The sequence below is a fragment of the Podarcis pityusensis genome, assembly GCF_964106645.2.
Source record: "Podarcis pityusensis genome assembly, contig: HAP1_SCAFFOLD_95, whole genome shotgun sequence".
Classification (NCBI taxonomy): Eukaryota; Metazoa; Chordata; class Lepidosauria; order Squamata; family Lacertidae; genus Podarcis; species Podarcis pityusensis.
In genome coordinates, this window is record NW_028293442.1 from 1388 (window position 1) to 143623 (window position 142236).

Consider the following 142236-nt stretch of genomic DNA (forward strand, 5'->3'; position numbering starts at 1 on the left):
TTGAACATGGCTATCATATCACCCCTTAACCTCCTCTTCTCCAGGCTAAACATGCCCAGCTCCCTTAGCCGTTCCTCATAAGGCATCGTTTCCAGGCCTTTGACCATTTTGGTTGCCCTCCTCTGGACCCGTTCCAGTTTGTCAGTGTCCTTCTTGAACTGTGGTGCCCAGAACTGGACACAGTACTCCAGGTGAGGTCTGACCAGAGCAGAATACAGTGGCACTATTACTTCCCTTGATCTAGATGCTATACTCCTATTGATGCAGCCCAGAATTGCATTGGCTTTTTTAGCTGCCGCGTCACACTGTTGGCTCATGTCAAGTTTGTGGTCAACCAAGACTCCTAGATCCTTTTCCCATGTACTGCTCTCAAGCCAGGTGTCCCCCATCTTGTATTTGTGCCTCTCATTTTTTTTGCCCAAGTGCAATACTTTACATTTCTCCCTGTTAAAATTCATCTTGTTTGTTTTGGCCCAGTTCTCTAATCTGTCAAGGTCGTTTTGAAGTGTGATCCTGTCCTCTGGGGTGTTAGCCACCCCTCCCAGTTTGGTGTCATCTGCAAATTTGATCAGGATGCCCTTGAGTCCATCATCCAAGTCGTTGATAAAGAGGTTGAATAAGACCGGGCCCAAGACAGAACCCTGTGGCACCCCACTAGTCACTCTTCTCCAGGATGAAGAGGAACCATTGATGAGCACCCTTTGGGTTCGGTCAGTCAGCCAGTTACAAATCCACTGAGTGGTAGCATAGTCAAGACCGCATTTTACCAGCTTCTTTACAAGAATATCATGGGGCACCTTGTCAAATGCCTTGCTGAAATCAAGGTAGGCTACATCCACTGCGTTCCCTTCATCTACCAGGCTTGTAATTCTGTCAAAAAACGAGATCAGGTTAGTCTGACATGACTTATTTTTCAGAAATCCATGCTGACTATTGGTGATCACAGCATTCCTTTCTAGGTGCTCACAGACTGTTTGCTTAATGATCTGCTCCAGAATCTTCCCTGGTATTGATGTCAGACTGACTGGGCGGTAATTATTTGGGTCCTCTCTTTCCCCCTTTTTGAAAATAGGGACAACATTTGCCCTCCTCCAGTCTGCCGGGACTTCGCCTGTTCTCCAGGAATTCTCAAAGATGACTGCCAGTGGTTCTGAGATCACATCTGCCAGTTCTTTTAATACTCTTGGATGCAGTTCATCTGGCCCTGGAGACTTGAATACATCTAAACTAGCCAAGTATTCTTGTACTATCTCCTTAGTTATTCTGGGCTGTGTTTCCTCTGCTGAATCATTTGCTCCAAATTCTTCAGGTCGGGCATTGTATTCTTTATCGGAGAAGACTGAGGCAAAGAAGGCATTGAGGAGTTCAGCCCTTTCTGTGTCCCCTGTTTGCATTTCACCATCTTCTCCTCTGAGTGACCGCACTGTTTCTTTGTTCTTCCTTTTGCTACGAACATAAACTGGCAAAGGAGTTGATTTGATATGATTTATAAAGTGAAATATCTTCCCTGAGCTGTCAAGGCAAAAGGATGCATTCAGGCATAATATTTGTAACATTTAACAATTTAAAGATGTGCCCCCCCGTCATTTCAGTAACAGCTCCCCCCTTTGGAGATAAATTTGCTTAGGTTCCGTAGGAACCGCAAATATTTTCTCCACATTTAACTACAGTTCACACACAGACATATTTCCCACCCCCCTTTGGTCCTGTATGTTATATAGATATGCACTAAATAATGACCTGCTATTCCCCTCCCAAATGCATGGGTTTTAGTAAACCGGAAAGGGACTTGCATGTCACGCCTCTTAAGGCCATTTGCAAACAAACATTTTGGTGTCCCTGCCAATCTCCCGGTCCTCACTCTGCACTTCAATTGGGAGAAAGCCACACTCCCAGAGCTCAGGCAGTGGAGTAGCGTGGGGGGTGCAGGGGGGGCCGGCCGCACCGGGCACAACATCTGGGGGGGCGGCATGCACCAATCTAGTGGAAGAGACTCGAGTGCTAAAATCCACGGGTTAGGGGGCGCAAATTACTTGCCTTGCCCCGGGTGCTGACAACCCACGCTACGCCACTGAGCTCAGGCGATGCTGGATGTCGGCATCAATGTTGACCCTTGTGGAAAGATAACTGCCTAGGGAGAAGTGATCAACATTTTCCACTGTTACACCATTGAGTTGGATTTGTGGCACTGCAGAGGGGATATTTTGTACTTGGTGCAGCACTTTGTTTTTTTGGATGTTGAGTGATAGGCCAAGCTTCTCGTAAGCTTCTGTGAAGATATTTAGGATGGTTTGGAGGTCATCCTCTGAGCGTTCGCACACTACGTTGTCATCAGCATACTGAAGCTCTATGACGGAAGTTACGGTAACCTTACTCCCTGCTTTCAGCCTGCTCAGATTGAAGAGCTTTCTTTCCATCTGTTCGATATATGATTTCTACTCCGGTGGTGAGTTTCCCTTCGACAACGTGTAGGATCATGGCAATGAAAATAATGAATAGAGCTGGGGCAATAACACAACCCTGTTTAACACCTGAAGGGGTAAGAAGCCAAAGAGGGGGGAATATCATAAGGGAAGCTGTAAACGATAAAAAAAAAAAAAAACACTTAGAGTTCAGCATTTTATTCACTTCCGGAGGTGGCACCAGCGGTTAATGGCGGATTTCCTCGATCGGAGGAAATCTCGCCACGAAAATCAGGGTTGAATCCCACTTCGGCGCAGCGGGGGACCCTCAAAAATCACAGGCGGGTGAAGCCTGTGAGCCTGGGACCCAGCGGGCACATTCGGCGCCCCCCCAACCCGGTAAAAAGCCCGGCAACGGGCTTGGAAATCGGAGCGGGGGAAGGAGCGCTGTGCTGTGGGCTGTCTGCTTCTTTCGTGGTATGAAGCCACAAGCTGTTAACCGGAGAGCGCTGCCTTTTTTCCTTTGATTTGGGACTTGAAAATCAACGATCTGTGAGTAGGATACAACGTAATTGGAACTGTATAAATTAGGAATCTGGCCGAAAACGGAAAGAGGTATAAAAAGGAAGTCTGCCTCTTTCTTTGTAGATAAAATAAAGCATTGAACTTGAAAGCGGAAGCTTAGGAAAAGTACGTGTTTAGCGGACTTTAATCCAATCATCTAACCTGGACTTTTCCCCTCTTAAATTGAGGGAAAAGGGGGGAGAATTGTGGATGTGATTTCTTCATAAAGAAGTGGAAATAAAAGGGATTAAACCATTGCTCTATTCCCTGGGAAGGATCTCCAGTGGCAACTTAAAAAAGGAAGAGAGATACTGTCTTGAAATATATTTTGACAGCTAGTCCTGCACAGGAAATAAAAATTTGGACATATTATGTGGATATATATCTCCTGGTCTTAAGTTATTACTTTATATAGACTGTTATCTTCCTGAATAAACTGGGGGGACTTAAAAAAGAAACTAAAGTATCTAAGAACTCTTATGATTGTTACAGTGTCCCCCTAGTGGAACTTGGAATTGTTACAATTTGTTATAATTGAAACTGTAGCTGGCTTGAGGAATTCTCACACAGCTCTGCTGGAAATTTCCACTGTCTGAATTTAACTGCGTGACTGACCTTGAGCATTATCTAAAGGAATGGCAGATGGTAAAGAGAAAGCGGATGCATCGACTACAAGGTCGGGCAAAGTTCTTCGAACAGAAGAAGGATTACAAAGGAGATTTTCGACCTCAGGTGCCTCAGGAATCCCAACAACAGCCTCATCGGCACAACCAAAAGTAAAAGGTATGACAAGTGATGATGCCTTTGCTCAAGTTTTGGCTAAGGTCAATGAATCTTTAAATAGAATAAGTCAACAAGTAGCAGAGGCATGTGACAAGATTGATCAAAATACAATAAGTATTAATCAAAATACAACAAGTATTAATCAGAATACTGCAAGTATAAACAATTTGGGCCAGAAAGTAAATACTAATACAGAGACTATTCAGAAATTACTAGAGGAATCGGCCTCAATACGTCAGATTGCTGAGGAGGCCAAAGAAATTGCTACAACATCTGCTACAGAGGTTAAAGAGGTTCAAGAGACAATACCATCATTGCAGAAACAATTGGAAGACCATAAATTGACCCTGTCTATGATTGAATTGAAGGAAAAACAAGTGAATCTACGCGTCAGATCGGTACCTGAAGTGGAAAAGGACAACCTAGCCGAATTTCTCACGCAGGAATTTTTGGACTTTTGGGATCCAGAATTGGTAAAAGACAGTTTTAAAATAGTAAATCCTTTCAGACTTGGGAGAAGAGAAGAAGGTGAGAGACTGTTTGATTACTTATCGAACAAAAGAAGAGAGAGATAAGATTTGGGGTTTGCATTTCCAGAAGACACTGGAAATCCAACGGACAAGGGTTGAAATATTTAGACATTCCGAAATACCTTCTGGATCTCAGATCAAACTATAAAGACTTGGTTAACCTGCTGAGAAGGAACAATATTAACTTTAGGTGGGAACTCCCTCAAGGCCTATCTTTTAGCTACAAAGGAAAGAAGAGGAAAATAAGGTCGGAAGACGACAAAGATAAATTTTGGAGAGACCACGGAGAAGACCTACAAAAAGAACTATCTCCGGAACCAAAAGACCGTTCGAAAAATGTGATACCACCGACGGATGAGGAACAGGCACTAGGTGCAGTAGGAGGAGAATTAAAACAATAACATCATGGCCCTGCAACTTCTAACATGGAACTGTCGGGGCTTGAATTCCCCTCAGAAAAGGAAGTCAGCATTTCATATATTAAAAAAGGAACAATTGGACTTAATTTGTTTACAAGAAACACATATAACAAGATTACACAGGAAATTGTTGATAAATAAAAGACTTGGTCAGGAGTTTATTTCGTCGGACAAAGTTAAAAAGAGAGGGGTTGTGATTTATGCAAAAGACAGATTATCACCGAAATTTGTTTTTAAAGATGACCAAGGAAGATTCGTGGCAATTGAAATTCAAACACAAGGAGAAAAATTTTTGATAGTAGGAATCTATGCACCAAATGACGGGAAATCTGAATTTTTTAAGAAGTTGCACGAGACCCTGATGGACCATATGGATTACAACATGATTTTGATGGGAGACATGAATGGAGTGGTATCTACATATATGGACAAGGCACAAAGACAGGTAGTCACCAAGGATGGTAGACTACCGAAAACTTTTTTTGACATGACAGACAACTTGGATTTAGTGGACATTTGGAGAATAAGAAATTCCATGGCTAAAGAGGGAACTTTCTTTTCTGAAGCCAAAATGACATGGACAAGAATTGACCAAATTTGGATAACTAGAGGTATGGCACCAAAGACAAGAAAGGTGGAAATCTGCCCGAAAATTTGCTCCGACCATAATGCTGTTAAGATGGAAATGAGACTAACACCAACTGGCTCCTTCAGATGGAAGATGAATGACACCTTATTTAGAGATGAAGAATTTCTTAAGAAGGCCCAAAAAACTCTGAGAGATTACTTCGAGATAAATCTTAGTTCCAACGTGGAGAAAAGAGTAATCTGGGAGGCAAGTAAAGCGGTTATGAGAGGGTTCTTAATACAACAGAATGCAATAAAGAAAAGAACTCAAAATGAAAAGAAGGATAAAATAATGGACAAAATAAAGGAATGTGAAAAAAGACTGAGATTTTGAGAGAGTTAAAGTTATATCAAGTACAATATATGAAAATGATGAATCAGGAAATAGAATGGAAAATTAAACAAATGAGACAAAAGACTTTTGAGTCGGCCAATAAATGTGGCAAACTGTTGGCATGGCAAATGAAAAAGAGACAAAAACTAAATACGATTACGAACCTAGAAGTGGAAGGAAGAAATATACAGAACCCTGCAGAGATCAGAAGTTGTTTCCAGAGGTACTTTAAACGATTATATACTCAAGGGCCATTGAAAGAAACAGATTTAGACCAATTTTTGAAGACAAATGGATTACAAAAAATATCTCAAGAAAATAAACTAATTTTGAATTATAGAATAACTGAACAGGAAATAGAAGGTGCCATTCAAAATATGCAATTGGGTAAATCTCCAGGACCAGACGGCTTGACTTCTAGATACTACAGATCTTTGAAAGAATGGTTAATTCAACCTTTGAAAGAGGTCTGCAACGAAATAATGGAGGGGAAGAGAGCACCAGAGTCGTGGAAAGAAGCATACATTACACTTGTACCAAAAACAGAGACTGAAAAGACACAGCTTAAGAACTACCGCCCTATATCATTACTTAATGTGGATTACAAAATTTTTGCAGATATTTTGGCGAAGAGATTTAAAAAAGTGTTGATGGAAGAGATTCACAAAGACCAAGCGGGCTTTCTCCCAGGAAGACATTTGTCTGACAATTTGAGGAATATAATTGATATCTTGGAAAAATTAGAAGTGAATATAAACACTAAAGCAGTATTGATATTTGTAGACGCGGAGAAAGCCTTTGACAACATTTCTTGGAATTTTATGAAGAAGAATCTACAGGGTATGGGGGTAGGCCAAGGTTTTGAGAATGGTATAAGTGCAATTTATTCAGAACAAAAGGCTAAACTAATTGTAAATAATGTTGTGACGGAAGAACTTAAAATTGAAAAAGGGACACGACAAGGTTGCCCAATTTCCCCACTTCTTTTTATTTCGGTCCTGGAGGTTTTGCTGAATATGATTAGAAGGGACCAGTTGGTTAAAGGTATACAGGTCGGAACTAAACAGTACAAATTGAGAGCATTTGCAGATGACTTAGTATTGACGTTACAGGAGCCAGAATCTAGTACTAAAAGGGTTTTAGAACTGATTCAAGAATTTGGTCAAGTGGCAGGATTTAAATTGAATAAGTCAAAAACCAAGGTTTTAGAGAAAAATTTAACACCGATTGAAAGAGAGAGGTTTCAGAATGAGACAGGTTTAACAGTGGTTAAGAAAGTTAAATATTTGGGGATTAACATGACAGCAAAAAATGGGAATCTATTTAAAGATAACTATGAAAAATGCTGGTCTGAAGTGAAAAAAGATTTAGAAATTTGGTCAAATTTGAAGCTTTCACTGCTGGGCCATATTGCTGCGATAAAAATGAATGTATTGCCTAGAATGTTGTTTTTGTTCCAAACTTTGCAGATTGTGGACAAAATGGATTGTTTCAAGAGGTGGCAGAAAGATATTTCTAAATTTGTCTGGCAGGGCAAGAAGCCTAGAATAAAATTTAAAATACTAACAGATGCAAAGGAAAGAGGTGGATTTGCCCTGCCAGACCTTAAACTTTACTATGAATCAGCAGTTTTTTGCTGATTGAAAGAATGGCTACTTCTTGAAAACACTGACATTTTGGACTTAGAAGGTTTTAATAATGTATTTGGATGGCATGCATATTTATGGTATGATAAGGTCAAAGCACATAAAGCATTTAGAAACCACATTGTCAGGAAAGCGCTATTTAATGTTTGGTTAAGATATAAGGATTTGCTAGAAAACAAAACCCCAAGGTGGCTGTCACCAATGGAAGCGAAAGCCTTGAAAAAGGTCAATATGGAGGTCAAATGGCCGAAATATTGGGAAATTTTGGAACAAGATGGAGATAGACTGAAATTGCAAAGTTTTGAAAAACTAAAAAACAAAGTGCGAGACTGGCTTCATTATTATCAGATAATGGAGGCATTTAAATTGGACAGGAAAATTGGCTTCCAGGTGGAAAGATCAAAATTAGAAACAGAACTGTTAGAACCCAAAACTAAGAATTTGTCAAGAATGTATAACTTGCTGCTGAAATGGAATACTCAGGATGAAACGGTAAAATCGGCTATGATTAGATGGGCACAGGACGTTGGACATAACATTATGTTTGCTGACTGGGAACAGTTGTGGACCACAGGTATGAAATTTACGGCATGTAATGCCTTAAGAGAGAATATTATGAAAATGATATACAGGTATTACATAACCCCAGTCAAGCTTGCAAAAATTTATCACTTGCCCGATAACAAATGTTGGAAATGTAAAGAAACTGCAGGTACATTTTTTCACCTTTGGTGGACGTGCCCAAAGATTAAGGTTTTCTGGGAAATGATATATAATGAATTAAAAAAGGTAAAATAAAAAAAATCCTTCCAGTAGCACCTTTAAGACCAACTAAGTTAGTTCTTGGTATGGTCTTAAACTAACTAAGTTAGTTCTTGGTATGGTCTAACTTAGTTGGTCTTAAAGGTGCTACTGGAAGGATTTTTTTTATTTTGACTATGGCAGACCAACACGGCTACCTATCTGTAACTTAAAAAAGGTATTTAAGTATACCTTCCCTAAGAAACCAGAGGTCTTTCTCCTGGGCATAGTCGGCCAAATGGTGTTAAAAAAGGATAGAACTTTCTTTATGTATGCAACAACAGCAGCAAGAATACTCATCGCAAAGTATTGGAAGACACAAGAACTTCCCACGCTGGAGGAATGGCAGATGAAACTTATGGACTATATGGAACTGGCGGAAATGAATGGCAGAATCCGTGACCAGGGAGAAGAGTCGGTGCAGGAAGATTGGAAGAAATTCAAAGACTATCTTCAGAAACATTGCAAAATTAAAGAATGTTAGAGTGATGTTGGACTGAAAATAAGCGGTTTCCAGCTGTACAGGTTAAAGTTAATGACAGACTAAGATTAAGATTAGGATTAAAGATGTTTAAAGAAATGGAAATTTGACAATTAAGAGGGAAAATTTTAATGTTATATTATATTAAGACTAAAGATCAGGTTTGAAGAAGTTGAAGTTATATATTACAATATTATATTAAAGTTAAAGATTGGGATTAAAAAAGTTGAAAAGAAATTGCTGGACAAACAATTTGGATTGGAATACAAAAGAGGGAGGTATGAGGAAGTCCTGAAAATAAGTAAACTAAAAAACGGAAATGGAAAAGAGATATTGTTTTTAATTGCTATGTTTTTTGTTCTTTTATTGTTGAATTGTTTTTTTTTTGCGTGTTTTTGTTATATGTATTGTGTATGTTTTTCTTTTTTTTTCTTTGTTGTTCAAAATTTTAATAAAAATTATTTTTTTAAAAAAAAGAGTTCAGCATTTTATTCATTTAAATACTATCACCTTTACATATAATTACTACTGTTATTTTCTGCTCAGTCTAATTTCCTTCACTTACTTTGGCTGTGGAAGAAATGAAGGGACAAAACCTTTGTTAATTTAGACACAGTCGACAAATTATTGAACATTTTCCTTATGTGGGTTTTGAGTTCTCTTAGAGATTCACGTATCCTGTTTGAAAGGGAAAATGACCGTATTTTTCGCTCGATAAGACACACTTTTTTCCTCCTCAAAAGTAAGGGGAAATGGCTGTGTGTCTTACTGAGCGAATATGTGGTCCCTGGAGCCGACTGGCCCAAGTGCAGGGGCCAAAATCAGATCGCGTGTTACGGAGAAGGGAAGGCTGCAGAGAGGAGGCTGCTGGGGTTCCTGTATCGGGCATATTTTGATGTGTGTGTGGAGGCGTGTGAGTCGCGTTGCTGCACGGGAGAGCGCGTGGTTAAAGGGGGCGTTGGAGTGACCTTGTGTGTGGAGTCTCTCGATCTGTATGGCATCCCAAGACTACCGTCTGTTCATCAGCCCTGTTCCCCTTGCCTAATTATTGTAGCGCCTTCCTAAGGATTCAGTTGTGACTCCTGCTGCGTATGGTTTTAACTGGGTAGTGAAAGTCAGCTGCTGCTCCCCTCTTCTTGTTCTGGTCCCTTTCTGGCAGGGAGTACACAGCCGCAGTGAATTCCTTTCCTGCCCTCTGCCTCAGGGTCTTACTGCCCACCCTCTTCTGTTTTCGGTTGCTGTGTTTGCTCGGATCGGGCCAGCAATGGCCCATTTCCCTCGCTCAGCGTGTCTGCTTGGTGCGAGGTGACGCAGCTAGGAAGGAATCAGCAGGCAGACACGATCCTTTCCCCTTCCGTTGCTCAGCGCAGGCTGCAGCAGCGTCACCTCGCAGCAAGCAGACACGCTAAGCAAGGAGATTGGTGGCAGACGAACGCAAGAAAGAGCAGGGAAATCCCCTGCCCTCCTGGCAAGCAGAGCGGAAAGGATCACGTCCTTCCTGCTAATTCCTTCCTAGTCACACTGCGCGCAGGCTCCAGCCCACCCGGCTCAGCTTCCGGCGGCTAGGAGCGCAACCGACAGCCTCCAGGGTGGCAATGAAGTCGTCCAAATTCCCCAGCAGATGGTCGCTGGCCTCAAGGTACGGAGAGACCCAAGAAAGTGCCGGGCCCACGAAGAGGCTGACCATAAAGCACACACTGCTCCGTGGGGTGGGAAAGCCTGCTGCACAGGTGGCGGACATCAGCCAACACTGGCTGACAAAACCTCGAAGGGCCCCATGTGTTGGTTTCTATTTCCCTCACTGAGCAGCAACTGCATGTCACAAGACATTGTTTACATTCCACAGTCCAAGTTACTGTTGGGTTCCCACGGGAATGGGAGACTGGATGTGACATCCACTGGTTTCCTGTTTTTCAGTGTTCTCTCGGTTTCTTTGTGTCGAGAGTAAGTTTCTTCTCTGCTCTCACAGAGGCAAGATGTATGTTTGCGTGTTCTCGGTATAGTTGAGAAATAAAGATTAGCATGTGGCACATACTGCTTTATCCTTTCGTCTGCGGACTACGCTCTGCTGGGCTAAAGATAAGACGAGCCAGTACCAGCTCCAGATGGGCCAGAGCTGGACAAATCCCAACACCATGCTCCCCCCTGAACCTCTCTGGTTATGGGACAGGGGAGCACGTCAGGCTGGGGCCGCAGCAGGGGCCGCTCAAAGTGCTTGAACCTCCCCCTAGAACATAGCTCCCTGGGTGTAGAGGTTCTGCTGCACCGTGGTGAGATCTATAGGCTGGGCTCCGTCCATCTGACACCCTGGCCAGGACATAGGTTAGCCACAGCAAACTTTTACGGTTTATGGGCGGTCAAAGTCCTGGTGGAGGACATCAGGACCCGGGGGCAAGATGGTGGGGTGGGAGCAGGAATGGGAGTCCGGAAGCCAGGAGTCAAGAAGCCAAGGGTCCGAGGATCAGGAAGCCAGGAGTCAAGAAGCCCAAGGAAGGAAACACTTTGCTGTGGCAAAGAGCCAAAGGGAAATGCTGACCTTATATCCCTTTCCGGCTCTTGCCACCAGGTGCTGTGAGTTACCAATCGGCCTCACCTGTGCAGCCCTGCCTTGCCTCTTCAGAACAAACTTAGGAAAGCCCCAGTCCTGCAAAGCCCTACCGGTCCCAGGGCCTGGCTCCAGCATGCACTCCTGACAATAACACTACTTCTTTTGGAGTAATATCATAAAATTATGTATCAATGGAAAGATAATATAATCAAGAATGCAATTACCTGTATTCTATCAAAATTTATAGCCAAATAACTAAAAAAAGGAAGCACAACTTGCTTAGGTTGACTTGTTATGTGATTCCTAACAAGTTGGTTGGTTTTTTTGTCTTCTTTCATTTCGTGAGTTTGAAGAACATAATAGAAGAAAAGAAAAATATGTGAGAAGAAGAATCGGAGAAGATTTACATCCCACTTGCATTACACCTACCTTGAAGCACCCAGTTAGTGTGATGATCTGGGGTTGTGTGACAGCAAAAGGTGTGGGCAGAATTTGCTTCATTAATGGGAATGTAAAACCACCAAATACATAAATACGTGAGCCCAAACTGAAGCCTTCCGCGTATGATCTTTTCCCAGATACTGAAGCATTATTTATTTATTCATTCATTTATTTTATATTTCAACAGGATTCAGCTCCATGTCCTGTTACTCCTTTGTGCAAAAGGCGGTTTCAATATAGTAATCATATTCCACTGCTGGAATGGCCTGGGGGGTTCTGTCCCAGCCGTTCTGTTGGCGGGGGCCCCCTCCCCGGCAGCCCTGGCCCTCTCCCCTTAAGAACCAAATACAAACTATACAATAACCCAAAGAGTCAGTAGAAGCTCATTTTAACAATAACAACAACACAGAAAAACTTACATTTATACTCAAATTAAACTAATCCCCAGCCCCAACTAAACGTTTATCCCACCCCCAAGGGAGGGAACCCCAGGCCAGGGGAACAGAGGTGGAACAAGGTGGGGGCGGTGGGGTTGGACCACCCCGGGTGCCATCCTGAGGGGGGTGACATTCGTCCTGCCGCCCGCCCGCGCCCGCAACTCCAAGCGTACCCCGAGCCTTCGAGGGAAGGGGGAGCTGCGCTGATGTGTCGCTTTGTCCTCTCCCCTGCCTGGCTGACTGGCTCTGCGCCATTGAAAGGGAATAAATGCAATTTGTCTGATTTTGTTACCCTCCCTTGAAAAGAAAAAACAGAGGACACGCAGCAAGCTTTAATTATGATTGCAAGTGAGCAGCAGCAGCAGCAGCAGCAGCAGCAGCCCAGAGCTGGACGGACCCTCGGAGAGGGCCAGGGCCGTCTGTACCTGGGGGGGCAAGGGGTGGGGGCTGGGGGCTGCCACTGAAGCCGCCTAAGCTCTTAACCATCTACCTGTTAAGAAGTAATAAATAATTGTGATCAAGCTAGAAAAACAAAATACATATATACCCAGGTATTACTGAAATGTATACCTACTTTATCTCTAAAGGACTTGAGACTGGGTGTGCTCATTTACCAAAGATGCGCCGCGCCAGCGGCTGCGCTTGTCAAACGGTTGCAGGAATTTGTGTATAGGTTGGGGGAGGGGTTGCCCCTCCAGCAGACCTCATGTACATGCAGCCCACCCCGAAAATCAGCACCATCACTTTTGTGACTTGTCCCCACAAAACACTTCATCGCAGTTTCTACCTATCTATTCAAAGGGCCTCTGCTGCACGATACCAAATGTAAGAATTCACTGATCAATGCATCTATGTACTGGCTCAGTGGGGAAACTTCAGAAATTCATCTAGACCTGTGAGCTCAGCTCCTCAGCAGCCCCTCTGCCTGAGGGATAATCCCTGGCATCCTGATACCTGAGTGCCAGAGAGGTAGCCATTCCAGAAATAACAAACCCAGAGGAAGACAAAAGGGTGTGAGGAACTTGGCTGGGAAACAGGGAAATGTAAAGATCTCTTTTGTGACACTCGCTGGGTGTTTGGTGGAGGCAAGGGGAACCATGGGGCAGGGTCCAGGATGCTCAGATTACTGCCACCAGATGTAGGAGTGATGTAGTTTGGGGGGGGGGTGTAACCTGGGGATTAGCAGCTAATAAAACTTTGGGTTCTCTTTTGTTCAGGGCTTCCATCCTGTTCCACCTGGTGGCAGGTGGGAGTCCTGTCGCGACAGTCTTCAATCCAGACCAATTTGCTCTGCTATTCCTGGCCGGTGTCCTTGTTTTTTGTCCAGGGGAGCCTCAGATTTCTCCGTTAACAATTCTCCACGGTGCCGTGCACTGAAATTAACTAAATTTGGGGGAATGGGCAGGTCTTTGCACCCCGGTAGCGCATATGCTAAAGACAGCCCTGGAGGGGGCTTTGACTCCCGAGCGCAGCCCAGCATAGGATGGGGTCTGCGCAGAAAGTGAGGGGTGGTGACACCTGGGGCAAGGAAAGGCAACCAGCGCTGGGCTTCCCGGGGCGCCATGCAGCGGAGCGGGGGGGGGGGTCGGCAGTCACCCCTCCAGTCCAGCCCTGGGGGTCTTAACGGAAAAATCCGAGGGCTCCCTTGGACAAAAAGAAAGACACCAACCAGGATAACTCGGAGCAAAACAGCAGCCTGTGGGCTTGGTCTTTCTTGATCTGTTGCAACAGGGTGCTCCCCTCACTTGCAGGAGAGGGGAGGGACCCAGAAAAATGGTGTGCCAGGCCTTAGAAAGACTTTTGAAATTGCCACCCTGTAGATCAAGACCACCCCCATTCTCTCCTCCCATTTCTGAATTCGAGGATGAGTTTCCTTCCTTCCTGCAAAGCCCTTTTCCCTGCAAACTGTTCCTCCGGTTTCTGGCCAGGGGAAGGAGATGCTCTGAGCCCAACCGATAGCCTCACCCCCAAAGGAGATCTGGGCATTGAGGTAGCCAGGGGGGCAGCTGCCCCCCTAAATCCATAGAAAAATCATAATCTGAGGTTTTGCCAAGCAAGAGAGGGCTCAGCTGGGGGACTCAGCTTGGCAAGGGTTAAAGGGATCTGAGCTGCCTTCCTAGAGAGGCCAGGAAGCAAGGGGGGGCAGGTCCTCCAGAGCCAAGGCCCCTCCCTCCCCAGTCCTTTCCTGCCTCGCTGTCCCTCCTGGGATCTGGTGAGTCTCCTCTCTCTCTGGGATCTGGTGAGTCTCCTCTCTCTCTGGGATCTGGTGAGTCTCCTCTCTGGGATCTGGTGGGGGTCCCAGGGCTGCAGCAGGGGAGGGGGCCTGGGGGACCCCAAGTCAGGGAGGAGAGGGTCCTGCCAGGGAGGGGCCAGGTCTGCCACGCTCTCCTTCCTGCAGAGCAGAGGATCCCAAACTCATTTAGACCTTCGCCCCCCCCCCTTTCAGAAAAGATTTCCCTTCTTTAAACAAAGGAGTCCCTGGGACTGTGTGACGTCGCTCAGCGTCATTGCAGAACAGAGGAAACATCTGCAAATGGTTTTCGAAAGCTGGACGAGGAGGTGGACTAGACACCCCACACCCCCCAAAAAACCCACGGGGAGGGAGGAAGGAAAGGTGGGAAAGAGAGGCCAGGAGTAAAGAGAGGGATCCCAGCCCAGAGTCTGGCTGCTGCATTGGGGACCAGTTTCCCAGTGTCTCCCAGGGCAGCTCCCCACGGAGGCCACGGCAGCAATCCCCTCGCACCCAGAGCAGGGCATCCCAGGACCACATCCTCTCTGTCCCAAAGGGATTGTTGCTGGCAAAGCAGCCGGAAATGGGCGCTGCTACTCCCTGAGCCTCCAGGGACCTGGGCATCAATGGCTGTGCGTGTGTTAAGCCATCTAAGAGAATAATAATAATAAATTAGCTGCCTAAGTTCCAAAGGAGATGTATTTGGCCCCACCCACTTGGCCCTCAGGGGGTTGACTAGATACATACCTGGCCCTCAAGAGAAAGAAAAAGGGACCCCACCCCAGGAGTCTGTCTTGAGAGCGGCAGAGAGTCCAAGTGCAAGAAAAGGAGACAGAAGCAGGGGGGAAATGTGCCCAGGAGTGGGGGTGGGGGGAGAACAACTCCTGAGGACCCCCGGATGAGGACCCCCACTAGAGCCAAGCATCCATTTTTCAAATGATTGCCTTGTCAGTCAGTTCTGACTTCATGCATTGACTGGAAGGCAGGAGCAACCAGGCTGACTCATCTCCCAGAAATCCCTCCAGTTGCCTCCACATTCTGCATTGCTAGAGGGCTGGAGACTTACTTCTTCTCCCCTTCCTCCTCCTCTTTCTTTTCAAAAAGGTATCTCATGGTTTGGGCTCTGGTACCGTCCAGTCCTGATTCCTGGCAAGTGTCATCCATGCTTGTTCAGGGATCTTGTTTCTTCTCCTGACCTACAAATTCTGTAACAGAACAATGTATTTGCTTTCTAGGATTTGCTAGAGCTTCTCATTAAGACGGACACAACTTGGCAGAAGACCAAAGGGTTCCTTCTGATCTCTCCGAGGCTTCCTGAGAGCACAGATGGATGAGCAAGACCCAGCTGGCCCTGACGAAGGAAGAGGCCATGCCAACCAAACTGGGAGCAGTGGGGGATTCTGGGAAAACTCTGGGCAGAAGATCCTGGGTGAGGAGGGCACCCTCCGCTCAGAGGTGCAGATCCAGCAGTTGAGGCAGTTCTGCTGCCAGGAGGCCAAGGGACCCCGAGAGGTTTGCAGCCGATTCTACCACCTTGACCTTCAGTGGCTGAAGCCAGAAAGGCACACGAAAGCTGAGATGCTGGACCTGGTGATCTTGGAGCAGTTCCTGGCTGTCCTTCCTCCGGAGATGGAGAGCTGGGTGAGGGACTGTGGAGCAGAGACCAGTTCCCAGGCGGTGGCCCTGGCCGAAGGTTTCCTCCTGAGTCAGGCAGAGGAGAGGAAGCAGGCAGAGAGAAAGCAGGTGAGGGAGACTTTCCTCTGGATACTACCTTGACCAGAGCCAGGGCCTTTTTGGATGTGGCTCCGTCCTAGTGGAACGCTCTCTCACAAGAGACCAGGGCACTGTGGGATTTGACATCTTTCCTCAGAGCATGCAAGACAGAGCTGTTCCGCCAGGCCTTTGTTCAGGGTTCAGTCTGATTCTTTTCTTTCAGTACAAGAATAAGCACTAAAGAGGCTTCCTAGCCCGCTCACACCTCCTTTATAAGACCAGTGGTAACAGTAGTTGGCCCTAGCGAATATTAACCACTCTCATTTTTACTTGACTTGATCATGGATGGAGGACTTGACCTGGCATGTGTAACAGAGACTTGGTTGGAGGAAGCAGATGGGCCTGTTCTTGCCGCTGCTTGTCCACCAGGTTTCTCTTACACACAGCAACCCAGGTCATGTGGGCGGGGAGGGGGGGGTTGCAGTGATTTTTAGGAAGTCATTAGTTTGCACCAGGCGTCCTATTGGGAAGACCCAGTTCTCTGAGTGCATGTTCTGGAAGTTGGGCAATAGGGGCAGTACAGGATTCCTTTTGGTGTACCGACCTCCCCGCTGCACCAAGGATTCCCTGCCTGAGCTGCTTCAGGTCGTTGCAGATGTTCTCCTGGAGACACCTAGCTTGGTTGTCCTGGGGGATTTTAACATTCATGCCGACACGACCTTACAAGGGGCTGCTCGGGACTTCGTGGAAAGCATGGCCTCCATGGGGCTGTCCCTGAATAAGTCTGGCCCAACCCATAGCCGCAGACATGCCTTGGACCTGGTGTTCACCTCTATGGATGTTGGTGATCTGACACTAAGTAAAAGCGAAACGAAAGAAGTGCCATGGTCAGATCACTTCCTGGTGCAACTGGACTTCTCCGCGACCCTTTCCCTCTGCAGGGAGGTGGGACCAATTCGGATGGTCCGCCCCCGCCACTTAATGGATCCAAATGGTTTCCAGAGAGTGGTAGGGGATGCTTTATCCCATGTTGATGGCCTTTCAGCTGATTCCCTGGTGGCCCACTGGAATGTAGAGTTAACCAGGGCTATTGACTGTTTGGCTCGGAAGCGCCCTCTCCGATTGCATGGAGCCCGGACAGCCCTGTGGTTTTCCACGGATCTGAGGGCAATGAAACAATCGTTGAGACGGCTAGAGCGCCGGTGGCGGATGACCCATTCTGAAGCTGACCGGATACAGGTTAGAGCTCAATGTCGAGCCTACCAAGTGGCGGTAGCGACGGCGAAGAAGACTCTATTGCATCTGCAGAAAACAGCAGCAGGAGACTTTTTCAGGTGGTCCGCAATTTAGCGGAACCACCTGCTACATCGGGGCCCAGTACGGGCCACATGATCTCCTGCAATGATTTTGCAAAGTTTTTTGCAGATAAAGTCGCTCAGATTCGGGAAGAGGTAGACTCCACCGTGGGAGCAGGGCCGGGGCGGGAGAGTGCTAGAGTTCTGTCTAGTCAAATTGCGTGGGATCAATTCCAATCTGTTACCTCCGAGGATGTGGACAGGCTGCTTGGACGAGTGAAACCAACCACCTGTCTCCTTGATCCTTGCCCATCCTGGCTTATAAAAGCTGGCCCGGAAGGGCTGGGCGATGGGCTTCCTGGGGTGGTGAATGCTTCCCTCCGTGAGGGAGCCTTCCCAGACCCGCTGAAATAGGCGGTTATTAAATTGCTTCTTTAAAAACCATCTTTATTGCGGCCACGATGGCCAACTATCGCCCAGTCTCAAATCTTCCATTCTTGGGCAAGGTGATTGAGCGAGTGGTTGCCGAACAACTCCAGGCACGCCTGGAAGAAGCGGACCATTTGGATCCCTTCCAGTCGGGATTCAGGCCTCATCATGGGACTGAAACTGCCTTGGTCGCACTGGTTGATGATCTCCGGCGGGCTAGGGACAAAGGTGAGAGCTGTTTCCTAGTTCTGCTGGATCTCTCAGCGGCGTTTGATACCTTCGGCCATAACATCCTTCTGGACCGTATAGAGGGGCTGGGAGCTGGGGGCACTGTCATACAGTGGTTCCGCTCCTTCCTCCTGGGCCGTGTTCAGAAAGTGGTGGTGGGGGATGAGTGTTCAGACCCCTGGGCTCTCACTTGTGGGGTGCCTCAGGGTTCTGTCCTCTCCCCCATGCTTTTCAACATTTACATGCAGCCGCTGGGAGAGATCATCAGGAGGTTTGGGCTGGGTGTTCATCAGTATGCGGATGATACCCAGCTCTACCTCTCTTTTAAATCAGAACCAGTGAAGGCGGTGATGGTCCTGTGTGAGTGTCTGGAGGCAGTTGGTTGGTGGATGGATGGTGGCTAACAGATTGAGATTGAATCCTGACAAGACAGAAGTACTGTTTCTGGGGGACAGGAGGCGGGCAGGTGTGGAGATTTCCCTGGTCCTGAATGGGGTAACTGTGCCCCTGAAGGACCAGGTGCGCAGACTGGGAGTCATTTTGGACTCTCAGCTGTCCATGGAGGCGCAGGTCAATTCTGTGTCCAGGGCAGCTGTTTACCAGCTCCATCTGGTACGCAGGCTGAGACCCTATCTGCCTGCGGACTGTCTCGCCAGAGTGGTGCATGCTCTGGTTATCTCCCGCTTGGACTACTGCAATGTGCTCTACGTGGGGCTACCTTTGAAGGTGACCCGGAAACTACAACTAATCCAGAATGCAGCAGCCAGACTGGTGACTGGGAGCGGCCGCCGAGACCATATAACACCGGTCTTGAAAGACCTACATTGGCTCCCGGTACGTTTCCGAGCACAATTCAAAGTGTTGGTGCTGAGCTTTAAAGCCCTAAATGGCCTCGGTCCAGTATATCTGAAGGTGCGTCTCCACCCCCATCGTTCTACCTGGACACTGAGGTCCAGCACTGAGGGCTTTCTGGCGGTTTCCTCACTGCGAGAAGCCAAGTTACAGAGAACCCGGCAGAGGGCCTTCTCGGTAGTGGCGCCCTCCCTGTGGAACGCCCTCCCACCAGATTTCAAAGAGAAGAACAACTACCAGACTTTTAGAAGACATCTGAAGGCAGCCCTGTTTAGGGAAGTTTTTAATGTTTGATGTATCACAGTATTTTAATATTCTTTTGGAAGCCGCCCAGAGTGGCTGGGGAAACCCAGCCAGATGGGCGGGGTATAAATAATAAATTATTATTATTATTATTATTATTATTATTATTATTATTATACCAGTGGACTGCCGTCTGTCCAGATTTTAATTTGTTTTGAACTAATTTTAAGAAGTATTTTAATTAATCGACTGCCTGTTCTTATGTTCTTTGTATACTGTGTTAGATTTATGATGTTAGCCGCCAAAAGATCGGCTCAGCCCAGGGAGGGTGGGGTACAAATAATAAATTATTATTATAATTATTAGGGGCTCCAAAGAGGATGGAGAACATCCCATAATGCTCTGCTGATGGCCCATCCTTTTTCTGGGAAGGCATCCATGGAATGAAATCTCACACCCTTAAAGTTTTTTACTTTTCCATTATCTTTCTGCTATTTCTTGTCCTTCATTTTCTGTTTTGAATCCTTGTTGCTTTTTCAGGAAAAGGATTGTTTTGAGGAAATGGACCTGGATTCCTGTGAGGCAGAGAGGCCTCCGTTGGACACCAGAGAGAGGCCACTGGGTAAGGAGGAAGGCGGTTTTTCTCCATTTGGTCTCATTCTGTTGGTTTCCCATATAATCTCTGGGTTCTTTTCATCAAGTTTTTTTTTGGGGGGGGTGGACTTGGGAGGAAGGGTCCAGAGGAGGAGAGATGTATTTCTGCATGACTAACATATGAAATGGGCACAAACGTCCAACTGCACTCAGCAGGTAAGGCTTTCTGAAAGGCCCATCTATAGTTAGAGATGCCCTGATTCACCTGTGAGAGACATGGGCACGCCTGGCATCCTGCTTACCTGTTTTCTCTTTCAGGAGACAGAATGATGCCGGCAAGACCTCCTGACCCATCTTTTCATGGGGGCAGAAGGGAAGCAGCGGCTGTGGAACCAGATCAGGTCAGGGGAAGCTGCCTTGTGGGGACAGAGACTGAGGGATGGAGCAATGTCATGGACCGGTTGGGCACAGAGGAATGGTGGGAGGAAGCAGCCGGGGAACCAGGAAGGGAAGATGTCTCAGCTCAAGGAGTGGAGGTGGAGGAAGGATGAGCGGTCAGAGGGAGAAGAGGGAGAAGCCCGGGAAGAGGAGGTGTCAGAAGCTGAAGGGATAACAGGGCTTAGTGAGCTGGGAGACTCTGAGGCAGAATGCAGTCCAGAATCGGAGGCAGAAGAGGAAGGAGGCGAGTGGGAGGAGGAAGGTCGAGAGGCAGAGGTGAGTCAGGAGATGGAGGAGCCACCGATGGCTCCCTCTCCTTCTGCCAGAAGCCACCCTCCCTGCTTGTCTCTCAGAGCCCGGAGACTTCTGACAATGGAGGAGCAAAGGCAGGCTGCACACTGGCGCACTGTTGGATCGCTTGCCAGAAACCCCAGAGAGGAGGGGACTTCGCCTCCATATTGAGTTTTTCTGTGCCTTCGCTTCCATTGGTGACAACCATCTTGGGGTTTTCTTTTCTAGCAAATCTTTATATCTTATCCAAACATTAAACAATGCTTTTCTAACAATATGATTTTTAAACACTTTATGTACTTTTACCTTATCGTACCACAAATATGCATGCCAGCCAAATACATTATTGAAACCTTCTAGATCCAACACGTCAGTGTTTTCAAGAAGCAGCCATTCTCTCAGCCAACAAAAAGCAGCTGATTCATAATAAAGTTTAAGGTCTGGCAGGGCAAATCCACCTCTTTCTTTAGCATCAGTTAATATCTTAAATTTTTTTCGAGGCTTCTTGCCCTGCCAAACAAATCTGGAAACATCTTTCTGCCACTTCTTGAAACAATCCATCTTATCCAAAATTTGTAATGTTTGAAACAAAAACAACATCCTTGGCAGCACATTCATTTTTATCACAGCAATTTGGCCTAACAATGATAACTTCAAATTTGTCCATATTTCTAAATCCTTTTTCACTTCAATCCAACATTTTTCATAATTATCCTTCAATAAATTCACATTTTTGGCAGTCATGTTTGTCAGATCAGATTGATTTATTGCTCAGATAAGCCTGAGGTCCGGCACACTTCCCCTGTGCAAGCCTCTGCATTCCAAAGTCCACATATCTGAGCATAGCAGAGATCGTCAGCGGCAAGAGGAAGACTGCAATAAAACTCCAGTGCCTTCTTCAGTGTGCTTAAATAAAGTCCACTCAGGATCTTAGCAGCTAAAAGCAGTTTTATTTACAGCAGACTATCCATTATCTATCACAGCGAACAGCATCGTGAAAACACGTCCTCTCTCCTCAAAAGCGAAAGTAGAGAGACAGAACAAAGGCTTGAGTCTCTCGGAAATGACGCAGCATTTCCCCCTTCCTCTCAACAGTAGGCAGAGCATACACTCTGAGCTGTTTAACCCTGTAAGCTCAGGTTCTCCTCACACCCCCTCTCGCTCTGCGCTACTGTGGGGAAAGTAAGTACAGAACTTACCCCCAACTCCAAACCACCACAAAACTCCCCATGATGCTGGAAACTTAAAGGTTTGGTAAATCCATCGGCCAGGTTACTGTGACTGGCACAGTACTTCAGTCGTATCAAACCTGACTGAACACTCTGACACACATTTTGGAAACGTATGTCCAGATGCTTGGTTCTGGCCTTAAATTGTGCAGATTCAGCCAATTTCAAACAGGGTTGATTGTCTTCCCAAACCGTGATGGGCAAGCTACAATCCCCATAGATCTCTTGCACCAAGCATCTATAGAACTCTAGTTCCCCGCAGAAATCTGACAGTGCACTGAATTCAGCCTCAGTAGAAGACAGCGCAATGAGACTTTGCTTCCGGGACTTCCACCCAACTAGTGACTTCCCAAACTTTATCACCAACCCAGACACAGACTTGCGGTCCTGCGAATTCGCCCAGTCACTGTCCGCATAGCATGTGAGCTTCGCCTCACCTTCAGCTGGCAGCTTAAGACAGAAGTCTTTGGTATGCTGCAGGTAGCGCAGTACCCGCTTGATACCATGCCAAGCACTCACACTGGGCTTTGACGCTTCCCTACTTAGCAGGTTGGTAGCAAAGGCAATGTCTGGTCTGCTCCATTGGGACAGATACAACAGACTACCTAGAGCTGACTGAAAGAGCTCAGCATTCTAAAACTCAGCACTTTCTGCTTGCCGGCTATCTTTCACGAAGTTCGTCTCCATGGGTGTCCGAACTCCTGCACAATCGGACATTCTGAACTTCTCAAGCAACTGCTCAATCTTGCCTTTCTGATTGAGCATGAAGCTACCATCCTCAGTTCTCGCTATCTGGACGCCTAGGTAGATCTTTACTGCACCCAGGTTCTTGAGCTGAAACTGTTTCCCAAGCTCTTTGGCAAACTTCTGCACCTGTTTGTCTGCCTTTCCAACATGGATGATGTCATCAACGTAAAACAACACCAGTTCCTGTGAGTCTCCTAATCCTCTAAGGAACAGGCAACTGTCAGCAAGACTCTTCCTGAAACCTAGCTTCTCCAAAGCTTCATTCAGGCACAAGTTCCAATTCCTGGCCGACTGCTTCAGGCCGTAAATTGACTTGTGAAGTTTCCACACAGTACCTTGCTCATTGCCCTCAAAGCCTGGAGGAGGAAGCATGTACAGATCCTCCTGGAGGTCTGAGTTCAAGTAAGCAACATCCACATCAAAGTGATGCACCAGCAAACCTCTTTGTGCAGCGATGGCCAAGACCAAGCGTAGAGATTCACTCCTACACGTGGGAGCATAAATTTCCGTATAATGCAACCCCCTGCGCTGCGTGAATCCTCTCGCCACTAATCTGGCCTTATACTGCAGTTCTCCTGTCGCTGTGGGCTTAAGACGGTAAACCCAGCGGCTACCCACTGTCTGTTCACCCACCGGCAACTTTGTGAGGGAGAACACACCTAGAGACTCCATTGAGCTCATCTTCTGCATCGCCTTATGCCATTTCCTGGCTTCTTCCTGAGGCAGTTTCTGAACATCCTCAAAACTCTCGGGTTCACACTGTGCCATTCCGACCCACACGCTAGTGACGGCAAACCTTTCAGGAGGTTTCCCCTTGGTCGTCCGCGTTGAACGGCGCAGCACTACTTCAGGAACCCCCTCTGACCCACTAGGGCCAGCCAGAACGTCCTTGGCATCAGAGAGCTCCCCCTCTGACCTACTGCGCCTTCTGGACTTCTCGCCGAACCTGTGGGGGAAGATGGAGCACTGCGTTGCTCAAACTTCACAGCCTTGGGAGAAGTTCTCCCCTCTGCCTGCACTGGGTCTGGACTCTGAGCCTCAGTAGCAGGTTCAACCTCTTCCTCTCCTTCATCAGCAGAGTCTAGCAGACTCTCTTGACAGGATGTCAGGGTTCACATGTATCCTTGCCCAGCCACTCTGCTCACAGAATTCAGCACTGTTGCTGAGCAGAATCCTGGACTGATTCCCTGACGGATATGCAAACCTCCACCCCTTGGTCCCTGGCTCATACCCACAAAAAATCATCTTTTGGGACTTGGGTTCACCTTTCTTGCGATTGGCCTTTGGTATGAGGACCCAAGCCTCACAGCCAAAAACGCGGAAGTAGTGCACCTTCGGTTTCTTGCCATGAAGCAAGAAGTACGGTGTGTCACCTACCACTGAATTGAACGACCTGTTCAGAATAACGTTGGCCGTTCGCCAAGCCTCCCCCCAAAAGCGCTGTGGGAGCCCGGCATCAAACAAAAGAGCTGCGGACATCTCCCCTAGAGTCCTGTTTCTGCGTTCCGCGATCCCATTCTGTTGGGGACTGTGTGGAGAAGTCAAACTGTGTTGAATCCCCTTTTTGCAGAAGAAACTTTGCAGTGCAGACCCGGTGAACTCCCCACCGCGATCGCTCTGAAAGTTTTGCACCCGTGTGGAAAACTGCAGTTCCACAGCTGCAATCCAGTCTTTGATTAGCGGCGCAACTTCATCTTTGCGTTGAAGCAAGAAGGACCAAGAGTTTCTCGTATGGTCATCAATCAGAACCAGCGCAAATTTGGCTCCGCCCATACTGCTCACAGAAAACGGACCACACAAATCTGCATGAATTAATTGAAAAGCCTTAGTGGTCACCCTCTCAGACCTTGGGTATGTGCACGTTTTCACCTTTGCGGACTTGCACGCTCTGCAATCTAGAAACTTAGCACATGATTTCATTTTGCACCCTTGCGTATACTCTGGCATCCTTTTCACTGACCCCCAGGACACGTGTGCCATGCGTCTGTGCCAGAGGTGAGCACACGCATCATGAACTGGAACATTGGCACACTGTGCTTGAGCCTCCTCCGTGTCATCTGGACCTGCAAAAGAAGCATTTATCACAAACAACCTGTCTTTACATTCAACACTGACTAGGTGCTGTTCATTCTTAGAAATAGAACACTTATTGTTCTCAAAACACACTCTGTAGTTCTCAGCAAGAAGTGCACTGACAGACAGCAACGCGCAGGACAGTCCTGGAACAACAAAAGCCTGGATTGAATCCTGCAAGAAAGAACAAAACAGTGAGCCAGTCTGCGTGAGTGGGTGTCGAGTCCCATCTGCTAAACAAACAGTCTTCCCAGATTTTACAGAGGTGCAGTTCTCCAGGAATTCACTAGATGGCACGAGATTATGGGAAGCTCCACTGTCTATGACAAAAGCCAGCACAGCATCCTGTTGACAACTCTTGACTACAGCCATAGAGGCTGCCAAATGTTTACGTTCAGTGTCTCTGCCAGCTGCCTTCGGCTTGCCTTTCCCATGCTTTGAAGAAGAGCTCTTTATCTGGTCGCTACGGGAGATGGCCTTCGGCTGTTCCTGTGCCTCCACTGGACATTCTCTCACCAGATGGGAGGGGGAGCCACAGCGATAACAGCGGCGACGCGTAGCAACAGCTCTCACAGCTCCCTCTTCAGCCATTCCTTTGTTCCCAGCACCCCCACCTTTGGGTGCACAGCCTGGGCCTGCACGCTCCCCAGCACTCTGGTTGTAGGCCTCAACATCACACGGCCCCTTGGAGACAAAGCAGCTACTCCCAGCTGTAACTTCAGGAACATGGCCAGCAGCCCCCTCTGGGCTCTCGGCTTCCTCCCTGCTCTCGGCTTTCTCCCGGCCCTGGGCTCCTGCTGAGCTCTCACACAGACTCCTCAGCACCTGCCAGGCGGCCTGAGCCAACTCAACGCCCTCCAGGTGGGGCAACAGCATAGCGTCCAAGCTTGCTCTCAACATGCAGGGCTCCCTTTGCATTCTCTGCTCTCTATCTTCCAGCAGAGCAGCCTCCAGTTCTGCTCCTCCATCTTCAGCAGCAACTGGCATGGGTGGGGCCGGCTCCTTCTGGGCTATACTCCAGAACCCTGTGGCCAAAAACCACCCCCTGACTCTTCTAACCCAGATATCCCAGGACTGGGTTGTGAGCTTTTCAAACGGGACATCATAAAAGTCCTGGAGCTCAGCCATCTCCTCCCCCAGTGCTCCCATTGGGGCTTTGAAGTACTCACGCGTACCAGCCAGCTTCAACGGAGAGGCCTCCAGCGTCCCTTTGCAGCACACAGCTTGCAGCCAGCTTCCCTGCTTTTCTCCCAGGCCAAGCCTCAAAGCAGGACTTTTGCCTTCCGGCAGCAAAACAGCAGCTTCTCAGGTTTCTCAGCCTTTTTTAAGCACACAGCACATCAAAACAGGCTTCCTCTAATTGCATTAACTGCCCCCATAACCTGTCAGATCGGATTGATTTATTGCTCAGATAAGCCTGAGGTCCAGCACACTTCCCCTGTGCAAGCCTCTGCATTCCAAAGTCCACATATCTGAGCATAGCAGAGATCGTCAGCGGCAAGAGGAAGACTGCAAAAAAACTCCAGTGCCTTCTTCAGTGTGCTTAAATAAAGTCCACTCAGGATCTTAGCAGCTAAAAGCAGTTTTATTTACAGCAGACTATCCATTATCTATCACAGCGAACAGCATCGTGAAAACACGTCCTCTCTCCTCAAAAGCGAAAGTAGAGAGACAGAACAAAGGCTTGAGTCTCTCGGAAATGACGCAGCTTTTCCCCCTTCCTCCCAACAGTAGGCAGAGCGTACACTCTGAGCTGTTTAACCCTGTAAGCTGAGGTTCTCCTCACAATGTTAACCCCTAAATATTTCACTTTCTTAACCAGTGTTAGTCTTGTCTCCTCCTGAAACTTCTCTCTCTCATTCACAGTTAAGTTTTTCTCTAAAACCTTAGTTTTCGTCTTATTCAGCTTAAAACCTGCTACCTGTCCGAATTCTTGAATCAGTTCCAATACCCTTTTAGTACTGGATTCTGGCTCCTGTAAGGTCAATACTAAATCATCAGCAAATGCTTTCAGTTTGTACTCTTTAGCTCCCACTTGTATACCTTTAACCTCTTGGTCCTTTCTTATCATGTTTAATAAAACCTCAAGGACCAATATAAAAAGCAATGGAGAAATTGGGCAGCCTTGCCGTGTCCCTTTCTCAATCTTAAACTCTTCTGTCACTACATTGTTCACAATTAATTTTGCCTTTTGTTCTGAATAAATTGCACCTATACCATTTTCAAACCCTTGACCTACCCCCACCCCCTGTAGATTCTTCTTCATAAAACTCCAAGAAATATTGTCAAAGGCCTTCTCTGCATCCACAAATATCAAAACTGCCTTAGTGTTGATATTCACTTGTAGTTTTTCTAGAATGTTAATTATATTCCTCATGTTATCAGACAGATGTCTGCCCGGGAGAAAGCCCGCTTGGTCTTTATGGATTTCTTCTACTAACACCTTTTTTAATCTTTTAGCCAAAATATCTGCAAAAATTTTGTAATCCACATTAAGCAACGATATGGGGCGGTAGTTCTTGAGCTGTGTCTTTTCAGTCTCTGTTTTCGGTATAAGTGTTATGTACCGTATTTTTCGCTCCATTGGACGCACTTTTCCCCCCTTAAAAAGTAAGGGGAAATGTCTGTGCGTCTTACGGAGCGAAGCCAGCAAGAGCCGATGCTGCCGACAAGCTCTGCGCAGCTCTCCCTTTAAAGCAAGAGCTGCGTAGAGTGTGTCTGCGGCTCTGGCTGGGTTTACAGGGAGGCGGGAGGAGGGACTGCCGTCTGTCCCTCCTTCCGGCTCATTGTAAAGCCAGCAAGAGCCGCGGCTGCTGAGCTGAGCCGGGGAGGAGGGAGGGAAGGGGATTCCGTTGGTCCCTCCCTCCTCCGTGGCTCCCTTTGAAGCAGGAAAGTGGGAGGGGAGCAGCTTACACTCGTGTAAGCAGCTCCTCTCCCACTTTCCTGCTTCAAAGCAGAGGGAATCCCCTCCGTAGCTTGCTTTGAAGCAGGGTGTGGGAGTTCAGTGGGGAAAGAGGGCAGGAAATAGATGCCGGGCAGGAAGACTTTGACCACTGGAAAGTCCACCTCAGCCTCCTCAGATTTCCACTGAGACAGCCAGGCATGGCCATAAGAGCTGGAAACTTGCATGGGCTGTTTATTTAAAGACAAAAACATGCACTCATGTGAAAGAAATCCTCCCAGGTTCCTGGACACAACCCACACTTGATATTCACACAGTTACATGGATGGCATTGGCAGCTGGAGGAGCAGCATGGTTAAAGAGCAAGTCCTGGTTTCAAGCTGAAGATCCGCTCTTTCCCCTCCCTCCCTTAATTCAGGATGCTACAGTTTACAGATGCTGTGTCTGCCTGCCCTTTCCCCTGAGCTGTAATAGCACCTTCAAGAGGGTGATGGGAGGTGACACAGTCATCTTCCAGATGTGCAAAGAACCACCCTCTTGACACTAAAAGTGACAGCAGGCCTCACGCCCAGATCTGAAGCATAAATGGGAACCTGGGAAGCTGCCTTATAAGGAGTCGGACCCACTACTCCATCTAGCTTAGTAATGTCAACACTGACTGGTAGCAGTTTGCCAGAGTTTCAGGCCTGGAGAAGCCGGGGATTGAACGTGTGGTGTTGTGCATGCAAAGCCACTGAGGTTACAGCTGTTCCCTTTAAAAACAAACTAAGATTGTAGTCCCCATGGTTCTGAAGAAAGGGCTAATTTAAACAGGAACAGAGGGACCTTCCCTGTACCACGTCAGGACCCCTGAGCCCATTGAGCTCAGTTTTGTCTTCACTGATGGGCAGAGGCTCACCTGGGTTTCAGGAGACACTCCCTCAGCCCTACCCGGAGAAGCTTTCAAAGACTGAGCTTGGGCCAAACATTAAATAGCGCTTTCCTGACAATGTGGTTTCTAAATGCTGTATGTGCTTTGACCTTATCATACCATAGATATGCATGCCATCCAAATACATTATTAAAACCTTCCAGGTCCAAAATGTCAGTGTTTTCAAGAAGCAGCCATTCTTTCAACCAGCAAAAAGCTGCTTATTCATAATAAAGTTTAAGGTCTGGCAGGGCAAATCCACCTCTTTCCTTTGCATCTGTTAATATTTTAAATTTTATTCTAGGCTTCTTGCCCTGCCAGACAAATTTAGAAATATCTTTCTGCCACCTCTTGAAACAATCCATTTTGTCCACAATCTGCAAAGTTTGGAACAAAAACAACATTCTAGGCAATACATTCATTTTTATCGCAGCAATACGGCCCAGCAGTGAAAGCTTCAAATTTGACCAAATTTCTAAATCTTTTTTCACTTCAGACCAGCATTTTTCATAATTATCTTTAAATAAGTTCCCATTTTTTGCTGTCATGTTAATCCCCAAATATTTAACTTTCTTAACCACTGTTAAACCTGTCTCATTCTGAAACCTCTCTCTTTCAATCGGTGTTAAATTTTTCTCTAATACCTTGGTTTTTAACTTATTCAATTTAAATCCTGCCACTTGACCAAATTCTTGAATCAGTTCTAAAACCCTTTTAGTACTAGATTCTGGCTCCTGTAACGTCAATACTAAGTCATCTGCAAATGCTCTCAATTTGTACTGTTTAGTTCCGACCTGTATACCTTTGACCAACTGGTCCCTTCTAATCATATTCAGCTAAACCTCCAGGACCGAAATAAAAAGAAGTGGGGAAATTGGGCAACCTTGTCGTGTCCCTTTTTCAATTTTGAGTTCTTCCGTCACAACATTATTTACAATTAGTTTAGCCTTTTGTTCTGAATAAATTGCACTTATACCATTCTCAAAACCTTGGCCTACCCCCATACCCTGTAGATTCTTCTTCATAAAGTTCCAAGAAATGTTGTCAAAGGCTTTCTCCGCGTCTACAAATATCAACACTGCTTTAGTGTTTATATTCACTTCTAATTTTTCCAAGATATCGATTATATTCCTCAAATTGTCAGACAAATGTCTTCCTGGGAGAAAGCCCGCTTGGTCTTTGTGAATCTCTTCCATCAACACTTTTTTAAATCTCTTCGCCAAAATATCTGCAAAAATTTTGTAATCCACATTTAGTAATGATATAGGGTGGTAGTTCTTAAGTTGTGTCTTTTCAGTCTCCGTTTTTGGTACAAGTGTAATATATGCTTCTTTCCACGACTCTGGTGCTCTCTTCCCCTCCATTATTTCATTGCAGACCTCTTTCAATGGTTGAATTAACCATTCTTTTAAAGATCTGTAATATCTAGAGGTCAAGCCGTCTGGTCCTGGAGATTTACCCAGTTGCATGTTTTGAATGGCACCTTCTATTTCCTGTTCAGTTATTCTATGGTTCAAAATTAATTTATTTTCTTGAGATATTTTTTGTAATCCATTTGTTTTCAAAAATTGGTCTAAATCTGTTTCTTTCATTGGCCCTTGAGTATATAGTCTTTTAAAATACTTCTGGAAACAACTTCTGATCTCCGCTGGGTTCTGTATATTCCTTCCTTCCACTTCTAAATTCGTAATCGTATTTAGTTTTTGTCTCTTTTTCATTTGCCATGCCAACAGTTTGCCGCATTTATTGGCCGATTCAAAAGTCTTTTGTCTCATTTGTTTAATTTTCCATTCTATTTCCTGATTCATCATTTTCATATATTGTACTTGATATAACTTTAACTCTCTCAAAATCTCTTGAGATTTGGGATTTACTCTCAGTCTTTTTTCACATTCATTTATTTTGTCCATTATTTTATCCTTCTTCTCATTTTGAGTTCTTTTCTTTATCGCATTCTGTTGTATTAAGAACCCTCTCATAACCGCTTTCCTTGCGTCCCAGATTACTCTTTTCTCCACGTTGGAACTAAGATTTATCTCGAAGTAATCTCTCAAAGTTTTTTGGGCCTTCTTAAGTAGTTCATCATCTCTAAATAAGGTGTCATTCATCTTCCATCTGAAGGAGCCAGTTGGTGTTAGTCTCATTTCCATCTTAACAGCATTGTGGTCTGAGCAAATTTTTGGGCAGATTTCCACCTTTCTTGTCTTTGGTGCCATTCCTCTAGTTATCCAGATTTGGTCAATTCTTGTCCAAGTCATTTTGGCTTCAGAAAAGAAAGTTCCCTCTTTAGCCAAGGGGTTTCTGATTCTCCAAATGTCCACTAAATCCAAGTTGTCTGTCATATCAAAAAAAGTTTTCGGTAGTCTACCATCCTTGGTGACTACCTGTCTTTGTGCCTTGTCCATATAAGTAGATACCACTCCATTCATATCTCCCATCAGAATTGTGTTGTAGTCCATATGGTCCATCAGGGTCTCATGCAACTTCTTAAAAAAATCAGATTTCCCATCATTTGGTGCGTAGACTCCTACAATCAAAAATTTTTCTCCTTGTGTTTGAATTTCAATTGCCACAAATCTTCCTTGGTCATCTTTAAAAACAAATTTCGGTGATAAATTGTCTTTTGCGTAAATCACGACCCCTCTCTTTTTAACTTTGTCCGACGAAATAAATTCCTGACCAAGTCTTTTATTTATCAACAATTTCCTGTGTAATCTTGTTATATGTGTTTCTTGTAAACAAATTAGGTCCAATTGTTCCTTTTTTAATATATGAAATACTGACTTCCTTTTCTGAGGGGAATTCAAACCCCGACAGTTCCATGTTAAAAGTTGCAGGGCCATGATGTTATTATTTTAGTTCTCCTCCTACTGCACCTAGTGCCTGTTCCTCATCCGTCGGTGGTATCCCTTCTTTCGAACGGTCTTTTGGTTCCGGAAATAGTTCTTTTTGTAAATCTTCTCCGTGGTCTCTGCAAAATTTGTCTTTGTCGTCTTCCGATCTTATTTTCCTCTTCTTTCCTTTGTAGCTAAAAGACAGGCCTTGAGGGAGTTCCCACCTAAAGTTGATACTGTTCCTTCTCAGCAGGGTAACCAAATCTTTATATTTTGATCTGAGATCCAGAAGGTATTTCGGAATATCTTTAAATATTTCCACCCTTGTCCGATGTATTTCCAGTGTCTTCTTGAAATGTAGGCCCAAGATCTTATCCCTCTCTTCTTTTGTTCGAAAAGTAATCAGACAGTCTCTCACTTTCTTCTCTCCTCTTCTCCCAAGTCTGAAAGCATTTACTATTTTGAAACTGTCTTTTGCCAATTCTGGATCCCAAAAGTCCAAAAATTCCTGCGTGAGAAATTCAGCTAGATTGTCCTTTTCCACCTCAGGTACCGATCTGACCCGTAAGTTCACTTGCTTTTCCTTCAAATCTATCATAGACAGGGTCAATTTATGGTCTTCCAGTTGTTTATGCAGTGTTGGTAATTCCTCTTGAACCTCTTTAACCTCTGTAGCAGAAGTTGTAGCAATTTCTTTAGCCTCCTCAGCAATCTGACGTATTGAGGCCGATTCCTCTAATAATTTCTGAATAGTCTCTGTGTTAGTATTTACTTTCTGGCCCAAATTATTTATACTTGCAGTATTTTGATTGATGCAGTATTTTGATTAATACTTATTGTATTTTGATCAATCTTGTCACATGCCTCTGCTGCTTGTTGGCTTATTCTGTTTAAAGATTCATTGACCTTGGCCAAGACTAGAGCAAAGGTATCATCACTTGTCGTACCTTTTGCTTTTGGTTGTGCCGATGAGGCTGTTGTTGAGGTTCCAGAGGGGCCGGAGGCCGAGGATCTCCTTTGTAATCCTTCTTCTGTTCGAATAGGCCTTCCCGACCTTGTAGTCGATGCATCCGCTTTCTCTTTACCATCTGCCATTCCTTTAGATAATGCTCAAGGTCAGTCACACAGTTAAAATCAAACAGTGGAAATTTCCAGCAAGCAGTGTGGGAATTCCTCAAGTCAGCTACAGTTTCAATTATAACCAGTTGTAACAATTCCAAGTTCCACTAGGGGGACACTGTAACAATCATAAAAGTTCTTGGATACTTTAGTTTCTTTTTTAAGTCCCCCCAGTTTATTCAGGAAGATAACAGTCTATACAAAGTATTAACTTAGGACCAGGAGATATATATTCACATAAAATGTCCAGACTTTTATTTCCTGTGCAGGACTAGCTGTCAAAATATATTGCAAGACAGTACCTCTCTTTCTTTTCTAAGTTACCTCTGGAGATCCTTTCCCAGGGAATTGAACGATGGTTTAATCCCTTCTATTCCACTTCTTTATGAAGAAATCACATCCACAATTCTCCCCCCTTTTCTCTCAGTTTAAAGAGGGAAAAGTCCAGGTTAGATGATTGGATTAAAGTCCGCTAATACGTGCTTTTCCAATGCTTCCGCTTTCAAGTTCAATGCTTTGTTTTATCTACAAGGAAAGAGGCTGACTTCCTTTTTATACCTCTTTCCGTTTTCGGCCAGATTCCAGTTTGTACAGTTCCAATTAGACTATATCCTACTCACGGATCGTTGATTTTCAGGTCCGAATTTCAAGGAAAAAAGGCAGCGCTCTCCGGTCAACAGCTTGCAGCTTCACACCACGAACGAGCAGACAGCCCACAGCACAGCGCTCTCCCCCGCTCCGATTCCGAGCCCGTTGCTGGGCTTTTTACCGGGTTGGGGGGGGCGCCAAATGTGCCCGCTGGGTACCAGGCTCACAGGCTTCCCCCGCCTGTGATTTTTGAGGGTCCCCCGCTATGCCGAAAGCGGGATCCGACCCTTAATTCGTGGCGAGATTTCCTCCGGTCGAGGAAATCCGCCATTAACCGCTGGCGCTGCCTCCGGAAGTCTATCATTTATCATTTGCCTGATGAGGCCAAGGACGTTCTAGCTGGTCCTAGTGGGTCTGAGGGGGTACCTGAAACTGGGTTGAGACGTTCAGCTCGCACAACAAAAGGTAAACCTCCTGACAGGTTTGCAGTCACAAGTGTGTGGGTTGGCATGGCACAGTGTGAACCCGAGAGTTTTGAGGATGTTCAGAAACTGCCTCAGGAAGAAGCCAGGAAATGGCATGAGGCAATGCAGAAGGAGATGAGCTCAATGGAGTTTTATTAAATTAAAGATTGGGATTAAAAAAGTGGAAAAGAAACTGCTGGACAAATAATGTGGATTGGAATACAAAAGAGGGAGGTATGAGGAAGTCCAGAAAATAAGTAATTTAAAAATGGAAATGGAAAAGAGAGTTTGTTTTTAATTGTTATGTTTTTTTATTTTTTATTGTTGAGTTTTGTATTGCTTTTTCTGTGTGTTGTTTTTTGTTGTTGTTTAAAACTTTAATAAAAATTATTAAAAAAAAGAAAAAGAAAAAGAAACAGGCCGTGAGCAGCCGCTGGGTTTACCGTCTTAAACCCACAGCAACAGGGGAACCACAGTACAAGGCTAGGCTAGTAGCCAGAGGGTTCACGCAACAAAAGGGGCTGCATTATACTGAGGTATATGCTCCTACCTCCAGAAGTGAAACTCTGCACATGCTCTTAGCGATTGCTGCACAAAGAGGTTTTCAGGTGTATCAATTTGATGCGGATGTGGCCTATTTGAACTCAGAGCTCCAGGAGGATCTGTACATGCTTCCTCCTTCAGCGTTTGAGGGCAATGAGCCGAATACTGTATGAAAGTTTCACAAGTCCATTTATGGCTTAAAGCCTTAGAGAAGCTAGGTTTCAAGAAGAGTCTGAATGAAGCCTTAGAGAAGCTAGGTTTCAAGAAGAGTCTTGCTGACAGCTGCCTGTACCTTAAAGGGTCAGGAGAGTCACAGGAAATGGTGTTGATCTTTGTTGATGACATCATTCACACCTCAGGGTCAAACAAACAGGTGCAGAAGTTTGCCAAAGAGCTTGGAAAACGGTTTCAGCTCAAGAACCTGGGTGCAGTAAGGATCTACTTAGGTGTTCAGATAGACAGGACTGAAGATGGAAGCTTCTTGCTCAGTCAGAAAGGCAAGATTGAGCAGTTAAGAAGTTCAGAATGTCTGATTGTGCAGGGGTTAGGGCACCCATGGAGACGAGCTACGTGAAAGACAGTTGGCTAGCAGAACGCGTTGAGTGCGAGAACGCTGAGCTCTTCCAGTCCGCTCTGGGTAGTCTGTTGTATCTGTCCCAATGGAGCAGGCCGGACATTGCTTTTGCTACCAATCTGCTCAGTAGGGAAGCATCAAAGCCCAGTGTAAATGCCTGGCATGGTATCAAGCGGGTGCTGCGTTACCTGCAGGATACCAAGGACTTCAGTCTCAAGCTGTCAGCTGCAGGTGAGACGGCGCTTACTTGCTGGGCAGATAGCGACGGGGCGAATCTGGATGACAGGAAGTCCGTATCTGGGATGGTAATAAACCTTGGGGAATCTCTAGTTGGGTGGAAGTCCCGGAAGCAAAGTCTCATTGCGCTGTCCTCTACTGAGGCTGAGTTCATTGCACTGTCGGAATTGTGCAGGGAACTGGAGTTCTATAGATGCCTGGTGCAAGAGATCTATGGGGATTGTTGCCTGCCCATCACTGTTTGGGAAGACAATCAACCCTGTCTGAAGTTGGCAGAATCCGGGCAGTTTAAGGCCAGAACCAAGCATGTAGACATACGTTTCCAGAATGCGTGTCAAAGTGTCAATGCTATTGAAAGCAATCCTATTGAAACAACACAGCAATTAAGAGGAAGGAAAGAACAGAGCATTGTGTAGCAGATCATATTTCTGCTGTCTCAGAAGAGGACATTTCCTTTTTCTTTTAGGGTCCAGTGTGCTTTGAAGATGTTGCTGTTCGTTTCACGGATGAGGAGTGGACGTTGCTGGATCCTGACCAGAGAGCTCTGCATAAGGACGTCATGGAGGAGAATCGTGGGATCGTGGCCTCTCTTGGTAAGGCTCCCTGTGCGATCGTCCTATCAGCCTGGATATTCAAAAAATACCTCTATGTAACAAACCTCATACATTTCCACATAGCTCAACAGCGCCCAATACAACACCTGGGAACCTAACACCCACACAATAAACCTTGAACAGCAAATTCCAGTTTTTTCTGTGAACCATCTTCCTCCAGTTCTGCCTTTTTATACCACGGTTGGGACTCTGAACTGCCCAGGCATCTTAAATGAGCAGAACCACCAAATTATGACCCACACATGCGCAGATGCAACGCTGCAGGTTGCGAACGCTGCGGATTGCAAACATGTCTCCCACACGGATCATTTTTGCAACCCGAGCATCCACCATACTCCAAAAGAAGTGGTGTTATGAGCCATCAAACATCTGAAATGCACTTGTTTCTAAAAGGCTTTCACAATTTTACCAGTACAGTCTATCAAAGAAAGCAACATTCAACAACCCATCAGAATCTAATAAATATGTTGGTTAATGACAAACAACAAAGGTAATGAACACACACGCAACTCCCTTTAGTTCTTCTTCATTTGTTCCTGAGGCTCTAATCCCATTTTGTCTCCATTGCAGATTGTGATGAATTGCAGATTGAGAACAAGGCTGAACAAGACAAAATCCCCAGAGAGGAGAAGCCATGCAAAAATTTGGAGTATGGGGAGAGCTGCAGTCAGAGCTCCAATCTCACTAAGCATCAGAGAATTCATACAGGAGACAAACCCTATCAGTGCATGGAATGTGGAAAGAGCTTCAGTCAGAGCTCCCATCTCACTTCCCATCAGAGAATTCATACAGGGGAGAAACCCTATCATTGTGTGGAATGTGGGAAGAGCTTCAGGGAGAGCTCCCATCTCACTTCCCATCAGAGAATTCATACAGGGGAGAAACCCTATCAGTGTGGGGAATGTGGAAAGAGCTTCAGTCGTAAGAGTGATCTCACTTCCCATCGAAGAATTCATACAGGGGAGAAACCCTATCAGTGTGGGGAATGTAGAAAGAACTTCAGTCATAAGAGTGCTCTCACTTCCCATCGAAGGATTCATACAGGAGAGAAACCCTATCAGTGTGTGGAATGTGGAAAGAGCTTCAGTCACAGCTCTGCTGTCACTAAGCACCAGAGAATTCATACAGGGGAGAAACCCTATCAGTGTGTTGAATGTGGAAAGAGCTTCAGTCAGAGTTCTGATGTCACTAAGCACCAGAGAATTCATACAGGGGAGAAACCCTATCAGTGTGGCGAATGTGGAAAGAGCTTCAAGCATAAGAGTGATCTCACTTCCCATCGAAGAATTCATAAAGCGGAGAAACCCTATCAGAGCATGGAATGTGGAAAGAGCTTCACTGATGACTCTCTCACTTCCCATCGAAGAATTCATACAGGTGAGAAACCCTATCCGTGCATGGAATGTGGGAAGAGCTTCAGGGAGAGCTCCCATCTCACTTCCCATCAGAGAATTCATACAGGGGAGAAACCCTATCAGTGTGGGGAATGTGGAAAGAACTTCACTCAGAGCTCCAATCTCAATAAGCACCAGAGAATTCATACAGGGGAGAAACCCTATCAGTGTGGGGAATGTGGAAAGAACTTCAGTCATAAGAGTGCTCTCACTTCCCATCGAAGGATTCATACAGGAGAGAAACCCTATCAGTGTGTGGAATGTGGAAAGAGCTTCAGTCACAGCTCTGCTGTCACTAAGCACCAGAGAATTCATACAGGGGAGAAACCCTATCAGTGTGTTGAATGTGGAAAGAGCTTCAGTCAGAGTTCTGATGTCACTAAGCACCAGAGAATTCATACAGGGGAGAAACCCTATCAGTGTGGCGAATGTGGAAAGAGCTTCAAGCATAAGAGTGATCTCACTTCCCATCGAAGAATTCATACAGCGGAGAAACCCTATCAGTGCATGGAATGTGGAAAGAGCTTCACTGATGACTCCTCTCTCACTTCCCATCGAAGAATTCATACAGGAGAGAAACCCTATCCGTGCATGGAATGTGGGAAGAGCTTCAGGGAGAGCTCCCATCTCACTTCCCATCAGAGAATTCATACAGGGGAGAAACCCTATCATTGTGTGGAATGTGGAAAGAACTTCACTCAGAGCTCCAATCTCAATAAGCACCAGAGAATTCATACAGGGGAGAAACCCTATCAGTGTGGGGAATGTGGAAAGAACTTCAGTCATAAGAGTGATCTCACTTCCCATAGAAGAATTCATACAGGGGAGAAACACTATCAGTGCATGGAATGTGGAAAGAGCTTCACTGATGACTCCTCTCTCACTTCCCATCGAAGAATTCATACAGGAGAGAAACCCTATCAGTCTGTGGAATGTGGAAAGAGCTTCAGTCAGAGTTCTGATGTCACTAAGCATCAGAGAATTCATACAGGGGAGAAACCCTATCAGTGTGTGGAATGTGGAAAGAGCTTCAGTCACAGCCATGGTCTCACTTCCCATCAAAGAATTCATACAAAGGTCGGAAAAATATTTCATTCTGTAGCTTTAGGAGTCAGGCAAATCCGCACCTTGTTAACCAGGCCCTTGGCTGATTGACATCTAAGGCCCTTTTAAAATGTGGTGGGGAGTTGAGTTACTGATGTGTATTTTGTGTTTTTATGTTGTAACCGTCCTGAGACATGTGGGAACAGGAGTCAACACTTAGAGGCTGAGGGGTTTTTGCCCCCCAATGATATATTTGAGGGGGCCACCCCCCCCAGTTGATAGGCATTGCCATTCCAATGCCCTTTATGCATCATGTGATTGATTGTGCAAGGCAGGCCTTACCTGGCCCCTTCCTCCAATATTTTATTCAAGTTGGCACCACTGGGTCGGGTGGTAGACAAATTAAATAAATACATAAATCACCTTCCTTTGCACATGTTTCAGCCTGTCAATATCCTTATTTTTTATCATTTTTAATATATATGTGCCTTTCATCTGAAGATTTCACAACATAAACATACAAGATAAAAGCATGGCTTTCTCAAAAACAAGAAAAGCCAGAGAAATCTCTCCTCCCCTTTCTCTGGATGGTGTTACAAACTTTGTTGATCAGGGAACAGCTGTGGAAATAATGCATCTTGATTTCAGTAAGGCTTTTGACGAAGTCCCCCATAATATTTTTGCCTTTAAGCTTCTAAAATGTGGGCTGAATGAGGAAACTGTTAGGTGGATTTGAGTAACCGAACCCAAATTGTCCTCCTCCATGGTTCCTCATCATCCTGGGGGAAAGTGACAAGAGGGGTGCTGCAGGGTTCTGTCCTGGGCCCGTTGTTGTTCAACGTCTTTATGAACGACTTGGATGAAGGAACTGAGGGGATCCCCATCACATTTGCGGAGGACACCAAATGGGGAGCGGAGGCCAATGTGGCAGAAGGCAGAATGAAGCAACCAGAAATCACCTCAACCCAATGGACTGGTGACCCCCTCCTCCTTTTCCTCTCCCCCCAAGCCATCAATACAGCTAACACGATCAATATTCCCCCCAGCCTCACACCTCCACAGAGATCCCCACCCAACACCAGTCCAGGTGACATCAAAGGACACTCCCCATTACCCAACAATCTACAACTCACTCTCAGCACCCCTCCCCATGCCTTAGTAAGTAAAATAATTCCCCTTGTTGCCAGGATTTTTAAGGTACCAGTGAGCCACTCAAATTGTGTCCCAGAATTGACAGACGCAGCAGTGGAGAAAAAGAAAGTGATATTTATTGCTGAGCAATAAGTGACCCAGTGGAATCCTTTCCCAAAGACTGGGCCCCGGGCTCCAGCTCCCTGAGGCTTTATACCTGAGTACATACATGACATAATCGATACAATCGCACACGGCAGCAAAAAGAAAACCAATGAGAGCATTCAAGCCTTGCCCCCTGATCATGCAAAGAGTTCCCTCCCAACTTCTGCTTTTTCAGTCTGAACATGCATTTAACCTTTCCCCTGATTTATGGTAAGAAGGAAGAAAAAGGAACTTTGGCCCTTACGCTCCTACGCGGCCATCTGCTATACCGGGACATTTTGCGGTTAGCATCTTCCTGTTTGAGCTACTCAGGACCCTGTCTGGACAGGGGGGAAAGTGCCAGCACAGCAGATTTATTGCTTCCCCCTTATGTTAGCGAGACATTAAGAAGAACAAGGGAAGCGAACTGGGGCAGAGTTCATTTCGGATTCTTCCGATCTAAGCAATTTGCTATAAGCTTTTGCAGAAGCCGTCATGATTCAAACATGGATTATATAAAAATCATAAGGATATATGGTTATATGGCTAACTGATTCTATGAAAAGCATAAGGGTAAAATTCCTCCAGGTGTTCCTGATTCACCCTAACCTCAATAAAACAATCCACAAACAGGCTAAAATCTGACAAACAAGCAGCACATAGGGGCTGCCAGAGCATATCAACACCCTCATCCCTACCCCAACTTACCAGTGATGTTAATAACATGAGCAACATTGCTTATGGACCCGATATCCAACATAGGCGTCACAAAGACGGTTGGAGGATGGATGGCGGCCAACAGATTGAGGTTGAATCCTGCCAAGACAGAAGTACTGTTTTGGGGGGACAGGAGGCGGGCAGGTGTGGGGGATTCCCTGGTCCTGAATGGGGTAACTGTGCCCCTGAAGGACCAGGTGCGCAGCCTGGGAGTCATTTTGGACTCTCAGCTGTCCATGGAGGCACAGGTCAATTCTGTGTCCAGGGCAGCTGTTTACCAGCACCATCTAGTACGCAGGCTGAGACCCTATCTGCCTACGGACTGCCTCGCCAGAGTGGTGCATGCTCTGGGTATCTCCTGCTTGGACTACTGCAATGCGCTCTAGGTGGGGCTATCTTTGAAGCTGACCCGGAAACTACAACTAATCCAGAATGCGGCAGCTAGACTGGTGATTGGGAGCGGCTGCCGAGACCACGTAACACCGGTCTTGAAAGACCTACATTGGCTCCCAGTGCGTTTCCGAGCACAATTCAAAGTGTTGGTGCTGACCTTTAAAGCTCTAAACTGCCTCGGTCTAGTATATCTGAAGGAACGTCTCCACCCCCGTTATTCTTCCTGGACACTGAGGTCCAGCACCGAGGGCCTTCTGGTGGTTCCCTCACTGCGAGAAGCCCAGTTACAGGGAACCAGGCAGAGGGCCTTCTCGGTAGTGGCGCCCGCCCTGTGGAACGCCCTCCCACCAAATGTCAAAGAGAAGAACTAAAGGGAGATGGGAAAAGGTTTCTCTCAATATTTTCTGTGCTTAGAACTCTGTACCTAAGAAAGGTTGCTCTCAAATACTATCTGCAGTAAATTCCTGTGCTAATCCTGTGCTAATCTTACTTCTGCAAATTTTGGCCAGACAGTTAGCACACCGCCAGTGACTGCTTGCAAAATTTGGCTGGCAGGTCAAAAGTTCGTTTCCTGCCTAGCCAGCTAGCAAGAAACCGCTGCTGTTAGCAATAACTAACCAGACCTGCTAAATTTGGCTGGCGGGTCAAAAGTGCAGATTTAACCAGGCCTGCTAAAGAGGCCCCTTTTCCTGTCTTATGCTTACTAATGCAAAGATAAGAAAAGACACGTGTACGAAGGAAAGGGGAGGAATGTGTTTAGCAAGCAAAATAGAAAGACAGGAATGTTTAGCAAGCAATAAAATGTGTTCAGCAAGCAATATGGAAGTGCCATATAAGGAATAAGTTGAAAACTTGCCAGCTGATTGGGGAAGTTTTGGGGGGAGGTCTGGGAGGTGGGTAAATACTCTCAAAGTATAAGAAGGCTTGCAGATGCGTATTGCTTTACAGCCAGATTTCAGAAATTATTCTGCTGGCTGTCTCTGTGCACAGATTTCAATAAACTTTTTCTCCAAAGAAGATTTTGCTTTCCTGGTACTTTTGTTCCCTCCAAGGTCCGGGGATGGCGTGGCTGATGGATCCCTAGGTAAATAAGGCTTCATTTCTTTGGGGGCTCGTCCGGGATAAGCCCTCTCCCCAATACGGACCGGAGGGCCAGGCTCAACAAAGGTGAACAGCTCAGCAGCGTTTGCAGGCTCCCGTGCGCACCCCACCTGTTTCGTGGGGGGAGCCAGCCACACTGTCCTGCAGTGGAGACATCTTGTTGAGGGAGAAAAACAAAGAGGACGGCGCCGAGGGGACAGGTCCGCAGCGGAAAAAGGTAAGCCCAAGGGAAAGGGCGTGGGCCCCCAAGGAAAAGGGGGGCGAGGTCTGATCAGCCTCACCTGGTTGGGCAGTAGAGTGCCAGCCACCAGGAATAAGGGGATTGGTTGCGCAGTAGAGTGCCAGCCACCAGGAATAAGGGGATTGGTTGCGCAGTAGAGTGCCAGCCACCAGGAATAAGGGGATTGGTTGCGCAGTAGAGTGCCAGCCACCAGGAATAAAGGGGACTGATTGTGCAGGAGAGTGCCACCAGCAAAAATTTGGAACAGAAGAAGGAGGGAAAATTATTTTGGTGTGTTTTGTGTATTGCATGCTGAAATTATTTTGGTGTGTTTAGTGTGTTACATGTTGAAATTATATTGGTGTGTTTTGTATGTTGTATGTTGCATGTCAAGATACTCTAGTGGCTGAATTGTCAAGTGTGGGCCAGGGCTTAGTGTCCCCTTGGCCGAGCGATTGTAGGTCTGTTGTGTGTGAAGTATCTGGAAGAAATGGGTTCTGGCCAAAGTAAAAGTACCCCTTTGAAATGCTTTTGGGGATTCAAGCTGATGAGAGGGGAGGATGAGGACATTGTGTAAATTAGATTGGCCCACCCCAAAATAACAAATTGGCCGTCCATCAGGACCCTTGATTTGCAACTCATTAACCCATTATATCAGAACATTTTGAATGTCCACCCTGATCAAATCCCCTACATTTCCACATGGAAGACCAATGTGGAACAGAACCCCCCCCCCTCCTGGCTGAAGTCATGCTGCCAAAAAGTCTCAGGCAGCCGTATCTGCTCAGTCAGGAAGACAGGAGGACAACCCCCCAGTCCTCCAGGATTCAGAGAGGGAAGAAGATAAAAGTTTTGATGCCCCACCACCTCATGCCCCGGCAACAGCCCTGGCACCACCCCCGCCACAGGGAACAGATGGCCCAGCCCCCAATCCCGTGGACAATGCATTGGTAGACCTGGGCGAGGATGGAGAAAGGGAGGAACGAGAAGAGGATGGTGAGGATGAGGAATTTGTAAAAAGATTAGTTAAGTTGATAGGTGATAATAAGAACAGGCAGAACGTTTGAGAAAGTATGTGGAACCTTATGCAGGAGAAGTGGACGTCAGTCCCCATATGTTAAAAACAGCGGGATGTGTAGGGGAACAGAGAAGAAAGTGGCAGAAAGAGTGGGGAAGGCAGTGAAAAGAGTGACCCTCCATAGGGCACATAAAGCACAGGAGGAGGGCGCGGCCAGAGTGATGCCTCTCCATAGAGTGTATGACCCTCCGGCCCCCACGGGACCTAATGGGGTGGTGCCCAATAGAACTTATACAGTTCAACATGTCCCCTTCTCTAGTGCAGATGTTTGTAATTGGAAGAACCAAAACCCTTCATTTGAAGAAAACCCTGCCAAAATCATTAAGCTGTTTGAGGGAATTTTTTTAAAACATACAACCCCACTTTTTATGATGTGCAATATTTGATGGATGCCCTGCTAGCTACAGAGGAGGATAGGTGAATTCATGCTGAAGCCCGAGCACACATGAGAGCGCAGGGGGCAGGAGATCAAGCTGTTGCAACAGGATATCCTGAAACTACACTGAATTGGGATTATCAGACCATTGAAGGGCAAAATACCCTCACCACTTATCGCCAGAATGTCTTAAATGGCATGAGGAGGGCAGCCAGAAAACTCACCAACTTTGTGGAGGCCAGAGAAATAGTGCAAGGAACAGAGGAGGCCCCTGGAGCCTACTTAAAGAAGCTGAAGGAAGCCTACCGCCAGTATATCCATGCCCCTATCATAAAAACTGCCTTTGTAGCCCAAGCAGCGCCCGATATTTGCCGAAAAATCCAGATGGGCCACACCCTGAAATGGATGTTAGAAAATAGCCCAAACCACTTATAATCAGAGAGAGGAAGAGGCCCAGAAGAAAAAAGGAGAAGTACCAGGCAAAGAAGTTGATGGCCCTGAAGACGGGAGGTCCACCGTTAGAAGAAGAAGAGGAGGGCGAGGCCGCCTAGGAAAGAGTCAGCGTGCCATCTGCCGAAAGGCACCTATTTCCTCTCCCAGGCTAAAATGAGGAAATGTCAGATGCTACTACATCCGCGTTAGAAATTCCAAGTCACCACAACCCTCAACCCAGCTGCCCTATTACCGGTAGGAGTAGGTGAGGAGCCCACGCATGATTGCATTGAAGTAATGGATGAGGTGTATTCTAGCAGGCCTGACCTTAAAGATGAAGCAGACCCCCAGTGGCCATCATGGTTTATGGATGGAAGCAGCTTCATTGAGGCTGGACACCGGAAGGCAGGTTATGCAGTGGTAGCCCTGGAAGACCAGGTGATCGAAGCAAAGTCACTCCCGCCTGGAACATCGGCCCAGCTGGCAGAGCTAACTGCGCTTACCAGAGCCCTGAGCCTGGCAAAGGGACAGAAGATAAACATTTATACAGATTCTAAGTATGCATTCCTGACTTTACATGCCCATGGAGCCTTATGGAAAGAAAGAGGTTTGCTTACCTCCAGAGGACGCCAGGTGGCCCACCCACAAGCCTTGTTGAACCTTCTGGATGCTGTATGGGAGCCCGAGGCAGTGGCAGTTATCCATTGTTATGGACACAAGACTGGACCAGGAGAAGTGGCCAGAGGAAACCGATTGGCAGACAGAGTGGCCAAGGAAGCAGCCCAAGAACTGGCCCCCGCCTCGGTTATTGGAGCACTGGTCCCAGAAGAAATTTTAAGCACCACTGACAAGCCAGCTTATACGAAGCAGGAAAGGGACACTGCAGACGCTCAGGAGCTGACATTGTCCAAAGAAGGATGGTACCTTACCCCTGATGACAGGATATGGATTCCAGAGTCCCTTTCTCGGCAGGTTACTCAGAGATACCATGATTCAACCCACATAGGACCAGATGCTACAACCAAGCAGCTGGAGAAATGCTTCTATATAGCCCACCTCTACCAACTGGCAGCCCAGATTTCCAGGAAATGCCTGCTGTGTCAAAAGAATAACCCCAGAACCGGACCACTAGCTCCCCCAGGAGTTCAGCGCAGTGGAACTGCACCTATGGAAGATCTTGTCGTGGACTTTACTGAATTACCCCGTTGTGGACTACACCGCTACCTGCTGGTGGCTGTGTGCACCTACACCGGATGGGCCGAAGCATGGCCAACAAAGACTGGAAAGGCATTTGAAGTAACCAGGTGCCTGCTTAGGGAAATCATCCCTCGCTATGGATTGCCAAGGTCCATAGGATCTGACAATGGACCAGCATTTGTTCATGCAGTCCTACAGGGACTGGCAAAAGCGCTCCAGATCAACTGGAAGCTGCATACTGCTTATAGACCCCAGAGTTCTGGAAAGGTAGAGAGAATGAACAGGACTCTAAAGAATCAGCTGTCCAAGCTGACGCAGGAAACCGGGTCTAATTGGGTGACCATGTTGCCCTTGGCATTACTCAGGGTCCGCAGTCTCCCGTCAAAGCGAACCCACCTGTCACCCTTTGAAATTGTGCTTGGGAGACCGGTCCCATATGTCAGAATGTTGTCCCCACATGCTGGTCAGGATATGCAATTGAATAATTAAGTCCAGATATTCTTCCGAGTTTTCTTTTATCTCGACAGGTGGACCCAGGCTCGCAACCCCTGTGTGTTGGCTGCATCAGTTCGAGCCAGGTGATGAAGTGTGGGTAAACGATTGGGCACGGACGCAGCTACAACCGTGCTGGAACCTTATACCGTCCTGCTCTCCACACCCACCGCCGTGAAATTCGCCGGCATCACCCCTTGGGTCCACCACACCAGAGTGACCACTATAGATTGAACTGTGCAGTTAAATCCTGATTAACCCCTTCGGCTGACCATCTCCAGACCCTCCGCTGATGACCGCTCTGCTGATATCACACCGGAAGCTGATATCTCAACGCACAGCTGAAGAAATGGATGGGAGGGACGCCCGCGGGCAGCGTCCCCAACGTGAAAACCCGTGCCGGGACTGATCCAGGAAGTCCACCAGGACATTTAATACTTTCATAAGGACTTTCTCTTTTCCTTTTTTTCTGTTATATTCTGTATTGATTTGCTCTATGCCCCACAGCCCTGACCCTACCGAGCCATACCGCCCTTACTGGCCTGCTGGCCTCTGCTACGACTGGTTCGTCTTGCCGGTGGTAAGAGATGGCGTGCTCATTGACTACTGGAAACAGGGGTTTGATGAGGTTACTATACCAACCTCATCTGATGGACCAGGTTCTAATCTTAATCCAGGCGTTAGATGGGACGGAACCTATCTTAATGCAAGTATTGCAGGGGTGGGAGCCTTAACCAGGTGTGCATTGAAATTGCTAAACAAGTGCCAGTAAGAATTGCCACCCCAGGATTTCAGCTTCCATATGCTCTGGTCAGTAGGGAGGCAGCACGAGAGTTCAATCCACCCAACAGGGTTAGTAGAAAAGTTGACCCACATAGTGGGAGCATCAGCTCACCGGTAGGCTCTCACCCTTGAGGAAGTTCACCACAATGCTAAATCTTTCCAATTGTTGGCTGTGTATGCACATGCCACCTTATGCTAAATGGCCAGGTTTGATGCTACATGGAATTCCCATTGGTAACATCTTCAACATAGAGAGGAGTTTGTGTGCTAGTTCATTTTCATTGCTGTATGTTTATCCCAGATAATAATGTCAGCATTTCGGCCACAATTGACCACATGGAAACAATGATAGCTGAAAACCCGCTAAAAACTACAGAAGGTGATCCATGGAATTGGTTATATTCTTGGTTGCCCGATGGTGGATGGATGGGGAGGATATTTACTATGGTGATAGGCCCAATAATGCTTCTATTGCTTTTTTGCTTTTGTATTCCCTGCTTGATGCAATGCTTGCAGAATATGATGGGAAAGATGATGTCTCGCATGATGGGACCTCGCGTGATTGCTGTAATGAGAGAATATAGACCCCTACCCCAGAACGAATCTAAGTAATAGATTGTTCAAAAGAAGAGGAGGGAGTAAAGGGAGATGGGAAAAGGTTTCTCTCAATATTTTCTGTGCTTAGAACTCTGTACCTAAGAAAGGTTGCTCTCAAATACTATCTGCAGTAAATTCCTGTGCTAATCCTGTGCTAATCTTACTTCTGCAAATTTTGGCCAGACAGTTAGCACACCGCCAGTGACTGCTTGCAAAATTTGGCTGGCAGGTCAAAAGTTCGTTTCCTGCCTAGCCAGCTAGCAAGAAACCGCTGCTGTTAGCAATAACTAACCAGACCTGCTAAATTTGGCTGGCGGGTCAAAAGTGCAGATTTAACCAGGCCTGCTAAAGAGGCCCCTTTTCCTGTCTTATGCTTACTAATGCAAAGATAAGAAAAGACACGTGTACGAAGGAAAGGTGAGTAATGTGTTTAGCAAGCAAAATAGAAAGACAGGAATGTTTAGCAAGCAATAAAATGTGTTCAGCAAGCAATATGGAAGTGCCATATAAGGAATAAGTTGAAAACTTGCCAGCTGATTGGGGAAGTTTTGGGGGGAGGTCTGGGAGGTGGGTAAATACTCTCAAAGTATAAGAAGGCTTGCAGATGCGTATTGCTTTACAGCCAGATTTCAGAAATTATTCTGCTGGCTGTCTCTGTGCACAGATTTCAATAAACTTTTTCTCCAAAGAAGATTTTGCTTTCCTGGTACTTTTGTTCCCTCCAAGGTCCGGGGATGGCGTGGCTGATGGATCCCTAGGTAAATAAGGCTTCAGAACAACTACCAGACTTTTAGAAGACATCTGAAGGCAGCCCTGTTTAGGGAAGCTTTTAATGTTTGATGCATTATGATATTTTAATATTTTGTTGGAAGCCGCCCAAAGTGGCTGGGGAAGCCCAGCCAGATGGGCAGGGTATAAATAATAATTTATTATTATTATGATACTTAACACCGTTTCACTGACCACTTCCTATCGCAAACAACAGGGAGGATGGCCTGACCTTGAACAAAGAACTCCATGCCAGCTGAGACCTAGGACCAACTGGCCCATGATACCCCAAATAAACACCTATATGACTACATAGGGGATACTTTCTGCAACCCACCCCCCACTCTTTAACCCAAATCTAATTTTAACCTCTAGGTCAGCGCAATTTCACTGGTTTGATGGACAATACAAGGTGAGAGACACAGGGCAACCCGAACTGGCTGGCATGGAATCACCCTATATAGTAGATAAGCAAGATGGCTAGCTTAAAAGCAATTACATTAAATGTGAGGGGGTTCGGAAACCCCATCAAAAGAAAATGCATCACCTTGTATGTAAACACCATGAAACCACACATCGCCTTCCTACAATAAATACACAACCCACCCAAACTCCTGAGCGATCCCTGCTTCAGTCAACAATGAGTTGCACCTGGCTCAGTCCTGTGGAGTAGCCATAATACTCAGTAGAGACCTGAACTTCAAAGCCGCAACAGTCCTCAAAGACAAAAGAGGCAGACTCATTTTTGCTAAAGGGACACTAGATGGCAAAACTAAACTGACAATTGGCTCCATATATGCCCCAAACTTGAAACAGCTAGAGTTCATCCAAAAAACAAGTTCCTCTCCTCCGAAGGGGAAGCAATTCCGGGGGGGGGGGTGACCTCAACCTAAATATGAAAAGCATATCCCTGAAAGACACCCCTCCTACAACCCCATGGGCAACCTTCCTCCGAAGGAAACCCCCAACAATTAGGGACTCTTACAAGTTGCTAAAAGCATCCCTTAAAAAACAAACCTCCTTAAAAGTGAGCAAGACAGAACAAGACATCACTGCCCTCTCATCATGCTACAAACAGTATCTAAAAAAAGTCAACAAAACAATGATCAACATTCCATACTCTAAACAACGCTTCTGTGAGTATGGAGGGGAAAGCTCCAGATTATTAGCAAAGAGGTGTAGGAAAAAAGGAATACATTGCATCACCACAAAGATCCCAGCTCGTCTGGGCACAGGTCCCCCGTGGGTCCGTGCGGTCAGTAAAAGAAGGAAATTCCAGCCAAGCAATTTGGAGCAAAACAGCAGCCAGTAGACTGAGATCCTTTCTTGTTGCGCAACAGGTTCAACAGCAGCGAGGGAACCCAGAGCAATGGGGCGACATTGGCTTTTAAAGCTTCCCACCATATCCCAGAATGCAGTTTGTACAGCATCATCAATACGTCATTGCTACACCACTAAAACGTCAGAAAGGGGAGGGTTACACAAGATTAACATAAGGAAAATGAGTCAGTGCAAGACCCAAGGATAGGATTAGCATAGGCAAACAAGTCTCAAGTACCCACTGCCCAAAAGTACAACAGAACTTCCTTTGCATGTCTGGACCCCTTGGCAAGTCTGGGGATGGGATGAGGCTTTCCAATAATCAGCTCAGCAATTGTCACCTCTGGGCACTTTCTGGAGTTGATTTGATATGATTTATAAAGTTAGATATCTTCCCTGAGCTGTCAAGGCAAAAGGATACATTCAGGTATAATATTTGTAACATTTAACAATTTAAAGGTGCGCCCCCCCCCCCCATCATTTCTATAACAGCTCCCTCCTTTGGAGATAAATTTGCTTAGGTTCCGTAGGAATCGCAAATATTTTCTCCACATTTAACTACAGTTCACACATAGACATATTTCCCACCCCCCTTTGGTCCTGTATGTTATATAGATATGCACTAAATAATGACCTGCTATTCCCCTCCCAAATGCATGGGTTTTAGTAAACCGGAAAGGGACTTGCATGTCACGCCTCTTAAGGCCATTTGCAAACAAACATTTTGGTGTCCCTGCCAATCTCCCGGTCCTCACTCTGCACTTCAATTGGGAGAAAGCCACACTCCCAGAGCTCAGGCAGTGGAGTAGCGTGGGGGGTGCCGGGGGGGCCGGCCGCACCGGGCGCAACATTGCTAAATCCACGGGTTAGGAGGCGCAAATTACTTGCCTTGCCCCGGGTGCTGACAACCCACGCTACGCCACTGAGCTCAGGCGATGCTGGATGTCGGCATCAATGTTGACCCTTGTGGAAAGATAACTGCCTAGGGAGAAGTGATCAACATTTTCCACTGTTACACCACTGAGTTGGATTTGTGGCACTGCAGAGGGGATATTTTGTACTTGGTGCAGCACTTTGTTTTTTTGGATGTTGAGTGATAGGCCAAGCTTCTCGTAAGCTTCTGTGAAGATATTTAGGATGGTTTGGAGGTCATCCTCTGAGCGTGCGCACACTACGTTGTCATCAGCATACTGAAGCTCTTTGACGGACGTTACGGTCACCTTACTCCCTGCTTTCAGCCTGCTCAGATTGAAGAGCTTTCTTTCCATCTGTTCGATATATGATTTCTACTCCGGTGGTGAGTTTCCCTTCGACAACGTGTAGGATCATGGCAATGAAAATAATGAATAGAGCTGGGGCAATAACACAACCCTGTTTAACACCTGAAGGGGTAAGAAGCCAAAGAGGGAGGAATATCATAAGGGAAGCTGTAAACGATAAAAAAAACCACTTAGAGTTCAGCATTTTATTCATTTAAATACTATCACCTTTACATATAATTACTACTGTTATTTTCTGCTCAGTCTAATTTCCTTCACTTAGTTTGGCTGTGGTAGAAATGAAGGGACAAAACCTTTGTTAATTTTGACACAGTCGACAAATTATTGAACATTTTCCTTATGTGGGTTTTGAGTTCTCTTAGAGATTCACGTATCCTGTTTGAAAGGGAAAATTACCGTATTTTTCGCTCGATAAGACACACTTTTTTCCTCCTCAAAAGTAAGGGGAAATGGCTGTGTGTCTTACTGAGCGAATATGTGGTCCCTGGAGCCGACTGGCCCAAGTGCAGGGGCCAAAATCAGATCGCGTGTTACGGAGGAGGGAAGGCTGCAGAGAGGAGGCTGCTGGGGTTCCTGTATCGGGCATATTTTGATGTGTGTGTGGAGGCGTGTGAGTCGTGTTGCTGCACGGGAGAGCGCGTGGTTAAAGGGGGCGTTGGAGTGACCTTGTGTGTGGAGTCTCTCGATCTGTATGGCATCCCAAGACTACCGTCTGTTCATCAGCCCTGTTCCCCTTGCCTAATTATTGTAGCGCCTTCCTAAGGATTCAGTTGTGACTCCTGCTGCGTATGGTTTTAACTGGGTAGTGAAAGTCAGCTGCTGCTCCCCTCTTCTTGTTCTGGTCCCTTTCTGGCAGGGAGTACACAGCCGCAGTGAATTCCTTTCCTGCCCTCTGCCTCAGGGTCTTACTGCCCACCCTCTTCTGTTTTCGGTTGCTGTGTTTGCTCGGATTGGGCCAGCAATGGCCCATTTCCCTTGCTCAGCGTGTCTGCTTGGTGCGAGGTGATGCAGCTAGGAAGGAATCAGCAGGCAGACACGATCCTTTCCCCTTCCGTTGCTCAGCGCAGGCTGCAGCAGCGTCACCTCGCAGCAAGCAGACACGCTCAGCAAGGAGATTGGTGGCAGACGAACGCAAGAAAGAGCAGGGAAATCCCCTGCCCTCCTGGCAAGCAGAGCGGAAAGGATCGTGTCCTGTGCGCAGGCTCCAGCCCACCCGGCTCAGCTTCCGGCGGCTAGGAGCGCAACTGACAGCCACCGCCACCTCCTCTCCGTGCTCCGGTGCTGCTGCGTCCAGGGAAGCATTCTAGGGATGCGCAGGCAGCCGGAAAACATGCAGGTGGGGGAGGGGGGCCAGCAGGGGAAGTAGAGGGGCGACTGAACCCCCTGGCAAGGTTGTCATCTAAGTACTCTCGGAGGGCCCCAAGTTCAGGGGCTGACAAGGCATAAATGCGGCCGAAAGGACTCTCTGCTCCTGGCTGCAAGTCAATAGGACAATCGTAAGTCCGATGGGGTGGCAAAGCCTCAGCCCCCTTTTTCTCAGACACGTCCACCAAATCCTGGTAGGGCTTCAGGATTAGGCCGACATCCGGTAACCCTGCCCCGTCTGGGGCAGCCCCCTGCAAAGTGGAAGAACTGAGGGCCGGCTGGGGGTTGGGCACAGACGTCGTGGCAGAAAGACGATGAGAAACACAACATCCGCTGCACCCAGGAAATGGCGGGGTCATGTCGGACCAAGCAGAGGCTTCCATGGACCACAGGGAAATGTGGCGTCTGGACTAGTTGAAACGTTAACAGTTCCTGGCCAGTGGACAGGGCTCACGGGTAATGGGTCCTGATGCGAGGGGGGACAGACGCCAGACCCACCACTGAAATGGGCGAGGCTTTCACCACTGACGCTACTTGATACTTCTCAGTGAAACTGATGTCCATGAAGACGCCAGAGTCAATCATTGCCTCCCGGGCCAGCATGCCCCCCTGGGGAAAGAGAATATGGATAGGGAGAAGGAAATGGGGTGCACAGCGATTGAGCCTCAGCTGAGCCCCTCTGTGATGGCCTGGGAATCCGATTCAGAGGGTGAACCGGAGGATTCCCAGCCTGCACAGGAGTCCCCGCCTCCAGGGCCGGCTGAACTGGGGCAGGGCCTTGATTGTGAGGTACCTACACCTGTGCCGGATCCTCAGGAGCAGGCACCAGGTGAATCCATTCGGGCTCCAGAGGGGGTTGAGGACTCAGTGCCTACAGGTGAGTCTCCCCCTGGGCCCAGTAACCCTTCAGCCTCTTCTCAACTGCAGGGGCTCAGGGCAGAGAGGCGAAGGGAACTGGTTTCTCCCAGGAGGAGTGCTCGCCTTAAGGCCAGGAGAGGTGGGTCTCCTGGGGGCCGGGACCGCCCCTGGCCTCAGGGAAGATAAAGGCGAGTCAGCCCGGTCCCAGGTTGCGGGAGCAACGTCGTCGCTGAGTACCTGCTCCTACCCGGACCCAGACCTGACCTTCCAGTGTGCCTGTCCCCGCCCGGCTTCCAGCTTCTGACCTTCCAGTGTTCCTGTCCCCGCCCGGCTTCCAGCTTCTGACCTTCCAGTGTTCCTGTCCCCGCCCGGCTTCCTGCTTCGGACCCCGCCTCGCTCCTTGTGAACTGTTTCCAGGCTAGTGACTCAGGACTGGACTTTGACTACGACAACGGTAACTTTCCCCCCGGGACCAGCACACCCTCCTAGCACAGCTGGGGCTTAGCGTTTCCCAACCTCTTCGCTGGACACTCTGCTGCGAAATGCCCCCCCCCCCGCAATACAAGCCCAGTCCCAGGGCCCGCATCACACCCTTCTCTTGGCTAGAGAGAGCGGCGGGCCGCACCTACTTGCATGGGCTCCACTTCCAGCCCCACTGCAGCGCTGGACCCCGGGGACTCCCTCGATCGGAGGTCGGAATCTCTCTCGGACAGGCTCATGTCAATGTTAATATGCAACGTGATAAAGTCTGTCAGGGCTGCTGAGGGGGGGTCACCCACGCCAGTTGATCTTTAAGGCAGGGATGAAGGCCCTGATGGAAGTGGAACCGTCAGGCAGCTGCATAGAGGGTGTCCACAGCCCACCAACGGAGCTCTGCGGTGGACTCGGTAACTGGGCAAGCCCCCTGCCGGAGGTTCTGCAGGGCCATCTCAGCCGCCAGGGCGCGATTCAGCTCCCCGAACGTGCCCTCCAGGGTGGCAATGAAGTCGTCCAAATTCCCCAGCAGATGGTCGCTGGCCTCAAGGTACGGAGAGACCCAAGAAAGTGCCGGGCCCACGAAGAGGCTGACCATAAAGCACACGCTGCTCCGTGGGGTGGGAAAGCCTGCTGCACAGGTGGCGGACATCAGCCAACACTGGCTGACAAAACCTCGAAGGGCCCCATGTGTTGGTTTCTATTTCCCTCACTGAGCAGCAACTGCATGTCACAAGACATTGTTTACATTCCACAGTCCAAGTTACTGTTGGGTTCCCACGGGAATGGGAGACTGGATGTGACATCCACTGGTTTCCTGTTTTTCAGTGTTCTCTCGGTTTCTTTGTGTCGAGAGTAAGTTTCTTCTCTGCTCTCACAGAGGCAAGATGTATGTTTGCGTGTTCTCGGTATAGTTGAGAAATAAAGATTAGCATGTGGCACATACTGCTTTATCCTTTCGTCTGCGGACTACGCTCTGCTGGGCTAAAGATAAGACGAGCCAGTACCAGCTCCAGATGGGCCAGAGCTGGACAAATCCCAACACCATGCTCCCCCCTGAACCTCTCTGGTTATGGGACAGGGGAGCACGTCAGGCTGGGGCTGCAGCAGGGGCCGCTCAAAGTGCTTGAACCTCCCCCTAGAACATAGCTCCCTGGGTGTAGAGGTTCTGCTGCACCGTGGTGAGATCTATAGACTGGGCTCCGTCCATCTGACACCCTGGCCGGGACATAGGTTGGCCACAGCAAACTTTTACGGTTTATGGGCGGTCAAAGTCCTGGTGGAGGACATCAGGACCCGGGGGCAAGACGGTGGGGTGGGAGCAGGAATGGGAGTCCGGAAGCCAGGAGTCAAGAAGCCAAGGGTCCGAGGATCAGGAAGCAAGGAGTCAAGAAGCCCAAGGAAGGAAACGCTTTGCTGTGGCAAAGAGCCAAAGGGAAATGCTGACCTTATATCCCTTTCCGGCTCTTGCCACCAGGTGCTGTGAGTTACCTATCGGCCACACCTGTGCAGCCCTGCCTTGCCTCTTCAGAACAAACTGAGGAAAGCCCCAGTCCTGCAAAGCCCTACCGGTCCCAGGGCCTGGCTCCGGCATGCACTCCTGACAATAACACTACTGCTTTTGGAGTAATATCATAGAATTATGTATCAATGGAAGGATAATATAATCAAGAATGCAATTACCTGTATTCTATCAAAATTTATAGCCAAATAACTAAAAAAAGGAAGCACAACTTGCTTAGCTTGACTTGTTATGTGATTCCTAACAAGTTGGTTGGTTTTTTTGTCTTCTTTCATTTCGTGAGTTTGAAGAACATAATAGAAGAAAAGAAAAATATGTGAGAAGAAGAATCGGAGAAGATTTACATCCCACTTGCATTACACCTACCTTGAAGCACCCAGTTAGTGTGATGATCTGGGGTTGTATGACAGCAAAAGGTGTGGGCAGAATTTGCTTCATTAATGGGAATGTAAAACCACCAAATACATAAATACGTGAGCCCAAACTGAAGCCTTCCGCGTGTGATCTTTTCCCAGATACTGAAGCATTATTTATTCATTTATTTTATATTTCAACAGGATTCAGCTCCATGTCATGTTACTCCTTTGTGCAAAAGGCGGTTTCAATATAGTAATCATATTCCACTGCTGGAATGGCCTGGTGGGCTCTGTCCCAGCCGTTCTGTTGGCTGGGAGCCCCTCCCCGGCAGCCCTGGCCCTCTCCCCTTAAGAACCAAATACAAACTATACAATAACCCAATCAGTCAGTAGAAGCTAATTTTAACAATAACAACAACAGAGAAAAACTTACATTTATACTCAAATTAAAGTAATCCCCAGCCCCAACTAAACGTTTATCCCACCCCCAAGGGAGGGAACCCCAGGCCAGGGGAACAGAGGTGGAACAAGGTGGGGGCGGTGGGGTTGGACCACCCCGGGTGCCATCCTGAGGGGGGTGACATCCGTCCTGCCGCCCGCCCGCGCCCGCAACTCCAAGCGTACCCCGAGCCTTCGAGGGAAGGGGGAGCTGCGCTGATGTGTCGCTTTGCCCTCTCCCCTGCCTGCCTGCCTGGCTCTGCGCCATTGAAAGATAATAAATGCAATTTGTCTGATTTTGTTACCCTCCCTTGAAAAGAAAAAACAGAGGACACGCAGCAAGCTTTAATTATGATTGCAAGTGAGCAGCAGCAGCAGCAGCAGCAGCCCAGAGCTGGACGGACCCTCGGAGAGGGCCAGGGCCGTCTGTACCTGGGGGGTGCAAGGGGTGGGGGCCAGGGGCTGCCACTGAAGCCGCCTAAGCTCTTAACCATCTACCTGTTAAGAAGTAATAAATAATTGTGATCAAGCTAGAAAAACAAAATACATATATACCCAGGTATTACTGAAATGTATACCTACTTTATCTCTAAAGGACTTGAGACTGGGTGTGCTCATTTACCAAAGATGCGCCGCGCCAGCGGCTGCGCTTGTCAAACGGTTGCAGGAATTTGTGTATAGGTTGGGGGAGGGAGGGGTTGCCCCTCCAGCAGACCTCATGTACATGCAGCCCACCCCCAAAATCAGCACCATCACTTTTGTGACTTGTCCCCACAAAACACTTCATTGCAGTTTCTACCTATCTATTCAAAGGGCCTCTGCTGCACGATACCAAATGTAAGAATTCACTGATCAATGTCTCTATGTACTGGCTCAGTGGGGAAACTTCAGAAATTCATCTAGACCTGTGAGCTCAGCTCCTCAGCAGCCCCTCTGCCTGAGGGATAATCCCTGGCATCCTGATACCTGAGTGCCAGAGAGGTAGCCATTCCAGAAATAACAAACCCAGAGGAAGACAAAAGGGTGTGAGGAACTTGGCTGGGAAACAGGGAAATGTAAAGATCTCTTTTGTGACACTCGCTGGGTGTTTGGTGGAGGCAAGGGGAACCATGGGGCAGGGTCCAGGATGCTCAGATTACTGCCACCAGATGTAGGAGTGATGTAGTTTGGGGGGGTGTAACCTGGGGATTAGCAGCTAATAAAACTTTGGGTTCTCTTTTGTTCAGGGCTTCCATCCTGTTCCACCTGGTGGCAGGTGGGAGTCCTGTCGCGACAGTCTTCAATCCAGACCAATTTGCTCTGCTATTCCTGGCCGGTGTCCTTGTTTTTTGTCCAGGGGAGCCTCAGATTTCTCCGTTAACAATTCTCCACGATGCCGTGCACTGAAATTAACTAAATTTGGGGGAATGGGCAGATCTTTGCACCCTGGAGGGGGCTTGGACTCCCGAGCGCAGCCCAGCATAGGATGGGGTCTGCGCAGAAAGTGAGGGGTGGTGACACCTGGGGCAAGGAAAGGCAACCAGCGCTGGGCTTCCCGGGGCGCCATGCAGCGGAGCGGGGGGGGGGGTCCGGCAGTCACCCCTCCAGTCCAGCCCTGGGGGTCTTAACGGAAAAATCCGAGGGCTCCCTTGGACAAAAAGAAAGACACCAACCAGGATAACTTGGAGCAAAACAGCAGCCTGTGGGCTTGGTCTTTCTTGATCTGTTGCAACAGGGTGCTCCCCTCACTTGCAGGAGAGGGGAGGGACCCAGAAAAATGGTGTGCCAGGCCTTAGAAAGACTTTTGAAATTGCCACCCTGTAGATCAAGACCACCCCCATTCTCTCCTCCCATTTCTGAATTCTAGGATGAGTTTCCTTCCTTCCTGCAAAGCCCTTTTCCCTGCCAGCTCTTCCTCTGGTTTCTGGCCAGGGAAGGAGATGCTCTGAGCCCAACCGATAGCCTCACCCCCAAAGGAGATCTGGGCATTGAGGTAGCCAGGGGGGCAGCTGCCCCCCTAAATCCATAGAAAAATCATAATCTGAGGTTTTGCCAAGCAAGAGAGGGCTCAGCTGGGGGACTCGGCTTGGCAAGGGTTAAAGGGATCTGAGCTGCCTTCCTAGAGAGGCCAGGAAGCAAGGGGGGGCAGGTCCTCCAGAGCCAAGGCCCCTCCCTCCCCAGTCCTTTCCTGCTTGGGTGTCTCTCCTGCAAGGGCTGCCTGGCTGTCCCTCCTGGGATCTGGTGAGTCTCCTCTCTCTCTGGGATCTGGTGAGTCTCCTCTCTCTCTGGGATCTGGTGGGGGTCCCAGGGCTGCAGCAGGGGAGGAGGCTGGGGGGACCCCAAGTCAGGGAGGAGAGGGTCCTGCCAGGGAGGGGCCAGGTCTGCCACGCTCTCCTTCCTGCAGAGCAGAGGATCCCAAACTCATTTGGCCCTTCGCCCCCCCCTTTCAGAAAAGATCTCCCTTCTTTAAACAAAGGAGTCCGTGGGACTGTGTGACGTCGCTCAGCGTCATTGCAGAACAGAGGAAACATCTGCAAATGGTTTTCCAAAGCTGGAGGAGGAGGTGGACTAGACACCCCACACCCCCAAAAAAACCACGGGGAGGGAGGAAGGAAAGGTGGGAAAGAGAGGCCAGGAGTAAAGAGAGGGATCCCAGCCCAGAGTCTGGCTGCTGCATTGGGGACCAGTTTCCCAGTGTCTCCCAGGGCAGCTCCCCACGGAGGCCACGGCAGCAATCCCCTCGCACCCAGAGCAGGGCATCCCTGGACCACATCCTCTCTGTCCCAAAGGGGTTGTTGCTGGCAAAGCAGCCGGAAATGGGCGCTGCTACTCCCTGAGCCTCCAGGGACCTGGGCATCAATGGCTGTGCGTGTGATAAGCCATCTAAGAGAATGATAATCATAAATTAGCTGCCTAAATTCCAAAGGAGATGTATTTGGCCCCACCCACTTGGCCCTCAGGGGGTTGACTAGATACATACCTGGCCCTCAGAGCAAAGAAATAGGGACCCCACCCCAGGAGTCTGTCTTGAGAGCGGCAGAGAGTGCAAGAAAAGGAGACAGAAGCAGGGGGAAATGTGCCCAGAAGTGGGGGTGGGGGGAGAACAACTCCTGAGGACCCCCGGATGAGGACCCCCACTAGAGCCAAGCATCCATTTTTCAAATGATTGCCTTGTCAGTCAGTTCTGACTTCATGCATTGACTGGAAGGCAGGAGAAACCAGGCTGACTCATCTCCCAGAAATCCCTCCAGTTGCCTCCACATTCTGCATTGCTAGAGGGCTGGAGACTTACTTCTTCTCCCCTTCCTCCTCCTCTTTCTTTTCAAAAAGGTATCTCATGGTTTGGGCTCTGGTACCGTCCAGTCCTGATTCCTGGCAAGACTCATCCATGCTTGTTCTGGGATCTTGTTTCTTCTCCTGACCTACAAATTCTGTAACAGAACAATTTATTTGCTTTCTAGGATTTGCTAGACCTTCTCATTAAGACGGACAGAACTTGGCAGAAGACCAAAGGGTACCTTCCAATCTCTTAGAGACTTCCTGAGAGCACAGATGGATGAGCAAGACCCAGCTGGCCCTGAAGAAGGAAGAGGCCATGCCAACCAAACTGGGAGCAGTGGGGGATTCTGGGAAAACTCTGTGCAGAAGATCCTGGGTGAGGAGGACACCCTCCGCTCAGAGGTGCAGATCCAGCAGGTGAGGCAGTTCTGCTGCCAGGAGGCCAAGGGACCCCGAGAGGTTTGCAGCCGATTCTACCACCTTGACCTTCAGTGGCTGAAGCCAGAAAGGCACACGAAAGCTGAGATGCTGGACCTGGTGATCTTGGAGCAGTTCCTGGCTGTCCTTCCTCCGGAGATGGAGAGCTGGGTGAGGGACTGTGGAGCAGAGACCAGTTCCCAGGCGGTGGCCCTGGCCGAAGGTTTCCTCCTGAGTCAGGCAGAGGAGAGGAAGCAGGCAGAGAGAAAGCAGGTGAGGGAGACTTTCCTCTGGATACTACCTTGACCAGAGCCAGGGCCTTTTTGGATGTGGCTCCGTCCTGGTGGAACGCTCTCTCACAAGAGACCAGGGCACTGTGGGATTTGACATCTTTCCTCAGAGCATGCAAGACAGAGCTGTTCCGCCAGGCCTTTGTTCAGGGTTCAGTCTGATTCTTTTCTTTCAGTACAAGAATAAGCACTAAAGAGGCTTCCTAGCCCGCTCACACCTCCTTTATAAGACCAGTGGTAACAGTAGTTGGCCCTAGCGAATATTAACCACTCTCATTTTTACTTGACTTGATCATGGATGGAGGACTTGACCTGGCATGTGTAACAGAGACTTGGTTGGAGGAAGCAGATGGGCCTGTTCTTGCCGCTGCTTGTCCACCAGGTTTCTCTTACACACAGCAACCCAGGTCATGTGGGCGGGGAGGGGGGGTTGCAGTGATTTTAAGGAAGTCGTTAGTTTGCACCAGGCGTCCTATTGGGAAGACCCAGTTCTCTGAGTGCATGTTCTGGAAGTTGGGCAATAGGGGCAGTACAGGATTCCTTTTGGTGTACCGACCTCCCCGCTGCACCAAGGATTCCCTGCCCAAGCTGCTTCAGGTCTTGGCGGATGTTCTCCTGGAGACACCTAGCTTGGTTGTCCTGGGGGATTTTAACATTCATGCCGACACGACCTTACAAGGGGCCGCTCGGGACTTTGTGGAAAGCATGGCCTCCATGGGGCCGTCCCTGAATAAGTCTGGCCCAACCCATAGCCGCGGACATGCCTTGGACCTGGTGTTTACCTCTATGGATGTTGGTGATCTGACACTAAGTAAAAGCGAAACGAAAGAAGTGCCATGGTCAGATCACTTCCTGGTGCAACTGGACTTCTCCGTGACCCTTCCCCTCTGCAGGGAGGTGGGACCAATTCGGATGGTCCGCCCCCGCCACTTAATGGATCCAAATGGTTTCCAGAGAGTGGCAGGGGATGCTTTATCCCATGTTGATGGCCTTTCAGCTGATTCCCTGGTGGCCCGCTGGAATGTGGAGTTAACCAGGGCTATTGACTGTTTGGCTCCGAAGCGCCCTCTCCGATTGCATGGAGCCCGGACAGCCCTGTGGTTTTCCACGGATCTGAGGGCAATGAAACAATCGTTGAGACGGCTAGAGCACCGGTGGCGGATGACCCATTCTGAAGCTGACTGGATACGGGTTAGAGCTCAATGTCGAGCCTACCAAGTGGCGGTAGCGACGGCGAAGAAGACTTTCTTCACCGCCTCTATTGCATCTGTAGAAAACAGCAGCAGGAGACTTTTTCAGGTGGTCCGCAATTTAGCGGAACCACCTGCTACATCGGGGCCCAGTACGGGCCACATGATCTCCTGCAATGATTTTGCAAAGTTTTTTACAGATAAAGTCGCTCAGATTCGGGAAGAGGTAGACACCACCGTGGGAGCAGGGCCGGGGAGGGAGAGTGCTAGAGTCCTGTCTAGTCAAATTGCGTGGGATCAATTCCAATCTGTTACCTCCGAAGATGTGGACAGGCTGCTTGGACGAGTGAAACCAACCACCTGTCTCCTTGATCCTTGCCCATCCTGGCTTATAAAAGCTGGCCCGGAAGGGCTGGGCAATGGGCTTCCTGGGGTGGTGAATGCTTCCCTCCGTGAGGGAGCCTTCCCAGACCTGCTGAAAGAGGCGGTTATTAAACTGCTTCTTTAAAAACCATCTTTATTGCGGCCACGATGGCCAACTATCGCCCAGTCTCAAATCTTCCATTCTTGGGCAAGGTGATTGAGCGAGTGGTTGCCGAACAACTCCAGGCACACCTGGAAGTAGCGGACCATTTGGATCCCTTCCTGTTGGGATTCAGGCCTCATCATGGGACTGAAACTGCCTTGGTCGCACTGGTTGATGATCTCCGGCGGGCTAGGGACAAAGGTGAGAGCTGTTTCCTAGTTCTGCTGGATCTCTCAGCGGCGTTTGATACCATCGACCATAACATCCTTCTGGACCGTTTTGAGGGGCTGGGAGCTGGGGGCACTGTCATACAGTGGTTCCGCTCCTTCCTCCTGGGCCGTGTTCAGAAAGTGGTGGTGGGGGATGAGTGTTCAGACCCCTGGGCTCTCACTTGTGGGGTGCCTCAGGGTTCTGTCCTCTCCCCCATGCTTTTCAACATTTACATGCAGCCGCTGGCAGAGATCATCAGGAGGTTTGGGCTGGGTGTTCATCAGTATGCGGATGATACCCAGCTCTACCTCTCTTTCAAATCAGAACCAGTGAAGGCGGTGACGGTCCTGTGTGAGTGTCTGGAGGCAGTTGGTTGGTGGATGGATGGTGGCTAACAGATTGAGATTGAATCCTGACAAGACAGAAGTACTGTTTCTGGGGGACAGGAGGTGGGCAGGTGTGGAGGATTCCCTGGTCCTGAATGGGGTAACTTTGCCCCTGAAGGACCAGGTGCGCGGCCTGGGAGTCATTTTGGACTCTCAGCTGTCCATGGAGGCACAGGTCAATTCTGTGTCCAGGGCAGCTGTTTACCAGCTCCATCTGGTACGCAGGCTGAGACCCTATCTGCCTGCAGACTGTCTCGCCAGAGTGGTGCATGCTCTGGTTATCTCCCGCTTGGACTACTGCAATGTGCTCTACGTGGGGCTACCTTTGAAGGTGACCCGGAAACTACAACTAATCCAGAATGCAGCAGCCAGACTGGTGACTGGGAGCGGCCGCCGACACCATATAACACCGGTCTTGAAAGACCTACATTGGCTCCCAGTACGTTTCCGAGCACAATTCAAAGTGTTGGTGCTGACCTTTAAAGCCCTAAACGGCCTTGGTCCAGTATATCTGAAGGTGCGTCTCCACCCCCATCGTTCTACCCGGACACTGAGGTCCAGCACCGAGGGCCTTCTGGCGGTTCCCTCACTGCAAGAGGCCAAGTTGCAGGGAACCAGGCAGAGGGCCTTCTCGGTAGTGGCGCCCTCCCTGTGGAACGCCCTCCCACCAGATGTCAAAGAGAAGAACAACTACCAGACTTTTAGAAGACATCTGAAGGCAGCCCTGTTTAGGGAAGTTTTTAATGTTTGATGTATCACAATATTTTAATATTCTTTTGGAAGCCGCCCAGAGTGGCTGGGGAAACCCAGCCAGATGGGCGGGGTATAAATAATAAATTATTATTATTATTATTATTATTATTATTATACCAGTGGACTGCCGTCTGTCCAGATTTTAATTTGTTTTGAACTAATTTTAAGAAGTATTTTAATTAATCGATTGCCTGTTATGTTCTTTGTATTCTGTGTTAGATTTATGATGTTAGCTGCCAAAAGATCGGCTCCGGCCAGGGAGGGTGGGGTACAAATAAAAAAATATTATTATTATTATTATTATTATGGGCTCCAAAGAGGATGGAGAACATCCCATAATGCTCTGCTGATGGCCCATCCTTTTTCTGGGAAGGCATCCATGGAATGAGATCTCACACCCTTAAAGTTTTTTACTTTTCCATTATCTTTCTGCTATTTCTTGTCATTCATTCTCTGTTTTGAATCCTTGTTGCTTTTTCAGGAAAAGGATTGTTTTGAGGAAATGGACCTGGATTCCTGTGAGGCAGAGAGGCCTCCGTTGGACACCAGACAGAGGCCACTGGGTAAGGAGGAAGGCGGTTTTTCTCCATTTGGTCTCATTCTGTTGGTTTCCCATATAATCTCTGGGTTCTTTTCATCATTTTTTTTTGGGGGGGGGGAGTTGGGAGGAAGGGTCCAGAGGAGGAGAGATGTATTTCTGCATGACTAACATATGAAATGGGCACAAATGTCCAAATGCACTCAGCAGGTAAGGCTTTCTCAAAGGCCCATCTATAGTTAGAGATGCCCTGTTTCACCTGTGAGAGACATGGGCACGCCTGGCATCCTGCTTACCTGTTTTCTCTTTCAGGAGACAGAATGATGCTGGCAAGACCTCCTGATCCATCTTTTCATGGGGGCAGAAGGGAAGCAGCGGCTGTGGAACCAGATCAGGTCAGGGGAAGCTGCCTTGTGGGGACAGAGGCTGAGGGATGGAGCAATGTCATGGACTGGTTGGGCACAGAGGAATGGTGGGAGGAAGCAGCCGGGGAACCAGGAAGGGAAGATGTCTCAGCCCAAGGAGTGGAGGTGGAGGAAGGATGAGCGGTCAGAGGGAGAAGAAGGAGAAGCCCAGGAAGAGGAGGTGTCAGAAGCTGAAGGGATAACAGGGCTTAGTGAGCTGGGAGACTCTGAGGCAGAAGAGGAAGGAGGCGAGTGGGAGGAGTAAAGGTCGAGAGGAAAGTCAGGAGAAGGAGGAGCCACCGGGGGCTCCCTCTCCTTCTGCCATAAGCCACCCTCCCTGCTTGTCTCTCAGAGCCAGGAGACGTCTGACAATGGAGGAGCAAAGGCAGGCTGCACACTGGCGCACTGTTGGATCACTTGCCAGAAACCCCAGAGAGAGGGGACTTGGAAAGCTGTGGGGAGCTAGGGGCCTTCTCTTTTGGCAGCTGATTTCATGGAGGAAGACCCTGTCATGGAATTCTACTCAGTATTGATCCAGGCAGAACTCCAATGTATAGTTACCAGAGTGAAAACGTAAATACGTTGCAGGATTCCCCAAAATAGACCAGAGGCAATTGTATTTCACCCAGCAGAGCTTTAGTGCTACTGAAGACAAATGAGCATAATGGTCCGAAATCCAAAACATTCAGGATTGGCCCTGTCCATAAGAAAACCAGTTGCAGCAAACTTAACTGAAATTTCCCAAAACTTATAATAAGTTTTAACTTCAACACTCAGCATACTCTGTACAGAACACCAGTAGGAAGAGAGAGAGAGAGAGAGAGAGAGAGAGAGAACAAGAAAGAGAAAGAGAAACCCGGGCTCCTTCAGGCCTCTTCTTATAGTCAGCATGACCTTGACAGAAGACAGAACAGAACCACTTTAACCCAGCTGTACTCAGGCTGCGATGCCTGGGTCCTTGTGCCAAAGGCCAAGCTCAGAAAGGGTGGCCCTAGGTCCCAAAAGATGATTTTCTGTGGGTATGAGCCGGGGACCAAGGGGTGGAGATTTGCCTATCCAACAGACAATCAGTCCAGGATTCTGCTCAGCAGCAGTGCTGAGTTCTGTGAGTAGAATGGATGGACACGCATACATGGGAACCCTGATGTTCTTTCAGAGAGTCTGCAAGACTCTGCTGATGAGGAAGAGGTAGAGGTTGAACCTGCTGCTGAGGCACAGAGTCCTGACCCAGAGCAGGTAGAGGGAAGAACTTCTCCTAAAGCTGTGAAGCTTGAACAGAGAAGTGCTCCTTCTTCACCCACAGGTTCAGCTGAGAAGTCTAAACGGCGCAGTAAGTCAGAGGGGGAGCTCTCTGAGGCCAAGGACGTTCTAGCTGGTCCTAGTGGGTCTGAGGGGGTACCTGAAACTGGGTTGAGATGTTCAGCTTGCACAACGAAAGGTAAACCTCCTGACAGGTTTGCAGTCACAAGTGTGTGGGTTGGCATGGCACAGTGTGAACCCGAGAGTTTTGAGGGTGTTCAGAAACTGCCTCAGGAAGAAGCCAGGAAATGGCATGAGGCAAAGCAGAAGGAGATGAGCTCAATGGAGTCTCTAGGTGTGTTCTCCCTCACAACGTTGCCAGTGGGCAAACAGGCCGTGAGCAGCCGCTGGGTTTACCGTCTTAAACCCACAGCAACAGGGGAACCACAGTACAAGGCTAGGCTAGTAGCCAGAGGGTTCACGCAGCAAAAGGGGCTGCATTATACTGAGGTATATGCTCCTACTTCCAGAAGTGAAACTCTGCACATGCTCTTAGCCATTGCTGCACAAAGAGGTTTTCAGGTGAATGACTTTGATGTGGATGTGGCCATTTATGGCTTAAAGCCTTAGAGAAGCTAGGTTTCAAGAAGAGTGTTGCTGACAGCTGCCTGTACCTTAAAGTGTCAGGAGATTCACAGGAAGTGGTGTTGATCTTTGTTGATGACATCATTCACATCTCAGGGGCAAACAAACAGGTGCAGAAGTTTGCCAAAGAGCTTGGAAAACGGTTTCAGCTCAAGAACCTGGGTGTAGTAAGGATCTACTTTGGTGTTCAGATAGACAGGACTGAAGATGGAAGCTTCTTGCTCAGTCAGAAAGGCAAGATTGAGCAGTTGCTTGAGAAGTTCAGAATGTCTGATTGTGCAGGGGTTAGGGCACCCATGGAGACAAGCTACGTGAAAGACAGTTGGCTAGCAGAACGCGTTGAGTGCGAGAACGCTGAGCTCTTCCAGTCAGCTCTGGGTAGTCTGTTATATCTGTCCCAATGGAGCAGGCCGGACATTGCTTTTGCTACCAATCTGCTCAGTAAGGAAGCATCAAAGCCCAGTGTAAATGCCTGGCATGGTATCAAGCGGGTGCTGCGTTACCTGCAGGATACCAAGGACTTCAGTCTCAAGCTGTCAGCTGCAGGTGAGGCGGCGCTTACTTGCTGGGCAGATACCGACGGGGTGAATCTGGATGACAGGAGGTCCGTAACTGGGATGGTAATAAACCTTGGGGAATCTCTAGTTGGGTGGAAGTCCCGGAAGCAAAGTCTCATTGCGCTGTCCTCTACTGAGGCTGAGTTCATTGCACTGTCGGAATTGTGCAGGGAACTGGAGTTCTATAGATGCCTGGTGCAAGAGATCTATGGGGATTGTTGCCTGCCCATCACTGTTTGGGAAGACAATCAACCCTGTCTGAAGTTGGCAGAATCTGGGCAGTTGAAGGCCAGAACCAAGCATCTAGACATACGTTTCCAGAATGCGTGTCAAAGTGTCAATCCTATTGAAAGCAATCCTATCGAAACAACACAGCAATTAAGAGGAAGGAAAGAACAGAGCATTGTGTAGCAGATCATATTTCTGCTGTCTCAGAAGAGGACATTTCCTTTTTCTTATAGGGTCCAGTGTGCTTTGAAGATGTCGCTGTTTGTTTCACGGACGAGGAGTGGGCATTGCTGGATCCTGACCAGAGAGCTCTGCATAAGGACGTCATGGAGGAGAATTGTGGGATCGTGGCCTCTCTTGGTAAGGCTCCCTGTGGGATCATCCTATCTGCCTGGAAATTCAAAAAACACCTCTGTGTGACAAACCTCATACATTTCCACAGAGCTCAGCAGCGCCCCCTCCAACACCTGGGAACCTAACACTCCCACAATAAACCTTGAACAGCAAATTCCAGTTTTTTCTGTGAACCATCTTCCTCCAGTTCTGCCTTTTTATACCACGGTTGGGTGTCTGAACTGCCCAGGCATCTTAAATGTCAACTTGGTTGGTATCTGTGTTGGTATCTGAAGAAGTGTGCATGCAACGAAAGCTCATACTAATAACAAACTCAGTTGGTCTCTAAGGTGCTACTGGAAGGAATTTTTTTTATTTAGCTTCAGAGTTGTGCAGAAAGATAAGTAGCTTCTGTCAAGTTTTCTGTTTTTGTTTTTGCTGCTGTCAGTCTTGGGTTGACCAGAGAGACGACTGACATGGGAGATGGAGGGGATGCCATGACTGGGCCAAACAAAATCCATCCCAGAGAAGAGCCAGGCTTTTTGAATCTCAGGTAGTAGTAGCAGTGATAGTAATAATAATAATAATAATAATAATAATAGTAATAGTAATTTTTATTTTTACTTTGCCCATCTGGCTGGGTTGCCCCAGCTGCTCTGGGCGGCTTCCAACACTTATATAAACCAGAAACATTAATCATAACAATCTGTCCCCATATAAAAAGTACATTAACTTTAAAATGAACAACTTACACTAGTGGCCAAAATTGTGGAAACCTTTTGGAGAAAGTGTATTTCAGAGCTTTGATACCTCATAACACCACTTTTTTGGGAGTAATAGCATAAAACTATATATCAATGGAAAAATAATTTAATGAAGAATGTAATGATTTTCTTCTGTCATGCAGGCACAGTCTCTCATTCTTCGATCATCACTTGCTGTTGTGCAAATTTTCCTGCCTTTACCAGTCTGATTTTGGAGTGACTGAGTCCCTTATACCTCTTCAAAAATATAGACCAGCTTTGGTTAAGTTTCCCCCAATCTTTCTTCTAATTTCTTCATACCTGTAGCCTTGTTCACTTAATAGTACAATTTTACATCTCTTTCTGGGTAACTACCAACCAAATTGATAGCAATCACATAATACACTGACAAAAGTCAACCTAAGCAAGTTGTGCTTCCCTTTTCTGGTTATATGTCTATAACTTTTGATAGAATACAGATAATTGAACAAACTTCGTTGCACTACATTCTTGATTAAATTATCTTTCCATTGCTATATAATATTATGGTATTACAGTCATACCTCGGGTTACAGTCGCTTAAGGTTGCGTGTTTTCGGGTTGCGCACTGAGCCGAACCTGGAAGTACCGGAATGGGTTACTTCCAGGTTTCAGTGCTCGCACATGCGCAGAACCACCAAATTACGACCCACGCATGCGCAGATGCAACGCTGCTGGTGGCGAACGCTGCGAGTTGTGAACATGTCTCCCACACAGATCATGTTTGCAACCCGAGCATCCACTGTACTCCAAAAGAAGTAGTGTTATGAGCCATCAAACATCTGAAATGCACTTTTTTCTAAAAGGCTTTCACAATTTTGTTGTTGTTGTTTAGTCGTTTAGTCGTGTCCGATTCTTTGTGACCCCATGGACCAGAGCACGCCAGGCACCCCTGTCTTCCACTGCCTCCCGCAGCTTGGTCACAATTTTACCACTACAGTATATCAAAAAAAGAAACATTCAACAACCCATCAGAATCTAATAAGAAATATGTTGGTTAATGACAAACCACAAAGGTAATGAACACACACCCAACTCCCTTCAGTTCTTCTTCATTTGTTCCTGAGGCTCTAATCCCTTTTTGTCTCCATTGCAGATTGTGATGAATTGGAAATCGAGAACAAAGGTGAACACGACAAAATCCCCAGAGTGGAGAAGCCATGCAAAAATTTGGAGTGTGGAGACAGCTGTACTCAGAGCTCCAATCTCACTAAGCATCAGAGAATTCATACAGGAGACAAACCCTATCAGTGCATGGAATGTGGGAAGAGCTTTAGTTGGAGCTCCCATCTCACATACCATCAGAGAAGTCATACAGGGGAGAAACCCTATAAGTGTGTGGAATGTGGAAAGAGCTTCAGTCAGAGCTCCTCTCTCACTTCCCATCAAAGAATTCATACAGGGGAGAAACCCTATCAGTGCATGGAATGTGGAAAGAGCTTCAATAAGAACTCCAATCTCACTTCTCATCAGAGAATTCATACAGGGGAGAAACCCTATCAGTGTGGGGAATGTGGAAAGAAATTCATTACAAGCTCCAGTCTCACTTCCCATCAGATAATTCATACAGGAGAGAAACCCTATCAGTGTGGGGAATGTGAAAAGAGCTTCAGTCACAGCTCTGCTGTCACTAAGCATCGGAAACTTCATACAGGGGAGAAACCCTATCAGTGCATGGAATGTGGGAAGAGCTTCAGTAGCAGCTCCAATCTCACTTCCCATCATAGAATTCATACAGGGGAGAAACCCTATCATTGTCTGGAATGTGGAGAGAGCTTCAATACAAGCTCCCTTCTCACTTCCCATCAGATAATTCATACAGGAGAGAAACCCTATCAGTGTGGGGAATGTGAAAAGAGCTTCAGTCACAGCTCTGCTGTCACTAAGCATCAGAAACTTCATACAGGGGAGAAACCCTATCAGTGCATGGAATGTGGAAAGAGCTTCACTGATAGCTCTTCTCTCACTTCCCATCAGAGAATTCATACAGGTGAGAAACCCTATCAGTGTGTGGAATGTGGAAAGAGTTTCCGTCACAGTTCTGATGTCACTAAGCATCAGAGAAGTCATACAGGGGAGAAACCCTATCGGTGTGGGGAATGTGGAAAGAGCTTCAGGACGAGCTCCCATCTCACTAAGCATCAGAGAAATCATACAGGGGAGAAACCCTATCAGTGTGGGGAATGTGGAAAGAAATTCATTACAAGCTCCAGTCTCACTTCCCATCAGATAATTCATACAGGAGAGAAACCCTATCAGTGTGGGGAATGTGAAAAGAGCTTCAGTCACAGCTCTGCTGTCACTAAGCATCAGAAACTTCATACAGGGGAGAAACCCTATCAGTGCATGGAATGTGGGAAGAGCTTCAGTCAGAGCTCCAATCTCACTTCTCATCAGAGAATTCATACAGGGGAGAAACCCTATCAGTGTGGGGAATGTGGAAAGAGCTTCAGGACGAGTTCCCATCTCACTAAGCATCAGAGAATTCATACAGGGGAGAAACCCTATCAGTGCATGGAATGTGGAAAGAGCTTCAGTCAGAGCTCCAATCTCAATTCCCATCAGAGAATTCATACAGGGGAGAAACCCTATCAGTGTGGGGAATGTGGAAAGAGCTTCAGTCACAGCTCTGCTGTCACTAAGCATCAGAAACTTCATACAGGGGAGAAACCCTATCATTCTCTGGAATGTGGAGAGAGCTTCAATACAAGCTCCCTTCTCACTTCCCATCAGAAAATTCAAGAGAAATTCTTTTGCTAATTTTGGAATTAGTGCAACATCAATGAAATTGGAGGGAATATGCTGGAATGGAACTAAATTGGCTTTAGTAGAAATGATTTCAAGGAGATATGTATGAATATGATGTAAAGTTTGAAATTTTAAGATTTTTAAGATAAGATAAGGTTAAAGAGATTAAGGTAAATTGAATAACAGATTATATTAAAAGATGGAAAGGTTATCTTGATTAATAAATAAGAGAGATTGTGAAGATTAATCATTTAAATTAAAATTGAGAAACATGGGAAGAATTTGCTGAAATAACGAATTAAACTAGAATACAAAAAGGGAGGTGTGAGGAGGTTCAAGAATTAAGCAAATGAAAAGTTGCAATCTGAGATTTGTATTTTTCTTCTTTCTTTTTTGGGCTTTTTTCCTTTTCTTTTATTCCTTGCTGTATATTTTTTTCTGTGTGTCTTGTGTTTTTTTGTGTGTCTATGTATTGATGAAATTTTGAATAAATATCATTTAAAAAAAAGAAAGAAAATTCATACAAGAAAGAAACACTATCAGTGTGGGGAATGTGGAAAGAGCTTTAGTCAGAGCTCCAATCTCAATTCCTATCAGAGAATTCATACAGGGGATAAACCCTTCATTCTATAGCTTTAGGAGCCTTGTTAATACGCACCTTTTTAACCAGGCCTTTGGCTGATTGACATCTAAGGCCCTTTTAACATGTGGTGGGGAGTTGACTTACTGATGTGTATTTTAAATAAAAAAATTCCTTTCTGTAGCACCTTAAAGACCAACTAAGTTAGTTCTTGGTATAAGCTTTCGTGTGCATGCACACTTCTTCAGATACACCTGAATGATGTGTATTTTGTGTTTTTATGTTGTGTTTTTACGTTGTGCTTTTATATTGTAACTGTCCTGAGACATGTGGGAACAGGAGTCAACACTTAGAGGCTGAGGGGTTTTTGCCCCCCAGTGATATATTTGAGGGGGCCACCCCCCCAGTTGATAGGCATTGCCATTCCAATGCCCTTTATGCATCATGTGATTGATTGTGCAAGGCAGGCCTTACCTGGCCCCTTCCTCCAATATTTTATTCAAGTTGGCACCACTGGGCCGGGTGGTAGACAAATTAAATAAATACATAAATCACCTTCCTTTGCACATGTTTCAGCCTGTCAATATCCTTATTTTTTATCATTTTTAATATTTATGTGCCCTCCAATTGAAGATTTCACAACATAAACATACAAGATAAAAGCATGGCTTTCTCAAAAACAAGAAAAGCCAGAGAAATCTCTCCTCCCCTTTTTTTGGATGGAGTTACAAACTTTGTTGATCAGGGAACAGCTGTGGAAATAATGCATCTTGATTTCAGTAAGGCTTTTGACGAAGTCCCCCATAATATTTTTGCCTTTAAGCTTCTAAAATGTGGGCTGAATGAGGAAACTGTTAGGTGGATTTGAGTAACCGAACCCAAATTGTCCTCCTCCATGGTTCCTCATCATCCTGGGGGAAAGTGACAAGAGGGGTGCTGCAGGGTTCTGTCCTGGGCCCGTTGTTGTTCAACGTCTTTATGAACGACTTGGATGAAGGAACTGAGGGGATCCCCATCACATTTGCGGAGGACACCAAATGGGGAGCGGAGGCCAATGTGGCAGAAGGCAGAATGAAGCAACCAGAAATCACCTCAACCCAATGGACTGGTGACCCCCTCCTCCTTTTCCTCTCCCCCCAAGCCATCAATACAGCTAACACGATCAATATTCCCCCCCAGCCTCACACCTCCACAGAGATCCCCACCCAACACCAGTCCAGGTGACATCAAAAGACACTCCCCATTACCCAACAATCTACAACAATCTACAACTCACTCTCAGCACCCCTCCCCACGCCTTACTAAGTAAAATAATTCCCCTTGTTGCCAGGATTTTTAAGGTACCAGTGAGCCACTCAAATTGTGTCCCAGAATTGACAGACGCAGCAGTGGAGAAAAAGAAAGTGATATTTATTGCTGAGCAATAAGTGACCCAGTGGAATCCTTTCCCAAAGACTGGGCCCCGGGTTCCAGCGCCCTGAGGCTTTATACCTGAGTACATACATGACATAAGCGATACAATCGCACACGGCAGCAAAAAGAAAACCAATGAGAGCATTCAAGCCTTGCCCCCTGATCATGTAAAGAGTTCCCTCCCAACTTCTGCTTTTTCAGTCTGAACATGCATTTAACCTTTCCCCTGATTTATGGTAAGAAGGAAGAAAAAGGAACTTCGGCCCTTACGCTCCTACGCGGCCATCTGCTATACCGGGACATTCTGCGTTAGCATCTTCCTGTTTGAGCTACTCAGGACCCTGTCTGGACAGGGGGGAAAGTGCCAGCACAGCAGATTTATTGCTTCCCCCTTATGTTAGCGAGACATTGAGAAGAACAAGGGAAGCGAACTGGGGCAGAGTTCATTTCGGATTCTTCCGATCTAAGCAATTTGCTATAAGCTTTTGCAGAAGCCGTCATGATTCAAACATGGATTATATAAAAATCATTATAAGGATATATGGTTATATGGCTAACTGATTCTATGAAAAGCATAAGGGTAAAATTCCTCCAGGTGGTCCTGCTTCACCCTAACCTCAATAAAACAATCCACAAACAGGCTAAAATCTGACAAACAAGCAGCACATTGGGGCTGCCAGAGCATATCAACACCCTCATCCCTACCCCAACTTACCAGTGATGTTAATAACATTAGCAACATTGCTTATGGACCCTATATCCAACATAGGCGTCACAAAGACGGTTGAAGGATGGATGGCGGCCAACAGATTGAGGTTGAATCCTGTCAAGACAGAAGTACTGTTTTGGGGGGACAGGAGGCGGGCGGGTGGGGAGGACTCCCTGCTCCTGAATGGGGTAACTGTGCCCCTGAAGGACCAGGTGCGCAGCCTGGGAGTCATTTTGGACTCTCAGCTGTCCATGGAGGCACAGGTCAATTCTGTGTCCAGGGCAGCTGTTTACCAGCTCCATTTAGTACGCAGGCTGAGACCCTACCTGCCCACGGACTGTCTCGCCAGAGTGGTGCATGCTCTGGGTATCTCCTGCTTGGACTACTGCAATGCGCTCTAGGTGGGGCTATCTTTGAAGCTGACCCGGAAACTACAACTAATCCAGAATGCGGCAGCTAGACTGGTGATTGGGAGCGGCTGCCGAGACCACGTAAAACCGGTCTTGAAAGACCTACATTGGCTCTCAGTGCGTTTCCGAGCACAATTCAAAGTGTTGGTGCTGACCTTTAAAGCTCTAAACTGCCTCGGTCTAGTATATCTGAAGGAACGTCTCCACCCCCGTTGTTCTGCCTGGACACTGAGGTCCAGCACCGAGGGCCTTCTGGTGGTTCCCTCACTGCGAGAAGCCCAGTTACAGGGAACCAGGCAGAGGGCCTTCTCGGTAGTGGCGCCCGCCCTGTGGAACGCCCTCCCACCAAATGTCAAAGAGAAGAACAACTACCAGACTTTTAGAAGACATCTGAAGGCAGCCCTGTTTAGGGAAGCTTTTAATGTTTGATGCATTATGATATTTTAATATTTTGTTGGAAGCCGCCCAAAGTGGCTGGGGAAGCCCAGCCAGATGGGCGGGGTATAAATAATAAATTATTATTATCATTATTAAGACACTTAACACCGTTTCACTGACCACTTCCTATCGCAAACAACAGGGAGGATGGCCTGACCTTGAACAAAGAACTCCATGCCAGCTGAGACCTAGGACTAACTGGCTAAATGCCAGATGGCCCATGATACCCCAAATAAACACCTATATTGTTGGAATTCTGCCTGGGTCAGAGGAATGTGCCACCTGTAGGCACCGGCAGATATTCCTGTCGACCTCCCCGCGTCTCCCAACCTCTGCTGATAAGCAGGCGAGGTCCGGCGATTCTTCTCAGATGTATGAGAGGAACACACCGTTCTTCCTCTCTCCCCTTTGGTGTCCCCAGGGAGGGGAAAGAAGCAGACAGAAAACTATTTACATCATTTATTTCTGCCTCTTACATCAGTACAGAGAATCATGTCTGCACTCAACAACAGCAAGAAGAAAACTCCTCCCAAGTACATCCAGTACGGGTCATATGACACACACACACTGAGCTAACATCCGGTGCTCAGTACAGAATGGACTGCCCCTTTGTTCCCATGACAACAGTCACAAACATCCTGTCTGGCTTTCCAGCCACAAGCAGCTGGCTGAGCTGCTAGAGCTTTTGCTTGCTGCAGCATTGGTGCTTTATGGTAACATACTCCCCCTAAAGTATCAATGTGTGCTGCGAGCAAAGGGTCATCCAGAGAAGAAAACAAACAGTTGTTATATTTATAACATTCCCCTGTTGTTTCAGTTCCACCCTTGGAACTACCCGCCACTGGTTTAACCAATGTACCTCTCTGGTTGTGTGACTTCGCATTACCTCGGTTAACAACTCTCTGTTGTGCCTTTGTCTCTGACTCAGACACAGCTTCAATCTGTCCTTGGTCGTTTACAATAGCAACATATGCAAGGTTAGCAAACTCCTTTGAATACCTCTTGGGTGGTACACCCTTCGTTGCTCTCTCAGACCTACGTAAAAATTGCTGCTCTTCTCTGCTTTCTGGTTCAGCCTCTGAACTCTCTGGAGAACCAGTAGCAATCAGTGGTTCTGCCTTCACCTGTGAAGGTCTATCCATTGTGTGAGATTTCCTCTCAATGACTGTTACAACTGAACTCTCTGAGCTATCAGTGTCATCATCAGTACTACTGAACTCAATAAGATCAAACTCATCATCATCATCTGAATCGTTTCCTGTGGGAAATGTCTGTTCTACAACCCGCTCTTGCTTTGGAGCATTCTCTAGGAACTTTGTGAGAATCACCTGACCAGATTCAGACAAAATTACTCTGTAGAGACCCTTTTCATAACCCACAAAAATGCCTCTGGCATTCTTTACACCACCTGGAGCTTCTGTTCTCACATGAGACCCGAAAACCTTAAAATAGGCAACAGAAGGTTTTCTATTGAACAGCTTCTCAAAAGGAGAACATCCCAACTCTGTTGAGACCTTTCTCAACCACACATGAAGATAGGACGCTAGCGATTCGGCCCAATATTCATGTGGCAAATGTGAACTCAGCAATTGCGCATTCATCCCCTTTTGCAATTCTTTGTTCACTTTCACACAGACCCCCCTGTTCCACGCTTCTTGCGAAACTGCCACTTTGTGGTCTATCCCTTTTCCATCCAGGAACTTCTGAAACTTCTGTAACAGAAAAATTTGCTTCTCATCTGTGAAAAGACAATCAATGTTAGCATCATGCATACTTTTAACCTTGTCACAAAACTCCTGAAACTTTTCTAAAGTTTCTTGCGGTTTCTCCATCATATAAACCCAAGAATAATTAGTGAAACAATCCACACACACAAGGTAATATCGTGCACCGCCTCTAGATGGTTCTAGAGGACCAATCACATCAGCATACACCCGCTGAAATGCTCTGTCGACCTTCTTGGTGAGCTTCCTGGTGCTCACACTGGTCACACCTGCAAGAGAGATTTCGTTAGAAACATCAGAATTACATTTCATGTAATCACTTTGATCAAAAGTCAACAAATACAGTCCATCTTTCTCTTTGGCAGTAAGAAACAGTTCTCCATCTTTGTAGATCTTGCAGCTTTTAGCATCATAGGACAGTTTCAGTCCTTTCTTTGCAATCTGCGACACGCTCAGCAGATTAAATCTCAGTTCTGGAACCAGGTAAACATCATTTATAGTCAAGTTCAGACTCTCAAGATACACAGTCCCAATTCCAGTCGCTTCCAACTCCTGACCGTTGGCCTGTTTCACAGTGAAGCTTTGCTTCTTCAACGTCGAAAACAGTCCTCTGTGCGGGCACATATGAACCGTGGCGCCCGTGTCAATTATGAACGAGTTCCCAACATCTGGCGTGGTTCCTTTCGCCATCATAGCCTTTGCAGGTTTCACCTGGCACTTGGTACGGCTTTTGCCTGACGCCTGAGGCTTCGTAGAGCTGCTCTTTGCTCCTCTTGACTGGCGCGGCTTCTTACAGTTTCGCTGTAGATGCCCAGTCTGTCCACAATTGTAGCATCGGACAGCACTCAATGCTACTCCATGCTCTCCAGTAGCATCAGCAGTGGGGGAATTAGAACTCTGTTCTTCCCTCCCCCTGTCTTTTTCTTCCAGTGCAGCAAGTCTGTCGTGTTCATTCAGGACCACAGCACAAACTCTCTCCGCGGTCAGCTGCGCGGCCGGTAGGGAACCAAGCTGACTGGCAACAACCTTGTAAGTGCGGCTAAGGCTGTTTATCATCATGAAGCAAAACACTTCCTCCTGAAGACGGAAATTGCGTTCCACCATCTGTTGACGCAGAAACTTCATTTCTGTCAGGTGCGCTTGAACATCTCCATCAGGCGCAAGTCTCAGATTGGTCAACTTCTCAAAATACAGCAACGCTGAAGAACCAGCATCTCTCTGATGCGTTGTACGCAGCGTGTCCCAAACCTCTTTCGCATTTTCTAAATGCTGAACATGCACCAACTGATCATCTGAGACACACAGAATTATAGCAGTCCTGGCCCTCACGTTCCGTGACTCCCAACCTCTGGTTGGTGCTGCAGGGATGGGGTTTTCAATTACATCAAAAAGCCTCTGATTCTGCAGCAGGGCCTTCATCTTTACAGACCAAGATGAATAATTGTTATTGGATAAGGGAGGTGGGCAAGGCAAAACTCCTTTCTTGGCATCCATCTTGAAGCCAAGCCTCTTCAGCTTTCCAGCCCACACTCTCAAACAAACTGTAAAATCCAACAGTCGTTTTTTTCCTTTCTCACGCAGCAAACTGCAAATTGTTTGTGCTTTTTGCACCTGGCAGCTAAACTCAGGCTGCTATTGAAAAGTCCCTTCCAAGAGCTCGTAAACCTTGTAGCCAAAACATTCTCTGATTTTGTTTCGCTTTCCCAGGCTCACACTCAGAGTCCAGCCCCTTTGCCAGTAACTTTCCAACTTTCCGTTACCTAGCAACAATGCATTTCAATGGGACAGTTTATCAACCACAAAAATTTGTGGAATGCAGGCCTCTTCTCCCGGAGCTGTATTTTTCCAAAACGCAGCTCCCCGTGAACCAGTGAATTAATCTTCCTGCGTTCACACTTTTAGCCCGAAATGCAGCATACCTTGAACTTTGTTGCTCTGGAAAACACCTCTTCTTTCCACCAGCTGTCTGTGGAGCCTCTGGCATCTTTCAGACGCTTCTCTTCCTCCTTGGAGCAGAGGAGGACAATCCACCAGCCTCTCATGCAGATGTCCGATGAATCGCAACCATCCGAAGGCTGCCACTGTTGGAATTCTGCCTGGGTCAGAGGAATGTGCCACCTGTAGGCACCGGCAGATATTCCTGTCGACCTCCCCGCGTCTCCCAACCTCTGCTGATAAGCAGGCGAGGTCCGGCGATTCTTCTCAGATGTATGAGAGGAACACACCGTTCTTCCTCTCTCCCCTTTGGTGTCCCCAGGGAGGGGAAAGAAGCAGACAGAAAACTATTTACATCATTTATTTCTGCCTCTTACATCAGTACAGAGAATCATGTCTGCACTCAACAACAGCAAGAAGAAAACTCCTCCCAAGTACATCCAGTACGGGTCATATGACACACACACACTGAGCTAACATCCGGTGCTCAGTACAGAATGGACTGCCCCTTTGTTCCCATGACAACAGTCACAAACATCCTGTCTGGCTTTCCAGCCACAAGCAGCTGGCTGAGCTGCTAGAGCTTTTGCTTGCTGCAGCATTGGTGCTTTATGGTAACATATATGACTACATAGGGGATACTTTCTGCAACCCACCCCCCACTCTTTAACCCAAATCTAATTTTAACCTCTAGGTCAGCGCAATTTCACTGGTTTGATGGACAATACAAGGTGAGAGACACAGGGCAACCCAAACTGGCTGGCATGGAATCACCCTATATAGTAGATAAGCAAGATGGCTAGCTTAAAAGCAATTACATTAAATGTGAGGGGGTTGGGAAACCCCATCAAAAGAAAATGCATCACCTTGTATGTAAACACCATGAAACCGCACATCGCCTTCCTACAATAAATACACAACCCTCCCAAACTCCTGAGCGATCCCTGCTTCAGTCAACAATGAGTTGCACCTGGCTCAGCAAAGTCCTGTGGAGTAGCCATAATACTCAGTAGAGTCCTGAACTTCAAAGCCGCAACAGTCCTCAAAGACAAAAGAGGCAGACTCATTTTTGCTAAAGGGACACTAGATGGCAAAACTAAACTGACAATTGGCTCCATATATGCCCCAGACTTGAAACAGCTAGAGTTCATCCAAAAAACATTAAACAAGTTCCTCTCCTCCGAAGGGGAAGCAATTCCGGGGGGGTGACCTCAACCTAAATATGAAAAGTATATCCCTGAAAGACACCCCCCCTACAACCCCATGGGCAACCTTCCTCCGAAGGAAACCCCAACAATTAGGGACTCTTACAATTTGCTAAAAATCCTAAAAACAGGGGTCTCTGACATTTGGGGTGAAGAAAACCCAGGAGACACCAGCCACACATTCTTGTCTGGGCGCTATGGCACAGTGTCCACCTGGACAGCATTCTGCTCACACAAGGTCGGATCCCTTCAGTAGAATCAATCAACGTAGGTAACATTAAAATCACAGATCACGCCCCAGTAGAAGTTACCCTCAAAATAGGAGGGGGGACACAAGCCACCCCATCATGGTCCTTCAGTCCCATCCTAACCACAAATAAACAGAGAGAGTCTCACAAAACTCTCCAAAACTACTTCAAAGAAAACAATGTAGACAGCAAACAACCCCTCTCCTATGGGATGCAATGAAAGCGGTCACCAGAGGAGCTTGTATAAAAGAGAAAGCATCCCTTAAAAAACAAACCTCCTTAAAAGTTAGCAAGATAGAACAAGACATCACGGCCCTCTCATCATGCTACGAACAAACAGGATCTAAAAAAGTCCTTAATGTTGTGATATGGATGCAATGCAGCTGCAAACTGCTAGCTTGAAAACAAAACATGATGGGAATGTTGGGACTGTCCGTGGGAAACAGAGGGACAGTCAGTTCACAGGGCAATGCACCGGAATAAGCTCAGAGTGTAATATGAGCGCTTCCTCTTGCTCTTGTACAGGAAGTACAGGAAGTCTTTGTCACTTGTTTGCCGATGCTTGAAGAGAGCAGACATGATTTCTGTTATGCTGAAGAGTCAGAAATAAAGCAATGTAAATAGACGTTTCTGACCATCTCTTTCCCCTACGGGCGGGGGCCAGGAAAGAGTGGGTGTGCTCTTCCCACGCTGGGGAGGGTCGCCTATCAAGATCTGCCTGGACTGCTGGGACGTGGGCAGCCAGAGTAGATCATCGGAACTCATGCCGGGGGCCTGGGAGAGTTGCCAGCTTCTCCCGATAGAGGCTTGAATTCCAACATCTGGTAGCACGGAGCTGATGGTTTTGCTACATGAAAGTAGCTAAGAGGTCGATGGATCGTATTCAGATAAAGGAAGATATGGCACTTCCGGGACGCCGCGGCCACGGGAAGGAGCGCGAGGCAACTCGTCCGAGGAGCCTCGAACAGCGTGGGGGTCTTAGAGGGGTCACGAAGGCTCCGTGAACCCCTAAACCACAGGTGGAATATCCTGTTGGTCAAAACACCCAGCAAGGCTGCGTGTGCTCGCCTGTGTTGCCGGCGTTTAACAAGGCTAGAGCCGCAGCGAGAAGGGGAAGCATCAGACTCCATGCTGTGAAGCCTCAGGCTCCGAGTGAAAGCGGCGGACCTCCGACAACAGAGGAAAAGCTGGGAAATAGTTCTAAAGCTTTGATGAAAGCAGAGGAGGGAGAACACTGGAAAACAATCAAAGTAAAAGCAAAAGGAATGTTGAATGAAGTACCCAGCGGAGAAGTAATTAAAGACAAAAGGAGGAGGAATTCACTACTGGCGGTAAGATTGATAAAGGAGTAAAGCGAAAAGCTGGCAGACGTGAATGAAAGAGCAAGAAAGTAACCGCTAGCGAGGGGAAGGAATATCCTCGGTAATAAAGTACATTTTACAAAGTACAAAGTACAAAGAGTTGGAAGCAAGGTAATACTGAGTTTTCTTTTTTTTTGATAGAGAGACTCTTTACCGGGTTTGAGAGGAGGAAAGGAGGTTTCTGGGGCATTTGGTTGATGCTTTAACCGACAGGCTTTTTGAGGACGTTATCGTTAACATCAACTTTCTTGTTTGAAGTGGGTGGAAGAAAGCCTGGGTCCTCCCCAGACATTAATGCTGGTTTTATGTTAGTGACTTCCCTATGGGTTTAAAAAAGGGAGGAGGAAGCCATTTCGAGACTTAACTTGGCTTTGTTATTCGCCAATTCATCTTGTCCTTGATCTACTACGCCTCTGCATGTATTTGAGATTTAAAAGGACATACGCCAAAAGCCAAATAGGAGAATTTAAACCAGCATAAAGAACACTTCCCGAAGAACCTCCAAGTCTCCAGTAAAGGAAAATTTTTGGTGACGCCAGACCTCTATAATACCACCCTCTAAGAGGGCAAAGACTGTAAAAGGTAAAGACTGTAAAACTTTGTGTATAGCCTGATGCCTAATATCTGCTATTACACCCCAACGCCAGACCCGGTAACTCATTAACCCATTAGAGACTATCGGTGATCCTGTGCCTCATCCCTTTTTGAATGACATTAGTGTGGTGGACCCTAAGACCTTTCAAGCCTACAAAATGACAAACGGTGCAAAAAAAGGCGTGGCAACACCAGCGGAAAGGAGGTCGTCGAGGCAAGAGGATGCTAAGGAAAGTAAAGAAATTAAAGACTATAGCAGTCTGATGGCCGAAATAAGGAAAGAATTCAAAAATAATGAACAATATATTGAGAGAAAATTACTTGAGGTACAGGACACTTTGGATAAGAAATTGGAGGAAGTGGTGGGGGAATTGACAGGAAAGGTTAAAGATTTATCAGTAAGAACTAAGGTTTTGGAAGATTCAATGAAAAAGGTGCAAAAAGATACGAAAATTAGTAAGAAGGAGGTGGATAGAATTAGAGTAGAAGTTAAAGAGATAGAAAGAGTGCAGGAAGAGTTGTTGGACAATATGGCTATGACGCAAATGAGGCAAAATCAAACCAACCTGAAACTGAGGGGTGTACCAGAGACCCCAAATGAGAATATTAGATCTAAAATGATAAAAGAGCTGGCAACTTGGTTGAATAAGAGTGAGGAGGAGGTAAACTGTCATTTAGTAAATATTTTTCGAATAAGACCAAAATCAGACAGAGCCAGAAAGAAAAAATTGCCAGGTGATGTAATTGTCATGTTCAACACTTTGGAAATAAGAAATGAAATACTGCAACAGAACCACATAAAAAGGTTATATATTGGAGGAAGCCCAATTATTATCTTTAGAGAAATTCCTTCGAGATTTCTTCAAAGGAGAGAGCCATACAAAAAATTAACAAACCAACTGAAGAAGAAAGGGATATTGTATAGATGGGAGTTTCCTGAAGGCATTTCATTCTACTTTAAGGAAAAAAGGTTTAAATTAAGCACCAGTGTTGAACTCCAAAAATTTGCGAGGAGATACGAGAAGGACCTGGGAAAAGTTGAAGGGGAGGCGGAAAGGGAGGAACGACAGAGAGACGAGGAGGGTGAAGGGAGTGAAGAAGAAGAAAAAGAGGAGAGCTTAACAGGAGAAGGAGAAGAACAAGAGGAGGAAAGTAAGGAACAGTAGTCTCTATTTAATCTAGTTAAATTAGCTAGAATAGTTTAATAGATGGCTTTAAAAACAATAAGCTGGAATGTGAATGGTTTGAACAATAAAAATAAGAGGAATCAGATTGCACATGTATTGTTGAAAAAGAATTGGGATTTAATTTGTCTTCAAGAAACGCATGTTATAGGAAAACACAAGAGGGTATTAAGTAATAAGAGATTGGGATTGGACTTTGTGACCTCCGACAAGGTTAAGAAAAGAGGGGTAGTAATTTATATAAAGGAAAAATATGACCCGCAATTACTGTACAAAGATGAACATGGGAGAGTAGTGGTGGTGCAGATGGTGTTTCATGGAGAAAAAATAGTTGTGGTTGGAATATACGCCCCGAATGAGAAAAAATCAGCTTTCTTTTTGGAATTAGATAATATACTAATGGAATGGATGGATCAGAAAATGATATTGATGGGAGATTTTAATGGGGTGGTGACGCCGAATATGGATAGATTAACAAAAAGACAAGATGGGAAAGAAGGTAAACTACCACGATCTTTCTTTGACATGGTAAATAATTTGGGATTGACGGATGTTTGGAGAGTTAAAAACCCTACTGCAAAACAATTCACTTTTTTTTCAAATCCGAATCAGAGCTGGGGGAGGATAGACAGTATTTGGGTCTCGAGGGAATTGGTACAGAACTTAATTAAGTCTGAAATTTGGCCTCGAACTTTATCTGATCATAGTGCGGTTTCCATGGAGTTAAAAGGTAGAGAGGTTAAAACAGCCAGATGGAGAATGAATGAATATCTATTTAATGATCAAAGGATAGTAAATAAGGCTATAGAAACAATTGAAGAATACTTTAGGTGGAACTTAAATGGAGAAACTTCCATAGAGACGGTGTGGGACGCAGGAAAAGCGGTCATGAGGGGTTTTTTGATTCAGAAAAATACCCAATTAAGAAAAGAAAAGGAAAAAAAGAAAGAGCAGATTTTAACACAGATTATGGAAAATGAAAGAAAATTAACTGTTAACCCTAGTGAAGAGAGTTTAAAACAGAACTTAAAAATATTACAAGCTAAATTTGCTACAATAATTAACCAAGAGATAGAGTGGAAAATTAAGAGGATGAATCAAAAGAACTTTGAGTCCGCAAATAAGATAGGGAAATATCTAGCGTGGCAGTTGAGAGAAAGGAAGAAGTTGAGTACGATCAGTAAAATAAAAGAAGGAGATATGATTATGGAAGAACCAAAAGAAATAAAAAGAATATTCCAAAGATATTATAAGGATTTGTACAAAAGAGGAGAGGAAACAGAACAAGAAATAGATCAATTTTTGCAAAAACACCATCTGGAACAAATTGTAGAAGATGAAAGAGCAGCACTAGATGAGATAATAACACAGGAAGAGATAAAAAAGGCTATTAAAAAGATGAAAGCTGAGAAGGCGCCGGGACCGGACGGCCTTCCGGCAAAATATTATAAAATATTAATTAACCAAATATCACCAGTGCTGGGAGAGGTTATGAACAATATATTGAGAGAAGGAAAGATACCTAATACCTGGAAGGAAGCCTATGTTACATTGATCCCTAAAAAAGAGGTGGACACTATGGAAGGAAAGAACTATAGGCCAATCTCATTATTAAATAATGATTATAATCTATTTGCAGACATAATGGCGGAAAGATTAAAGAAGGTCTTGATTAATAAAATTCATGGTGATCAAACAGGATTTCTCCCAGGGAGACAATTACGGGATAATGTAAGGAATTTGATTGACATTATTGAATACTTGGACATGAAAATAGACAGAAAAGCCGCACTGGTTTTCATAGACGCCGAAAAGGCATTTGACAATGTTTCTTGGAACTTCCTAAAGAAGGTTTTGGAAAGGATGGGAATTGGCGAAAAATTTAGAAGAGGCATAGAAGCAATATACAAAGAACAGAAAGCAAAGCTGGTGATAAATAATAATACAACAGAATATTTTAACATTTATAAAGGGACCAGACAAGGTTGCCCCCTGTCCCCCTTATTATTTATTATAATTTTGGAAGTACTTAATAAGAGACTGAGGGAGGCAACAGAAGTGAAAGGAATTAGAGTAGGAAAGAAGGAATTCAAAATTAAAGCCTTTGCCGACGATATTGTTCTGACTTTGGAAGATCCACAAGATAGTGTAAAAGAAGCATTACAAAAAATTGAGGAATTTGGAGAGGTGGCAGGTTTTAAGGTAAATAAGAATAAAACTAAAATGCTGGTTAAAAATCTAACTAAGGAAGAAACGAAAGATCTAGAACAAAAAGCGGAAATCATGGTGGTGAAAAAAGTGAAATATTTGGGAGTGTGGATCATGGCAAAAAACATAAACCTATACAAAGATAATTATGAAGTTACATGGAAAAAAATAAAGAAAGATCTGGAAATATGGGGGAGGATGAAATTTTCCTTTTTAGGGAGGATAGCAGTGGTTAAAATGAATGTTTTGCCGAGGATGTTGTTTTTATTTCAAACTCTTCCAGTTATTAAAGGTTTAAAACAATGTAAAGAATGGCAGAGAACCCTGATGAAATTCATCTGGCAGGGGAAAAGACCAAGGATTAAAATGAAAATACTAACTGATAAAAAGGAAAGAGGAGGTTTCGCTCTCCCAGATTTGAGCCTATATTATGAAGCAGCATGCCTACTTTGGCTAAAAGATTGGATAAAATTGGAGAACAGAGACCTACTGGATTTAGAAGGTTTCAATAATCGGTATGGGTGGCACGCATATCTCTGGTACGAGAAGGTGAAAGTCCACAGGGCTTTCTTAAATCATATTTTCAGGGGACCAATATATCAGGTCTGGGAAAGAAATAAGAACCTTCTCGAAAGAAAAACACCATGGTGGATTTCACCAGTAGAGGTCTTAACAATAAAAAAAACCAACATGGAAGGGAAGACAGCCACTTACGAAGATTTGATAAGAAAATCAGAACAAGGGCTTAAACTTAAACCGTATGAGGAAATAAAGGATCAATTCACCGGTTGGCTACAATATCATCAGGTGAATGATATGTTAAAGCAAGATAAAAGAAAAATGGGCTTTGAGGACAAGAAATCAAAATTCAATATAGAAATAATAGAAGGCAAAAACAAAACATTGTCTAAATTATATGACATATTACTGGAATGGCATACAAAAGACGAGGAAGTCAAAGAGGCAATGATTAAATGGGCAACTGACTTCGGCTATAACATCGAGTTTGAAAAGTGGTTGAAATTGTGGAATAGAGATATTAAATTTACGGCCTGTACGAGTTTGAGAGAAAATGTTTGGAAAATGCTCTATAGATGGTATCTTACGCCGGCAAAATTGGCTAAAATTTATAGATCAGAAAATAAGACATGCTGGAAATGTGGTGAAGTGGAGGGAGACCTCTACCATATGTGGTGGCAATGCAACAAGGTGAAGGTTTTTTGGGAAGCAATTTATAATGAACTTAAAAAAGTCTTTAAATATACTTTTCCCAAAAGACCTGAGGCCTTTTTGCTGGGAATTATGGGTAAGGAAATAAAAAATGAAGATAAAAAAATATTTCTCTATGCCACCACAGCCGCAAGAATTATGCTGGCACAAAACTGGAAAACAGAAATTATACCTAACATAAGTGACTGGCAGGTCAAAATGATCAATTATGCCGAGCTAGATAGATTAACAGGCAGAATACGAGACCAAGACGACCAGAAATTTCAAAAAAATTGGAGTAAATTTTGGAAATATATTGGAACGGATATATAGGAGGAACTGGCGGTATTAGAAAAACTTTATCAGCTTATAATTATAAACTTTAATAAACTAATTACGCAACCCGGGATTTATTTGATACTTACCAAAAGGGTGAAGGGAAGTCAAAGGCTAAGGAGAGCCTAATGTTTATATTATTATTTTTTGTATGATTGTATGTTTTCTTTTTGTATAGTATGAAAATAGGATGAATAATTTATGTTAAAATGTTTATTTTTGTATTTGTTAGTTCTTTTTTCTTTTTTCTTGTACAAATTCTGAATAAAAATTTACTTGCAAAAAAAAAAAAAAAGAGTGAGTTGTAGATTGTTGGGTAATGGGGAGTGTCTTTTGATGTCACCTGGACTGGTGTTGGGTGGGGATCTCTGTGGAGGTGTGAGGCTGGGGGGAATATTGATTGTGTTAGCTGTATTGATGGCTTGGGGGGGAGAGGAAAAGGAGGAGGGGGTCACCAGTCCATTGGGTTGAGGTGACTTCTGGTTGCTTCATTCTGCCTTCTGCCACATTGGCCTCCGCTCCCCGTTCCCTGTCATCGGCAAATGGGATGGGCATCCCCTCAGTTCCTTCATCCAAGTCGTTCATAAAGACGTTGAACAACAACGGGCCCAGGACAGAACCCTGCAGCACCCCTCTTGTCACTTTCCCCCAGGATGATGAGGAACCATGGAGGAGGACAATTTGGGTTCGGTTACTCAAATCCACCTAACAGTTTCCTCATTCAGCCCACATTTTAGAAGCTTAAAGGCAAAAATATTATGGGGGACTTCGTCAAAAGCCTTACTGAAATCAAGATGCATTATTTCCACAGCTGTTCCCTGATCAACAAAGTTTGTAACACCATCCAAAAAAAAGGGGAGAGATTTCTCTGGCTTTTCTTGTTTTTGGGAAAGCCATGCTTTCATCTTGTATGTTTATGTTGTGAAATCTTCAATTGGAGGGCACATAAATATTAAAAATGATAAAAAAATAAGGATATTGACAGGCTGGAACGTGTGCAAAGGAATGCGATTTATGTATTTATTTAATTTGTATACCACTCGACCCAGGGGTGCCAACTTGAATAAAATATTGGAGGAAGGGGCCAGGTAAGGCCTACCTTGCACAATCAATCACATGATGCATAAAGGGCATTGGAATGGCAATGCCTATCAACTGGGGGGGGTGGCCCCCTAAAATATATCATTGGGGGGCAAAAACCCCTCGGCCTCTAGGTGTTGACTCCTGTTCCCACATGTCTCAAGACGGTTACAACATAAAAACACAACATAGAATCACAAAATGCACATCAGTAACTCAGCTCCCCACCACATTTTAAAAGGGCCTTAGATGTCAATCAGCCAAAGGCCTGGTTAACAAGGTGCAGATTTGCCTGGCTCCTAAAGCTATAGAATGAAGGGTTTCTCCCCTGTATGAATTCTCTGATGGGAAGTGAGATTGGAGCTCTGACGGAAGCTCTTTCCACATTCCACGCACTGATAGGGTTTCTCCCCTGTATGAATTCTTTGATGGGAAGTGAGATCGGAGCTCTGACGGAAGCTCTTTCCACATTCCACGCACTGATAGGGTTTCTCCCCTGTATGAATTCTTTGATGGGAAGTGAGACCATCTTTCTGACTGAAGCTCTTCCCACATTTGAAGCACAGATAGGGTTTCTCCCCTGTATGAATTCTCTGATGGGAAGTGAGATGGGAGCTTGTACTGAAGCTCTTTCCACATTCCAGACACTGATAGGGTTTCTCCCCTGTATGAATTCTCTGATGGGAAGTGAGATGGGAGCTTGTACAGAAGCTCTTTCCACATTCCCCACACTGATAGGGTTTCTCTCCTCTATGAATTCTCTGATGGGAAGTGAGATTGCCATTCTGACTGAAGCTCTTTCCACATTCCCCACACTGATAGGGTTTCTCCCCTGTATGACTTCTCTGATGGTAAGTGAGACTGGAGCTCTCCCTGAAGCTCTTTCCACATTCCCCACACCGATAGGGTTTCTCCCCTGTATGAATTCTCTGATGGGAAGTGAGACTGGAGCTCTCCCTGAAGCTCTTTCCACATTCCCCACACCGATAGGGTTTCTCCCCTGTATGAATTCTCTGATGGGAAGTGAGATGGGAGTTCTCCCTGAAGCTCTTTCCACATTTCCCACACTGATAGGGTTTCTCCCCTGTATGAATTCTCTGATGGGAAGTGAGATGGGAGTTCTCCCTGAAGCTCTTTCCACATTCCCCACACTGATAGGGTTTCTCCCCTCTATGAATTCTCTGATGCTTAGTGAGATTGGAGCTCTGAGTGCAGCTGTCTCCACACTCCAAATTTTTGCATGGCTTCTCCTCTCTGGGGATTTTGTCGTGTTCACCTTTGTTCTCGATTTCCAATTCATCACAATCTGCAATGGAGACAAAAAGGGATTAGAGCCTCAGGAACAGATGAAGAAGAACTAAAGGGAGTTGCGTGTGTGTTCATTACCTTTGTTCTTTGTCATTAACCAACATATTTCTTATTAGATTCTGATGGGTTGTTGAATGTTGCTTTCCTTGATATACTGTAGTGGTAAAATTGTGAAAGCCTTTTACAAAAAAGGGCATTTCAGATTTCTGATGGCTCATAACACCACTTCTTTTGGAGTGCAGTGGATGCCAGGGTTGCAAACATGATCCGTGTGGGAGAGATGTTCGCAATCCGCAGCGTTCGCAACCTGCAGTGTTGCATCTGCGCATGCGTGGGTCGCAATTTGGTGGTTCTGTGCATGTCCGAGCACTGAAACCTGGAAGTAAACCATTCCGGTACTTTCAGGTTCGGCTCAGTGCGCAACCCTAAAACACGCAACCTAAAGTGACTGTAACCCGAGGTATGACTGTAATACCATAATATTATATAGCAATGGAAAGATAATTTAATCAAGAATGTAGTGCAACAAAGTTTGTTCAATTATCTATATTCTATCAAAGGTTATAGACATATGACCAGAAAAGGGAAGCACAACTTGCTTAGGTTGACTTTTGTCAGTGTATTATGGGAATACTATCAATTTGGTTGGTAGTTACCCAGAAAGAGATGTAAAATCGTACTATTAAGTGAACAAGGCTACAGGTATGAAGAAATTAGAAGAAAGATTGGGGAAAACTTAACCAAAGCTGGTCTATATTTTTGAAGAGGTATAAGAGACTCAGTCACTCCAAAATCACACTGGTAAAGGCAGGAAAAGGTGCACAACAGCAAGTGATGATCGAAGAATGGAGAGACTGTGCCTGCATGACAGAAGAAAATCATTACATTCTTCATTAAATTATCTTTCTATTGATATATAATTTTATGCTATTACTCCCAAAAAAGTGGTGTTATGAGGTATCAAACCTCTGAAATACACTTTTTTCAAAAGCTTTCCACAATTTTGTCCACTAGTGTAAGTTGTTCATTTTAAAGTTAATGTACTTTTTATATGGGGTCAGATTGTTATGATGAATGTTTCTGGTTTATATAAGTGTTGGAAGCCGCCCAGAGCAGCTGGGGCAACCCAGCCAGATGGGCACAGTACAAATAAAAATTACTATTACTATTATTATTATTATTATTATTATTATTATTATTATTATTATTACTACTATCACTGCTACTACTACCTGAGATTCAAAAAGCCTGGCTCTTCTCTGGGATGGATTTTGTTTGGCCCAGTCATGGCATCCCCTCCATCTCCCATGTCAGTCGTCTCTCTGGTCAACCCAAGACTGACAGCAGCAAAAACAAAAACAGAAAACTTGACAGAAGCTACTTATCTTTCCGCACAACTCTGAAGCTAAATATAAAAAATTCCTTCCAGTAGCACCTTAGAGACCAACTGAGTTTGTTATTAGTATGAGCTTTCATTGCATGCTCACTTCTTCAGATACCAACACTGAAGTTGACATTTAAGATGCCTGGGCAGTTCAGACACCCAACCGTGGTATAAAAAGGCAGAACTGGAGGAAGATGGTTCACAGAAAAAACTGGAATTTGCTGTTCAAGGTTTATTGTGGGAGTGTTAGGTTCCCAGGTGTTGTATTGGGCGCTGTTGAGCTCTGTGGAAATGTATGAGGTTTGTCACACAGAGGTGTTTTTTGAATTTCCAGGCAGATAGGACGATCCCACAGGGAGCCTTACCAAGAGAGGCCACGATCCCACAATTCTCCTCCATGACGTCCTTATGCAGAGCTCTCTGGTCAGGATCCAGCAACGCCCACTCCTCTTCCGTGAAACAAACAGCAACATCTTCAAAGCAGACTGGACCCTAAAAGAAAAAGGGAAATGTCCTCCTCTGAGACAGCAGAAATATGATCTGCTACACAATGCTCTGTTCTTTCCTTCCTCTTAATTGCTGTGTTGTTTCGATAGGATTGCTTTCAATAGGATTGACACTTTGACACGCATTCTGGAAACGTATGTCTAGAGCTTGGTTCTGGCCTTAAACTGCCCAGATTCTGCCAACTTTAGACAGGGTTGATTGTCCTCCCAAACAGTGATGGGCAGGCAACAATCCCCATAGATCTCTTGCACCAGGCATCTATAGAACTCCAGTTCCCTGCACAATTCTGACAGTGCAATGAACTCAGCCTCAGTAGAGGACAGCGCAATGAGACTTTGCTTCCGGGACTTCCACCCAACTAGAGATTCCCCAAACTTTATTACCATCCCAGATACGGACTTCCTGTCATCCAGATTCGCCCCGTCGCTATCTGCCCAGCAAGTAAGCGCCGTCTCACCTGCAGCTGACAGCTTGAGACTGAAGTCCTTGGTAGCCTACAGGTAACGCAGCACCCGCTTGATACCATGCCAGGCATTTACACTGGGCTTTGATGCTTCCCTACTGAGCAGATTGGTAGCAAAAGCAATGTCCGGCCTGCTCCATTGGGACAGATACAACAGACTACCCAGAGCGGACTGGAAGAGCTCAGCGTTCTCGCACTCAACGCGTTCTGCTAGCCGACTGTCTTTCATGTAGCTCGTCTCCATAGGTGCCCTAACCCCTGCACAATCAGACATTCTGAACTTCTCAATCAACTGCTCAATCTTGCCTTTCTGACTGAGCAAGAAGCTTCCATCTTCAGTCCTATCTATCTGAACACCTAAGTAGATCCTTACTGCACCCAGGTTCTTGAGCTGAAACCGTTTTCCAAGCTCTTTGGCAAACTTCTGCACCTGTTTGTTTGCCCCTGAGATGTGAATGATGTCATCAACAAAGATCAACAACATTTCCTGTGACTCCTGACCCTTTAAGGTACAGGCAGCTGTCAGCAAGACTCTTCCTGAAACCTAGCTTCTCTAAGGCTTCATTCAGGTACAAGTTTCAGTTTCTGGCCGATTGCTTTAAGCCATAAATGGACTTGTGAAGCTTCCATACAGTATTCGGCTCATTGCCCTCAAACGCTGGAGGAGGAAGCATGTACAGATCCTCCTGGAGCTCTGAGTTCAAATAGGCCACATCCACATCAAAGTAATGCACCTGAAAACCTCTTTGTGCAGCAATGGCTAAGAGCATGTGCAGAGTTTCACTTCTGGAAGTGGGAGCATATACCTCAGTATAATGCAGCCCCTTTTGCTGTGTGAACCCTCTGGCTACTGGCCCAGCCTGTTGCTGTGGGTTTAAGACGGTAAACCCAGTGGCTGCTCACGGCCTGTTTGCCCACTGGCAACGTTGTGAGGGAGAACACACCTAGAGACTCCATTGAGCTCATCTCCTTCTGCATTGCCTCATGCCATTTCCTGGCTTCTTCCTGAGGCAGTTTCTGAACATCCTCAAAACTCTCGGGTTCACACTGTGCCATGCCAACCCACGCACTTGTAACTGCAAACCTGTCAGGAGGTTTACCTTTTGTTGTGCGAGCTGAATATCTCAACCCAGTTTCAGGTACCCCCTCAGACCCACTAGGACCAGCTAGAACGTCCTTGGCCTCAGAGAGCTCCCCCTCTGACTTACTGCGCCGTTTAGACTTCTCAGCTGAACCTGTGGGTGAGGAAGGAGCACTTCTCTGTTCAAACTTCACAGCTTTAGGAGAAGTTCTTCCCTTTTCCTGCTCTGGGTCAGGACTCTGTGCCTCAGCAGCAGGTTCAACCTCTACCTCTTCCTCATCAGCAGAGTCAAGCAGACTCTCTGAAAGAACATCAGGGTTCCCATGTATGCGTGTCCATCCATTCTACTCACAGAACTCAGCACTGCTGCTGAGCAGAATTCTGGACTGATTGCTTGTTGGATAGGCAAATCTCCACCCCTTGGTCCCTGGCTCATACCCACAGAAAATCATCTTTTGGGACCTAGGGCCACCCTTTCTGTGCTTGGCCTTTGGCACAAGGATCCAGGCATCGCAGCCAAATACACGGAAGAAATGCACCTTGGGCTTCTTGCCATGCAGCAGAAAATAGGGCGTGTCCCCTACAACAGAGTTGAATGACCTGTTCAACGTGAAATTAGAATTTTTCCAGGCTTCGGCCCAAAAGTGCTGGGGAAGCCCAGCATCAGACAGCAAAGCTGCAGAAATGTCCTGCAGCGTTCTGTTCCTAAGTTCTGCAACGCCATTCTGTTGGGCTCTGTGTGGAACCGTCAACCTGTGATGTATTCCCTTCCGGCGAAAGAAACAGTTCCACTGCTGCAATCCAGTCTCTGATCAGTGGCGCAGCCTCACTCTAGTTTTTGATTATGAAGACCCACCCATTTCTAGAAAAATCATCTGTCAGAGTGAGAGAATATTTGGCCCTGCCCAGACTGGCTACTGGCATAGGGCCACACAAATCTGCATGCACCACCTCAAAAGGACTGCTGGTCACTCTTTCAGACCTTGGGTAGGAGCACGTTTTCACCTTCGCCTGCTTACACACCCTGCAACCAAGAAATTGAGCACATGAACTCTGGGATCTTCTTCACATAACCCCAGGACATGTGACCCATACTCTGGTGCCAAAGATGATGGCACGCATCATGGACTGGAATGTTGGCACATTGTGCTTGAGCTGCCTCAGTGGTACCTGGACCTGCAAGAGAAGTTTCTAGCACAAACAGCCTATCTTTATATTCCACACTGACCAGGTGTTGTCCATCCCTGGAAATGAAACACATGTTATTCTCAAAACAGACTCTGTAACCATCAGCAATGGATAACAGACAGCAGGACAATCCGGGGACTACAAACGCCTCTATCAACTCCTGTAAGAAAGAGCAAAACAATGAGCCAGATTGTGTCAGAGGATGTCTGGTTCCATCTGCAAGACAGATTTCCCAGATTTGACAGAGGTGCAGTTCTGCCAAAGACCACTAGATGGCATGAGGTGGTGGGAGGCACCAGAATCAATTACAAAGGTCAGCACAGCACCCTGTTCACAGCTCTTTACTATTGCCATGGAAGCTGCTAGGTGCCTTTGTTCAGAGCCATCCCTGCCAGTTCCCTTTGTTTTCTGCTTCCCACGCTTTGCCGACGCAGATGTGGTGGCTCTTATCTGTTGGTTGCTATGGGAGATGACCTTGGTTCCTTCTGGAGCTTCTACAGGGCAGTGTCTCACGAGATGGGAGGGGGACCTGCATCTGTGGCAGCATCTCGAAGCAAAAGCCCCCACCCTTGGGTGCAGGACAGCCTGGGCCTGCAGCTCAAACCCCGGCTCTCTGTCTACGAGCCTCTTCATCGCATAAACGTGTGTTCCCTGCACCCCCACCTTTGGCCGCACAGCCTGGGCCTGCTCGCCCCTCAGCTCTCTGTCTATGGCCCTCTTCATCACATGGCCTCCCAGAGACAAAGCACCCAACTGTGGTTTCAGTAACGTGGCCTTCAGCTCCCACTGGGCCCTCAACTCCCTCATGGCCCTCGGCTCCCGCTGTGGTTACACAAACCCTCTCCAGCGCCTGCCAAGCAGCCTCAGCCATCTTGAGACCCTCAAGGTGGGGCAACAGCAAAGCGTCCACACTTGCCCTCAGCATACACAGCACCTGCTGCGCTCTCTGCAGAGCAGCCTCCACGTCTGCTGCAGCAGCTCCAGCAGCAGCCTGGGCCGATGGGGCTTGTATGCAATGCCAGAGCCCTGTGGCCATTAGCCATCCACTTGCTCTTCTAGAACAGACTTCCCAGTTCTGGCCGTTGAGCCACTCAAAGGGGACGTTAAAAGTTTATTGAAGCTCTGCCATCTCCTGCCCCGGGGCTCAGTACTCACGCGTGCCAGCTGTCTTCCAAGGAGAGGCCTCCAGCTTCCTCCTTGCCAGCCTGCTTCAGCACACAGCTTCGCCGCAGCTTCACCCAGCGAGCTCTACTGCCTCTGCTCTCAGCAAAGCAGCAGGCAGGATCTCAGAGCTGTGCTTCTCTGCAGCTCTTCAGCACACAGCACAGCTCAGACATGAGAGCTCGGCTTGTCTTTACAGCGTAACTCTGCGTCCATAACCTCTGATATTTATTGCTCAGGGGGAAAGGTCATGCAAGCTTCTGTTGCGCAGTCGGCTTTCCCGGACTTCTGAGCGTAGCAGAGTAAAAACACAGCGGTCAAAGCCCTTAGCCTTCTGTCTTCTGTGCGTGTCGTTAGTGTGCATAAATCAAGAGTCCATGCAGCTTTTACTAAGCTAAAAGTCTTTCTTTTTACAGCAGTAAATTATCCAGTATCAAACAGATCGTAACTCATGACTGTTCCGTACAAAAGCCAAAGCAGAATAGAACAAAGAAAAAGAGATTCTGGATGTGATGCAGGATCCCTCCGCCCCACAGAAGGCTGGGTGCATACACTGAGCTGTTTAACCCTGTGAGCTCAGGTTCTCCTCACAGGATGGGGGCAGCCCCATTTTGCAGCAGATGGGGCTGGCTAGGTGAATCCTGGACACTATTTGTTCTCGTCTGTCCACTGCTTAGAAGCCTATTTTAGCACTCAGTGATGAATATAGAAATACAAGAAGCCTACTTTGGATGGCCATCTGTCTTGTGTGATCTAGCTGAGACTCCTGCAATGCAGGGGGTGGGACTTGATGACCCTTGGGGTCCCTTTCAACTCTAGGATTCCATGAAAACTGCAACTACAGATGAATCCTACAGGCGACATTCAGAAGGCTGGTGTCACAGAGTTATATGGGCAGGAAATCCCATAGTTCACAGCTGGAGTTAACTCTTTATCAGCGAGAACACAATATTCACAATCTTGTCTGAGTTTCAGGCCGAATGAGAACAGCAGCTCATTCCCTGAGGGTCTGTCAGTTTGTACTGTCAATCAATTAATGGACTAGTTGTCTAGGTGGAAGTTTCTTTAGTGTGGAGAGATATGAAAAGTGAGATGATACAGGGCAAAGTTTGTTGATGTGGTCTGGTAAAGAAGTGCTCTGTTGGAGAGATTTGCTATAAAGCGAGGTTTTCAGGTCTTGGTTTATATGTTTGAGTGGAGTTTATATACTATTAGTAAGATAAGATAAGGTTTATAAGATAGCTGTTTTGATGAGTGAGTTGTGTTTTTTCCTTAACTGTGTCAGGTTTCATAGGTAGCCTTTTGTTTTCTAATGTGAGGGACAACATTTAGTTTTCGGAGTCAGGATGCTGTTCTGCTGCTCACAGAAGCTTCTGGTCAGACTGTGTCGTCTGCTGGTGAACTGCAGGTCTACCAACCAAAGGCTAGGATTTATTCTTGTCGAAGGAAAGTGTACATGCAATGTTTTTCCAGAGGTGTTTTGCATATCAATACTTCCTGCACTTAATAAATGGGGGGATTGTCAGTCTGCATTTCTTAGTGCAGAAAGTATTGATCTGATATGTAGAGTTCTTTGCTATTCTAATTAGTTCAAGAGGGTTCCGGAAGCTTCTCTGCGTAAAAAAAAAAACCAGAAGGTTTGTAATGTTTGGGTTATTCCTTCAGAGAAGCTGAGTACAGCTGGGTTAAAGTGGTTCTGTCATCTCTTCTGTCAAGGTCATGCTGACTATAAGAAGAGGCCAGAAGGAGCCTGGGATTCTCTCTCTCTCTCTCTCTCTCTCTCTCTCTCTTTTTCCTTCTGGTGTTCTGTACATAGTATGCTGAGTGTTAAGGTTTAGACATTATAAGTTGTGGTAAGTTTAGGTTAAGTCTGCTGCAACTGGATTTCTTATGGACAGGGCCAATCCTGAACATTTTGGATGTGGGACCACTATGCTCATTTGTCTTCATTAGCAGTAAAGCTCTGCTGGATGAAATGCTGGCTGAGATCCCATGGACAGTAATACTAAAAGGAAAGGGAGTTCATGATGGCTGGGAGTTTGTTAAGAGGGAGATAGTAAAAGCACAACTTCAGGCAATACCAATGAGACGGAAACATGGAAGGTGCCTAAAGAAGCCAGGGTGGCTATCTAAAGAACTTTTAACTGAGTTAAGATTAAAAAAGGATGTGTACAAAAAATGGAAAAGGGGGGAAACCACCAAAGAGGAATTCAAACAAATAGCCAGCACGTGTAGACACAAAGTCAGAAAAGCTAAAGCACAGAATGAACTCAGGCTTGCTAGAGAGGTTAAAAGCAACAAAAAAGGCTTTTATGGGTATGTCCGTAGCAAAAGGAAGAACAAAGAAACAGTGGGGTCATTCAGAGGAGAAGATGGTGAAATGCAAACAGGGGACACAGAAAGGGCTGAACTCCTCAATGCCTTCTTTGCCTCAGTCTTCTCTGATAAAGAAAACAATGCCCGACCTGAAGAATTTGGAGCAAATGATTCAGCAGAGGAAACACAGCCCAGAATAACTAAGGAGATAGTACAAGAATACTTGGCTAGTTTAGATGTATTCAAGTCTCCAGGGCCAGATGAACTGCATCCAAGAGTATTAAAAGAACTGGCAGATGTGATCTCAGAACCACTGGCAGTCATCTTTGAGAATTCCTGGAGAACAGGCGAAGTCCCGGCAGACTGGAGGAGGGCAAATGTTGTCCCTATTTTCAAAAAGGGGAAAAGAGAGGACCCAAATAATTACCGCCCAGTCAGTCTGACATCAATACCAGGGAAGATTCTGGAGCAGATCATTAAGCAAACAGTCTGTGAGCACCTAGAAAGGAATGCTGTGATCACCAATAGTCAGCATGGATTTCTGAAAAATAAGTCATGTCAGACTAACCTGATCTCGTTTTTTGACAGAATTACAAGCCTGGTAGATGAAGGGAACGCAGTGGATGTAGCCTACCTTGATTTCAGCAAGGCATTTGACAAGGTGCCCCATGATATTCTTGTAAAGAAGCTGGTAAAATGCGGTCTTGACTATGCTACCACTCAGTGGATTTGTAACTGGCTGACTGACCGAACCCAAAGGGTGCTCATCAATGGTTCCTCTTCATCCTGGAGAAGAGTGACTAGTGGGGTGCCACAGGGTTCTATCTTGGGCCCGGTCTTATTCAACATCTTTATCAACGACTTGGATGATGGACTCAAGGGCATCCTGATCAAATTTGCAGATGACACCAAACTGGGAGGGGTGGCTAACACCCCAGAGGACAGGATCACACATCAAAACGACCTTGACAGATTAGAGAACTGGGCCAAAACAAACAAGATGAATTTTAACAGGGAGAAATGTAAAGTATTGCACTTGGGCAAAAAAAATGAGAGGCACAAATACAAGATGGGTGACACCTGGCTTGAGAGCAGTACATGTGAAAAGGATCTAGGAGTCTTGGTTGACCACAAACTTGACATGAGCCAACAGTGTGACGCGGCAGCTAAAAAAGCCAATGCAATTCTGGGCTGCATCAATAGGAGTATAGCATCTAGATCAAGGGAAGTAATAGTGCCACTGTATTCTGCTCTGGTCAGACCTCACCTGGAATACTGTGTCCAGTTCTGGGCACCACAGTTCAAGAAGGACACTGACAAACTGGAAGGTGTCCAGAGGAAGGGCAACCAAAATGGTCAAAGGCCTGGAAACGATGCTTTATGAGGAACGGCTAAAGGAGCTGGGCATGTTTAGTCTGGAGAAGAGGAGGTTAAGGGGTGATATGATAGCCATGTTCAAATATATAAAAGGATGTCACATAGAGGAGGGAGAAAGGTGGTTTTCTGCTGCTCCAGAGAAGCGGACACGGAGCAATGGATCCAAACTACAAGAAAGAAGATTCCACCTAAACATTAGGAAGAACTTCCTGACAGTAAGAGCTGTTCGACAGTGGAATTTGCTGCCAAGGAGTGTGGTGGAGTCTCCTTCTTTGGAGGTCTTTAAGCAGAGGCTTGACAACCATATGTCAGGAGTGCTCTGATGGTGTTTCCTGCTTGGCAGGGGGTTGGACTCGATGGCCCTTGTGGTCTATTCCAACTCTATGATTCTATGATTCTATGATACAATTGCCTCTGGTCTATTTTGGGGAATCCTGTAACATGTTTAGGTTTTACTCTGCTAACTATACATTCGAGTTCTGCCTGGATCAATACTGAGTAGAATTCCATGACAGGGTCTTCCTCCATGAAATCAGCTGCCAAAAGAGAATGCCCCTAGCTCCCCACAGTTTTCCAAGTCCCCTCCTCTCTGGGGTTTCTGGGAAGCGATCCAACAGTGTGCCAGTGTGCAACCTGCCTTTGCTCCTCCATTCTCAGACGTCTCCTGGCTCTGAGAGACAAGCAGGGAGGGTGGCTTCTGGCAGAAGGAGAGGGAGCCCCCGGTGGCTCCTCCTTCTCCTGACTCAACTCTGCCTCTCGACCTCCCTCCTCCCACTCGCCTCCTTCCTCTTCTGCCTCTGATTCTGCACTGCATTCTGCCTCAGAGTCTCCCAGCTCACTAAGCCCTGTTGCCCCTTCAGCTTCTGACACCTCCTCTTCCCAGGCTTCTCCCTCTTCTCCCTTTCACTGCTCATCCTTCCTCCACCTTCACTCCTTGGGCTGAGACATCTTCCCTTCCTGGTTCCCCGGCTGCTTCCTCCCACCATTCCTCTGTGCCCAACCAGTCCATGAAATTGCTCCATCCCTCAGCCTCTGTCCCCACAAGGCAGCTTCCCCTGACCTGATCCGGTTCCACAGCCGCTGTTTGCCTTCTGTCCCCATGAAAAGATGGACCAGGAGGTCTTGCCGGCATCATTCTGTCTCCTGAAAGAGAAAACAGGTAAGCAGGATGCCAGGAGTGCCTGCTTCTCTCACAGGTGAAACAGGGCATCTCTAATTACAGATGGGCCTTTCAGAAAGCCTTACCTGCTGAGTGCATTTGGACGTTTGTGCCCATTTCATATGTTAGTTATGCAAAAATATATCTCCCCTCGTCTGGACCCTTGGTTCCAAATGCCTCCAAACAGAGAAAAACCGCCTTCCTCCTTACCCAGTGGCCTCTCTCTGGTGTCCAACGGGGGCCTCTCTGCATCAGAGGAATCCATGTCCATTTCCTCAAAACGATCCTTTTCCTGAAAGAGCAACAAGGATTCAAAACAGAAAATGAAGGACAAGAAATAGCAGAAAGAAAATGGAAAAGTAAAAATCTTTAAGGGTGTGAGATCTCATTCCATGGATGCCTTCCCAGAAAAAGGATGGGCCATCAGCAGAGCATTATGGGATGTTCTCCATCCTCTTTGGAGCCCCTAATAATAATAATAATAATAATAATTTTTTATTTGTACCCCACCCTCCCTGGCCGGAGCCAATCTTTTGGCGGCTAACATCATAAATCTAACACAGTATACAAAGAACATAAGAACAGGCAATCGATTAATTAAAATACTTCTTAAAATTAGTTCAAAACAAATTAAAATCTGGACAGACCACTGGTAAAATTGAGAGTGGTTAATATTCGCTAGGGCCAACTACTGTTACCACTGGTCTTATAAAGGAGGTGTGAGCGGGCTAGGAAGCCTCTTTAATGCTTATTCTTGTACTGAAAGAAAAGAATCAGACTGAACCCTGAACAAAGGCCTGGCGGAACAGCTCTGTCTTGCATGCTCTGAGGAAAGATGTCAAATCCCACAGTGCCCTGGTCTCTTGTGAGAGAGTGTTCCACCAGGACGGAGCCACATCCGAAAAGGCCCTGGCTCTGGTCAAGGTAGTATCCAGAGGAAAGTCTCTCTCACCTGCTTTCTCTCCTCTGCCTGACTCAGGAGGAAACCTTCGGCCAGGGCCACCGCCTGGGAACTGCTCTCCGCTCCACACTCCCTCACCCAGCTCTCCATCTCCGGAGGAAGGACAGCCAGGAACTGCTCCAAGATCACCAGGTCCAGCATCTCAGCTTTCGTGTGCCTTTCTGGCTTCAGCCACTGGTGGCAAAAGTGGTGGAGTTGGCTGCAAACCTCTTGGGGTCCTTTGGCTTGCAGGTAGCAGAACCAACTGAACTGCCGGATCTGCACCTCTGAGCGGAGGGTGTCCTCCTCACCCAGGATCTTCAGCACAGCGTTTTCCCAGAATCCCCCACTGCTCCCAGTTTGGTTGGCATGGCCTCTTCCTGCTTCGGGGCCAGCTGAATCTCGATCATCCATCTGTGGTCTCAGGAAACTTCTAAGAGATCAGAAGGAACCCTTTGATCTTCGTCTTAATGAGAAGCTCTAGCAAATCCTAGAAAGCAAATACATTGTTCTGTTACAGAATTTGTAGGTCAGGAGAAAAAAATGCTTCTCTAAAAAAGCATGGATGAGTCTTGCTAGGAACCAGGGCTAGACTGGACTGCAGCCCTTTTTGAAAAGACAGAGGAGGAGGAGGAGGAGGGTGAGGAGGAGGAGAAGCAGAAGCAGAAGCAGAAGCAGAAGCAGAAGAAGACTCCTCTAGCTCTCCTAGAAGGAAGATTGCAATGCAAAATGTGGAGGCAACTGGAGGGATTTCTGGGAGATGAGTCAGCCTGGTTGCTCCTGCCTTCCAGTCAATGCATGAAGTCAGAACTGACTGACAAGGCAATCATTTGAAAAATGGATGCTTGGCTCTAGTGGGGGTCCTCATCCGGGGGTCCTCAGGAGTTGTTCTCCCCCCACCCCCACTTCTGGGCACATTTCTCCCCTGCTTCCGTCTCCTTTTCTTGCACTTGGACTCTGCCGCTCTCAAGACAGACTCCTGGGGTGGGGTCCCTTTTTCTTTCTCTTGAGGGCCAGGTATGTATCTAGTCAACCCCCTGAGGGCCAAGTGGGTGGGGCCAAATACATCTCCTTTGAAATTTAGGCAGCTAATTTATTATTATTATTCTATTAGATGGCTGAACACACGCACAGCCATTGATGCCCAGGTCCCTGGAGGCTCAGTGAGTAGCAGCGCCCATTTCCGGCTGCTTTGCCAGCAACAATCCCTTTGGGAGAGAGAGGATGTGGTCCTGGGATGCCCTGCTCTGGGTGCGAGGGGATTGCTGCAGTGACCTCCGTGGGGAGCTGCCCTGGGAGACGACTGGGAAACTGGTCCCCAATGCAGCAGCCAGACTCTGGGCTGGGATCCCTCTCTTTATTCCTGGCCTCTCTTTCCCACCTTTCCTCCCTCCCTCCTGTTGGGATATTTCCGTTCCACCTTAAAAGGGAGCAGGCTTTGTGAGTAACAGAGTCTGCGCATGTCCTGTTCACAGGATGTTTATGCTTGCTGTTTCCTTTCGATTTCAGTCGGGCAGAGACGCTGACGCAGAACGGTCATGTTTTTCTTTGTTCTGTTCAACGCTAAATAAAGTCTGTAAATATGCTCTTCTGCTCTTCTGCGGTGCAAGCTTTCTGGCTGTGTTTCTGCTGATAAAGGATGTGCACGAGCCTGGAATGTGGCAGTCTATTTCCAAGGCTTCGTGTCGCTAATTGCTGGATCTGCGTGGCTACAGAGATCGATGGACGTCCGGCAGCCGGCATGGGGGCTCAGATGGACGCTATCTCCCTGGCAGTATCCCAACAACAAGGTTATGGGCCCAGATTCACAGCACCTACAGGAGAGTAAAGCTGCAACAGACTGCGTCTGAGAGGTATGTCAAAAGAGAAAGAGAGGTTTTTCTCTGTTTACCTCGGAAGGAGCCTTTGGAATTCCGGCAGATTAATGGCTCTGGGAGCCAAGCCAGAGAGTTCGTGATTAATGAGCTGCCAAGATAAGAAGTCTTTGAAGGCATAAAGAGACTCCCGGCTCAAAGGAAAAGCTGAAATGGAGTTTTTCCAAGCTTCACAGGCCATTCACTGCCCTAAGTTACATGGGCAGAATTATGAAACCTGGGCAAAATGGTGTGAATCTTTGCTGCGTCAGTTTGGGGTGTGGCATACCGTTTCTGAGTCCCCCCCAGTTCCTCTGACAGAGAAATGGGAGGCCGAAAATTTGAGGGCGATAGACGTAATCGTCTTGTCCGTCTCTCTGGAGGAGATAAAGACGCTAGCTGGCAATCTGACTGCACGTGGCATGTGGAATGCTTTGATGAAAGCTCACAAGCCAGTCATCCCAGCCCAGAATTTGACTGCATCGGAGGTCCTAGCTGTTTCCCAGAATGCGAGTGAATGCAGGGATGCTGAGGGCACCGGTTGCAAGCTGCAGGGGGAGCTGACCGTCACGTCATCCCAGGCAGCATTCCAGCCTCCAGGGGGAGCCAAGGAGTCGGCAGCTGAGAGCTCTGTTTCTCATGGGAACCAAGGTCATCGTCTTTGCAGAGGCCGGAAGGCCAGAGGTAAACAAAGACAGATGCTTGCAGATGGCCAGAAGCAGAGGGAGGGTGAAGAGCCCGCGCCAGGGAAAAACAAAGCTGTGTTTGCTGGCACTGCTTCACCAAAGGCTAAAGGCACGTCTGCTGACCAGAAGCAGGGGGGCAAGCTGCAAAAGCCCACGCCAGTGGAAAACAAGGCTATGTTTGCTGGCACTGCTTCACCAAAGGCTAAAGGCACGTCTGGTGGCCAGGAGCAGCAGGGGGGCAAGCTGCAAAAGCCCACGCCGAAGGAAAACAAGGGTTTGCTTGCTGAAAAGACTGCTCCAACAGCCAAAGGCAGATTTATTATCGATTCAGGTGCGAGCCGCCACGTTTCGAAGGACCGCCATCTCTTTATCTCCTTCAAGCCTCAGGAAGGTGAGATCCACCTGGCTGACGGAAGGACGTTGCAAATCGCAGGAGAAGGGACTGTGAAACTTGCAAGTTTGCACATAACCATCAGCAATGTACTTTATGTTCCAGGCGCTGCTAGCAACTTGCTAAGTGTCCCACAGCTTACTGGGTGTGGTTTTCAGATTTCCTTCAAGAGGAGCGTCTGTGTCATCAGTAAAGGCAAAGAGGACTATTTGCATGCAAAGTTTATGGATGGTTTGTTCCATATAACTTATGATGACACTGCTGTTGTATCTAATGCTGATTCTTGTTGTGTTGCACAAACTAACAAAGTTCTTCATGCAGGTTGCATTCACGATGCGCATCGAAAATTTGGTCATCTCTCTTGGAAGGCACTGGCCAAGATGCCAGAGGTGGTTGAGGGTTTGAACATCAAACCCTGTAAATTTCACATGAAATGTGTATCTTGTGCAGAGAACAAGGTGAAGGTTGCTCCAAAAGGCAAGGAATCTAGCAGGCAGGCCTCCAAGCCCTACCAGCTAGTGCATGCGGACCTGGTTGGTCCACTTACGCCCTCTTTAGGAGGAGCAAGGTACTTCATGGTTCTAATTGATTCTTTTTCCAGGTACATTCATGTGTTTTTGCTCGAACAGAAATCGCAAGCGTTCCCGAAGTTTAAGGCATTCTGTGCTTGGTTGGAGAATGTGCACGGTAAACGTATCGCCTGTTTGTTTACCGATCGAGGCGGGGAGTTCACTTCTCAGCAGTTTGAAGCTTTCCTGACTGAGAAGGGAATCCAGCATGACATGTCAACGCCCAGATCGCCATGGATGAATGGGCTTGCGGAGCGAGCAAATCAGACATTGCTGCAAGGAATGAAAACCTTGTTGCATGATGCCAATCTCCCTGATAAGTTTTGGGGGGAAGCTTTGGGGAATTTGGTTTACTCCTTTAATCGCAGATTGTCATCACCCATTGGCTGTACCCCCTATGAGAAGATCTTTGGCAAGAAACCCAACACCAAACACATGAGAATCTTTGGTTCTGACATGTGGGTACACTCCCCACAAACCAACAAGCTTGGGAAGCGTGGGGCACATGGTTTGTTCATGGGGTACGAAAAAGGTGCATACAGGGTATGGATGACTAACTCTAAGTCCATTAAGTTCACAAGGAGTGTTGAGTACAATCCTAAGTGGGGGGAAAATGTGGGAATTTTCCAGAGTTACCCAGAGGAGGATGAAGGTGATGTCAAGCAAGCAGCTAAAGCTGAGGAAGCTGCTGAGGATGAGGATGATGATGATGAGGATGATGATGATGATCAGAGTTCGGATTCCAGTTCAGTGGGCGGTGCTGCTGCTGGTGTCAGTGACAGTGATGACACAGCAGACTACCAGAGCGCAAAGGCCTCAGTCAGACCATCTGATGCGTCTGACAATGAACTGGAAGAACCACTGTTCACCATTGGTCAATTTTCTCCTAAGAAGGAGGAGATGAGTCCAGAAGACTTGCGTCTAGTACGTAGGTCTGAAAGGGCGACCAAAGGCAGACCTCCAAAGAGATTTGCTGATGAGTTTGCTAAGACAGCAACTGCTGTTCTTAGTAGCTCAGAGAAGGTGTGGGAACCTTCAAGCTTCAAAGAGGTTCAGGAGTTAACCTCTAAAGATGCTGAGCCTTGGCTTAATGCCATGAAGGCTGAAGTTGATTCCTTGAACAGGAACCAAACTTGGGAACTGGTACCGGTAGTCCCAGGAATGAGACTGGTTGGCAGCAAATGGGTCTTCAAGGCCAAGACAGACCAGAATGGCAAGGTTGTCAGACACAAAGCCAGATTGGTTGCCAGAGGTTTTTCACAGGTACCAGGACAGGATTACCATGAGACCTACTCACCCACAGTCAAATATGAGAGCATTCGACTGATGCTCAAGATAGCTGCAGAGGAGAAACTGCATGTTTCCCACCACGACATTAATACAGCTTTTTTGTACGGGATTTTGAACGAGGAGCTGTTTATGCTTCCACCTGATGGGATGGAGATACAGAAGGGAATGGTCTGTAAACTGCGGAAATCCTTATATGGTCTCAAGCAGAGTGCCAGGTGTTGGAACACAAAACTCACTGAGACGTTGCTTTCTCTAGGTTTTCACCAGGGCAAAGCTGATCCATGTGTGTTTGTCAAGGAGGAGGGGCAAAACAAACTGTATTGTTTATGTTTTGTTGATGATCTTCTGATGTTTTGGAAGAATCAGGCTTTTTACCAAAGCACCCTAGCTCAGCTGAAGGAGCACTTTGACATGAAGGATCTTGGTGAGGTATCCAACTATCTTTCTCTGCAGGTGGAGAAGGACCAAGCAGGTAATTTTCTGGTACACCAAACACAGAAAATTGCTGATGTGTTAACCAGGTTGAATTTGGTTGACGCAAACCCAGCAGACACACCGATGGTGACAGGTTACCAGGTAGACAGTACTGCTGAAGCGTTTTCTGACACAACGCTGTACAGATGCATTCTAGGCAAGTTGAATTTCATTGCCAGATGTTCAAGACCTGACATTGCTGTAAGCTGTAATCTGCTTAGCAGACATGCCAACAATCCTACAGTTCAGGATTGGAAAGCTCTGAAGCGCATAGCCCGCTATTTGAAAGGGACTATGCACTACAGGCTGAGGTTCACCAGTCAGAAGACTGGAGGTCTTGAAATCTTTGCAGATGCAAGTTTTGGAAGTGACACCACGGATGGTACAAACACTTCTGGAGTATCCTACATGTACAACCACTGCCTGTTTGACTGGTTGTGCAAAAAGCAGACAACAGTGAGCCTAAGTTCCTGTGAAGCAGAACTCAATGCCCTGTCATTTTCACTCATGGATTGTGAATGGTTGATGCAACTGTTTAAGGACATCGGGGTTTCTGTGAAATGTCCTGTACAAGTGTATCAAGACAATAGATCTTGTTTGGCTTTGCTGAACTCCGAGAGTTGCAAGCAAAGAACCAAGTACTTGCAGATTAAGCTACATCGTGCAAGGGAGTGTATTCAGAAAGGACTGATTCAGGTGTCCTACATGCCAGGAAATGAAATTCCTGCTGATCTGTTGTCTAAGGTTGTTAACAGAGAACAACTTAAGGTTTATGTACAAAAGTTGCAATTGGGTTGAACCACAGGTACTACAGGTTACACGGAAAGGGGGAGGATGTTGGGATATTTCCGTTCCACCTTAAAAGGGAGCAGGCTTTGTGAGTAACAGAGTCTGCGCATGTCCTGTTCACAGGATGTTTATGCTTGCTGTTTCCTTTCGATTTCAGTCGGGCAGAGACGCTGACGCAGAACGGTCATGTTTTTCTTTGTTCTGTTCAACGCTAAATAAAGTCTGTAAATATGCTCTTCTGCTCTTCTGCGGTGCAAGCTTTCTGGCTGTGTTTCTGCTGATAAAGGATGTGCACGAGCCTGGAATGTGGCAGTCTATTTCCAAGGCTTCGTGTCGCTAATTGCTGGATCTGCGTGGCTACAGAGATCGATGGACGTCCGGCAGCCGGCATGGGGGCTCAGATGGACGCTATCTCCCTGGCAGTATCCCAACACCTCCCCGTGGGTTTTTTGGGGTGGGGTGGGGTGTCTAGTCCACCTCCTCGTCCAGCTTTGGAAAACCATTTGCAGATGTTCCCTCTGTTGTGCAGTGACGAAGAGAGACGTCACAGAGAGTTAAAGTGCCAGGGACTCCTTTGTTTGAAGAAGGGAGATTTTTTCTGAAGGGGGGGCGGAAGGCCAAATGAGTTTGGGATCCTCTGCTCTGCAGGAAGGAGAGCGTGGCAGACCTGGCCCCTCCCTGGCAGGACCCTCTCCTCCCTGACTTGGGGTCCCCCCAGCCCCCTCCCCTGCTGCAGCCCTGGGACCCCCACCAGATCCCAGAGAGAGAGGAGACTCACCAGATCCCAGAGAGAGAGGAGACTCACCAGATCCCAGGAGGGACAGCGAGGCAGGAAAGGACTGGGGAGGGAGGGGCCTTGGCTCTGGAGGACCTGCCCCCCCTTGCTTCCTGGCCTCTCTAGGAAGGCAGCTCAGATCCCTTTAACCCTTGCAGTGCCGAGTCCCCCCAGCTCAGCCCCCCCCCCCGCATTGCACACTCGCTTAGGCAGGGCAGAACTCCGATTTCTATTAATTTCTGTTATTTTGAGTGGCTCTAAGGGGGCACCTTCCGCCTGGCTCCGCCTATGGTAAGGGATGCTTTGGGGGGGTGCAGAATTTTGGCTCTTGTTTGGGCTCTGAGCATCTCGCTCCCTTGGCCGGAAACCAGAGGAAGAGCTTGCAGGGAAAAGGGCTTTGCAGGAGGCAAGGAAGCTCCTCCTAGAATTCAGGAGTGGAGAGATAGGAGGGGATCCCAGGGTCATCTAGTCCAACCCCAGCAATGCAGGAATCTCAGCTAAAGCATCCAGGGCAGATGGCCATCCGATCTCTGCTTAGAAACCCCCAAGGAAGGAAAGTCCACCACCTCCCAAGGGAGACCTTCCCCCTGCCAAACTGCTCTTAGATGCCCCTCAAGGCAGCGGGTCCTGAGTTCTAGCCCTGCTGAAATAATGGCGCTGGCCACCAAGGAGGAACCAAGCGAAGTTCATAATAAATAAATCCTATTCTCATCATGAATAACCAAAACTTTCTAAAGCATGTTGCTATGCAAACACTCAATAGTATGCCATTTCCCCTCCCAGAAATGCTGAATTTCTAATTCAGTGGACTAAAAATGGATGGTTGTTATGCTTAGGGAAGCTTTTAATATTTGATGGTGTATTGTATTAATATTTTGTTGGAAGCTGCCCAGAGTGGCTTGGGAAACCCAGCCAGATGGGTGGGGTATAAATGAATGAATAAATAATAATTGTTGTTGTTGTTAATTGAATTGATATACCGCCCTTCACCAAGAGAGAGATCTCAGGGACATTGAAAACACAGAACTCATAAAAAGTATACAAATGATGCATCACCTCAAATTCTTTAATCAGGTGAGTTTTCTCCTTTTGAAAGAGGCAGGTGGAATCTCCACGGTTGATAATAGAATAACGTTGAAAGGCTAGTGAAATATGGGGAACCAAGAGCATCTGCTTGGCATGCAGAATGTCCCAGGGTCAGCCCCTGGCATCTCCCGCAAGGGCTGGATGAGACTCCTGCCTGAAACTGGGGGGAGCTGCTGCCAGTCAGTGTGGACTATACAGGGTTAGAGGGAGCCCTTGGTCGGTCTCAGCAGAAGGCAGCTTCTGAGGCTACTTCAAAGCTCTGCAAGATCAAAAGGGATAGATATTCCCTAAGCAAACCAAATTTAAGAAACTGGAATCATGGCAGCGGAATTTTGTTGTTTTTTTTAAAAAATGATATTGAAGGGGTACAGTTAGGGTTACCCCTAAAAACTGTTTGTGAATTCCCCCCCCCCAGCCAGGCCTCGGAGTACGCATTTTTAAAACTGCATTTTCCTCTAAGACAAAAAGCATGAGCTAAGCAGTCCTCTCTGTAACAAAAACGCTGTAACAAACCCAGAGCTGAGAACAGAAAAGCTTTTCGCTTCCCAGATCCAAGATAACCTTGTCCTGGTACATTGACTTGCAACATACTTCCGGGAACAGAGCCAGAGAACGAAAAGCAACATTTCTATGTAAGAATCCGTGAAGGGGGAGAGAAAAAAGTGGTTTGAAAAAAGGATAAAACCTGCTTGTAAAATGTTTCCGGAGCGGCCTGTCTTTTGTGAACTGAATCACACAGGTGCCTCTGCCCCCCCCCCCCATGGCAGAATAAAATGCTCTTTCTCTGGATTAACCCCTTGGTGTCGTTTGGCTCCTTTTGTCTCTGCTCGGGTGCAACAATTATTCCTACCCATGGATTAAAAAGGCTACATATTTCTGGTGCATCGGCCGGGAAAAAGCACGTTCCCCGAGATCGAGGGACAAAAAGGTCCAGGGCGTCACTGCAATGCGAGCAGCTCGGGATCCCGGGTCAACAGTTCCAGCGTGCATCCTGCCAACTTCGTGGGAGGGACTGGCCACCCGTTCCTGAGTGGACACGCGACAAGTGACGGAGAGAAAGAGCAATGGGCCGTGCAGAAAGAAGGTACCTCGAGGAACAAGGTAGGCTCCACAGGGTATAGGTGGGAGCAAAGAGAGTTTGATCAACTCCGCCAGCAGGGTAGAAGAAGTGCCACTGGTTTTGGTGTCGCCCAGAAAAAGCAGTAAAGGGTACTGCTGGGCCCCGGTCGAAGTTTAAGCGCTGCCGGTTGTGGTTGGTTGTTGGTTTTGTGCCCAGAAGAAGCAGAAAACAAAGGTGCTCTTGGGCCCCGGTCGAAGTCGTGAAGCGCTGCCGGTTGTGGTTTTTGGTAAAAAAGGGGATTGAGGGAGGTGCATGGAGTTGTTGTTGGGTTTTTTTTCTGAATGTGCGTGTGGGGACACTCCAGTGAATGTTTTGAGTGTGTGAGACGTTGAAAGCAACGTCTGGCCTGTGACTGAGTGGGGGGGGGGGGAAATAACGTTAGGAGGGCTGAGTGTCCCAGTGTCCCCAGGATCCCAGAGTCATGGGAAATAAAAGCAGTAAAACAATTCTTGAGACACCACTACAGAGCTTTCTGGAAAACTGGAAAAGTACCACGAAAGCAGAAGAGTGGGGATGTAAACTCAAAAAAAGCAGACTCCAACATTTATGTGAAGTTGACTGGCCTTCGTATTTACCAGAATGGCCTCCTGGAGGATCCTTTGATCCAAACTTGGTCAACATTTTATGGAGTAACATTTTCAAGGCCCACACAGATCAGAGTCCCTATATTTCTATCTGGAAAGCCAATGTGGATCAAAATCCCTCATGGCTTCGGAAAAATAGAATTGTGACTGCCCAAGTCAAACTGTGTTCAGTACAATTACAAGTTAAGAAGCCACCAGTTTTGCCAGTCCTAGAAGAGGAGATAATTACCACCACCACCACCATATGCAGCAACTGTGCCAAGACAACCAAATCTGGGAGCAAATAGGGCTGCTTCTCCGCCCAATGCCCAGACTGAGGACCCAAATGAGAAGATTCCCCCCTCTGCCCCTCCCCAACCCCCATGTGATGTAAGCAAGGAAGGTGAAGAGAAAGGTGGTGAAGATGATGATGATGATGACTTCAGAAAAACTCTAGATAAAGAGATAAGATGGACTATTAAGCAGTCTGACAGAGTGTTCCAGTATGTAGAACCGTTTAAAACAGAACTGGATGTGGCCCCCTGGGTTCTAGAAGCAGCCCAGTGCCAGGATGAGAATTGGAGAAAAAAGCAAAAGGTTTTGAGAACAGCGTGGGACAGGGCAACAAAACCTGTAGAGACACTTAAATCTAAGGCTTTGTCCAAACCCACTGTGGTGGACCCTCTCCGGCAAGTGTATGATCCTTTGGAACAGCCAAATGGTCAGGGCGTTAGACCCCCAAGGACCTTTACCATTCAGCATGTCCCTTTTACAAGCTCCGATATTTGCAATTGGAAAAATCAAAATCCTTCTTTTGAGGAAAATCCTGCAAAAATAATTAGACTTTTTGAAGGTGTGTTCAAAACCTATATGCCTACCTATGATGATGTAAGTCAGCTTTTGGACACAATTCTGACCACTGAGGAGGTCCGCAAGGTAAATGCCTGTGCCAGGGAACAGCTCAAGGCAGCAAATAATACTGACGCTGCAATTGAGGTCTCTTACCCCAGGCGGACCCCCCCTTGGGATTACAATACTACAGAGGGAAGGGCGGCCTTAGAGACTTCTCACAAAAATGTTTTAGAAGGCATGAGACGGGCAGCGAAAAGGCCTACAAATATGGCGAAATTATCTGAGATTTTTCAGCTGCCCAATGAGCCTCCAGGAGTATTTTTGGAGAGATTAAAAGAGGCATTCCGCAAATACACCCCCATAGACCCTGATGATGATGCCCAAGAGGTGATTGTAAAAACCACCTTTGTGATGCAAGCAGCTCCTGACATAAGACGTAAAATTCAAAAAAAAGAGAATTTTATAGGAAATCGACTTGAATGGATGTTAACCCTTGCACAGACCACTTATAATCAGAGGGGTGAAGAAACAGAAAAGCAGAGAAAAATACCAGACCAAAAAATTAATGGCACTAAGAGCTGGCCAGCAGCCAGACAGCCAGAAACAAGAAGCCCATGGGAGGGGGAGGGGCCGTTTAGGACGGAATCAGTGCGCCATCTGCAGGCAGGAAGGTCACTGGAAGATGGAATGCCCGCAGAATAAGGAAATGTACCCCCACTCCCCGCAGTTTGCGAACAATAACTTCGGGCCACAAGCCCAGTCGTGGGCTTCAGCTCCTTGGACTCCAAGGACCCGCGGCAGGGGGAGGGGGCAAGGACAGGGACCACCTTGGACCCCACCCCACCAATCTGGGGCAATGGCCCTGAGAGACGAAGACACTTACTAGGACAGACCGGGCCCAACCAAACAAAGCAGGTTCCCGTGAGCCCATGGTCAACATTGTAACTGGGAACCAGACTATGCCATTTATGGTGGACACGGGTGCCGCTTTTTCCGTTGTGCCGCACCCAGTTGCCACATCAACTGCTGAATCAATCAGCATTATTGGGGCCACGGGAAAATCACAGCGAGTGCCAGTCTTGCAACCTGTGACCTGTAAACTAGGAGGGCAAACAGTCCAACATAGATTTATCTACATTCCTGATTGCCCCATTCCACTGATGGGCAGGGATTTATTGACCAAACTGCAAGCTCAAATCACTTTCCAGCCGTCAGGAGAGGTCACAATGTCCACTACCTGCCCATCTGGAGAATTGGTAGTGGAAAGCCCCTTAAGGGAACACTGGCGCCTCGTGTTAATACAGGAGAAGGAAAAACCAATCCCCGCCTGCATTTTGGACAGTGTAAATCCTAAGGTATGGGCTGAAGATAATCCCCCAGGCATGGCTAAAAACATTCCCCCCCCCCCCATCATTGTGAAGCCCAAGTCTTTTGCTAACCCCGTAAATGTGAAGCAGTATCCCATCCCACGCCCAGCAGCAGAAGGAGTGTGGATTCATCTTAAACGGCTGCTCCACTATGGAATTTTAAAACCTTGCCAATCACAGTGGAACACCCCCCTGCTTCCAGTCAAAAAGGAAGGGGGAGGCTTTCGTCCGTGCCAGGACCTCAGGCTCCTAAACCAAGCCGTGCAGACCCTACATCCCTCCGTGCCTAATCCCTATACATTACTGAGCCTGATTCCACCAACTGCAACACGTTTCACTGTATTAGATTTAAAGGACGCCTTTTTTAGCTGTAGGCTAGCTGAGGAAAGCCAGAGTTTGTTTGCTTTCCAGTGGGTGGACCCAGAGACAGGCACAAAAACACAATACACGTGGACGCGACTCCCACAGGGGTTTAAGAATTCGCCCACACTTTTCAGTGCAGCTCTGGCTTCTGACTTAGCTAGCTTCCCCACCTCCCCCGACCGTGCGCTGAGTCAATATTTTGATGATATTTTACTCTCGTGTAAAGATGAAGACACGTGTCTAGAAGCGACCAGAGATCTTTTGAATCACCTAGCAGAAGCCGGGTACAGAGTTTCTAAAGCAAAAGCTCAGATTTGCCAGCCAACTGTTAAATACCTTGGCTTTGATATCTCTCACAGAACCCGTTCTTTACGATCCGAAAGAAAACAGGCAATCACCCAAATTCCTGAACCGAAAAACAGGAGGGAGCTCCGGGGCTTCTTGGGGTCCGCCGGTTTCTGTAGAATATGGATACCAAATTACAGTGCCATTGCCCAGCCCCTCCATAATTCCACCCGTGGAACAGAGAAGGATCCCTTTGTGGGGGGGGGGGGGCAGAGCAGCGGCAGGCATTCCAGCAGCTCAAGGACGCTTTACAGACTGCGCCTGCGCTTGGGCTTCCAAATCCTTCCAAACCGGTTGTTTTGTACATAGCTGAAGATTCTGGAATTGCGAAGGGCGTTCTTTGTCAGAAATTGGGCAGTTGGCAGCAACCCATAGCTTATCTGTCTGAAAAGTTAACCCTTGCAGAGCAAGGCTTGCCTCCCTGTATGCGGGCGGTTATTGCTGCAGCAACCATTCTTACGAAGGCTGACAAGTTCACTTTTGGCCAGGACACTGTATGTGTCACCACACATGCTGTGCCAGCCTTGTTGGATATGAAAGGGACTTATTTTCTATCACAAGACAAAATGATGAAATGTCAAATTTTGTTAATGCATCCACGTTTGCAGTTTCGAGTCACTGAGTCACTTAACCCAGCTACACTTTTACCTGTGGGTGAGGAAAGGCCCCCAACTCACGATTGTTTACAGGTGATGGATGAAGTTTATTCTAGTAGACCTGATTTGAAGGACGTGCCAAATCCTGCCTGGCCTTCTTGGTTTGTGGATGGTAGCAGCTTTCTGGAGGGAGGCCAGCGAAAAGCGGGGTACGCTGTGGTAGCCCTGGAAGGGGAAATCATTGAAGCCTCCCCACTTCCCCCTTCTTCATCCGCTCAGCTTGCTGAAATTGTTGCTCTAACCCGTGCACTACAGTTGGCTGAAGGCATAAACATTAATATATCTACTGACTCAAAATGTGCTTTTCTTACCCTGCATGCCCACGGAGCACTTTGGAAGGAACGTGGCATGCTCACATCAAAGGGGAGCCAGGTGCAGCGCCCCCAAGCCCTTACGGATCTTTTAACTGCAGTATGGGCTTCCAGCCAAGTGGCTGTGATACATTGTTATGGACATCGAACTGGACTAAGTGATACGGCCAGGGGCAATCGCCTAGCCGATAAAACAGCTAAACAAGCAGCTAGACAACAGGCACCTGCTTTCTTCCTGGGATCCCTGATACCAGAGAAGATTGTGGATACTAGCCTTAAACCACCATACACAACACAGGAGCGATTAATGGCAGAAGCTGAGAAGTTGGCAACTACTGATGAGGGATGGTATCTTACCGCTGACAACCGCCTATGGGTGCCAGAGACCCTGGGCCCCCAAGTTGTGCGTCGGTACCATGACTCCTGTCATGTGGGGCCCGATGCTCTGGCCAAACATCTTGGGAGCTGTTACTATATATCCAAGGTGTACCAGTTAGCTTCTCAGGCCTCGAGACGTTGTGTCCTCTGCCAGAAAAACAATCCCAAAACAGGACTCTTACCTCCTTCCGGAATTCAACATCAAGGGACAGCTCCCATGGAGGACTTAGTTATTGATTTCACTGAACTGCCCAGGTGTGGCTTATACCATTATCTCTTAGTGGCTGTCTGCACTTACACAGGATGGGTGGAAGCTTGGCCCACGAAATCAGAACGAGCTTCAGAGGTCACCAGGTGCCTGCTACGTGAAATAATTCCCCGTTACGGCCTGCCCCGGTCTATGGGATCTGATAATGGCCCTGCATTTGTGCATAAAGTCCTGCAAGAACTGGCTGTAATTTTGCAGATTAACTGGAAACTTCACACAGCCTACAGGCCTCAAAGCTCTGGGAAGGTTAAACGTATGAATAGGACTTTGAAAAATCAGCTGTCAAAATTAACCCAAGAAACAAACTCAAATTGGGTTACCATGTTGCCTCTCGCATTGCTTTGCGTACGAAGCATTCCCGCTAAGCGTTCTTATCTGAGTCCTTTCGAATTAATGTTTGCTAGGCCCCTGCCTTATGTGCAAATGATATCTCCACATTCCACTCATGATATGCATATTGAAAAATATTTGCAGTCTCTCTCCCGTGTGTTTTCTTCTCTCAACAGGTGGCAATTCGCCAGGACGCCTTGCTCCTTGGTTGAGCCCCTCCATTCGTTTTTGCCGGGTGATGAGGTCTGGATACGTGATTGGGCCCAAACACCGCTCCAGCCCTGTTGGAAAGGACCACACATCGTCTTGCTTTCTACTCCCACGGCTGTTAAAGTCTCTGGCATAGCTCCTTGGATACATCATACCCGTGTAAAGAAGGCCTTCTCGGATTGGACTGTTACACCGCATCAACAAGAGCCGCTTTGACTCACCATTCCGGCTCCTGCAACCAGCGTGGATTGAAAGGGAACATTTTCTTTCCTTTCCTTTTGCATAACTGAACTTTATTGAAGGTACCTGGGCCTGGTTTGCTTTACGCCACCCCTGCAGAGGAGGGTGTCTAGTGGGTCTTTTCTTTCAGCGTAATTACACCCCAGCCCACTCTCTAGCACTTACCTGAGCCCCTCCCCGTGCATACAATGGCTCAAATGCGACTGTGGGTCCCCGTGCTGGTATTTCTGCTGCCTTTGACCTTTGAAATGCCAATACCACTCACAGTGACCAGACAACTGCTGCAATCGTGGGGGGCCCACCACACATATAATAAGTGGATTCAGGTTGCTGAGATGGTTGCGTTCTCTGCAAATCGGACCAATTGTGCCGTCTGCACTCTGGCCCCTGTAGATGCTCTGGGAGGAATGTCACTACTCCCTGTGCCTTGGAATGAATCCTTGGTTACAACTCCACTTGTTGTCTTCCAGCCTCTGGGCAACCATTATTCTTTATGGAATCATTCCGTCCCTTTCCGGGTTCACAGGATCACTGGCTACCTTTGTGTCAACAAATCAAATGACGCCAGTGACGCTCAGACCTATGTGGGCACTTCCCACTGTGATCGTACCTTCCCAGCCCCAACTAACATGCCTGAGTCCGAGACAGGAACTTTTTCTGGTTCCAAATTGACTGCATGCCTGGCCCGCTTGCTGACAGGCACCATATCTGCCCATGGTCAGGACGTTTACTGGGTGTGTGGCAGGAAGGCCTATCATGCCCTCCCAAGAGGATGGTATGGGGTCTGTTGTCCAGCCTACTTAATACTCCCCATGTGGATTCCTGACCAGATACCCTCTGCACCCCCTAGAAGGAGGCGTTCGGCTGACCTGGCAACACTTGCAGGTGGCAGCTCCCAGAATTGGGGCAAAAATCAGTGGCCTCCGGAAAGGATCCTGGCCCATTATGCTCCAGCCTCCTGGAATCGGGGAGAGAAAATCTCTGGGGCAAGGGGGCCGATCTATAACTTGAACCGCATAATCAGACTCCAGGCAGTGGTAGAGATTGTTGCTAACACGACAGCCACAGCCCTTAGGCTAATTGCCACGCAATTGGATGAGACACGCAATGCGTTTCTCTCAGTCCGATTAGCGTTGGACTTTCTTCTGGCGCAACATGGCGGCTTTCGTGCAGCGTTAAATCTCACGGGTGGGGCCTGTTGCTTTAACATCTCTAATCATGGTGAGGCCATTCGCAATTTGGCAGCAGGACTTGAAACAGTGGCCCATATTCCTACCCAAGCCTGGGAGGGATGGGACATGTCATGGCTTGACTGGTTGCCAAACCTAGGATGGGTAAAAGGCCTGTTTTTGCTGCTGCTTGGCCCACTTTTCATTTTGCTAATTTTTTTGGTTTCCGTACCTTGCTTGCTGCAAAGCTTGCATACAATGACACGCAATATGATTTCTCGCATGCTTCGCCCCCAGATTATAGCTCTGACCCGAGAATGTCAGCCTGTGCCTTCCTGGGACGAGCCTTTTTAAGAAAAAGGCTGATCAAATTTGAGAGGTATGGAATGAAGGGGTACAGTTAGGGTTACCCCTAAAAACTGTTTGTGAATCCCCCCCCCAGCCAGGCCTCGGAGTACGCATTTTAAAAACTGCATTTTCCTCTGAGACAAAAAGCATGAGCTAAGCAGTCCTCTCTGTAACAAAAACGCTGTAACAAACCCAGAGCTGAGAACAGAAAAGCTTTTCGCTTCCCAGATCCAAGATAACCTTGTCCTGGTACATTGACTTGCAACATACTTCCGGGAACAGAGCCAGAGAACAAAAAGCAACATTTCTATGTAAGAATCCGTGAAGGGGGAGAGAAAAAAGGGGTTTGAAAAAAGGATAAAACCTGCTTGTAAAATGTTTTCGGCGCGGCCTGTCTTTTGTGAACTGAATCACACAGGTGCCTCTGCCCCCCCCCCCCATGGCAGAATAAAACGCTCTTTCTCTGGATTAACCCCTTGGTGTCGTTTGGCTCCTTTTGTCTCTGCTCGGGTGCAACAATTATTCCTACCCATGGATTAAAAAGGCTACAATATTTATTAAGAATTTTAAAATTACAGGAAAAACAAAGAGAAAAAGAAGGAAAAAAACAAAGGAAAAACAAACAACAAAACACATAACACATCACAATCAAAAAGCAAAAATAAACCACAAAAAATTAAAAACAAATCCAATAGTCCCAAATCCTTAACTGTCATTACCTTATTTCATCGACCTCCTCACTCCTCCCTTTTTTGTATTCTAGTTGTAAATATTACAGCAAATCCTTTCCATTTTTCATAATATTCTGTCATTAAATTACCTTAATCTATTTTAACCTTATCTTACTATAAAAGACCCTAAAACTTAAAACTTAGATCTTATTTATACCAATTTCTCATAACCATAACATATTCTTACATAATTATTTAAACATTTCTGCTAAAGCCAAATAACTTCGTTCCAACATTTTTCTAACATTCATCAATTTTACAAAACAATCCTAATAAAATGTTTTAAAACTTTCTTCCAATCTTCATCCAACGTCTCTTCCTCCTGGTCCCAGGTTTTGTCAGTCCTTTCTATCACATCCATCTAGTTCATTAACCTGGTAATCTTATGTCCGAGGCCCTTAAGTCTCTTCCATGTCCCTTCCGCAGATCTTCTTCATATTTATACCTGTACTTTACTTTGTCTCCTGCTCCTTTCACTCGTGGAAACTCCAGCTTGACAGTATTTTTGTCCCTTCTCGACAGATCAGCCCCTTATCCATAGTCCACACTAAACTCCATGTGGTATTTAAAAAACATGTTTCAAAGTCCCTCCAGAGTTAAGAACCCCCACAACCCCAAACATCTCACGGCCCATTGCCAGACTTGAAAAGTCCAAACATCCCTGCATAGGGGGGTCTATCCAACCCCCCATTTCCAAACCAAACAAAACTCTATCTCTCCAAATCTGGCTTTTTCCAAGTTCATTTGTCAGATCCAACAACTCATGTTCCTGCTGGGCCACAGCTCCCTCCATCTCTGCCACCTGAGGTCCAGCAACATCCTCCTCCCTCATCTGATCTGTCAGAGCACACTCCTGAGTTGGTTCCTGGGTGGGTTCTATATAGATACCCACCACCTGTCCAAAATTTCTGATCGCAACAGTCATCAAGTCCATCTTCTCATGTAACTGTTCCAATAAGGCACTTGTTTTACAGAAAGCATGCACCAGAGCTTCTGAATACATTGTTATGCAAGGTCAGAAGTCTGTTCCCACGATCTTAATCTGTTGCAGCTGCAAAGCTCCCTGGTTCAAATTTAATAACAGTTTCACAAGCTCCCTCTAGGGGAAGAACTTCTATTTGTATCCATCTCTTTTCTTTCTTTCTTTTTTTTTTAAAAGCAGATCTAACAACAAAGTTTCCTTTTTCAGATATTTTGTCAATATTTGTTCCTTTAAAATGCGAAGGAGAACAATGGAATCACTATGTTTCTCTTCTTTTAACTGTCTGTCAAAGACGTTTGTCTATAGTCAATGAACTTCCCAAAAAACGTCTGTCCTGACACCCCGCTCCCAGGTTCAAGACGGTGGAAAATTACTTTTCTTTACACTCTCTTCTGCAGCTTTAAACAGTCCGGAAAAAATCCCCCCTCTTCTGCTTCCGAAGGGGGTTCAACAATTTTAGATGATGAAAGTTAATCCTTTACAAACGATTTTCTGAACTCTAGTTTGCCATGTCTTTGCTTTAATCTATCTACAAGAAACGGAAGGCTGACTTCCTGTTTAGACCTTCCCATTTCAGTGCCAAATTAAGAAGAATTTCTTAGTCCAATTTTCCATTCTACTCACAAGTCGTTGTTTAAAGTCCAATTGTCCAAATTTAACCTACTCACGGGTAGTTGTTTTAGTAGCCAAATTGTCATAGGAAAAAGGCAGCGCTCTCCGGCAACGGCTGTGCGGCTTCGCTCCACGGAAGAAGCAGTTGACTCTCAGCACCGCGCCACTTGCCCCTCTTCGCTCCGGAGCCCGTAACTGGGTTCCTTTACGAGTTGGGGGGGCGCAAAAGGTGCCCGCCGAGTCCCATGGTCACAGGCTTCATCCGCCTGTGGTTTTTTAAAGGGTCCCCGCTTCGCCGTAGCAGAAAAGACCCGTTTTCCGTGGAGCCAGTCCCTCCGGATCAGAGGGAATCCGCCATTATCGATGGCGCCACCCCGGAAGTCCATGGCAGCCGGAATTTTGCACAGGATTCCAGGTGTGGATTCTGACCAAGGCAGAAGAGAGCAGGACTCGGACTTCCCTTCATCTGGACACGATGCACTTCTGTGGATGCAGCCGAGAAGAACATTTGCCTTCTTTGCTGCTGCATTAAGCAGTGTACTCAGGTGGAGCTTGAGATCCACCAAGACCCTGAGACCCTTTTCGCATGTCCTGCTAGTCAGTCCGGTGTCCCCTGCGCAGCAGAGTCTCCCTGCTAATTGTCCCAAATTAAATCCAGGCGTCTTGTGTGAGGGAAACTGCGATCCAGGGAGTCTCTGGCAGGAGATAATGAGACAAGGAAAGTTGTATTTACAAAAAAGAGAATGGTGAAACAAAGTGAAGACAGGAGATGTGTTCTTTCAGGTAGAAGTTAACTTACTACTTCAGCTAAATGTCTCAGGATTAAACACGGTTCTGCAGGCACAGCTTCCCTCCGATTCAGTTGTCGCACTTCAGGGAGATGTTCAGGTTTCCAGAATAGGTGGTGAAAGGCTGAACTCTCTTTCTGCGGCTTCTCTCTCATCCCCTCCCTCAGTTATGAGAGGTCTTTCCGTGAGGTACTTTTGACACAGCCCAGCTTCCTTCACAGCGAGGGGCCACTTTTCCTCGCTTCCCCTCTCTCTTAGCAATCCCACTCCTGAGGTATTTTCCTTTGTATGCCAGACCCAGGGGATCCTCTCAGCCCTTGCCACGGACTTGGGAATCTCCTTTTCCTACAAGATCTCTCTCCTCCTGACTGGAAGGAGACTCCAGAAGAAGAGGAGAGTCTTCCCACAGCTTCTCCCTCCAGCTTCACTCCCATCTGAATACTCCCTTCAGACCCTCAACATGGTCTCCCCTTCTCAGCTGTGAGGCTCCTTCCTCTGGCTCCATAGATATTCTCCTCAGAGCGGATGATCCACTCAGATCAGAGCCACTTCTCCCTCCCTCCCTCCCTCCACCCTCTCCTCATCCCCACCTTCTCTCAACCTTCCCTCTCTCCCATCTCAAATCCCCTCAGAAACGGCTCTTTATTTTCCCTCCAAAAGTGCTGGCGCCACCCCCCTCTGGGTAGCCAATCAGAAAGAGGCTCTGGCCCTCTGGTGGAATGGTGAGGCACTGCACCCCCAGACTCTGCTCTGGCTCTGCTGTCTGTCACAGCAGCCAGCTGCCCCAGCAGGCCTTGCAATCTCCCCACCGCTTGAGCCGTCCTCCATTGTCTCCCGAGACAGACGGATGAGGAGAGAGCCATTCAGGAACCACAGGAAAGGGGCATTGGGGGCCGACAGAGGCAAACTGGAGCGGGGCAGCATCGCCGAAAGGACGCCTACCTCTCTCTCTCTTCTTCCTTCTCAATATCAGTTATTGCTAGCTAAGAAATTGGGGGAAAGGCAGCTACTCTGTGTGGGGTTTCTTGGGGTTGAGATCCGTAAGCTGAGTATGGTACGATTTCTCAGCGATAAATATGATACACTTTTATGGGTGTTACGGAAAATTCCAGGTGGAGAGACGACTCATCAGCCCAGCCAGTTGGGGTGCAAGTCCCTCATGGATCCATGCGGTTGGTAAAAGAAGGAAGTTCCAGCCAAGTAATTTGGAGCAAAACAGCGGTCAGTAGACCTTGATCTTTCTTGTTGCCCAACAGGTCCCCACAGGAGCAAGAACCCAGAACAAAGGGTTACTTTGACTTTTACCCATAGTACATTTCACAGGGCATCATGAATAGGCCCATACTACATCACAAAGGAGGGGATATAAGATATACACAAGTTCAGCAGGGGCCAGACACCGCTCACAACACCTCTTAAGTCCCCATCACCCAAAGAACAAGGAAACCCTTGGCATCTCCTTGCCCTCAGGACTTGTCTGGAGATGGGCTTTCAGAACACCTGACTTGCTAAACTGCCTCTGTGGATGTCTATTGTTGCCCCCCCGTCACTCCCTGGGTGGGGGGCCGTGTATGTGCTCTCAGGCTTGGGGAAAGATGCCCTCTTCCGGCTGCCTACGTGACTTCCTGCTTCTTGGTTCATGGAGGGAGGGGGAGCCCAAATTCACCTTTCTTGCAGGGTTAAAATGGCATTGGAATGAGGAGAGTCGGTTAAAGCATGGATTTTCTACGAATTTATAAAGCTAGGTATCTTCCCTGCGCTGTCAAGTCAAAAGCATACATTCAGGCCTAATATTCATAACATTGCAATAACTATAAAGATGCCCCCCCCCCGTCATTTCCGTAACATGGGTAAGTGAACTCATATTTGAAACAAAGCAGACGCAGTCAAGAAGGATTTTTCTCTAGTGTTTCATTCAGCCTCACCTGAATAAACACTTAGATTATGTGAAAATAATGGGCGATACCGTCTCCAGATGAAATTAAACCTATGCTTTTATTTATTTTCATGGTATAAAAGATAATTTTAAAGAAAGCAATGGTTACAACAGTTAACAACAAATAGTTTGTCCTCATGGAATTGCAGACTTTCATCCTGCCATGTGTTAAAGTTTCAATTGATTATTCTAAAAGATCACGCCACATATTTCCACGAGTGCTGGGTAGATTCCGGCAACAGTCTTCACAATTTATGTATTCAATAAACATTGGCCACATGTTATAAAAGGAATACGGATTGTCTTCCCCCACCTTTTGGATACTTAAATTGTGATGCCCAGAACTGAACACAGGATTCTAGATGGGGCCTGACCAAAGGTAGAATATATATTTTTTTTAATGATATTTATTACTTTTTCAAAATTTCCAACACAACACTACAAACAAAAAGAAAAAGAAAAAAAGAAAAAAAAACCCAATACGAATACAATACAAAAACGCTACATGGACTAACAAATCAAGCAAAAACAAACAAAAACAATTTAAAAACATCTCAAACATTTTCAATATTTTATATTTCATTCACTTATTTCCAGCAACTTCCTCACACCTCCCTTTTTGTATTCCACTTCTATTATTTGTTTCAGCAATTCCTTTCCATCTTACTCTGTTTTCTGTTCTATAATTATCTTAACACATTTTTGCCATACTTTTCCTTTAATTTTCTATTAATCTATTTATACTTAATTCCTTATGACATTTCTACTAAAGCCATGTAATTTCATTCCAACATTTTTCTAACATTCCTTAGTTTTACAATATTTCTATAAATAGTCTTTAAACTTTTTCCAATCTTCTTCCACCGACTCTTCACCCTGGTCTCGGATCTTGCCAGTCATTTCCGCCAATTCCCTATAGTCCATCAACTTCGTCTGCCATTGTCCAACACTTCAGTGTTTTCAAGAAGCAACCATTCTCTCAACCAGCAAAAGGCAGATGGTTCACAATGAAGTTTAAAGGTCTGGCAGGGCAGGTCCACCTCCTTCTTTAGCATCCATCAATATCTTAAGTTTGACTCGAGGCTTCCTGCCCTGCCAAACAACTCTAGGAGCATCCCTCTGCCACCTCCTGAGACCCTCCATCCCATCCAGAGCTTGCAATGTTTGAAACAAAAGCAACATCCCCAGCAACACAGCAGCCCTCATCCCCACCACAATAACTCGACCCAACAGTAACAACTTCTGATTTGTCCATATTTCCAAATCCCCCTTCTCTTCAATCCAACATCCTTCACAGTTGTCCTTAAGCAGATTCACATTTTTGGCGGTCATACTAACCCCTAAATATCTCTCTTTCTCAACCAATGTTAGTCCTGTCGCCTCCTGAGACTCTGTCAGGCTTTCCTTTTCCAATTCAGATAGGGCTCCGGTCCTCAAATTCATCCGTTCTTCTTTAAGTTCAATCATAACGAATGTCAGCTTATGTTCATCAAATTGTCTTTGTATGGATGGGACTCTCCTCTCCAGTTGTATTACTTTAGATTCAGCAGCAAGGGTTTTTTCCCTGACTTCATCTGCAGTTTGCCGTATCAAAGTAGATTCCTGTATCAGTTTCTGGGTGGTTTCTGAATTGGTATTCACCTTTTGTCCCAAATTATTTAAACTTTCTACAATTAATAATAATAATAATAATAATAAATTTTATTTATATCCCGCCCTCCCCAGCCGAAGCCGGGCTCAGGGCGGCTAACAACAATCAAATAATCAAACAATCAAATAATCCAACATTCTAAAAACATTTCATTATAAAAATTAATTAAAATCAAATTAATGGCAACCGTTGAGCAAAATTCTGTGCAGGTTGCCAGAGGAGGGAGTCAGGCTGGGCCCTGACCAAAATCAGTTTCAATATTTGCAACATCCAATTTCACATTTATCACATCTGTTTTCTTATGGAGTTGTTCCAGCGAATCGTTTATTTTCAATAATGCAGCCACTAAGGCCTCCTCTGTCGACATCCCGTCTGTTTTTTCCTTTCCGTTTGCCATAACACTTAAGAGATTCAAGGTCAATTCCAAAGTCTCACACTTTTCTTATCTTGCAGCTGGAAATTCCCCTAGCCCAACTCCTATAAAGTAACCAATTCCAAAAGCTTCCACTAGGGGAAAACAGGTTGTATTTGTATCGGTAAATATGTCCTCTTTTAAACACAGTTTCAATAATCCGAAGTTAGTTTCAATTTTCAGTTACTTTCCTCCTTTTTAAAAACAACCGGAAACAGTAGAAACAATGTATTTCTCTTATTTAGCTAGCTGTCAATGAACGTTCTAAGCGCTGTCAATGAACATTCAAAAAAAACCCAAAAACATCAGTCTTACCAGCAGCCCGTTTCCAGGGTCAGAGCGGCGGTGTTTTAAATCTCTTCGCTCTCTCCCACAGGCATACTCAATCCGCAACTTCCCCCTCTCTTCTCCTGCCTCCAAGAGGGGGTTTAATGTTCTTTATCGTTGGAAATTTGATCTTTTACAAAAGACCTTCCAGGACTCCAGCTTGCAACTTGATTGCCTCAGTCTATTTACAAGAAGGGAAGGCGGACTTCCTGTTTTGAACCTCCCCGTTACGATACCAAATTAAACTTTTAGAGATCCAATTCTTCCGTTTCAGCTCTACTCACGGGTAATTACTTTAAAGTCAAATTGTCCACAGGAAAAGGTCAGCGCTCTCCGGCAACAGCTATGCGGCTTCGCTCCATGGAAGAAGCAGACGATTCGATGCACCACGCCGCTCACCCCACGTCGCTCCGGAGCCCCAAAAACAGGGGTTCCCCGCGAGTGGGGGAGGTGCAAACGGTGCCCGCCGAATCCCACGTTCACAGGCTTCTCCTGCCTGTGATTTTAACGGGTCTCCGCCTTCGCCGTGGCAGCCAGATCCAGATTTCCACGGAGCAGATTCCTCCCGGTCAGAGGAATTCTGCCATTGCTGGAGGCGCCTCCCCCGGAAGTCCGACCAAATGTAGAATAAAGTGGTACTATCCCTGCTTATTTAACTTATATGTGAAAGGCTGGGCTGGATGAATCTCTAGCTGGAATTAAGATTGCCGGAAGAAATATCAACAACCTCAGATATGCAGATGACACAACCTTGATGGCAGAAAGTGAGGAGGAATTAAAGAACCTTTTATTGAGGGTGAAAGAGGAGAGCGCAAAATATGGTTTGAAGCTCAACATCAAAAAAACGAAGATCATGGCCACTGGGCCCATCACCTCCTGGCAAATAGAAGGGGAAGAAATAGAGGCAGTGAGAGATTTTACTTTCTTGGGCTCCATGATCACTGCAGAGCTTAAAAGCAGAGACATCACCTTGCCAACAAAGGTCTGAATAGTTAAAGCTCTGGTTTTCCCAGTAGTGATGTATGGAAGTGAGAGCTGGACCATAAAGAAGGCTGATTGCCGAAGAATTGATGCTTTTGAATTATGCTGCTGGAGGAGACTCTTGAGAGTCCCATGGACTGCAAGAAGATCAAACCTATCTATTCTTACGGAAATCAGCCCTGAGTGCTCACTGGAAGGACAGATGGTGAAGCTGAGGCTCCAATACTTTGGCCACCTCCTGAGAAGAGAAGACTCCCTGGAAAAGACCCTGATGTTGGGAAAGATGGAGGGTACAAGGAGAAGGGGACGACAGAGGACAAGATGGTTGGACGGTGTTCTCGAAGCTACCAGCATGAGTTTGACCAAACTGTGGGAGGCAGTGGAAGACAGGAGTGCCTGGCTTGCTCTGGTCCAGGGGGTCACGAAGAGGCGGACATGACTAAACTACTAAACAACAACAACATTCCTGCCCTTGATCTGATTCTGCCTTCTGCCACATTGGCCTCCGCTCCCCATTTGGTGTCGTCTGCAAATGTGATGAGCATCCCCTTCAGTTCCTTCATCCAACTCATTCATAAAGACGTTGAATGACAACGGGCCCAGGATTGAACCCTACAGCACCCCTCTTGTCACTTCTCCCAGGATGTTGAGGAACCATGAAGGAGTCCTCTTTGGGTTTGGTCAGTCAAATCCACCAAACAGTTACCTTGTTCAGCCGAACTTTTACCAGCTTTCTCACAGAAAGATCACGGGGGACTTTCTCAAAAGCCTTACTGAAATCAAGATGCATTATTTCCACAGCTGTCCCCTGACCAACAAAGTTTGTAACTCCATCCATAAAAAGGGGAGGAGAGATTTCTCTGGCTTTTCTTGTTTTTGAGAAAGCCATGCTTTCATCCTGTATGTTTCTGTTGTGAAATCTTCAGATGGAGGGCTCATAAATATTAAAAATGATAATAAATAAGAATATTGACAAGCTGAAACATGTGCAAAGGAAGGCAATTTATGTAATTATTTAATTTGTATACCACCTGAAACAGTGGTGCCAACTTGAATAAAATATTGGAGGAAGGGGCCAGGTAAGGCCTGCCTTGCACAATCAATCACATGATGCATAAAGGGCATTGGAATGGCAATGCCTATCAACTGGGGGGGGTGGCCCCCTCAAATATATCATTGGGGGGCAAAACGCCCTTGGCCTCTAAAAGTTGACTACTGTTCCCACATGTCGCAGGACGGTTACAACATAAAAACACAATATAAAAATACAAAATGCACATCTGTAACCCCCCTCACTACCACATTGTAAAAGGGCATTAGAGGTCAATAAGCCAAAGGCCTGGTTAACAAGGTGCGGATTTGCCTGGCTCCTAAAGCTTTTTAATGGTTTTTCCAACCTTGGCATGAATTCTCTGATGGGATGTGAGACTGAAGCTCTTCCTGAAGCTCTTTCCACATTCCACGCACTGATAGGGTTTCTCCCCTATATGAATTCTCTGATGCTTAGTGAGAGAGGAGTTATGACTGAAGCTCTTTCCACATTCCCCACACTGATAGGGTTTCTCCCCTGTATGACTTCTCTGATGCTTAGTGAGATGAGAGCTCGTCCTGACGCTCTTTCCACATTCCCCACACTGATAGGGTTTCTCCCCTGTATGAATTCTTTGATGGGAAGTGAGATGGGAGCTCCTACTGAAGCTCTTTCCACATTCCACACACTGATAGGGTTTCTCTCCTGTATGAATTCTCTGATGGGAAGTGAGATGGGAGCCCATACTGAAGCTCTTTCCACATTCCATGCACTGATAGGATTTCTCTCCTGTATGAATTTTCAGATGCTTAGTGAGATCAGAGCTCTCCCTGAAGCTCTTTCCACATTCCACACACTGATAGGGTTTCTCTCCTGTATGAATTCTTTGATGGGAAGTGAGATGGGAGCTCCTTCTGAAGCTCTTTCCACATTCCACACACTGATAGGGTTTCTCTCCTGTATGAATTCTTCGATGGGAAGTGAGACGGAAGCCCATACTGAAGCTCTTTCCACATTCCACACACTGATAGGGTTTCTCCCCTGTATGAATTCTTCGATGGGAAGTGAGAGAAGAGTTATGACTGAAGCTCTTTCCACATTCCACACACTGATAGGGTTTCTCCCCTGTATGAATTCTCTGATGCTTAGTGAGATCTGAGCTCTTCCTGAAGCTCTTTCCACATTCCATGCACCGATAGGGTTTCTCCCCTGTATGAATTCTCTGATGCTTAGTGAGATCTGAGCTCTTCCTGAAGCTCTTTCCACATTCCATGCACTGATACGGTTTCTCCCCTGTATGAATTCTCTGATGCTTAGTGAGAGAGGAGCTCTGACTGAAGCTCTTTCCACATTCCACACACTGATAGGGTTTGTCTCCTGCATGAATTCTTCGATGGGAAGTGAGAGAGGAGCTCTGACTGAAGCTCTTTCCACATTCCACACACTGATAGGGTTTCTCTCCTGTATGAATTCTTCGATGGGAAGTGAGAGAGAAGCTCAGACTGAAGGTCTTTCCACATTCCACGCACTGATAGGGTTTCTCTCCTGTATGAATTCTTCGATGTGAAGTGAGAGAGGAGCTCTGCCTGAAGCTCTTTCCACATTCCACACACTGATGGGGTTTCTCTCCTGTATGAATTTTTTGATGGGAAGTGAGATTGGCGCTCTGCCTGAAGCTCTTTCCACATTCCACACACTGATAGGGTTTCTCTCCTGTATGAATTCTTCGATGTGAAGTGAGAGAGGAGCTCTGCCTGAAGCTCTTTCCACATTCCATGCACTGATAGGGTTTCTTTCCAATGAGAATTCTTTGTTGGGAAGTGGAATGGGAGCTCTGACTGCAGCTCTCTCCATACTCCAAATTTTTGCGTGGCTTCTCCTCTCTGGGGGTTTTGTCATGTTCATCCTTGTTCTTGTTTTCCAATTCATCAAAATCTGCAATGGAGACAAAAAGGGATTAGAGCCTCAGAAACAAATCAAGAAGAACTGAAGGGAGTTGGGTCTTTGTTCATTGCCTTTGTTGGTTGTCATTAGCCAACATTTTTATTAATATATTCTGATGCATTGTTGAATGTTGATTTGTTTGATATACAGTAGTGGCCAAAATTGTGGAAGCCTTTTGGGAAAAAAGTGTATTTCAGATATTTGATGGCTCGTAGCACAACTTCGTTTAGAGTAATACCACAAAATTATGTATCAATGTAAAGATAATTTAATGAAGAATGTAATTATCTGTATTCTATCAAATGTCATAGCGGAATAACCAGAAAAAGGAAGCACAACTTGCTTAGCTTGACTTTTGTTAGTGTGCTATGTTATATTGTGGAAAGTTGATGTAAAATTTACAGATTGTACATTATTAATAGAGAATTACAGGAAAATGATGTATACATGGTATATCACACCAGTGAAAATGGCAAATATGTTTAAGAAAGAAAATAAGAGATGCTGGAGATGCCAAGAAAAGGAAGGAACGTTTTATCATATGTGGTGGGAATGCAAATGCATTAAAAAATATTGGGAAATGATATATAATGAACTGAAAATAATGTTTAAAATGAACTTTGGTAAACAGCCTGAAGCCTTTCTGTTAGGTATCTCAAATCAAGAGCTGCCAAAAGAAAAATGGACATTATTTATGTATACTATAACAGCGGCAAGAATCTTGACTGCACAAAATTGGAAGGTGGAATACCATCAAAAGAACAATGGTAAGAAAAACTGATGAATTATGCAGAATTGGCTAAGCTAACAGAGAAACTACAAGAGAAGGACAAAAAGGATTTTAAAAGTTTGGGAACCATTTACAGGTTATTTGCAGAAACAGCAACTGTCAGGGTCTGAATAAACTTTATTATAGTAACAGAAAAATTAGAGAAATGATAGGGGAATTTACTTTTATCTAAAGCAGGACACAATAAATAAAACTAAATAACTCAGTAGAAGGGGAGTTGAGGGAAGTCCGGAGGACAGGAGGGAGAACAATTGTATATAACATGATGATTGAGATTTTTATTTATTATAAAATTCAATAAATATTCATTTAAAAAAAAAGAAAAAAGAAGAAGATTGAGGAAAACTTAACCAAAGCTGGCCTTTCTATATTTGTGAAGAGGTATAAGGAGAGTCCCATGGACTGCAAGAAGATCCAACCTCTCCATTCCGAAGGAAATCAGCCCTGAGTGCTCCCTGGAAGGACAGATCCTGAAGATGAGGCTCCAATACTTTGGCCACCTCCTGAGAAGAGAAGACTCCCTGGAAAAGACCATGATGTTGGGAAAGACGGAGGGCACAAGGAGAAGGGGACGACAGAGGATGAAATGTTGGGGCAGTGTTCTCGAAGCTACCAGCATGAGTTTGACCAAACTGCGGGAGGCAGTGGAAAGACAGGAGGGCCTGGCGTGATCTGGTCCAGGGAGTCACGAAGAGTCGGACACAACTAAACGACTAAAGAACAACGTAAGGAGACTCAGTCACTACAAAATCAGACTGGTAAAGGCAGGAAAAGGTGCACAACAGCAAGTGATGATCGAAGAATGGAGAGACTGTGTCTGCATGACAGAAGAATATCATCTGGGTGTTTACAAGATGACATGGGGCAATGGAAGGTGAAGTTGAGTGCAAGGACTGGTCTAAATGCTAGAATTCCAAGGGAAAAGCCATTATCTCTCAAGCAAAGGTGGAAAAGATTAAACTGGGCTAAAACCCATTGTAAGATATAAGGATTTGTTAGAAAATAAAACCCCAAGGTGGCTGTCACCAATGGAAGCGAAAGCCTTGAAAAAGCTCAATATGGAGGTCAAATGGCCGAAATATTGGGAAATTTTGGAACAAGATGGAGATAGACTGAAATTGCAGAGTTTTGAAAAACTAAAAAACAAAGTGCGAGACTGGCTTCATTTTTTTCAGATAATGGAGGCATTTAAATTGGACAAGAAAATTGGCTTCCAGATGGAAAAATCAAAATTAGAAACTGAACTGTTAGAACCCAAAACTAAGAATTTGTCAAGAATGTATAACTTGCTGCTGAAATGGAATACTCAGGATGAAATGGTAAAATCGGCTATGATTAAATGGGCACAGGACGTTGGACATAACATTATGTTTGCTGACTGGGAACAGTTGTGGACCACAGGTATGAAACTTACGTCATGTAATGCCTTAAGAGAGAATATTATGAAAATGATATACAGGTGGTACATAACCCCAGTCAAGCTTGCAAAAATTTATCACTTGCCCGATAACAAATGTTGGAAATGTAAAGAAACTGAAGGTACATTTTTTCACCTTTGGTGGACGTGCCCAAAGATTAAGGCTTTCTGGGAAATGATATATAAAGAATTAAAAAAGGTATTCAAATATACCTTCTTGAAGAAACCAGAGGCCTTTCTCCTGGGCATAGTCGGCAAAATGGTGATAAAAAAGGATAGAACTTTCTTTATGTATGCAACAACAGCAGCAAGAATACTCATCGCAAAGTATTGGAAGACACAAGAACTTCCCACGCTGGAGGAATGGCAGATGAAACTGATGGACTATATGGAATTGGCGGAAATGACTGGTAGAATCCATGACCAGGGAGAAGAGTCGATGGAGGAAGATTGGAAGAAATTCAAAGATTATCTACAGAAACATTGCAAAACTAAAGAATGCTAGAGTGATGTTGGATTGAAAATAAGTGGTTTCCAGCTGTACAGGATTTAAAGTTATAGATAGATTAAGATTGGATTAGGATTAAAGAAGTTTAAGGAAATGGAAATTCGGTATTTTAAGAGGTAAAATTTTAATGCTATATTATATTAAGATTAAAGATTGGGATTAAAAAGTGGAAAAGAAATTGCTGGACAAACAATTTGGACTGGAATACAAAAGAGGGAGGTATGAGGAGGTCCAGAAAATAAGTAAATTTAAAAACGGAAATGAAAAGGTGATTGTTTTTAATTGTTCTGTTTCTTTTTTTGTTTTTTGTTCTCTGTGTTTTTTTTTCTTTTTTCTTCTTTGGATTATGTACTGTGTATTTGTGTACTTCTTTTTTATGTTTTTCTGTTTAATCTTTTACTGAAATCTTAATAAAAATTATTTTAAATAATAAAATAAAAATAAAACCCATTGTAACCGGACAGCGGAACAACGGGACAGTGTTATTTGGAGCGATGAGACCCCAATCTCCTTGCTTGGTAGTGAGGGCATGAAATACGCGAGGAGGAGAATCGGAGGAGATTTACATCCTACTTGCATTACACCGACCGTGAAACACCCAGACAGTGTGATGATCTGGGGTTGTATGACAGCAAAAGGTGTGGGCAGAATTTGTGTCATTAATGGGAATGTAAATGCCCCCAATACATAAATCAAATACTTGAGCCTGAACTGAAGTGTTCTGAATGTGAAATCCTATTCCACTGCTGGAATGGCCTGGGAATAGGCCAAGCGAAAATCTTGGGAGCCGACTAAAGAAACATGTTAGTCAGAAGCAACCCAGCAATAAAGCCCAATTAATAGAGGCAATAATTCCATCTGGGTTTCACATTATTACAGCTGCAGAACTAAAAAACTTGCTTCACTCCATGGGAAGGCGTTGTAAGGCCAGAATTAAAGCTAAAGGTTACCAAAGTCAGTATTAATTGACATGGTGAGAATATCTATATATCTCCTTTTTTCTATGTGTTTCACATTTCTTTTTAATGACTGCTGTTCTAATAAATACTCCTTCATAAAAGTTATTGCATTGCAATTTTCATTAAATTATCTTTCCTATGGTATCACTCCCCCCAAAATTGTTGTTATGAGCCATCGAACTTTGGAAACACACTTTTAAATAAGTTTCCATGATTTTAGCCACTAGTATAAGTTGTTCATTTAAAGTTAATGTACTTTTTATATGGGATCAGATTGTTGTTATTAATGTTTCATGTTTATATATGTGTTGGCTGGGTGCAACCCAGTCAGATGGTACAGGGATAAATAAAAATTATTACTATTACTATTATTATTATTGTAGGGATCAGATGGGATTACCATGAGGAATTATAAAATATACATCAAGCCATCGTGTCCACGATGAAAGCACTGTGTTGACTGGGTTTGATATATTGACGATAATTTCTGATTAAATCCCATAAGATTCTACATTCGTGCCCTTTCCATGCCCTTTGGCCTCTGCTGCCCATTTCTCCCTGCTCTTCACGAATCACGTACACACTTCGACAGGCAGGCGTCCTGTGTCCTCAAAGACTGGGCAGTTTCGTCTTTGTAGTTTTCTAATAGGTAATCTTAGGATGTTAATCTTAGGGCCAGGAAACAGGTTTCACATGAAGGTGATAATGGTCACTGTCCTCCTGGCCATCCTCCTTATCATATGTATATTGCTTGTTTATTACCTCCGGGGTTGCCAGATGCTCTTCTTTGTAGTTCTGTTCTTTGTTTACCCTGTGCTTAATTAGTTTTAGTAGTTTAACTTTCTCCCCACGTGGGTTTGTTGAAATGCTCAGAAGAAATCTGATTGGTTCTTACGAACACTCTGTAAAAAGTTCTTTTGTGAATAAAACGGCCTGGGCCGGGGGCTGCGGAGATCGGACGGACAAGCACAGAGAGACACGATTATACGCACCCTTCCCAGAGTCTTGCTGGTTCAAGCCTCTGTGTGTATTCTTATTAATCAGAGTTCAATCCTTCCTTTACTTTGCGAACGCAACAATTATCACTGATTCTACTACCTGAGGTTCAATCAGCCTGGCTCTTCTCTGGGACGGATTTTGGTTGGCCCAGTCATGGCATCCCCTCCATCGCCAATGTCAGGCATCTCTTTGGTCAACCCAAGACTGACAGCAGCAAAAACAAAAACAGAAAGAGCCAGTGTGGTGTAGTGGTTAAGAGTGGTAGACTTGTAATCTGGTGAACCGGGTTCGCGTCTCCGCTCCTCCACATGCAGCTGCTGGGTGACCTTGGGCCAGTCACACTTCTCTGAAGTCTCTCAGCCCCACTCACCTCACAGAGTGTTTGTTGTGGGGGAGGAAGGGAAAGGAGAATGTTAGCCGCTTTGAGACTCCTTCGGGTAGTGATAAAGCGGGATATCAAATCCAAACTCTTCTTCTTCAGAAAACCTGACAGAAGCTACTTATCTTTCCTAACAACTCTGAAGCTGACATTTAAGATGCCTGGGCAGTTCAGACAAGCCCAACCATGGTATAAAAAGGCAGAACTGGAGGAAGATGGTTCACAGAAAAAACTGCAATTTGCTGTTCAAGGTTTATTGTGGGGGTGTTAGGTTCCCAGGTGTTGTATTGGGCGCTGTTGAGCTCTGTGAAAATATATGAGGTTTGTTACATAGAGGTATTTTTTGAATTTCCAGGCAGATAGGACGATCCCACAGGGAGCCTTACCAAGAGAGGCCACGATCCCCCAATTCTCCTCCATGACATCGTTATGCAGAGCTCTCTGGTCAGGATCCAGCAACGCCCACTCCTCGTCCGTGAAACAAACAGCAACATCTTCAAAGCACACTGGACCCTAAAAGAAAAAGGGAAATGTCCTCCTCTGAGACAGGATCAATATGATCTGCTACACAATGCTCTGTTATAACAGATTGAGGTCGAATCCTGACACGACATAAAGTACTCTTTTGGGGGACAGATGGTGGGCGGGTGTGGAGGACTCCCTGGTCCTGAATGGGCCAACTGTGCCCCTGAAGGACCAGGTGTGCAGCCTGGGAGTCATTTTGGACTCACAGCTGTCCATGGAGGCACAGGTCAAATCTGTGTCCAGGGCAGCTGTTTACCAGCTCCATCTGGTACACAGGCTGAGACCCTACCTGCCCGCAGACTGTCTCGCCAGAGTGGTGCATGCTCTGGTTATCTCCTGCTTGGACTACTGCCATGCGCTCTACCTGGGACTACCTTTGAAGGTGACCCGGAAACTACAACTAATCCAGAATGCGGCAGCTAGACTGGTGACTGGGAGCAGTCATTTTTTGTAAATAGGTGGTACTCCAGTTGGTGTTTTTCAAGTCATTCCGCCTACGCAAGCATCCCAGTTTCCCAAATGGAAGGATCCACTTTCTCCTCTCCTCATGTGCTGTTTTGGGAAGTTCCCTCCCAGTGCCCTGGAGCCAAATTCAAGGGGTTCATGGGGGCATGGAGAGGGGGAGGAGTGGGGGGCAGGCCCCATTTTGCAGCAATGGGGCTGGCTAGGTGAATCCTGGACACTGTTGGTTATGGTATCCAAAGCTTAGAAGCCATTTTTTGTATTCAGTGATTAATATAGAAATACAAGAAGCCTAGTCTGGATGACCAACTGTCTTGGGTGATCTAGCTGAGACTCCTGCAATGCAGGGGGTTGGACTTGATGACCTTTGGGGTCTCTTTCAACTCTAGGATTCCATGAAAACAGCAACTACAGATGAATCCTACTGGCGACATTCAGAAGGCTGGTGTAAAGGTGGTGTTTCCCCTTTGCAGTAACACTTTGGCACAGTCAGCGTGGTACTTAAGAGTCTTTATTAGACATATACAAGAAACAGCTACAGTTCAGAATTACGCGTCCAAACCTGTTGAGTCAGATTCGGGGAGCGGCTTCCTACGATTCCCGCGCAAGACGTCTTTGATCCTTACGCTTCATTTCCCTTCTTGTCTGTGCTGATTTGAAAGCCCCCTCCCTTCCGGAGTCTCAGCTTCCTCCCTGAGCCTCTAGGTGGTTGAGGGGATCTTCAGCATCCCTGAGCCCCGGCTCCCCCTGACTGCTCTCCGCCCCCTGTTCTGCCTCTTCTGTCCATTACTCCTCCGAATCCTCCCTGACAGCTGGCGCCACAGAGTTGTATGGGCAGGAAAACCCATAGTTCACAGCTGGAGTTAACTCTTTATCAGCAAGAACACGATATTTGCAGACTTGGCTGAGTTTCAAGCCAAATGAGAAGAGCAGCTCATTCCCTGAGGGTCTGTCAGTTTGCATTTCTTAGTGCAGAAAGTATGGATCTGATATTGATCTTTTCTATTCTAGTTAGTTCAAGAGGGTTCCGGAAGCTTCTCTGAATAAAAGAAACAAGCAGAAGGTTCCTGGTGTTTGGGTTATTCCTTCAGAGAAGCTGAGTACAGCTGGGTTAAAGAGGTTCTGTCATCTCTTCTGTCAAGGTCATGCTGACTGTAAGAAGAGGCCAGAAGGAGCCCGGGTTTCAATTTCTCTCTCTCTCTCTCTCTCTTCCTTCTGGTGTTCTGTACATAGCATGCTTAGTGTTAACGTTTAGACTTATTATAAGTTAAGTTTAAGTCTGCTGCAACTGGATTTATTATGGAGAGGGCCAATCCTGTACATTTTGGATTTGTGATCAGTATCCTCATTTGCCTTCAGTAGCAGTTAAAGCTCCGCCGGATGAAATACAATTGCCTCTGGTCTATTTTTGGGAATCCTGTAACATGTTTAGGTTTTACTCTGCTAACTATACATTGGAGTTCTGCTCTGGATCAATATTGAGTCGAATTTTATAACGGTGTCTTCCTCCACAAAATCAATTGCTGAGAGTGAAGGCCCCCAGCTCCCCACAAGTTTCTAACTCCCCTCCTCTCTGGGGTTTCTGGCATATGATTGAACAGTGCGCCAGTGTGCAGCCTGCCTTTGCTCCTCCATTGTCAGACGTCTCCTGGCTCTGAGACACAAGCAGGGAGGGGGGCTTCTGGCAGTAGGAGAGGGAGCCCCCGGTGGCTCCTCCTTCTCCTGACTCTCCTCTGCCTCTCGACCTCCCTCCTCCCACTCGCCTCCTTCCTCTTCTGCCTCTGATTCTGGACTGCATTTTGCCACAGAGTCTCCCAGCTCACTATGCCCTGTTGCCCCTTCAGCTTCTGACACCTCCTCTTCCCAGGCTTCTCCCTCTTCTCCCACTGACCTCTCATCCTTCTTCCACCTCCACTCCTTGGTCTCTAAGACGTCCTCCTTGGTCTCTAAGACGTCCTCCCTTCCTGGTTCCCCGGCTGCTTCCTCCCACCATTCCCCTGTGCCCAACCAGTCCATGACAATACTCCATCCCTCGGCCTCTGTCCCCACAAGGCAGCTTCCCCTGACCTGATCTGGTTCCACAGTCGCTGCTTCCCTTCTGCCCCCATGAAAAGATGGATCAGGAGGTTTTGTCGGCATCATTCTGTCACCTGCAAGAGAAAAAATGTAAGCAGGATGCCAGGAGTGCCTGCTTCTCTCACAGGTGAAACAGGGCATCTCTAACGACAGATGGGCCTTTCAGAAAGCCTTACCTGCTGAGTGCAGTTGGACATTTGGGGCCATTTCATATGTTAGTTGTGCAAAACTACTTCTCCCTTCCTTTGGACCCTTGTTCCCAACTGTGCCCCCCCCCCAAAAAAAGAACCCACAGATTAGTTGGAAAACCAACAGAATGAGACCAAATGGAGAAAAGCCACCTTCCTCCTTACCCAGTGGCCTCTCTCTGGTGTCCAACGGAGGCCTCTCCGCCTCACAGGAATCCAGGTCCATTTCCTCAGAATGATCCTTTTCCTGATAAAGAAACAAGGATTGAAATCAGAGAAAGGTGAGAAATATTAGAAAGAGAATGAAAAAGACAAAAACTTTATGGGTGTTAGATCTCATTCCTAGAAAAAGAATGGGCATCAGTAGAGCATTATGGGATGTTCTCCATTCTGTTTGGAGCCCCTTTGGAGTATCCAGAGGAAAGTCTCTCTCACCTGCTTTCTCTCCTCTGCCTGACTCAGGAGGAAACCTTCGGCCAGGGCCACCGCCTGCGAACTGGTCTCCGCTCCACAGTCCCTCACCCAGCTCTCCATCTCTGGTGGAAGGACAGCCAGGAACTGCTCCAAGATCACCAAGTCCAGCATCTCAGCTTTCGTGTGCCTTTCTGGCTTCAGCCACTGACGGTCAAGGTGGTAGAGTCGGCTGCAAACCTCTCGGGCTCCTTTGTCCTCCTGGAAGCAGAACCTCCCAAACTGCTGGATCTGCACCTCTGAGTGGAAGGTGCCCTCCTCACCCAGAATCTTCAGCACAGAGTTTTCCCAGAATCCCCCACTCCCAGTTTGGTTGGCATTGCCTCTTCTTGCTCCAGGGCCAGCTGAGTCTCGCTCATCCATCTGTGCTGTCTGGAAGCCTCTCAGAGATCGGAAGGAACCCTTTGGTCTTTTGCCAAGTTCTGTCTTAATGAGAAGCTCTTGCCAATCCTACAAAGCAAATGCTTTTTTATGTAAAAGTTTTTATTATTATTAGTAAATATTTTTATTTTTTGTATAGTTTGTATAGTTTTGTTCTTTAGGTGAGAGGGTCAGGGCTGTCTGGGAGTCGGCCCTATTCAACAGAATGGCAGGGGGCGGGTCCCCGGGGGGGGGAAGCACTGGGACACTCGATCACAGTGATCACGGGTAGGAGGAAGAGTTACACTAAGACCAGACCACGTCATTACCGAGGAAGCAGGCTTAGTCATTGTTTGAGGACTATCCTTCCCTCCGGGTCTGGTTTTGACCAGAAGGATACTGGAATCAGCAAGGGAGACCCACGTGACCTGAAGGGGCTGCTGTGCAATGCCAGGTCAATGATTCATAAGACCACTGCCATCCACGACTTGGATGGAGGACTTGACCTGGCATGTTCACCTCTATGGATGTGGGTGATCTGACATGAAGTGAAACCGAAACAAAAGAAGTGTCATGGTCGGATCACTTCCTGGTGCAACTGGACTTCTCCACGACCCTTTCCCTCTGCAGGGAGGTGGGACTGATTCGGATGGCCCACCCCCACCACTTAATAGATCCAAATGGTTTCCAGAAAGGAGAAGGGGATGTTTTATCCAATGTTGATGGCCTTTCAGCTGATTTCCGTGTGGCCCCTGGAATGTGGAGTTAACCAGGGCTACCGATGGCCTGGTTCCAAAGCGACCTCTCCGATACATGGAGCCTGGACAGCCCCGTGGATTTCCCTGGAGATGAGGGCGATGAAACAATCACTGAGATGGCTAGAGTGTCGGTGGCAGAAAACACACTCTGAATCTGACCAGATATGGGTTAGAGCTCAACGTCGAGCCTACCAAGTGACGATGGCTGTCTAAACTGCCTCTATTGCATCTGCAGAAAACAACACCAGGAGACTATTGCAGGTGGTTCGCAATTTAGTGGAACCACCTGCGTCATTGGGGCCTCAAAAGGACCCTGAGATCTCCTGCAATGATTTGGCAAAGTTTTTTCCAGTTAAAGTCACTCAGATTTGGAAAGAGGTAGACTCCACCGTGGGAGCAGGGCCAGGGTGGGAGAGTGCTAGAGTTCTGTCTAGTCAGTTTGCATGGGATCAGTTCAAGTTTGTTACCTCCAAGGATGTGGACAGGCTGCTTGGACAAGTGAAACTGACCACCTGCCTCCTTGCTCATCCTGGCTCATAAAAGCCAACCGGGAAGGGATGGGTGATGGGCTCTGCAGGGTTATGAATGCTTCACTCTGTGAGGGAGTCTTCTCAGACCCGATGAAAGAGGCAGCTATTAAACCACCTCTTAAAAAAATATATTTGGACCAGGCCAATATAGCCAGCTATCACCCAGTCTCAAATTTTCCATTTTTGGGCAAGGTGATTGAGCGAGTGGTTGCTGAACAACTCCAGGCACGCCTGGAGGATGCGGACCATTTGGATTCCTTCCAGTCGGGATTCACCATGGGACTGAAATTCCCTTGGTCGCGCTGGTTCATGATTTCCGGCGGGCTAAGGTGAGAGCTGCTTCCTAGTTCTGCTTGATCTCTCAGCGGCCTTTGATACCATCGACCATGGCATTCTTCTGGACTGGCTAGAGGGGCTGGGAGCTGGAGGCACTGTTATACGGTGGTTAATCTCCTTCCTCCTGGGCCATGTCTAGAAAGTGGTGGTGGAGGATGAGTCTTCAGACCTTTGGGCTCTCACTTGTGGGGTGCCCCAGGGTTCTGTCCTCTCCCCCTTGCTTTTTAACATATATATGAAGCCACTGGGAGGGATCAGCAGGAGGTTTGGGCTGGGTGTTCATCAGTATGCAGATGACACCCAGCTCTACCTCTCTTTTAAATCAGAACATGTGAAGGCGGTGAAGGTCCTGTGTGAGTGCTTGGAGGCGGTTGGTTGGTTGGTGGATGGATGGACAGGGGCTAAGAGATTGAGGTTGAATCCTGACAAGATAGAAGTACTCTTTTGGTGGGCAGGTGTGGGGGACTCCCTGGTCTTGAATGGGGCAACTGTGCCCCTGAAGGACCAGGTACGCAGCCTGGGAGTCATTTTGGACTCACAGCTGTCCATGAATGTGCAGGTCGATTCTGTGTCCAGGGCAGCTGTCTACCAGCTCCATCTGGTATGGAGGCTGAGACCCTACCTGCCCGCAGACTGCCTCACCAGAATGGTGCATGCTCTGCTCATCTCCCGCTTGGACTACTGCCATGCGCTCTACGTGGGGCTACCTTTGAAGGTGACCCAGAACTACAACTACCGCAATCCAGAATGCGGAAGCTAGACTGGGAGCTGGTGACTGGGAGTGGCCTCCATGACCACATAACACCAATCCAGAAAGACCTACATTGGCTACCAGTACATTTCCGGGCACAATTCAAAGAGTTGCTGCTGACCTTGAAAGCCCTCAACGGCCTCAGTCCAGTATACCTGAAGGAGCATCTCCACCCCCATTGTTCTGTCCGGACACTGAGGTCCAGCACCAAGGGCCTTCTGGCGGTTCCCTCATTGCGAGGAAAGAGGTTACAGGAAACCAGGCAGAGGGCCTTCTCAGTAGTGGCGCCCAACCTGTGGAACGCCCTCCCTTCAGATGTGAAGGAAATAAACAACTATCTGACTTTTAGAAGACATCTGAAGGCAGCCCTGTTGAAGGAAGTTTTAAATGTTTGATGTTTCATACTGTTTTTTGTATTCTATTGGGAGACACCCAGAGTGGGTGGAGTATAAATATTATTATTATTATTATTATTATTATTATTATTATTATTAGAACCAGGGCTGGACTGCATAACAGCCCAAACCATGAGGTATCTGGAGGAGGAGGAGGAGGAGGAGAAGGAGGAGACGAAGAAAGCAGCCTCTAGCTCTCCTAGAAAGAAGATTGCAATGCAAAATGTGGAGGCAACTGAAGGGATTTCTGGGAGATGAATCAGCCTGGTTGCTCCTCCCTTCCAGTCAATGCATGAAGTCAGAACTGACTGACAAGGGAGTCATTTGTATCTTGTGGGAAATGGATGCTTGGCTCTAGTGGGGGTCCTCACCCGGGGGTCCTCAGGAGTTGCTCTCCCCCCACACCCACTCCCCTGCTTTTGTCTCCTGGGATGCCCTGCTCCGGGTGCGAGGGGATTGCTGCAGTGGCCTCCGTGGGGAGCTGCCCTGGGAGACACTGGGAAACTGGTCCCCAATGCAGCAGCCAGACTCTCGGCTGGGATCCCTCTCTTTATTCCTGGCCTTTCTCTCCCACCTTTTTTGGGGGGGTGTGGGGTGTCTAGTCCACCTCCTTGTCCAGCTTTGGAAAACCATTTGCAGATGTTCCCTCTGTTGTGCACTGACGCTGAGCGACGTCACACCGACTTAAAGTCCCAGGGACTCCTTTGTTTACAGAAGGGAGATTTCGTGGGAGTCATTATTTTCTGAAAGGGGGGGGGCGGAGGGTCAAATGAGTTTGGGATCCTCTGCTCTGCAGGAAGGAGAGCGTGGCAGACCTGGCCCCTCCCTGGCAGGACCCTCTCCTCCCTGACTTGGGGTCCCCCCAGCCTCCTCCCCTGCTGCAGCCCTGGGACCCCCACCAGATCCCAGAGAGAGAGGAGACTCACCAGATCCCAGAGAGAGAGGAGACTCACCAGATCCCAGAGAGAGAGGAGACTCACCAGATCCCAGGAGGGGACAAACAAGCAGGAAAGGACTGGGGAGGGAGGGGCCTTGGCTCTGGAGGACCTGCCCCCCCTTGCTTCCTGGCCTCTCTAGGAAGGCAGCTCAGATCCCGTTAACCCTTGCCAAGCCGAGTCCCCCAGCTGAGCCCTCTCTCGCTTGGCAAAACCTCAGATTATTATTTTTCTATGGCTTTAGGGGGGCAGCTGCCCCCTGGCTACCTCAATGCCCAGATCTCCTTTGGGGGTGAGGCTATCGGTTGGGCTCAGAGCATCTCCTTCCCCTGGCCAGAAACCGGAGGAACAGTTTGCAGGGAAAAGGGCTTTGCAGGAAGTAAGGAAACTCATCCTAGAATTCAGAAATGGGAGGAGAGAATGGGGGTGGTCTTGATCTACAGGGTGGCAATTTCAAAAGTCTTTCTAAGGCCTGGCACACCATTTTTCTGGGTCCCTCCCCTCTCCTGCAAGTGAGGGGAGCACCCTGTTGCAACAGATCAAGAAAGACCAAGCCCACAGGCTGCTGTTTTGCTCCGAGTTATCCTGGTTGGTGTCTTTCTTTTTGTCCAAGGGAGCCCTCGGATTTTTCCGTTAAGACCCCCAGGGCTGGACTCGAGGGGTGACTGCCGACCCCCCCCCCGCTCCGCTGCATGGCGCCCCGGGAAGCCCAGCGCTGCTTGCCTTTCCTTGCCCCAGGTGTCACCACCCCTCACTTTCTGCGCAGACCCCATCCTATGCTGGGCTGCGCTCGGGAGTCAAAGCCCCCTCCAGGGCTGTCTTTAGCATATGCGCTACCGGGGTGCAAAGACCTGCCCATTCCCCCAAATTTAGTTAATTTCAGTGCACGGCACCGTGGAGAATTGCTAATGGAGAAATCTGAGGCTCCCCTGGACAAGAAACAAGGACACCGGCCAGGAATAGCAGAGCAAATTGGTCTGGATTGAAGACTGTCGCGACAGGACTCCCACCTGCCACCAGGTGGAACAGGATGGAAGCCCGGAACAAAAGAGAACCCAAAGTTTTATTAGCTGCTAATCCCCAGGTTACACCCCCCCAAACTACATCACTCCTACATCTGGTGGCAGTAATCTGAGCATCCTGGACCCTGCCCCATGGTTCCCCTTGCCTCCACCAAACACCCAGCGAGTGTCACAAAAGAGATCTTTACATTTCCCTGTTTCCCAGCCAAGTTCCTCACACCCTTTTGTCTTCCTCTGGGTTTGTTACTTCTGGAATGGCTACCTCTCTGGCACTCAGGTATCAGGATGCCAGGGATTATCACTCAGGCAGAGGGGCTGCTGAGTAGCTGAGCTCACAGGTCTAGATGAATTTCTGAAGTTTCCCCACTGAGCCAGTACATAGATGCATTGATCAGTGAATTCTTACATTTGGTATTGTGCAGCAGAGGCCCTTTGAATAGATAGGTAGAAACTGCAATGAAGTGTTTTGTGGGGACAAGTCACAAAAGTGATGGTGCTGATTTTGGGGGTGGGCTGCATGTACATGATGTCTGCTGGAGGGGCAACCCCTCCCCCAACCTATACACAAATTCCTGCAACAGTTTGACAAGCGCAGCCGCTGGCGCGGCGCATCTTTGGTAAATGAGCACACCCAGTCTCAAGTCCTTTAGAGATAAAGTAGGTATACATTTCAGTAATACCTGGGTATATATGTATTTTGTTTTTCTAGCTTGATCACAATTATTTATTACTTCTTAACAGGTAGATGGTTAAGAGCTTAGGCGGCTTCAGTGGCAGCCCCTGGCCGCCACCCCTTGCATATTAACATTGACATGAGCCTGTCCGAGAGAGATTCCGAGCTCCGATCGAGGGAGTCCCCGGGGTCCAGCGCTGCAGTGGGGCTGGAAGTGGAGCCCATGCAAGTAGGTGCGGCCCGCCGCTCTCTCTAGCCAAGAGAAGGGTGTGATGCGGGCCCTGGGACTGGGCTTGTATTGCGGGGGGGGGGCATTTCGCAGCAGAGTGTCCGGCGAAGAGGTTGGGAAACGCTAAGCCCCAGCTGTGCTAGGAGGGTGTGCTGGTCCTGGGGGGAAAGTTACCGTTGTCGTAGTCAAAGTCCAGTCCTGAGTCACTAGCCTGGAAACAGTTCACAAGGAGTGAGGCGGGGTCCGAAGCAGAAAGCCGGGCGGGGACAGGCACACTGGAAGGTCAGGTCTGGGTCCGGGTAGGAGCAGGTACTCAGCGACGACGCTGCTCCCGCAACCTGGGACCGGGCTGACTCGCCTTTATCTTCCCTGAGGCCAGGGGCGGTCCCGGCCCCCAGGAGACCCGCCTCTCCTGGCCTTAAGGCGGGCACTCCTCCTGGGAGAAACCAGTTCCCTTCGCCTCTCTGCCCTGAGCCCCTGCAGTTCAGGAGAGGCTGAAGGGTTACTGGGCCCAGGGGGAGACTCACCTGTAGGCACTGAGTCCTCAACCACCTCTGGAGCCCGAATGGATTCACCAGGTGCCTGCTCCTGAGGATCCGGCACAGGTGTAGGCGCCTCAGAATCAAGGCCCTGCCCCAGTTCAGCCGGCCCTGGAGGCGGGAACTCCTGTGCAGGCTGGGAATCCTCCGGTTCACCCTCTGAATCGGATTCCCAGGCCATCACACCATCCCCCCTCCCAGGCCCCTCCCTGGACCCGGCTTACTGGGGTATGCCGCATGGAAATCTCGGAGGCAGGCAGGTGCGTGGACGTTGGCTGATGGTTCCCAGGAACGGTCCTCCGGTCCATACCCCTTCCAGTCTATGAGATACTGCAGCTTTCCCTTGCGGTATTGGGAGTCCAGAATGCGTTCCACCTCGTACTCAGGCTCCCCCGGAACCAAAACTGGCTGCGGTCGGGGACGGTTCGGGTGGAACTCGTCAGGT

General features: G+C 46.8%; 4 protein-coding genes and 1 long non-coding RNA gene across 21 annotated transcripts; 3 read left to right on the forward strand and 2 right to left on the reverse strand.

Annotated features, from left to right (window-relative positions):
- The first annotated feature begins 7352 nt into the window (after window positions 1-7352).
- LOC308468957 (uncharacterized protein) lies at window positions 7353-69867 on the forward strand. Of its 16 annotated transcripts, none has more exons than XM_081024288.1 (6): window positions 14150-14225; window positions 15479-15986; window positions 19544-19625; window positions 19916-19998; window positions 35013-35139; window positions 67493-69867. In XM_081024288.1, the coding sequence occupies exons 2-6, from the start codon at window positions 15570-15572 to the stop codon at window positions 69154-69156; spliced, it is 2373 nt and encodes a 790-aa protein (XP_080880414.1). In that variant the 5' UTR covers window positions 14150-14225; window positions 15479-15569; the 3' UTR covers window positions 69157-69867. The 16 variants fall into 16 exon arrangements, with proteins under 16 accessions (XP_080880413.1, XP_080880414.1, XP_080880408.1 ...); XM_081024282.1 differs by having other exon boundaries at window positions 14153-14279; window positions 15479-15971; XM_081024280.1 differs by having other exon boundaries at window positions 14154-14279.
- On the forward strand, window positions 36477-38032 carry LOC308468961 (uncharacterized protein; the record flags this gene model as incomplete). The annotated part of the gene is made up of 1 exon (XM_081024299.1): window positions 36477-38032. One exon carries the CDS (start codon window positions 36477-36479, stop codon window positions 37707-37709), a length of 1233 nt encoding a protein of 410 aa, XP_080880425.1. The 3' UTR covers window positions 37710-38032.
- A 142-nt stretch (window positions 69868-70009) lies between the features above and the next one.
- Window positions 70010-71677, forward strand: LOC308468962. The gene is made up of 2 exons (XR_013981950.1): window positions 70010-71219; window positions 71382-71677. It is a non-coding gene; the product is annotated as an uncharacterized lncRNA (long non-coding RNA).
- A 14017-nt stretch (window positions 71678-85694) lies between these two features.
- LOC308468960 (uncharacterized protein) lies at window positions 85695-106909 on the reverse strand. 2 transcript variants are annotated; one of them, XM_081024298.1, is made up of 6 exons: window positions 106546-106909; window positions 98675-99142; window positions 97933-98014; window positions 97624-97706; window positions 88836-88962; window positions 85695-87084 (listed from the first exon to the last, which is right to left on the reverse strand). In XM_081024298.1, the coding sequence occupies exons 2-6, from the start codon at window positions 99074-99076 to the stop codon at window positions 86084-86086; spliced, it is 1695 nt and encodes a 564-aa protein (XP_080880424.1). In that variant the 5' UTR covers window positions 99077-99142; window positions 106546-106909; the 3' UTR covers window positions 85695-86083. The 2 variants fall into 2 exon arrangements, with proteins under 2 accessions (XP_080880424.1, XP_080880423.1); XM_081024297.1 differs by lacking the exon at window positions 106546-106909 and having other exon boundaries at window positions 98675-99210.
- Window positions 106910-123156: 16247 nt separating this feature from the next.
- LOC308468959 (uncharacterized protein) lies at window positions 123157-139395 on the reverse strand. Its single transcript, XM_081024296.1, has 6 exons — window positions 139374-139395; window positions 135228-135713; window positions 134958-135039; window positions 134596-134678; window positions 131928-132054; window positions 123157-126480 (listed from the first exon to the last, which is right to left on the reverse strand). Exons 2-6 carry the CDS (start codon window positions 135624-135626, stop codon window positions 124886-124888), a joined length of 2286 nt encoding a protein of 761 aa, XP_080880422.1. The 5' UTR covers window positions 135627-135713; window positions 139374-139395; the 3' UTR covers window positions 123157-124885.
- Window positions 139396-142236: the final 2841 nt, after the last annotated feature.

What these genes read in the sequence shown, in the direction of transcription:
- LOC308468957 (XM_081024288.1), top strand. Translation starts at nt 15,570, where the DNA reads ATGGATGAGCAAGACCCAGCTGGCCCTGACGAAGGAAGAGGCCATGCC. An exon ending in CACCAGAGAGAGGCCACTGG is followed by an intron (nt 19,626 to 19,915) that starts GTAAGGAGGAAG and finishes TTTCTCTTTCAG; the next exon opens with GAGACAGAATGATGCCGGCA. An exon ending in TGGGATCGTGGCCTCTCTTG is followed by an intron (nt 35,140 to 67,492) that starts GTAAGGCTCCCT and finishes TCTCCATTGCAG; the next exon opens with ATTGTGATGAATTGGAAATC.
- LOC308468960 (XM_081024298.1), bottom strand. Translation starts at nt 99,076, where the DNA reads ATGGATGATCGAGATTCAGCTGGCCCCGAAGCAGGAAGAGGCCATGCC. An exon ending in CGGCTGTGGAACCGGATCAG is followed by an intron (nt 88,963 to 97,623) that starts GTCAGGGGAAGC and finishes TTTTTCTTTTAG; the next exon opens with GGTCCAGTCTGCTTTGAAGA. An exon ending in TGGGATCGTGGCCTCTCTTG is followed by an intron (nt 87,085 to 88,835) that starts GTAAGGCTCCCT and finishes TCTCCATTGCAG; the next exon opens with ATTGTGATGAATTGGAAATC.
- LOC308468959 (XM_081024296.1), bottom strand. Translation starts at nt 135,626, where the DNA reads ATGGATGAGCGAGACTCAGCTGGCCCTGGAGCAAGAAGAGGCAATGCC. An exon ending in AGGCAGAGGAGAGAAAGCAG is followed by an intron (nt 135,040 to 135,227) that starts GTGAGAGAGACT and finishes TTTCTTTATCAG; the next exon opens with GAAAAGGATCATTCTGAGGA. An exon ending in CGACTGTGGAACCAGATCAG is followed by an intron (nt 132,055 to 134,595) that starts GTCAGGGGAAGC and finishes TTTTTCTTTTAG; the next exon opens with GGTCCAGTGTGCTTTGAAGA.